General features: G+C 44.9%; 1 protein-coding gene across 1 annotated transcript; it reads left to right on the top strand.

Moving 5' to 3' along the window:
* Positions 1–36,809: 36,809 nt before the first annotated feature.
* Positions 36,810–128,530, top strand: HSPA4 (heat shock protein family A (Hsp70) member 4). The gene is made up of 19 exons (XM_077473146.1): positions 36,810–37,057; positions 63,271–63,328; positions 63,886–64,026; positions 69,987–70,109; positions 75,994–76,093; positions 81,163–81,296; positions 82,768–83,012; positions 88,049–88,125; positions 96,438–96,589; positions 100,083–100,189; positions 100,292–100,425; positions 100,908–101,089; positions 101,200–101,286; positions 103,408–103,560; positions 105,898–106,023; positions 119,174–119,281; positions 121,048–121,167; positions 123,949–124,110; positions 127,050–128,530. The coding sequence occupies exons 1-19, from the start codon at positions 36,951–36,953 to the stop codon at positions 127,248–127,250; spliced, it is 2,517 nt and encodes an 838-aa protein (XP_077329272.1). The 5' UTR covers positions 36,810–36,950; the 3' UTR covers positions 127,251–128,530.
* The last annotated feature ends 15,649 nt before the right edge of the window (positions 128,531–144,179 follow it).

The raw sequence follows: 144,179 nt of genomic DNA, 5'->3' as shown, positions 1-144,179 counted from the left end.
TTCATAATATCCTTGTCTGGGATAGTCCTGAATGCTTCACTGGCTCGGCCGGACAATTTCACCCAGCGGGTGACATCAGTTAGGTTTTAGCATCAGTTAGGGTCTGTGTTGCCCCGGGCAGTGTCAGAATAGTGCCAGTAGCGCTAACACCCATGCACGCACCATACACCTCCCTTAGTAGTATAGTGTCTGAACGGATCAATATCTCATCTAATCAGAACTATATTAGCGTCCCCAATAGTTCAGGGTTCATAAAAATGCAGCGTTAGCAGGATCAGCCCAGATACCTGCTAGCACCTGCGTTTAACCCTCCCCCCAGCCCAGCCCAGCCCAGCCCAGCCCAGCCTACCCAAGTGCAGTATCAATCGATCAATGTCACTTGCAAAACACTAAACACATAACTTCAGCATTTGCAGAGTCAGGCCTGATCCCTGCAAACGCTAACAGTTTTTTTGGTAGCGTTTGAAGCAGTCTCTGACAATCAGGTGCTCTTTTTTCCTGTGAGTCGCACTAGTGTACCAGTAAATTTAGAGGCCAAAATGTCCAATTCGAAGCTACACTAGTGAAGAGGCCTACACGTCGCTGAGCCTGACAGATGATAGTGAAGAGGAAATCTCCTATCTGTGGGATTCAGGCTCAGAATGTGAACCAGTAGACAGCAGCGGCACCCTGACAGATAGCTCTGACGACGGAGTAGTGGTCCCTGCCAAGGTCAGGTATACCCAACCCTGTTCTTCTGTTGTTGTTGAGGTGCAAGAACCACAGGGCTCTCATATGGAGCAGAGAGCCAGTACTAGTGCCACTCATCCTTCTGATGAACTGGCAAGCGCCAGTGGCCTAGTGCATCCTGGTTGTACATCCAGCACTGCAGTAACACTTGGTGATGTGGTAAATCCCATAAGTGCAGTTCAAGCTGGTGAGGTGGCTAGCACAAGTAGAGTCTAGCAGCCACCAAGAAGACAAACACAGGCCCGTCGAGCCCATAGTGTCCTTCCTGCTGTATTTGCCAATCTGAATTGGGAGCCCACTACTTCTGCAGAACCCTTACTTCCCCCATTCACTGACCAACCTGACCAATTCAGGTGGAAACAGTTGATTTTACGTCACTTGATATTTATTCACTGTTTTTCACTGAAGATCTCAATAGATCTGTTGTGGACCAAAGAAATTCATCACTGTTAATCCCCAGTTGACCCTTACCAGAAATTTGAGGAGACCTATTACAGTCTCTGAATTTAAGATCTTCCTGGGCCTATCCCTCCTCACGGACATAGTTAAAAAAAGTGAGTAGAGGTCATATTAGTCCACTGACCCAATTCACCATATGCCCGTGTTCTCTGCCTCAATGACCAGGACACAATATGAGCAGATCTTGCGATACACGTATTTCAATGAAAACAAAACTCTGTCATCATCAGGCTGACCCTGGATACAATCGGCTCCACAAAATTCAGCCCCTCGTAAACTACTCCAATCAACAGTTTGCAGCCTTTTTTACTCCTGATCAAGTTGTCTGCGTTGATGAGTCCCTGGCCGCTTGTCTATCTAACAGTATCTTCCCGGAAAGCATGCCAGATATGAGGTCAAGATGTATAAGCTCTGTGACAGGGCAACAGGCTATACAGTACATAGAGTTTTATGGTTTATGAGGGAAGAGAGTCACGCAGAGCTGGAGAATTGCCCAGACTACATAGGGAGCCTTATATGGAAAGGGGTAACATTTGTATGTGGACAATTATTACACAAGCGACTTTTTAGTCACCTTTTTGATTGTGGAATTGGTGCATGTGGCACCGTGCAATCTAATCGCCAGGGGGCTTCCCCCAAAAGCTTGTTGAGTCCTGACTTAGATGGTGGAGAGAGTCTGCTTGAAATGTAATAATTTATTAGCAGTGAAGTAGAGGGATAATCCCAATGTTTTCATTCTGTTCTCCCTTCACGCAGATACGACAGTCCAAATTCCTATATCGACTGATGTTTCGGAGAAACCCCTCTGTGTCCACGAATACAACCTTCACATGGGAAGAATGAACCTCAATGACCAGTTGTTGGGGCCATACCTAATTGTCTGTAAGGCCAAACGCTGGTACAAAAAAAAGTGTCTGAATATTTATTCCAATTGGCTCTGCTGAATGCTTATGTGCTATACAATCAGGACGAACTGGATCTTTCCTTAAATTCCAGGAAAAGATCATCACAGCCCTTCTGTTTCCAGACTGTGCTTTGGCCCACCTTCCCAGCGCAAATGTAGTAAGCCAGCTGCATGAGAGGCATTTTCCATATGTCCTCCCTGGTACCCCAAGTACACCCCAAAGAAGATAGTTTGTCTGCAGAAAATGCGGATTTAGGTGTGATACCCACTTTTATTGTCCCTCCTGTCCTGACCAACCTGGTCTCTGCATTGGTGACTGTCTCAAATGCTACCACACACTAGTGAAGTATTAGCACAGGGTACAACACTACACAGGCCTAGGGTACACTTACACTGGGTCTCAAAAGATGAGCTGGCCATCACATTTTGGGAGATCCTAATCTCGAACATTTACAGTTTAAGGCTTATATACAGTAAAAGTGCAAAAAAAAAACCCCCACAAAAATAATAAAAAAAAAAATTAAAAAAATTAATGAAATATTATTTAGTAAAACTAGGTTAATAGTAACCCAGATACCAAATAAATGGCTATCATGGAACTATATGTCAGAAGAGACCTAAAACAATACAATGAAGAAAAATAAATCATCTGTGCTAACACAAGATTTGGCTGTCTACTCATAAGAGGACAGACAACAGGAGGTTATAGAGTAGTGTTTACCTTAAACTCCTCGTTAAGCCCATTAGGCTCAAGGGTCCCTAAAGTGAAAATCCAAAACGTTTCAGGTTCACATAGTCTTGAAAAATGTTCTGCTTCAGACAAGCCCTGGGGTATGGATTAATTAACCCACACCCGAAGGCCCGCTGTGGACTGGGCATGGTGCTCTAAGAAGTAATGTACACGCACACTATGTTCGTCACAACCCATTTCCACAAATCGGCAGTGCTTGCCAAACCGCTGTCTTAGTGGACGAATGGTGCAACCAACATATAGCATCTTACAAGGACATGTAAGGCAGTATACTACATAATCGCTAGAACAGTTATGGAAGTTGTCAAAGTAATAAATCTTATCTTTATGGGTAAAGCTCTTCTGTCCATTATTAACAAACTGGCAGGTCTTGCATACAGGCTTATTGCACCTATACATCTCTTTAAGGGGGATTGAACATAAAGGACCATTTTTCTTTTCACATTTTAGCTTACTAGGCGCTATTTTATTTTTCCACCTGTAGGTGACCTTAGGCCTTTCACATAGAGTAGTACTCAAATGAGGATCCTGCTTTAGAATGTTCCAATGCTTACCAAGGATATGTTCCAATTTTTTGTATTGTCCATGGAACCCTGTAATGAAACGTACAACTGATTTAGCAGTTTAGCAACCTTGGGTTTCTTGCCTGGAAGAAAATTATTATATGCCTGTTCTATCAATTTGGGTGGATAACCCTTTTCAGTAAACTTATTTTAAGTTGTGAACTCTGGGAGATGTAATCACAATTTCTGGTACAGTTCTGCCTGAGTCTGCAGAACTGTCCTTTGGGTATGTTGTTCACCCCCATGGGATGATGGCAACTATTGTAATGAAGGTACGAATTGCCCACAGTGGGCTTAGTGTAGTTGCGGGCAAAATTTATGGCATCTTCATGATTGAGCTCAAGATCAAGGAAAGCTAAGCTATCCTTACTCCAGACAGCTGAAAAGGAAAGACCCAAATCATTAGCATTACATCCCATCAACTTGGGATGAGGATCAATCCCAGATGATGACAATGTCATCGATATATCTACCAAAAAATACCACGTTTGGCAAAAGGGTTATTATTCCATATGAATTGATTCTCCCACAGACCCATGGTCAGGTTTCACAGCATGGAATTGTAAACTTCTGGAAATGTGCCTCTGACAACAGCTACATCTCCCTGTTAACGTCGACATGTGTAGAGCTTCCTTGCATTTTGACATGCAAGTGTCTCTTACTTCTTTTTTATTATTGATTGAAACACTTTAACTCCGAGGCGCTCTCCTATCTTTGTTTTTTCTTTGATGATTTCGAGTCCGCTTCACTAAAAAAAGAAACCTTCCTGATTCATTTTCTCAGTTTGCATATCTAGCACTAATTACCGCTGATTGGACATCTCCTATACATTAATCATTATGGACTTTTTTTGTTGATTGGACATTTTCTATAGATCATTTGATTGTGTGACACTACATCAGTGTTCTGGGTGCCAGAATTTGTGTTTTTTTTATTTTAATATGTAGGGCCTTTGCTTTAAAAATATATATAATATTTGGGGGGTCAAAGTAATTTTCTAGCAAAAAAAATTATATTTTTTTCATGTAAACAGAATCAGAAAGGGCTTTGTCTTCAAGTGGTTAGAAGAGTGGGTGATGTGTGACATAAGCTTCTAATGTTGTGTATGAAATGCCAGGACAGTTCAACCCCCCCCCCCCATGACCCCTTTTTTGGAAAGTAGATACCCCAAGCTATTTGCAGATAGGCATGTTGAGTTAATGGAATACTGTATGCTTTGCCACAAGTGTCAGGAAAATTTAGTACGGGGACACCACATGTGTGAGACTTTTTAGGAGCCTAGTCGTGTACAAGACCCTGAAATCCAATCACCGCCTTCAGGCTTTCTAAGGGCGTAAAATTGCGATTTCACTTCCTTACTACCTATCACAGTTTCAGAGGTCATGAAATGTCCAGATAGCACAAAACCCCCCAAATGACCCCATTTTGTAAAGTAGACACCCCAAGCTTTTTTCTGATAGGCATGTTGAGTCCATGGAATATTTTATATTTTGCCACAAGTTTCGGGAAAATTAAAAAAATTTATTTTTATTTATTCTTTACACAAAGTTGTCATTAAATTATACATTGTTCAAACATGGCATGGTTATATGTGGAATTACACCACAATATACATTCTGCTTCTTCTCCTGAGTATGGGGATACCACATGTGTGAGACTTTTTGAAAGCTTAGCTGCATACAGGGCCCCAAAAACCAAGCACCACCTTCAGGCTTTCTAAAGGCGTAAAATTGTGATTTTACTCCTCACTACCTATCACAGTTACGGAGGCCCTGAAATGTCCCGATAGCATAAACCCCCCAAATGACCACATTTTGGAAATTAGACACCCCAAGGTATTTTGCTAAGAGGCATGGTGAGTATTTTGCAGCTCTCATTTGTTTTTGAAAATTAAGAAAGAAAAGAATACTTTTTTTTTCTTTTTGCAATTTTCAAAACTTTGTGACAAACAGTGAGATCTGCAAAATACTCAACATGCCTCTCAGCAAATAGCTTGTAGTGTCTTCTTTCCAAAAATGGGGTCACTTGGGGGGGGGGGGAGGTTGCGCTTTCTTGACATTTCATGGCCTCTGAAACTGTAATAGGTAGTGAGGAAGCGAAATCACCATTTTACACCCTTATAAAGCCTGAAGGCGGTGATTGGTTTTAGGGGTCCTGTACACGGCTAGGCTACCAAAAAGTCTCACACATGTGGTATCCCCATACTCAGGAGAAGCTACAAAATGTATTTTGGGGTGTAATTTCACATATGCCAATGACATGTTTGAGCAATATATCATTTAGTGACAACTTTGTGCAAAAAAAAAAAAAAAAAAAAGTTTGTTGTCATTTTCCCGCAATCTATGGCAAAATATAAAATAATCCATGGACTCAACGTGCCTCTCAGCAAATAGCTTGGGGTGTCTACTTTCCAAAATGGGGTCATTTGGGGGGGTTATGCTATCTTCGCATTTTATGGCCTTTGAAACTGTGATTGATAGTGAGGAGTGAAATCAAAAATGTATGCCCTTAGAAATCCTGAAGGCTGTGTTTGGTTTTTGGGGACCTGTACACAGCTAGGCTCCCAAAAAGTCTCACACATGTTGTATCCCCATACTCAGGAGAAGCAGCAGAATGTATTTTGTGGTGTAATTCCACATATAACCATGGCATGTGTGAGCAATATATAATTTTGTGACAACTTTGGGTTCATTTTTTAATTTTTTTGTCATTTTTTTCAACCACTTGTGACAAAAAAATTCAATGGGCTCAACGTGCCTCTCAGCAATTTCCTTGAGGTGTCTACTTTCCAAAATGGGGTCGTTTGAGGAGGTTTGTACTGCCCTGCCATTATAGCGCCTCAAGAAATGATAATGGGCAGTCATAAACTAAAAGCTGCTTATAATCTAGAAAATGTACCCTAGTTTGTAGAAACTATAACTTTTGCGCAAACCAATAAATATGTGCTTATTGACATTTTTTTACCAAAGACATGTGGCTGAATATATTTTGGCCCCCTGGGCCTGACCATCAGTATTACCCAGGGCCCGTCCACTGGCCGACCCACCAAATCCACCCACTGGCCATCCCAGTCCTTTAGTGCACCCACTTTCATTTTAACACACAACTTAATATATGAAAAGAATCCAATTCAGCAAAGAGACATCCCCATATATTCCGCAAAGATATGGCCTAACCCAACAAAGAGACATCCCAATTGAGTAAAGAGACATCCCCATATACTCAGTAAATAGACAGCCCCGTATATTTAGCAAAGATACATCCAACTCCAGCAAAGAAGAATACCAATCCAGCAAAGAGACATCCCCATATATTCAGCAAAGAGACAGACCCATATATATATTCAACAAAGAGACAGCACAATCTAGCAAAGAGGTGGTTTAATCCAGCAGGGACGTCCTCATATATTTAGCAAAGAGGCATCCTCTAATAGCAGAGAAACAGCCCAATCCAGCAAAGTAACATCCCCATTTAGCAAAGAGACATCTCAGTCTAGCAAAGAGACCTCCCAATCCAGCAAAGATACATTCCAATCCAGCAAAGAGATATCTTCATACATGCAAAGAGACATCCCCATCTAGCAAAAAGAAGGCCCAAACCAGCAGAGATATCTCCATATATTCAGCAAAGAGACATGCCAATCCAGCTAAGAGACATCACCAAATAGCAGAGACATCCCCTTATAGCAGAGAAACGGCCCAATCCAGCAAAGAGACATCCCAATACAGCAATGAGATGGCCCAATACAGCAAAGAGACATTCCAATACAGCAGAGACATCCCCATATATTCAGCAAAGAAACAGCCCCATCTAGCAAAGAGAAGGCCTAATCCAGCAGAGACATTCCCATATATACAGCAAAGAGACATTGTCATCCAGCAAAGAGACATTGTCATCCAGCAAAAAGACAGCTCAATTCAACAAAGAGACAGTCACAAACAGCCCAATCCAACAAAAAGTCACCGCGCAGGCCCACATCCAGCAACATTGTCAATCAATTTACCATTGTTATGTCTAACAACCTGTCTCCAGACCAGTCCACAGTGAGCACTGTGCAGGCTACACGCAGCACAGCTCTTTCACGCGGCTAAGTTATGACTGGCGTGACGCCCAAACCAGCATCCGGTCTGCAGGGAGAGGCAGAGAAAATATATCACTCTGCCTTCCCCCTGCAGTCAGAACTAAAGCCGCGTACACACGTAGCCGTCTGTCCAATGTACTTAGTCTGGCGGACTTCCCGCCAGACTGTCCGTCGGACTTTCCGAACGGGCTACTTGCCCACACACGGCACTTTTTCAGCGGACTAATACGGCGTACTAAGTCCGCCGTACTATCCGCCTTACTTTTGAAATGAACGGACTCGCCCACACACGCGGAGGAAAGAATGTAGTTTTACACTCCAATCTTCCCGCCGGACTCGCATTTCGGCGGACAATCCGGCCGTGTGTATGCCAATCCGCCATACTTTTGAAATGAACGGACTTTTCCCGCCCGGAGAAAAGTCCGCTCATTTCGAGCGCGTCTCCAGGTAGGCGGGGCCCGCGAAGGAGACGTCACTGGTCCCGCCGCCTGGTATGGACTTAAAGGGGAACCCCAACGCCGAAAAAAATCAGCGTGGGGGTCCCCCCAAAATCCACAACAGATCCTTGTCCGAGCACGCTACCCGGCCGGCCAGGAAAGGAGGGGAAAGGGGAAAGGAGGGGCGAGCGAGTGCCCCCCCCTCCTGAGCCGTACCAGGCCGCGTGTCCTCAACATGGGGGGTGCCTTGGGGAAGGGGGGCAGCGCGGCCCCCCCCACCCCAAAGCACCTTGTCCCCATGTTGATGAGGACAAGGGCCTTTTCCCGACAACCCTGGCTGTTGGTTGTCGGGGTCTGCCGGCAGGGGGCTTATCGGAATCCGGGAGCCCCTTTTAATAAGGGGGCCCCCGGATACCGGCCCCCCCATGTGAATGAGTATGGGGTACAATGTACCCCTACCCATTCACCTGAAAAATAAAGTACAAAAAAAACACAACACACAAGATAAAATAATTTATTGCACAGCTCCGGGGGTCTTCCGTCTTTGGGGGTCTTCTCGCCGGACTCCTCCGCTATCTTCTTATAGCTTATTTACTAGCGGAGGAGCCCGGCATTCTTCTTCGTCGCCGCGGCCTATTCTTCCGACTTCGGGGGTCTTGTCCCCCTCTTCGGTTCTTCTGTCGCCGCCGCCGCCTTCCGTTCTTCTTCTTCTTCTTCTCCTGGAGATGTTGACTCGACGTTCTCTCCGGCCGCAATGCCAGGGACGCGCTGCACTGTGACTTATATAGGGACAAGGGGCGGTGTCACATGGGTTGATGTCACATGGGTTGGTCACATGGGTTGATGTCACATGGCGACAGTCCCAGCATCCTCCGGGACTGTGACATCGTAAGGGGCGGGGTCACCATGTGACACTAACCCATGTGACATCAACCCATGTGACACCGCCCCTTGTCCCTATATAAGTTGCAGCGCAGCGCGTCCCTGGCATTGCGGCCGGAGAGAACGTCGAGTCAACATCTCCAGGAGAAGAAGAAGAAGAAGAAGAAGAAGAAGAACGGAAGGCGGCGGCGGCAGAAGACCGGGCCACCGCCTGTAAAAGAGCTATAAGAAGGCGCGGTGGCCCGGCAGAAGAACCGAAGAGGGGGACAAGACCCCCGAAGTCGGAAGAAGAGGCCGCGGCGACGAAGAAGAATGCCGGGCTCCTCCGCTAGTAAAAGAGCTACAAGAAGATAGCGGAGGAGTCCGGCGAGAAGACCCCCGAAGACGGAAGACCCCCGGAGCTGTGCAATAAATTATTTTATCTTGTGTGTTGTGTTTTTTTTTGTACTTTATTTTACAGGTGAATGGGTAGGGGTACATTGTACCCCATACTCATTCACATAGGGTAGGGGGCCGGTATCCGGGGGCCCCCTTATTAAAGGGGGCTCCCGGATTCCGATAAGCCCCCTGCCCGCAGACCCTGACAACCAACGGCCAGGGTTGTCGGGAAGAGGCCCTTGTCCTCATCAACATGGGGACAAGGTGCTTTGGGGTGGGGGGGCCGCGCTGCCCCCCCTTCCCCAAGGCACCCCCCATGTTGAGGGCACGCGGCCTGGTACGGCTCAGGAGGGGGGTTGGGGGGCGCTCGCCCCTCCTTTCCTGGCCGGCCGGGTAGCGTGCTCGGACAAGGGTCTGTTGTGGACTTTGGGGGGACCCCACGCCGATTTTTTTCGGCGTTGGGGTTCCCCTTTAAGTCCATACCAGGCAGCGGGGCCAGTGACGTCTCCTTCGCGGGCCCCGCCTACCTGGAGACCCGCATAGAAATGAGCGGACTTTTCTCCGGGCGGGAAAAGTCCATTCATTTCAAAAGTCCGGCGGACTGGCATACACACGGCCGGATTGTCCGCCGAAATGCGAGTCCGGCGGGAAGATTGGAGTGTAAAACTACATTCTAAGTCCACCGTACTTTCGGGTCAAAAAAGTATGCCGGAGGCTACACACGGGGGGATTGTTTGAATGACAATTGCACGGTCATACAACACTGTACCCAAATGGAATTTTCATCATTTTTTTCCCACAAATAGAGCTTTCTTTTGGTGGTATTTGATCATCTCGGTGGTTTTTATTTTTTGTTAAAATAAATTAAAAAGACTGAATTTGTTTTAAAAAAAAATATTTTTTTTTATATTGTGTTATACAATGGGCACCGATGGGCTGCACTGATGGGCACCGATAAGGCGGCACTGGTGGGCACTGATAGGCGGCACTGGTGGGCGGCACTGGTGGTCATTGAGAGGTGGCACTGATGGGTGGCACTGAAGGGCATTGATAGGTGGCACTGGTAGGCACTGAGAAGTGGCACTAATAGCTGGCAATGATGGGCACTGATAGGTGGCAGTGATGGGCACTGATGGGTGGCACTGATCGGCAACTGTTGCTAAAACCTAACTGATATCACCTGCTGGGTGATCAGGGGGTTAAACCTTTTATTAGATAATATACGGCTGGTGACCTGACGCTATGAAAAAATAACTAACTAACCAGTGTCACCTGTGACACTAATACTGTGATCACTGCTGACTGGGGCTGATCAAGGGGTTAAACCTTTCATATGGGCCTATTACTAAGTACCCTGATTATAGTTGCAAATGACACCAGTACAGTGATCAAGGAAAAATACGAACACTGCACTGGTGACACTGTGACAGGGAGTGAAGGGGTTAACTGGAGGGGGGGGGGTGACAAGTGTGCCTATGTGTACTGTGTCAGTGTAGTGTTGTGCAACTTACTCATATGTCCTCTCTACTCTCTCTGGAACAGAAAAGAGTTCCATGAGGGGAGATGACATCACTTCCCCTGCCCATGTTTACACTTACACAGGCAGGGGAAGGATTTAATGCGCTAGAACCGATCACTAGGTCCAGGCCCTGGGCCTTGGAGACTAATCGGTTCTGAAGCAAATTACAACTGCAGCAGCTGGTCCGGAGCTGGTTAGTCTACCTATTTAGATATAATTGAAAGACTTGCTGATTTAAAAGGTCACTTTTCTTATATCTACCAGACTAATGCTGTTTACTAAGTAGTCCTAGATCTCCCTCTAGTGAAATAACATCACCTATTTAAAAACAGGTTTCTTCTCATGGATTTTCACTGTTATTCTAAGTATTATATTTACAGTATCTTACAAAAGTGAGTACACCCCTCACATTTCTGCAAATAATTAATTATGTCTTTTCATGTGATAACACTGAAGAAATTACACTTTTCTACAATGTAAAGTAGTGAGTGTACAGCTTGTATAACAGTGTAGATTTGCTGTCCCCTCAAAATAACTCAACACACAGCTATTAATGTCTAAACCGCTGGCAACAAAAGTGAGTATACCCTTAAGTGAAAATGTCCAAATTAGACCCAAAGTGTCAATATTTTGTATGGCCACCATTATTTTCCATAACTGTCTTAGCCCTCTTGGGCATGGAGTTCACCAGAGCTTCACAGGTTGCCACTGGAGTCCTCTTCCACTCCTTCATGACCACATCACGGAGCTGGTGGATGCTAGAGACCTTGCGCTCCTCCATCTTCCGTTTGAGGATGCCCCACAGATGCTCAATAGGGTTTAGGTCTGGAGACATGCTTGGCCAGTCCATCACCTTTACCCTCAGCTTCTTTAGCAAGGTAGTGGTTGTCTTATAGGTGTGTTTGGGGTTGTTATCATGTTGGAATACTGCCCTGTGGCCCAGTGTACAAAGGGAGGGCATCATTTTCTGCTCAATATGTCACAGTACATGTTGGCATTCATGGTTCCCTCAATGAACTGTAGCTCCCCAGTGTAGGCAGCACTCATGCAACCCCAGACCATGAAACTCCCCCCACCATGCTTGACTGTAGACAAGACACACTTGTCTTTGTACCCCTCACCTGGGTGCTGCGACACACGCTTGACACCATCTGAACCAAAAAGGTTTATCTTGGTCTCATCAGACCACAGGACATGGTTCCAGTAATCCATGTCCTTAGTCTGCTTGTCTTCAGCAAACTGTTTGCGGGCTTTCTTGTGTATCATCTTTAGAAGAGGCTTCCTTCTGGGATGACAGCCATGCAGACCAATTTGATGCAGTGTGTAGTATATGGTCTAAGCACTGACAGGCTGACCCTCTGCCCCTTAAACCTCTACAGCAATGCTGGCAGCACTCATATGCCTATTTCCCAAAGACGACCTCTGGATATGACACTGAGCATGTGCACTCAACTTCTTTGGTCGACCATGGCGAGGCCCGTTCTGAGTGGAACCTGCCCTGTTAAACCGCTCTATGGTCTTGGCCACAATGCTGCAGCTCAGTTTCAGGGTCTGGGCAATCTTCTTATAGCCTAGGCCATATTTATGTAGAGCAACAATTCTTTTTTTCAGATCCTCAGAGTTCTTTGCCGTGAGGTGTCCTGTTGAAATTCCAGTGACCAGTATGAGAGTGAGAGCAATAATACCAAATTTAACACACCTGCTCCTCATTCACACCTGAGACCTTGTAACACTAAGGGTGGGTTCACACTGGGACAACTTGTCAGGCAACTTTGCCGCCTGACAAGTTGCGTCCCATTCTGTACAATGGAACCGTTCTAATCAGAGCGACACAAGTCGCTCCGACTTAGAAAAAGGTTCCTGTACGACTTTGGGGGCGACTTGAGGCGACTTGCATTGACTTCTATAGAGAAGTCGTTTTGCAAGTCGCTGCAGCAGTCTTGTCCGGGTCGCCTGAGACAGTCGCGCTGCAAGTCGTGCTGCCTCAGTTTGAACCGACACTAACAAGTCACTTGACATCGCGGAGGTAAAATGGCTAATTGGGCCCCTATTTGGACATTTTCACTTAGAGATGTACTTACTTTTGTTGCCAACGGTTTAGACATTAATGGCTGTGTGTTGAGTTATTTTGAGGGGACAGCAAATTTACACTGTTATACAGTACAAGCTGTACATTCCCTACTTTACATTGCAGCAAAGTGTAATTTCTTCAGTGTTGTCACATGAAAAGATATAATAAAATATTTACAAAAATGTGAGGGGTGTACTCACTTTCGTGAGATACTGTATATTTTACATTACCTGCAGACAAGTCTATATTTTCAAAAGTAATTTTTGTATGCTTAACCACTTGGGATCCGCGCTATTGCAAAATGACGGCAATAGCGCGGACCCACATTTCCGGGACTACGTCTATTGACGTAGTCCTGGTTACGAGCGGCCTGCGCGCCCCCTGAGGGGCGCGCGCGGCGCGCTCTGTGATCGGCGAGTCCGTGAGACTCGCCTGATCACCGATCCGTGTAAGGGGTCGATCCCGACCCCTTATCACGTGATCAGCTGTCAGCCAATGACAGCTGATCATGTGATAAAACGGAGCCGGTAATCGGCTAGTATTCCTCCTCGCGCTGACAGCGCGAGGAGAAAAAAAAAAAGCCGATCGCCGGCGGCCGTGTTCGGGACATCAGTCCCGATCACGGCCAGCAATATAAAAGGACACCTGCCCCCTGCCAGTGCCCACCTGCCACCCGCAGTGCCATCCTGAATAAAGTAAGTGCCCCCCTGTCAGTGCCACCCAGCAGTGCCCATAGTGCCCACAGTGCCACCCAGCAGTGCCCACAGTGCCACCCAGCAGTGCCCACAGTGCCACCCACAGTGCCACCCAGCAGTGCCACCCACAGTGCCACCCAAAATCTGCCTCAGGTGCTGCACCCCAGTGCCGCCCATCAGTGCCCAGCAGTGCCGCCCATCAGTGCCCAGCAGTGCCGCCCATCAGTGCCCAGCAGTGCCACCTATCAGAGCCACCTATCAGTGCCACCTATCAGTGCCCATCAGTCCCATCTATCTGTGGTACCTATCAGTGCCCATCCGTGCCACCCATCCGTGCCACTTATCCGTGCCACCCATCCGTGCCATCTTATCTGTGCCCATCTTTGCCCATCAGTGCCGCCTTATCTGTGCCCATCGGTGCCGCCTTATCTGTGCCTATTAGTGCCGCCTTAACTATGCCTATCAGTGCCCACCAGTGCAGCCTATCAGTGCCCACCAATGCAGCCCATCAGTGCCCACCAATGCAGCCCATCAGTGCCCACCAATGCAGCCTATCAGTGCCGCCTAATCAGCGCACTTCAATGAAGGAGAAAAATGACCCGTTTGCAAAATTTTATAACAAACTATTAAAACATGATTTTTTTTTTTTTTTTTTTTGCATCTTTTTTTGTTTGTTTAGCAAAAAATAAAACTCCGAGCTGTAACTAAATACCACCAAAAGAAAGCTCTATTTGTGGGAAAAAAATGATAAAAATTTCATTTGGGTACAGTGTTGTATGCCCGCGCAATTGTCACTCAAAGTGCATCAGCGCTGAAAGCTGAAAATTGGTCTGGGACTGAGGGGGGTTTAAGTGCCCAGTAAGCAAGTGGTTAAGCATTATTTGGCACAGTCATACAAGAGAACTCTGAATTTGTTTTTTACTTTGTACAGAAAGTATATGTTGCAATGAAGTTTCAGATATGAAAGTGTTAGTAAAGGAAAACATTTTTTTTTTTCCAATAAAGTTTTATTCGATTTTGTCAGGTATACAATATTGATAACAGTATATTAACATTAACAAAATATTGAAAGCAGATTGGAAAATGTAGATCTTTACAAACAGCAATCTACAAAGTTGTAAAACATATAATAATTAGGTCTAGCATTGAAGTAAACGTTATGCTAAACTGGAACATTCAATATCATGGGTTACAAAACAAAATAAACTGAGAGAAGAAAAAATATATATATATATAAATATGATAGAGCTTATTGTGAAACCCCTTGGGAGGGGGAAGGTGATACTACAACTATTTCAGTGACCATCTGCAATTCATGTATGTTAGTCAATAATAAAAAAAAAAAAACAGTATCCAGTCACCCCAAATGGGAACTCACTGTGACTGGATACTATAATATAGTATAGGAGTGTAATGGAAATTTGTAGGTTCTGTATATAATTGTATTCTATTTTATATGTATTGCACACTGCCCTCACTGTGCACACGGCACTAATAATGTTTTCAGTACATGTTTTGCATTCTTTCGAGTTCTGATTAGAATAAGCCTGCCTATGTAACGCCCCTTGTTACCATAAACGTACAATTGTAATATTAATGTGATACCTACGTAATTATGTGTATAAAAGCCTTCAAATGCGTCATAATAAAGGAGAACGGTTATTTGGAAAGATGCTGAGCGTATCTTTTGTGTCTGTTCCCTACGGCAGTAGTTATTAATTTGGAACCACTAATCAATATGAGGATAGGAGTTGCCTATCATCAAAATATCCATTTCAGGTGGCGAGCCAGCCAGGAGGGGTTATCAGGTGACCCTGAGTATCCGAAACGAGGAGCTTGAGACGATCCGGGAATTTCTGATAATCAGCCGGCTGAGGTAAGCCTTTTGCTTACATTTGAGTTATCAGACTTCCTTGATCGGTAAGGCATTTTCGGGACAAAGGGTACCTATTTTACTCCCCTTAATCGAACTGTATTGATTAGTGGTTATATGTTATGTTGTCACTGTCTACTGTCCATCAGAGTGTTATAGAGAAAGGGAAGAATAGTGCTGTTCACAGGTATATGTAGTACATCTGCTAGATAAAGTAGTTTAGAGGCAAGAGGGTATAGGCACACGTAGAGAAGACTGGCCAGTCATTATGGGCATTAAATTAAGTAAGGGAATGACGGGTAAGAGACCCTCAAAAATGCCCAGTGCAAGAGGAGCGCTATATATGAACCGAAGGTGCGGTTCCGCCTATACTGAGCCCCTAGATTAATGGTTAAAGTGGACAGGGATCCACAAAGGGTAACTGGGTTACCACCAAAGTCCACAGGGACAAAGAATCATGCAGATTATACAGCTAGAGAAACAGCTATTTATGTGAGCAGGATGGATCAAGAGTGACATTAACACTAGACAGAAAGGGACTTTTTGATGTTAAGTTGTGGGATGAATTTGGGGTCAGGCATTACAACTAGTAAAGTCAAGAAACAGTAATGAGAATTAAAACAAAATGCTTTATATGTTGTCAGAGAGGGAAGATGGGATGAGCACTATAGCTGCCCGTCTGATCATAGAAGGTACAGTATGTGAAGTATGGTATTACAATACATTGGATGCAAAGGATATCAGAACAAAATAAAGAAAGCAGAAGTTTAAGCAAGGAAGTATTAAAAAGCGTTAAAAGAAAGTGAGAGAATGATATGCATGTGTTGCAATGGGAATAATGTAAGCGATTTTAGAGCGATACTTGTGTATGTTTGTGAATGCTGGAACTTTTAGTTCTATCGCTTGTGTCATGTACGCAGATGTGGCCCCCTCCTTTGTGCTCTCCTGAAAGAATGTGGCTGGCATGAGAGATTGGTGATAAGCTGGGAGGACACCATGCCAATTTCAGTTTTTTTAGACAAAACATTTATAACAAAATGTGCCAGGTTAACGAATCTAATGATAAACAATGTGGTCACAATTATTTTTGAATCTGTTTTCCAAACATGGTAAAATGAAGGTTACAAATTAACCGTGTCTTACACAAATTTAATATCCTGTGATAGTGGAAACAGTGCATTAAAAAAAAAAAAGAGAGAGAAATTGAGTAAAATTAAGTAATATGTCCCCCTTTTAGGACATTTATCTGTGCATATATATTAGTGTGTGATATTGAAATTATCATATGGGTATTAATTTCTAATATGAGTTTAAGAATTTTATTAATAAATATAGATATATTGAAAGTGGTTTAGACAACCTTTGGTTGGAAATGAAATCCAGGTTAATGGGGAAATTGGTAAAAATTGAATTAGTTTAGATTAAGATAACAATTTTGTAATTTTACATGCACCTGCATAAAATAAAATGTAAATATAACAGACCCATCACATCAAGTCCACAAACCCTGTTAGGATAGCTGCTGCCTGCAGCCAGTTGGTTTATAGTTTTTGATGGCCAAGTGCTTTCTGGTCCGTCATACATATTGTTGGTCCTTTTGTTTTTATGTATTTTTATTTTTGAAATCCAAAGCAGAATGTGTGGATTGTGAAATGATGTGCCCCTTTTCCTTGTAAGTGCAGTGGGTATAAGCAGAAGAATATTTAGGATTTATGGACATCTCTGCATGACTGCAGGGTATTCTTATCGTTTATTATAATATTGCCAGGAAAAAGTTGTCTTTTTGAAACATGAAACTGGAGTTCTTATACAAACAGCATGATAGAAAAAAAAGCCATTGTTATATTTATGCAAGCTGGACCCAGTAATGAAGGATTCACTCCGATATATCAGAGCTGTAACTTTATGGAAAGTTGCTATTAGACAAAGTTACAGATATTATTTTGGTTGAATATTTAATTTTTAATAGTCCGACATTCTGCACAGCAAATATATAGCTAAGTGTTTGTCAAATGAAAGGTTCAAAATATGAATTTGTTTTGTGTGTTTATGTACAAATCCAACAATGAAAAATGTGTACATTTGAATCCAGCCACCTTATTGCCTCTATTGGAGGAGGCTGGAGACAAAGAAAAAGCACATGTGTTAAATTGATGACGTAGGAATCAGCTGCTTTGAGCCCAGTGCAGGACACACTCCCTGAAGACCCGAGTATTTACTTTTTTTGTAGCGTTATTCCTGGTTTTATACCGAGGATGAAGTTTATCACCCAGAAGGATTCCCTGTATTCAGAGTCATTGGATCCTTTTTCCCCATCTCAAGAAGCAGAGCTCCATGTTTTAGAAAAGCCTGTGAGCTATAAAAAGAGTATATATTTATATAGATAGTCAAGATATAGAGAGCTTTTGGTTCCATTTGAAGGGCCAGAAGTTTGTTTTTACTTCGGCAGGTAAACCAATTAAGCATGCCAAGTTAATTTGATCGGCTGTTTTCAGCCTTCCAGGTTCTTGCTGAGGTAGCCATACTAACAGTAAAACTCACATATGGAAGCAGACCAGGCGAATCTTAGGATGCTGCATTTACAGCCCCGGACACTTGCTGGGTCTGTGCAACTCACAGATTCCACCCCAGTTCTGGCCCAGTATAGCTGGGATTAATAATTCAACTTTAAGGACCCCAGAACGAGAAGCACAAGTGGTCCACAGAGGGCAACTTCTTACGAAACAAGACTTTGGAAAAGGTGATCATTTATGTCTGCCAGACACTCTTTTCCCTTCAGCTTGACACATGGACCGTGTCATCAGTCACAAGTAGTTATGGCTGCCTTAGTAAATGAGCGTGGGATAGAGCCAGGGTTCTCCACAGTTGTTTTTATAACATACCACTTCTTGTTTTACCTGTTACCAAAGGTGTTACCAAAAGCTGAACATCCCTTCCAGAGATAACAAAAAGATATATCCAAATGCCCAAGTCAGGATGTTACGAGTATGTATTTTGTTTGTATGGACATGTTTTCTGGATGTCCAGTGGCAAATGCTACTGCAACGGCCACAGTAAAAAAGTGTTATCAGAAGTAGTTTTTAAGTGCAGAGTGCAGAATCTACAGAGAGTAACAGAGGAAATCATTTTTATAGGAGAGTCCTTACTAGAAGTTTTGAGGTTTTATTTTTACACCCCCCTACTGTCTACAATGTAGCGGACAAAGTAGAGTAAGAAACTAGAAAACTTTTGCCTGAATGTTTTATTATATTTTATCAAGCCCATAGGGGGATGTTGGACTCTCTCCCTATGAGATTTGGGTTGGGAGTGTGTTGCTCACTTGCTTATATTTTGTCTCAGCAGCTGAAGTCCTCCATTCGGATCTCACAGAGAATGTTGCTGATCTTTTAAGGTTTTTGACAAACTTATTTATGTGTTTTCTCCCCAATTCCAGATCCTAAAAGTTTGGAAGGATCTAAAACTAAAGCCAGTTGACTTGTGGATTGTTAAGAGACATTTATATATAAGGAAATGTTTGGAGACTCAATACAGCATCTATTTTATGTACAGTTTTGCAAAACTTGAAGGAAAAGTCACCCAAATCCACACCAGACACTGTAATATGACTAAATGAAAGAAATCTCTGTGTTTGATTTGTTTCCCTCTTGCGATAACAGTCTAGGGTATTTTTTGATTCAATTACTTTAATTGTAAGGGATACATATATTTGAAAAGTAGTTTAGCCATGTTGAAGTCATATTTGTCTTTTGTACCTTTTCCATTTTATGTAGAATTGTATGTGTTTACATATGCTGATAAGTCAGCATACCAGCAATTAAGCTAGAAGGCCATTCTGGCCACAGGAGTGCACAGCCAGTACTCTGTAAATATGTCTTTGTTTTTCACAATGAAAAGTCATTTTGTAATGAAAAAAGCTGCTCAGCTATTATTTTCTCCACAATGGAGTTTTTGCCTCTTTGGCCAGGACTACCTCCACCTAAGCGTGTGGAGGTTCCAGGTTAAAGGTGATAGCAGGTATGGTTAGTGATCAAAATATTGATCAAAAGAGAGGAGACTGTAATGGAAATTTGTAGGTTCTGTATATAATTGTATTCTATTTTATATGTATTGCACACTGCCCTCACTGTGCACACGGCACTAATAATGTTTTCAGTACATGTTTTGCATTCTTTCGAGTTCTGATTAGAATAAGCCTGCCTATGTAACGCCCCTTGTTACCATAAACGTACAATTGTAATATTAATGTGATACCTACGTAATCATGTGTATAAAAGCCTTCAAATGCGTCATAATAAAGGAGAACGGTTATTTGGAAAGATGCTGAGCATATCTTTTGTGTCTGTTCCTTACGGCAGTAGTTATTAATTTGGAACCACTAATCAATATGAGGATAGGAGTTGCCTATCATCAAAATATCAATTTCAGGAGCAAAGTGTATGGAAAGTTGGTCAAAGGAATAGTGTGTAGGTAAGATGTTATGACTACAAAGTATTTACATAAAATAAACAGAAAATCTGTGACAAAACTATGTGCCGATCATAAGGATCCAAAGCTATCATATGTTGGAGGAAGAAAGAAATAATAAGGCGTTTGAAAGGTCTATCTGAGAGGGAAAGTGTCGTTGGAGAGAAGGTTACTTAGAAGGAGAGTAAGATCCAGGAGTGTTGGCAGATATCGACAGGTGTAGATATGGTAGGAGTCTCCCAAAGGAGCTCAGTGTTTAATAAAACAGGTGTTTCCTGAAGTGAGGAAATGCGAGAAGGATTCTAGGAGAATAATAAGGGGTAATTATAAGTATAAAGCACAATCATGACTTGGTAAATTCATTTAAATAATGAGGTAGATATCCCTCATCCGTTAAGCAGAGCGTGATATTCTTGTGTGGTGGTAAAGTGTTGCCAGCAGGACCATGTTTGTACAAATTTGGAAGGGGTGTCTCTTGCTTGATGGATCAGTTCTTCCATTTCAGCAGTTTTTTGAATGCGCTCAAACCAATCTCTTATTGATGGTGGGGTAGATAAGCGCCACTTTCTAGGGATACACATGTTAGCTGCCATGATCATGTGCATAGTTAGTGAGTGAAGGTAGGTACGTTTTGGTTTTGCAGGATAGTGTAAAAGAAATTGTGCTGGTGTGTAATCTAGTTTGTATGTGGTGATGGTTTGTATTAAAGCGTGAACTTTCTTCCAGAAAGGTTGGATCTTGCTGCGTGACCACCATACGTGCAATAATGAGCCGTGTTCATTTCCACACCGCCAGCATTGTGAGGATACAGAAGGATAAATATGATGGAGTTTGAGAGGGGTTCTATACCATCTGGTAATGAGTTTATAAGCATTTTCTTGTGCGTAAACATTCAGAGACCCTTTGTGTACAATTGTGTATATTGTTTCCCAATCTCTACGTGTGAAGTTAATAGATAACTCATTGGACCATTTCATTGAGGTCCAATCGTTCCATTGCATTTGAGATGGGAACAGTAACGCATAGGTAAAAGAAATTAAGTGTTTATATGGTTCAGACTTTTGGCACATATCTTCAAATGGGGTGAGAGCCCTGGACCATTCTATGTTTGGAGATCGCGAGTCAAGGAAATTTTGGATTAGAAGATAAGTCTCACGTGTAATTGTGTTTGGTCTAAGGAGGTTCGAGAGTTCGTTATAGGAAAGTAGATTGTCGTTTTTAAAGAAATGAAGGGCCCGGACCTGTTTGTAAGGTCACTGAATCTTCAGTAAGGGCACCTGCATTCCCGGAGCAAATGCAGGGTTAAGTATGACCGGTGTCATTGGACCCGGGATGGATGAGATATTATATTTTTTGCAGGCCTTTCGAAATGTAAAAAGCGTAGAATGGATCAAGGGGTGTGTTTTGTGTAATTTTGAAGTGTGATTGCACGGTATCCAAGGTAATTGTGCAATTGGAATTTTAGTTTAGGAATTTTCCAATTGGACCCAATCTTTGGTGGAGGCATGTAGATTCCAATCTATGATTCTTGTTAAATGGGCCGCTTGATGATATTTTTCCACATCTGGGAGACCAAGTCCTCCACTGAGCTTGGGAAAAGTGAGTTTGAGGTAGTTCAATCTGGGACGTATGGAACCCCAAATGAAATTGGTGCATATTCTTCGATACGTTGAGAAAAACGTGGATGGAAGCTTGATAGGGATCGTTTGAAAAAGGTATAAAACCCTTGGTAAGATGTTCATCTTGAGTATGGCCGTTCTCCCGAACCAAGAAAAAATACCAGCAGACCATTTTTTAAGGTCATTGGTAATATTACGCAGTAAAGGTTGGTAGTTTGTGTCATAAAGGTCTTTTAGAGAGGATGGTAGTTGGATTCCTAAATATGAGATGGTGTGAGCGTTCCATTTGAAAGGGAAATTGTTCTGGCACTGTGAGTATTGTTCAGGGGATAAAGTGATATTCAATGCCTGGGATTTTGTAAGATTAATTTTGAGATGGGATAATTGGTTAAAGTGATTGAGTGTTGTCATGAGATTCGGTAGAGTTGTCAGTGGCTCTGTGAGGAACAAGAGTACATCATCTGCGAAAGCAGCTAGTTTGTAGGTACGAGAATGTATATCGATGCCTTTGATATCTGGATTTGCTCTGATGCATCGAAGGAGCGGTTCCAAGGTGAGTACAAAAATAAGCGGGGACAGGGGGCAACCCTGTCGTGTGCCATTGGAAATGGGAAAGGCGTTCGATAGGTGGCCATTAATGCGAATTCTCGCCGTGGGATTGGAGTATAGCATAAGAATATAATTAAGCATATGATCTGGGATGCCAATTGTTTTCAAGGATTCCGACATATAATCCCAGGCCACTCTATCGAACGCCTTCTCCGCGTCCAACGACAAAAAGAATCCTTTTTGTTTAGATTTGGTGAGCCAGTGGTGGATGTTAATGGCTTTAAGGGTATTATCCCTCGCCTCTCTGCCCGGGATAAAACCTACTTGGTCGAGATGAATAAGGTCAGGGATTAGGGGAAGTAATCTGTTTAAGGAAAACATTTTATTAAAAACAAATAACAGTCATGTTATACTTACCTGTTCTGTGCAATGGTTTTGCACAGAGCAGCCCCAAACTTTCTCTTCTCGGGTCCCCTGCTGGTACTCTAAATACCATAGCCGGCAGCGGTAATCATTGTATTCTGATAGCCGAGAAATCTACCGCTGTCAGAAGACAATAGCACAGCAGAAGGGACCCCCCCCCCCCCCATCAACACTGAATGTGTTATTAGAGGATTTCCTTTCCTTCAGCAACAAGAAAATTGCTTAACCTATGGTCAGCCTTAAAGTGTTACAAAACCTACAACAATAAAATCAGTCTCTTAATGCAGTAAAGCATGTTTGGTATACTCACTGTGGAACCTAAGGGGTTAATCCTTCCCATTGTATAAAACGGCTGTTTGATCCTGTCTTCTCTGATCCTCACCTTCTTTTACTGTCCCCAATCCATCTACTGATAGCACAGAGGTTTTTTTTTGGGGGGGTGCATGTGATCAGCACAGGGCCAATCAGAACTGTCCAGACAGAGGGTCAGGGGCCATGCAGCCTCATAGGACAGTCAGGGGAGAATGAAAACTCATCCAAAAGCTATAACCAGTACTTGGCTGGACACTGATAGAAGTCATAAGACCGCTATATACTGCTGATGAGAAAAGGTATTTAGCAGTTTATATTTAATAAAATAATTACATGTCCATGTTCTGTGTACTCTGAGGGACCAGATATAGTGAATGCAGGGTCCTGGGTTTAGTAAAATTTTAGTTCCAGTGTCTTTCTAGAGAGGTGTTCAGTGGGGTGTTTTTTTGCTTGCTGATTCAGGCCAGGGTCCCAAGAGAGAGATCCTGCCCACTCACAAGCCTTTTATCTCCTCTCTCAGCATCTCGTTCGTCTCTCTCTGCCGGCTGGTATTTGTATTCAAAACAGTCCAGCAGAATGCAAATCTTGGCTCCCTGGACTGCATGTCCCAAAATGCTTTGTTTTACCCTTGGAGCTCAGTCACTCTATATTCAGGAAGTGACAGCACTGAGTCCAGGCTGGACACTAGGAGAAAATAGCTGCACAGTGGTGATTTACCTGAATGCAGGTAATAATAGCAGGTGTTCTGCTGAAAACTCTAAGGGCTAGTTTACACTTGCTTTAAAACATGGCTTCGGACACGCTTTATTAAAGCTCTCTGAACATCAGTCAAAGCTCCTGTCACTAAATAAAATGGTTAGCTTACAGTCCTGTTTACACCTTGCTTTTGCTTGGTGCTTCAATGAGGCTTTGATGGAGCCTCGATGGGGGTTCGATGAGCCTTTAGTGTGGCCTTAAGCGAAATTTGCCATAGACATTTATTGAGGCTTTGTAGATGCTTTGAAGCGCCACTAAAGTTACATGGGGTATCATTTTTGAAGCCAAAGCAAAGCAAGGTGTAAACAGGACTGTAAGCTAACCATTTTATTTAGTAACGGGGGCTTTGACTGGCGTTCAGAGAGCTTTAACCACTTAATAACCGCCCTATAGCTGAATGACGGCTACAGGGCGGTTTCTTAACTCTGGAAGGCCGTCATATGACGTCCTCCCAGAATTCCGCTCTCGCGCGCCCCCTGGGGCGCGCACTCGAGAGCATCTGTGACCGCATCACGGAGCACGGTAAACGGCCGCTCATAGCGGCCGTTTACCACGTGATCGCTCCGTCAAATGACGGAGTGATCACTTGTAAACAAACCGGCATCATGTTATGACGCCGGTTCCTCCCTCCCCCTCTCTGTACCTATCGGAACAGCGGAGGGGGAAGAGATTGGTGTCAGCAGCGATGTGGGCTGCATCTGCAGTGCCCACATCGCTGCTCACCTAAAATTAACCCCTCAATTCCCTGCCAATACTCTGCAATACCCTGCCATTACTCTGCATTACTCTGCATTACTCTGCAATACCCTGCAATACCCTGCAATACTCTGCAATACCCTGCATTACTCTGCAATACCCTGCATTACTCTGCAATACTCTGCATTACTCTGCAATACTCTGCATTACTCTGCAATACACTGCATTACTCTGCAATACACTGCATTACTCTGCATTACTCTTCATTACTCTGCATTACACTGCATTACTCTGCATTACTCTGCAATACCCTGCAATACTCTGCATTACCCTGCAATACCCTGCAATACTCTCCAATACCCTGCAATACTCTCCAATACCCTGCAACACTCTGCAACACTCTGCAATACCCTGCAACACTCTGCAATACCCTGCAACGCTCTGCAACACCCGTCAATACTCTGCAATGCTCTGCAACACTCTGCAATGCTCTGCAACACCCACCAATACCCTGCAACACTCTGCAATGCTCTGCAACACCCGCCAATACCGTGCAACACTCTGCAATGCTCTGCAACACCCTCCAATATCCTGCAATGCTCTGCAACGCAATACTCTCCAACGCCATACTCTGAGATACCCAGCCATACTCTGAGATACCCAGCCATAGTCGGTGATACCCTGCAATACCCAGCCATAGACACCCCCCCCCCTCCCGCCGCCCTCTGGTGCTTCTACCGACTCGCCAATACGATCAAATCCAAAATCTTTTTTTTTTTCAGGCTTCCCAGCTTAGAGGTGAGATGCGGGGTCTTATTGACCCCATATCTCACTGTAAAGAGGACCTGTCATGCCATATTCCTATTACAAGAGATGTTTACATTCCTTGTAATAGGAATAAAAGTGATCAAAAAATTTATTTTTGGGGAAAAAAATGTCAAACTAAAATAAATAAAGTAAAATGAACAATAAAATTATTTATTTTTTTTAAAGCGCCCCTGTCCCCATGTGCTCGCATGCAGAAGCGAACGCATACGTAAGTCCCGCCCACATATGAAAACGGTGTTCAAACCACACATGTGAGGTATCGCTGCGAACGTTAGAGCGAGAGCAATAATTCTAGCCCTAGACCTCCTCTGTAACTCAAAACATATAACCAGTAAAAAAAAAAAATTGTCGCCTATGGGGATTTTTAAGTAGCGACGTTTGGCGCCATTCCACGAACCTGTGCAATTTTGAAGAGTGACATGTTAGGTATCGATTTACTCGGTGTAACTTCATCTTTCACATTATGCAAAAATTGGGCTAACTTTACTGTGTTTTTCTTTTTTTTTAAGCACAAAACTGTTTTTTTTCCAAAAAAAAGCATTCGAAAAATTGCTGCGCAAATACCGTGCGAGATAAAAAGTTGCAACGACCACCATTGTATTCTCCAGGGTGTTTGATAAAAAAAACATATATAATGTTTTGGGATTCGATGTAATTTTCTAGCAAATAAATGATGATTTTTACATGTAGGAGAGAAATGTCAGAATTGTCCTGGGTGCTCCAGAACGCCTGATGGCGCTCCATGCATGTTGGGCCTCTGTATGTGGCCACACTGTGTAAAAGTCTCACACATGTGGTATCACCGTACTCGGGAGTAATAGCAGAATGTGTTTTGGGGTGTAATTTGTGGTATGCATATGCTGTGTGAGAAATAAACTGATAATATGACAATTTTGTGAAAAAAAAAAAAGTAAAAAAAATCTTGATTTTGCAATGAATTGTGGGAAAAAATGACAACTTCAAAAAACTCATCATGCCTCTTACTAAATACCTTGGAATGTCTTCTTTCCAAAAAGGGGTCATTTGGGGGGTATTTGTACTTTTCTGGCATGTTAGGGTCTCAAGAATTGAAATAGGCCGTCAGTACTTCAGGTGTGATCAATTTTCAGATATTGACTCCATAGCTTGTGGACTCTATAACTTTCACAAAGACCAAATAATATCCACCAATTTGTACTTATTTTTACCAAAGATATGTAGTAGTATAAATTTTGGCCAAAATTTATGAAGAAAAAATTACTAATCTGCTAAATTTTATAACAGAAACAAAGAAAAATTCATTTTTTTACAGAATTTTCTGTATTTTTTCTTTTATAGCACAAAAAATAAAAAACCCAGCGATGATTAAATACCACCAAAAGAAAGCTCCATTTGTGTGAAAAAAGGACAAAAATTTCATATAGGTCCAGTGTTGCATGACTGAGTAATTGTCATTCAAAATGTGAGCGCACCGAAAGCTGAAAATTGGTCTGGTTATTAAGGGTGTTTAAGTGCCCAGTGGTCAAGTGGTTAACAAAGCCTGTCCGAAGCCATGTTTTAAAGCAAGTGTAAACTAGCCCTAACTTGCCAAAATCCCCAACCACGTCACTTCCGGTGATTCTCCATCAGCAGTAATTTAGAGGTTTAGATGAGTTGGCTGTTTTCACAGAAAACCGGCAGCATATACACTCCTGTACATGACGACTTAGCTGTTTTGACAGAACACTGGGTAAGGAGGAAAAAAGTTGTTGCCGCCTTGGAGTAACCATGTTTTTGGTTACTAGCGGGCAGACTAACAATGTTCACCCATTATAATGTGTACTGTAGTGTAGTGATGGACGAAGTTCCGACGGGACGTTTCGCGAACGCGGACCGCGAACGCGGCCGATTGTTCGCGAACCGTAACGTTCCCGGCGGGCCCCATTGACTTCAATGGGAGGCGAACTTTGCAAACCTACAGGTCAAATTTGCAGCCACAAAATAATTACTAGCTGTGCAAACATAGTCCCACCACATGGCCAATGACATAACACATGTATGAGGTGAATCTGGGATTGACAACTACAAGCATTCTTTTTTTTATATGTGAAATTGTTGTGACAATTCAGGACTGTGGAGCGCATGAAGGCAATGGAGGAGAGGGAAGGTCAGGGTAGGCAAAGAAGAGGGTGCAGGAGATGATCACCAGCAGCGTGACATACAGCAATGACACCTGCACCGTGATAGAGTGATCTGACACCAGCACCGTGATAGAGAGCACTGACATAAGCAGCGTGACATACAGCAATGACACCTGCACCGTGATAGAGTGATCTGACACCAGCACCGTGATAGAGAGCATTGACATTAGCAGCGTGACATACAGCAATGACACCTGCACCGTGATAGAGTGATCTGACACCAGCACCGTGATAGAGAGCACTGACATCAGCAGCGTGACATACAGCAATGACACCTGCACCGTGATAGAGTGATCTGACACCAGCACCGTGATAGAGAGCACTGACATCAGCAGCGTGACATACAGCAATGACACCTGCACCGTGATAGTGATCTGACACCAGCACCGTGATAGAGAGCACTGACATCAGCAGCGTGACATAAAGCACTGACATAAAGCACTGACACCAGCACCGTGATATACAGCACTGACACCAGCACCGTGATGGAGAGCACTGACATCAGCAAGCAGCGTGACATACAGCAATGACACCTGCACCGTGATAGAGTGATCTGACACCAGCACCGTGATAGAGAGCACTGACATCAGCAGCGTGACATAAAGCACTGACACCAGCACCATGATATACAGCACTGACACCAGCACCGTGAAAGAGAGCACTGACATCAGCAGCGTGACATAAAGCACTCACACCAGCACCGTGATATACAGCACTGACACCAGCACCGTGATATACAGCACTGACACCTGCACCGTAAGCAGCCCCAGGAGGAAGTCAGCATAGCACAGGGATGGTGGGAGCACCTCATAATGAGCATAGCACAGGGATGGTGGAAGCCCCTCATAATATGCACAGCAGAGGTACAACCCCAGGAGGAAGTCAGCACAGCACAGGGATGGTGGGAGCCCCTCATAATAAGCAGCCCCAGGAGGAAGTCAGCACAGCACAGGGATGGCGGGAGCCCTTCATAATAAGCAGCCGCAGGAGGATGTCAGCATAGCACAGGGATGGTGGGAGCCCCTCATAATATGCACAGCAGAGGTACAGCCCCAGGAGGAAGTCAGCACAGGGATGGTGGGAGCCCCTCATAATAAGCAGCCCCAGGAGGATGTCAGCATAGCACAGGGAAGGTGGGAGCCCCTCATAATAAGCAGCCCCAGGAGGAAGTCAGCACAGCACAGGGATGGTGGGAGCCCCTCATAATGAGCATAGCACATGGATGGTGGGAGCCCCTCATAATATGCACAGCAGAGATACAGCCTCAGGAGGAAGTCAGCACAGCACAGGGATGGTGGGAGCCCCTCATAATAAGCAGCCCCAGTAGAAATATGACACCGCTCAACCACTTCAAACAGGAGGGTACGGGCATATAGTACGGTGTGCTTTTTTTGGACAAGAAAGTGAGCCAAATGAAGAAAGAAGGTCTGTGTGCTCGATTAAAAAAATTGTTTATAGACATATACATGGTCTACTGGTCACATGTGTTGAATTCCTCCGAGATCCATGCCTCATTCATTTTTAGAAATGTGAGGTAGTTAACACTGTCGTGAGCTAGGCGAGTACGCTTATCGGTCACGATCCCCCCTGCTGCGCTGAACGTCCTTTCTGACAGGACACTGGACAAGGGGCAAGCCAACAGTTCGATTGCAAATTGGGCAAGCTCTGGCCAGAGGTCAAGCCTGGCCACCCAGTAATCCAGGGGTTCATCACTCCTCAGCCGTTAACCCGATGTAGTCGGACACCTGACGGTCTAGGCGTTCCCTGATGCTGGATCCGGATGACACCTGTCGATGGGTCGGCTGAAAGAATGACCTCATATCAGAAGTCACCAACACATCTTCAAACCGGCCTCTTCTTGCAGGCGCTGTTGGATTGGTACCCGCAACTCCTTCTCTGGGAGTGGGAATTGCTCCTCTGCCAGCGCACGCAAAAGTAGAATGCAGCATTTCTCGAAGCAAGGCCTGGAAGTGCTGCATTCTGACAGCCCTCTGTGACGGCGGTAACATTTCCGCCATTTTGTGTTTGTACCGGGGGTCTAAGTATGTTGCCACCCAGTACTGGTCCTTGACCCTTATGCTTTTTATACGGGGGTCCCTGTTAAAACACTGGAGCATGAAGGCCCCCATTTGCACTAAACTGGAAGCAGTGTGGTGGCCTGGCTCCTGCTCATCATCCAGGATAATGTCGTCCTCTTCATTCTCCTCTCCCCATCCACGCACAACAACAGGGATCCCAGAAAGGTTTAAAGCATGCTCTTCTTGCTCCTCCTCATCCGCCCCGGGACCATCCTCCTCTGACTCCTCTTCAGACTCCTGTTGTTCACTTGTCTCAGATAGAGTAGCCCCCCCTGGGAATTCATCCAGCATTGTGACTTCCTCATCTTCCCGCTCCTCCACAGCTTCATCAATGACACGACACAATGCATGCTCCATAAAGAAGGCATAAGGTACCATGTCACTGATGGCGCCATGGCTGCGACTGACCAGTTTGGTGATCTCCTCAAATGGCCGCAGAAGTCTGCATGCGTCGCGCATGAGCAGCCACTGGCGCGGTGAAAAAAAAAACAGCTCCCCAAAACCTGTTCTGCCGCAGAGTTCATACAGGTAGACGTTAACTGCACGTTTCTGCTGGAGCAGCCTATCAAGCATATAGAAGGTTGAGTTCCATCGCGTCGGGCAATCGCAAATAAGACGTCTGACCGGCAGATTGTGTCGCCGCTGAATGTCAGCAAGGCGAGCCATGACCGTGTAAGATCTTCTGAAATGGGCCGAGATTTTCCTTGCCTGCCGCAAGATGTCCTGGACCCCAGGGTATTTGACAACAAATCGCTGCACGACCAAGTTTAAGACGTGTGCCATGCATGGCACGTACGTCATTTTGCCCTGTTTCAATGCGCTAAGCAAATTGGCACCGTTGTCACACACTTTACCAACTGTCAAATTGAGCGGTGTTAGCCACTGATCTGCCTGTGAACGCAAAGCTGAAAGGAGTGCCGGGCCAGTGTGGCTCTTGGCTTCCAGGCACAACAGACAATCCGTGGCGGTAAAACCAAATCTACACGGGTGCCACGGGTTACATGCTTGACGGCCGTCAGAAGGTTCACCCAGTGGGCAGTAAAAGTGATATACCTTCCCTGCCCGTGTTTGCTAGACCACGTGTCTGTGGTCAGATGTATCTTGGCACCAACACTGTGTGCCAGAGATACATTCACTTGCCGCTGAACATGGCCATATAGCTCTGGGATGCCCTTCTGTGAGAAATACTTCCTTCCTGGGACCTTCCATTGTGGTGTTTCAATGGCCACAAATTTGCGAAAGGCCTCCGAGTCCACCAGTTTATATGGCAGTAGTTGGCGGGCTATGAGTTCTGACAAGCCAGCAGTCAACCGTTGGGCAAGAGGGTTATCCAGCATCATCATTTTTTTACGCTCGAACATTAGGCCCACGGAAGCCTGCCTTTTTGCAGAAAAACGTGAGCTTGGCGTGATGGAAGGTGGAGTGGAGGACAATTGTGAGGAGAGAGGAGAAGGAGAAGTAGAAGACGAGGCTGGAGTGTGGCTTTGTGTGTTCCGTTGCTCCCACTGGGCTCGGTGATGGCTGCTCATGTGCCTTCTTAAGGCGGTCGTCCCTAGGTGAGTGTTGGGCTTACCGCGACTAATGCGTTGACTGCAAAGGTTGCAGATGGCAACGCTATTGTCAGCAGCGGACACGTTAAAAAAAGCCCATACTGCGAAGCCATGTGCCGGTGTCCTGGGAGCACTAGATGTGACCGTACATGGTCGATGACTCGCTCCTGATACATTTGCAGTCTGCTTTGTCCCTCCTGTGCAATGTAAGTTATTCCTGCTTCTCCTCTCTATCTGCTGGTCCATATCTCCCTCTGAACTCCCCTCCTCTTCCTCTCTTGTGGGCACCCACGTGACATCACTAGACACGTCATCATCGAGGTCACCTTCCCCACCGCTATAAGTAGAGATCTCGGAGTAGGCAGCAACACCGGGGACCAACCTCCTCCTTGGGCTGATCTGGGTACTGTCGTCAGACTGCTGAGTGGCGGTTGTTGCTACCTCCTCTTCCTGATCCAATACCAAGAGTGGCTGCGCATCAGAAATGTCTTGATATGGATCGGAAAATAATTCCTGTGACTCAAGCAGAAGGTATGTGGTGGTGGTGGTGTTGTTGGTGGTAGTGTCTTTGGGGGTGCACATAGCAGAGAGTGAAGAAGAGGGTGCAGATCGAGAGGATGAGGAGGGTGCAGAAAAATAAGGCTGAGTGAGCCACTCAACCAAGTCTGGTGCGTCCTTTAAATGAATTGAACGCACCTTCTGCAACTTCCCACTTTGGCTCAAGCCTGTTGCTCCTGCCCTACCCCTACCACCCCTGCGGAAGGGCCTGCCTCTTCCTCTGCCTGTCATTTTTTAAATGACCCTGTGACAAAACTCTCAGTCCCTATACTGATAAAGGACTGCTGCAGTATAGGGCAGCAGTCAGCAGTAGTGCACCTCAACCCTATGTATTGTGGACCTATACCAGTCCTTATGGAATAGCAGACTGTACCTCACTCAACCCTATGTACTGTAGTACCCTATACCCTACCAGTCCTTATAAGGACCTTTGTGGAACAAGTAGGTTGTGAATGATTAGCAGACTGTACCTCAGTCCCTATACTGATAAAGGACTACTGCAGCAGAAGGGCAGCAGTCAGCAGTAGTGCACCTCAACCCTATGTATTGTGGACCTATACCAGTCCTTAAGGAATAGCAGACTGTACCTCACTCAACCCTATGTACTGTAGTACCCTATACTTTACCAGTCCTTATAAGGACCTTTGTGGAACAAGTAGGTTGTGAATGATTAGCAGACTGTACCTCAGTCCCTATACTGATAAAGGACTACTGCAGCAGAAGGGCAGCAGTCAGCAGTAGTGCACCTCAACCCTATGTATTGTGGACCTATACCAGTCCTTACGGAATAGCAGACTGTACCTCACTCAACCCTATGTACTGTAGTACCCTATACCTTACCAGTCCTTATAAGGACCTTTGTGGAACAAGTAGGTTGTGAATAAATAGCAGACTGGACCTCAGTCCCTATACTGATAAAGGACTACTGCAGCAGAAGGGCAGCAGTCAGCAGTAGTGCACCTCAACCCTATGTATTGTGGACCTATACCAGTCCTTAAGGAATAGCAGACTGTACCTCACTCAACCCTATGTACTGTAGTACCCTATACCTTACCAGTCCTTATAAGGACCTTTGTGGAACAAGTAGGTTGTGAATGATTAGCAGACTGTACCTCAGTCCCTATACTGATAAAGGACTACTGCAGCAGAAGGGCAGCAGTCAGCAGTAGTGCACCTCAACCCTATGTATTGTGGACCTATACCAGTCCTTACGTAATAGCAGACTGTACCTCACTCAACCCTATGTACTGTAGTACCCTATACCTTATCAGTCCTTATAAGGACCTTTGTGGAACAAGTAGGTTGTGAATGATTAGCAGACTGTACCTCAGTCCCTATACTGATAAAGGACTACTGCAGCAGCAGGGCAGCAGTCAAGTATAATATTCCTTCTATATTTGGAAGAAAGAATATTATACGTGTACAAGCCTATTACCATACCAGTCCTGAAAAGAACCTTTGTGGACCTAATAGTAGCAGCTACTGATTAAACTGACTGTCCCTCACTGCCTCACACACAGCTTCCTGCCTGTCCCTATTTAAACTGACATAACAGAGGCTGCTGGAACAATAACTTGAATAGCACTTTTGTGGACCTAATAGTAACAGCTAAGGCTGCTTTCACACTGGGGCGGGAGCGACGTCGGCGGTAAAGTGCCGCTATTTTTAGCGGCGTTTTACCGTCGTTTTAGCGACGGTCTGCGGGCGCTAGGGGGGTGGTTTTAACCCCGCTAGCGGCCCGAAAAAGGGTTAAACCCGCCCGCAAAGCACCGCTGCAGCGGCGCTTTGCCGGCGGTATTGCCGCGGTGTCCCATTGATTTCAATGGGTAGGAGCGGTTTAGGAGCAGTGAATACACCGCTCCTTCACCGCTCCAAAGATGTGGCTAGCAGGACTTTTTTCACCGTCCTGCCAGCGCATCGCTCCAGTGTGAAAGCCTTCCGGCTTTCACACTGGAGTGAAAGGGGCCGGTTTTTTTCAGGCGCTACACAGGCGCTATTTTTAGCGCTGTAACGCCTGAATACCGCCCCAGTGTGAAAGCAGCCTAATGATTAAACTGACTGTCCCTGCAGCACACAGCGTCCTGTCCCTCTCTCTACACTGACAAAAGACAGGCTGCTGAAAAAATCAGTAGCACAGCAGTGCCTCACACCTACATCCTGAACTACACCTAACAACTATACCAGTCCTGAAAAGAACTTTTGTGGACCAAATAGCTAGCGATTTGGGTCACTGCAGTCTCTCCCGGCTCCACACAGTAACCTCTCCCTATAGTGACAGAAGAAAGAATGTAAAATGCCCGCCGGATCGGGTCTATTTATAAGTTAGGGGGAATGTCCAAGTGTCCATGTGCTGTAATGTCTCAATTGGCTGTCCTGTACCCCATGATGGATGTGTCATCATAGGTCAAAGTTCTTTTACACAGTAAATACGGAAGTCCGCCGGGCGAACGGCGGCAATAGTCCGCCGATCGGGCAGACGGCGAACAGCCGAAATTCGCTGCGAAGCGACCGCCGGTCGAGCCGTTCGGCCATCCCTACTGTAGTGTATATGCTGCCAGTGTTCTGTCAAAACAGCCAACTCGTGGAAATCTCCAATTACAGCTGCTGGAGAATCACCGGAAGTGACGTGGTTGGAGATTTTGGCGAGTTGGAGTTTTTGGCAGAACACCGGCTTTTGGCACTTATAAAGGCATACTTGCCAACTGTCCTGAATTTCCTTTGACATTCCCGAGAGTAAGACCTTGGTCCTGGTCTTAGCGTTTCCCAGGAAATGACCTGGGAAATCCGTGTTTTCCCGCTTCTTCACCTCACCGCCGCCGCTAGAGGTCCGCGGCCAGTGTCATGTCAAAAAGTGTCCCCCGTCGGATAGTGTCTGCTGTGTACTGCGCATGCGCAGTACACAGGACAAGCAGATGCCGAAAATATCTGAAGATGAACGGCGTCTGCGCAGAGAGTCCAGGTTCTAGCCCCATCATCCAAGTGGACATAGAGTTAGAATAAAAAGAGCCAAGCGAAGCAAGGCCATGCCCGAAGCGCGGCGAGCGAAGCAAGCCTGCGGGGGGTCCTCTAATATGTGCAGCCCTATGTCCACTTGGATGGTGGGGCTTGCACCTGGACTCACGGCGCAGGCACCGTTCATCTTCGGACATTTTCCAAATCTCCTTATGCTCCGTACTGCGCAAGCGCTTCACCTGCGCAGTTCAGAGTGGACACTTTTCGATAGGCGGACTGTATCTGTCAGAACACTGGCATTAATTGTCTCTGCTGGCCACCATTTCACAGAAGACCAGAAGTAACAGGTCACTCGCCAAGGGAAACAAACAAGAGGGGGAGCCGGCTGGGTGGCTTCCAATAGAAATTAAGCTGCCACCATCCCCCCTGCCCTGCGGCCTGCTGCCGGTCTGTGACATGTTGTGGAAAAGGCCATGGGGCAGGGGGTTGGCGGCAGCTCAATTTCTATTGGCAGTCACTTGGCTGGCTCCACCTTTTGTTTGCTCCCCTCAGCAAGTGACCTGTTACTTCTGGCCTTCTGTAATGTCGACAGAGACTCTGCTGCTGGAACACCTGATCTAAGGGGGGCTCTACTGGGGGACACCTGAGGTAAGGGTGGGCTCCACTGGGGGACACCGGATGTAAGGGTGGGCTCCACTGGGGGACACCGGATGTAAGGAGGGCTCCACTGGGGGACACCTGATGTAAGGTGAGGCTCCACTGGGGAACACCTGATTTAAGGGGGGGCTCCACTGGGGGACAACACTGCTGGGACATCTGCACGTGCAGGAATGCTGTCTCCTATGGCAACAGTCTTTAACAGTTCCTCAAACATAACAGTTCCTTCTGCTTCACTACAACTGCCTCTTGTAGTCCTTCAACACTGAGCTCCCGGTCTCTCTCTAGACCCTTTGATTCACTGACTCTGAATCCCTGGAGCTCCTCCAATTTTTGCTGTGGTATCTCCCTCAAGCGTCACCCACGCTTCCCTGCTGGGTCCCTAACTTGGCACTCCAGATACTTCTCAAGCTTCATCCCTGCTAACTGTCTCAGCCCCTGGCTTGACACACAAGGCTGCTCTGCAAGCGTCACCTCTGCTGGTTGGTTCCCTAACTTGATCACTGCCGGAAATTTCCCGATTCTCCGCTGTGCCCGTTCGGTGAGAATACTGCTCTGGTACTTGCTTCAGTTACTCACTGTGGTCCCTGGTAAAGGTGGTTGGTCCATTAGTGGTGACAGCTCCCCTTCTACCTCCGACCATGACAGGTTCTCCGGCCGGCAGAACCATCACTTTTGGTTTGTCCTTGGGTTGCCCTTTTCACATCTAGTAACACCAAGTACCCGGCCACCTAGTGGTAGAAGAGAAAAGTGCAACAAGGCCAATCTCAGGGAGAAATCAATGGATTTCTATCAATCAACCAGGATAACTACTCCTGGCAAGTAAATTTGGGAGGAGCTCCCTGCCTAAGCTACAGGTGATTAACCTTCACTTCCTGTCACAACAGGAAGTGACAGGAGTGATGGGTGATCTCTCCACATTTTTTTTAAAACAGGGATCTTTTATTTTTAACAATTCCTCTCCACATTTTTCGAAGAAGGGCTAAAACTCCTGATAAGTCTTTTTTTGAATAAGGCTTGAACCCCAAATTACTAGTAAGCATACCTCCCAACATTTTGAGATGTGAATGAAGGACACCTACTAGCAAATGTATGTAGGCATAGGACACGCCCCCTTGTCCCGCCCCCTCAAAGGAGAATTAACAAAAAAAGTGAATTAAATCTACAAGTGCTTTTTTTACCACTACTATTCCTTTATATTTGCTTTTAAAACTTACAAATGCAGCAATTTAGAAATTGGATGAAAGGTTTAGCACTGGGAAACTCTATTTGAAAGACAAAATGTGCATTTTTATATACAAGTATATAGATCAGATCAAAATGAAGGACAGATGAGGAGGAAAGAGGGGACATCACTCCAAATCAGGGACAGTCCCTCAAAATCAGGGGCAGTTGGGAGCCATGAGTAATGTATATGAGAAATAAAATCTCCCCTCTGGTGGCCAGAAATAACACTGTATCCTTCCCACTCTATTTTGGCTGGCTTTAGACTTGATCACAAAGTTAATTAAAAACCAGCAGAGCCATCTTCATTAGAGAACACCGTTTATTTATAGCGCATCTAACGTCAGGCCTAGAGGGGGAAAACAAACCATCCTCCCCTACATTGCAGTATCCGTAGCAACTGCATCAACGTACGTATGACGCAACCCTCAGCGGCGTGGCCCCACCCCCTCCCCTTGAAAGGGAAATCGCAACGTGAGGAGGGAATTCGTCACCTAACGCCCTCCTCCTAGTTCTGGTGATGCGCTAACCCGTTCCCCCCTGTCATTGGCCAGACGCAGGCGCAGGGAGGAGCGGATTGGCCCGGTAAACCTGAGGCTATGACGTTTCCATTTCTCGCGAGATTCTCCGGCGCTTGCCTCTTGCTTTTCCTCCTCCTGTGACAGCGAGATCTTTCGAGATCTTCCAGGGTTCCATTCATCTCCCCGTGCAGGAGTGTAGCGCGGCCGCTCTGCCGTCTTCCCCTCCCCGTGTTGTGAGCTACCGGTGTCCCCAGCTGCAGTCATGTCTGTGGTGGGCTTCGACCTGGGCTTCCAGAGCTGCTACGTCGCGGTGGCGAGAGCCGGAGGGATCGAGACTGTGGCCAATGAATACAGCGACCGCAGTACCCCGTGAGTAGAGCCGGCGCCGCCATGCTGCTTGCTCCTTGTCATTGCCTCTTATCGTGTGAGGGGAGGTGTGCATGAGGCAAAGCACCCCCCTATGGCAGGCTTCCTACCTTCTCCTCATCGCATATAATCACATAGACGTCCATTATATAGGATATCTTTTATTATACATCCACATTGCCTCATCCCCTCCATAGGCTTTCATGTATGGGAGGGAAGCTCAGTGACTCAGGTTTGCTTCTCCTCTTCTTAACAAATGGCAGATAAAACACAAAAATGAAAGTAATATTAAACCCTAAAATGTATTCTACTGTAGCTTACCAATCCTTAGATGTGGTGGCTGCATTTCTTTTTTCTTTTTCTTTTTTTCCCCCCACCTTTTTGTTATTCCCCCCCCCCCCCCCCCCCCCCCCCTGTGATCTGGTCGGTAGCACACCTGTATTAGCGAGATACAAATCTGGAGGAATGACCACAGGAGGCATAGCGGCCTTGTCTGGGGGGGGGAGGAGTGTTAAATGTATTAGCAGATTTAGAAACACTAACAAATCGAAGCCTCCAACTCACATGTTTTGACCACTTCAGTCTTTACCCGCTTAATGATCAGGTAATTTTTTTGTTTTGCAGTTTAGTACTGCGCTACTTTAACCACTTCAGCCGCAGAAGAATTTATCCACTTCCTGACCAGGCCTTTTTTTTCCGCTACGGCACTGCGTCGCTTTAACTGTCACTTGCGCTGTCGTGCGACGTTGTACTCAAGCAAAATTGATGTCCTTCCCTTCCACATAAATAGAGCTTTATTTTGGTGGTGTTTGATCGCCTCTGCGTGTTTTTTATTTTTTAAAAATGATTTTGCGCTGTAAACAAAAAAAAGCAACAATTTTGAAATTTCTGTTGAAACATTTCCACAAAAAAATGTAAATCAAATGTGTTTATCAGTTTAGGCTAATGTGTGTGTTGTTTTTTTTTTTTTTTTTTTTTTTTTTTTTTGGTCCCATACATATCGCACGCCTGACACTTTTTTTTTTTTTTTTTTTTTTTTTTTTTTTTTTTAATGAACCCGATCATTACAGGGACGAGCACAGCACCTCCAGCTGCTGTCCCAGGTCCTCATTGGATAGATTGCTAGCAGCAGTAGCCATTGGCGCTCGCTGCTGCCAATTATGACCGAGTCCTGCTGTCTGTATCAATGGATGCAGCAGCAGAATTTAGGAGCGTGGCCGCACGAGTGCCCCCTTGGAATGCCGGTCTCTGTGGGGGCACTCGAAGAGGAGGAGCCAGGAGCGCTGCTGAGGGACCTCAGAGAAGGATCAGCGCCACTGTGGTAAAAACCATAGCACAGAGAAGGTAAGTATACCATTTTTTTTTTTTTTTTTTTTTTTTTTCAAACAAAGAACATTTACAACCCCTTTAACTGAATATTGCACGGTCATGCTATACCCAAACAAAATTTGGGATTATATATATATATATATATATATATATATATATATATATATATATATATATATATATATATATATATATATATATATATATATATATATATAATTTTATTATAAATTTTCATGCAAATAGTGCTTTCTTTTGGTGGTATTTGATCACCACTGGGGGTTTTTCTTATAAACAAAAAAAGTCAATATTTTTTACTTTGTTATAGAACGTATCTGATTAAAAAAAAAACGAATTTCTTCATAAAATCCTGGCTAAAATGTACATGGCTTTTGCTTTAAAAAAAAAAAAAAAAAAAGTTATTGAGAAAAGTGTCTTCCACCCCAGGCAAAGATGATTCTGCAATCCTGGCAAAACCAAGGATTCCAATGTTACAGAGAAGACTGCCTTCTCACAAGTTTATGGTTACTTGATGTTCTCTGGATCTAAAAAGCAGACCTTGTATTTGGGTGCAGGATCCACTTTAAAGAGACTGTCGGCTTAGTAATTCAGGGCAAAGTGACAGTCTTTGCAACCCCACCACTGATGCTCACCTTGCTAGTTCTTCCTGCCAAGCGTCTTCATAGCAGATGGCAATAATACCCAGTTAAGATGGAGCTTGGCCTCAGCTCTGTCACATAAAGATAAGAACGAATATCACCACTACCCTAGAGTCAGCTACCAGTTGACCATGGGGATTTTAGTGCTTCAACAAGAGTACTGGAGAGAGGACGATGGCAAGGTATCAGGTCAAGGAGGCATCTTTGCACAGTCAGGAAGTATAACATGTTTATAGTTTTAAGGGGGGGAACAAACGTTTATTGTCACCTAAAGCTGTAGCAGAGGAAACTTGCAGGAATTCTGTATATGTCATGTTAATTAATTCAATTTTCATTCAGGAACCCAGACATAACCATTTTTAACTTTAGGTTTAGGGTTCACACTTATGCGATTTGGAGCGATATAATTTTGCCCCTGTACAAATCATTAGTAAGACCTCATAATATGCTGGTCAGTTTTGGGCACTAGTTCTGAAAAAGGATAATATGGGGGGCAGGGAACTGGAGAGAGTGCAGAGAAGGGCAACCAAACTGATAAGAGGTGTGGAGGAGCTCAGCTATGACAAAAGATTATCCAAACAAAAGAACTCGCTGCTCCTAGTTGAGACAGGAAGCCTTATGATATCACTGGTGCCCGGCTCGCCTCCACATACAATCAAAGAAATGACTGCACTCCAAGATCCATCAAAGTTCTTATTTAATAAACTAACATCCCAAGTGTAAAAAACAGTTCAAATGGTAGAAGCGTTTCACACACTAACAGGTGCGCTTATTCATTAAGTGCAGAGAAGGGCAACCAAACTGATAAGAAGCATGGAGGAGCTCGGCTATGACGAAAGATTGGAGGAACTGAATTTATTCACTCTTGATAAGAGGAGATTAAGGGGGGATATGATCACCATGTATAAATATATAATGGGTCCATATAGTGAACATGGTGTTGAGTTATTCACTTTACGGTCAACACTGAGGACAAGGGGGCACTCTTTATGTCTGGAAGAAAAGAGATTTCATCTCCAAATACAGAGAGGTTTATTCACAGTAAGAGCTGTGAAAATGTGGAATAGACTCCCTCCAGAAGGTATTCTTTCCTAAATGTACATCATATAACTGGGTACTAACATTTTATATAGAGAGAGAGCGAATCGGGAAGATATATACATATACACTTTTGTCCCCCGCCCCCCCCCCCCCTGACTGGCTCTCAGTGGAGCTGGTTCACACATCTCCTGGTCGGCTGTGGAGCAGACTGCACAAGGGTCCTGTGTGTCTTTGGCTCAGTTATTCAGATTTGCATTTAAATTTCGGCCTTGTTCTTCCCTGAAACGGAGAACAGGGGAGCATCAGACCCCTGCTGCGACATATACATCGGCACAATGGCAGTGGTGGGAAAATGGGCATACCTGTACGTACCCTCTAAGAGGCGGGCATAGTAGAAGCATGCAGTTTGACTGTACCAGCGGGACCGCCTGACTGTCTCCCGACGATCATGTTACGGAGCCGTAGAATGGGGAAATGTCTACGTAAACAAGGCATTTCCCCCTTCTGCCTTGTGCCATGACAGAGATCACTGCTCCCTGTCATCGGGAGCAGGGATTGCTGTGCTGAAGCCCACCCCCCCCCCCCCCCCCCAATTAGAATCACTCCCTAGGACACATTTAACACTTTAATTGTCCCCTAGTGGTTAACCCCTTCCCTGCCGGTGTAATTTGCCCAGTACTCAGTGCACTTTTATAGCACTGATCGCTGTATAAATGACAATGGTCCCAAAATAGAAATAAATAAGTCCGCCACAATGTCGCATTCCCGATAAAAAAAAAAAAAGAAAAAATCACAGATCGCCGCCATTACTAATAAAAATAATAATAAATAAAAACTCCATAAAACTATCCCCTATTTTGTAGACGCTATAACCTTTGCGCAAACCAATCAATATGCTTATTGTGTGATTTTTGGGGAAAAAAGGACAAAAAAAAAATGTAGAATGCATATCGGCTTAAACTGAGGGGAAAAAAAAAATTGTTTTTAACCACTTGGGTACCGCGCTATTGCCGAATGACGGCATTAGCGCGGACCTAGATTTCCGGGACTACGTCTATTGACGTCGTCCCGGTTACGAGCGGCCTGCGCGCCCCCTGAGGGGCGCGCGCGGTGCGCTCTGTGATCGGCGAGTCTGAGACTCGCCTGATCACCGATCCGTGCAAGGGGTCGATCCCGACCCCTTATCACGTGATCAGCTGTCAGCCAATGACAGCTGATCATGTGATAGAACGGAGCCGGTAATTGGCTATTATTCCTCCTCGCGCTGAGAGCGCGAGGAGAAAAAAAAAAGCCGATCACCGGCGGCCGTGATCGGGACATTAGTCCCGATCACGGCCAGCAATGCAAGGCACCACATGCCACCTGCCTCCCGCAGTGCCATCCTGAAGTATAAGTAAAAGTAAGTGCCCCCCGTCTGTGCCCATAGTGCCCACAGTGCCACCCACAGTGCCACCCAATCTGCCTCAAAGGTGCTGCACCCCAGTGCCGCCCATCAGTGCCTATCAGTGCCGCCTATCAGTGCCACCTATCAGTGCCCATCAGTCCCATCTATCTGTGGTACCTATCAGTGCCCATCCGTGCCACCCATCCGTGCCACTTATCCGTGCCACCCATCCGTGCCATCTTGTATGTGCCCATCTTTGCCCATCAGTGCCGCCTTATCTGTGCCCATCGGTGCCGCCTTATCTGTGCCTATTAGTGCCGCCTTAACTATGCCTATCAGTGCCCACCAGTGCAGCCTATCAGTGCCCACCAATGCAGCCTATCAGTGCCGCCTTATCAGCGCACTTCAATGAAGGAGAAAAATGACCCGTTTGCAAAATTTTATAACAAACTATTAAAACATGATTTTTTTTTTTTTTGCATCTTTTTTTGTTTGTTTATCAAAAAATAAAACTCCGAGCTGTAACTAAATACCACCAAAAGAAAGCTCTATTTGTGGGAAAAAAAATGATAAAAATTTCATTTGGGTACAGTGTTGTATGCCCGCGCAATTGTCATTCAAAGTGCATCAGCGCTGAAAGCTGAAAATTGGTCTGGGACTGAGGGGGGTTTAAGTGCCCAGTAAGCAAGTGGTTAATATATTTCTTTATTATAGTATATATATATATATATATATATATATATATATATATATATATATATATATATATATATATATATATATATATATATATATATATATATATATATATATATATATATATATATATATATATCCATATCCATATCCATCCCAAATTTTTTGTTTTTTATAGTGCAAAAACCAGAGTTGATTGAATACCACAAAAAAGTGCTATTTGTGGGGGGGGGGAGGGTGAGAAAGTGCTCTGGTCAGGAAAGGGGTAAAATCTTCTGGGGCTGAAGCTGTTAAAATAGCTGAGCGCACCTTGATGTACAGAGGGCGCAGCAATCTCTTACTTGGCCTTCTTTATGTTCCTTTTTTCTTTGTTTAGGAATAAATCGCTATGGTTTGGATTCAGATTTGGATTCAGATTTGAAGAGAAGACTCATTCCTTTTATAGTGTAAACTGCTTTAGTGAATACTACCCCTGCCTGAACTGTTAATAGAAATACTTGTTTGTATTTAAAAATGTAAATGATAGAGTAGATTCATTAATAAACATGTAATAGGAGTAGCAGTGTAATTGTTTTATGCTTAGCCCATTCAGGACTACCTGGTCCATTGTGGTGCATAAGTGTGCCTTATGTTGCACCACTACAGACCTGCAATAGGAACTGCTATTCTTTTTAACACATCACAATGCACGGTGATGTGGTATTTATTGTAATGCAGTTTCATTGGGATGCTATTCAGACTGAATGACATGCAGTCTGTGCGTTGCACACGTTGTTGAAAAGCAATGCATCAGATTTGTTTGGGTTTACTTCAGTGTGTGATAAACATTGTATTAGGGCTGCAACTAACTATTATTTTAATAATTGATTAGTTGGCTGATTTGTTTCAATTTGAAAAAAAAAGTTTGGTGTATAATTTAGTTAATATGTAAAGTTTTTTTAAAAGACATTTTATTCTTGAAAAGCAATATGCATGGTAAATATGAATAACAGCGAAGAGTTGAGAGAATATATCGGACTCGGAGTTCAAATTTTTTTGTTGAAAGAAAACAAAGTAAAAATGCTGTTCTGTATGTCTTCTATATATTGCAGATTTTCAGACAATCCTTCTTTTTTTTTTTTTTTTTTTTTTTTAAGAACGTTCGCTCAATTTTTTAATCATTAGCAGGTTCAAATTTGATGGTCATTTGACCACAGTGATGGGAAAATTCAAAGGAGTAGAATAAAGAAAACTTCTCAATCGAAAATATTTTTGGACAGAGGGGTGTGTGTGTTTTTTTTTTTTTTTTTTTTTTTTTTTTTTTTTGTGTGTGAAACCTTCAAACATTCTTCCATTTGTCGACTGTACACAGACATTTTAGTACTAATATTCTCGTCCAGAAATCGATACGTGTATGTAAATAAGACATTACTTTATACTTATACATACTTTATCACCTGTCGTGATGAGGTTAAGAAAAACCTAAAACTAGCCCTTCATAGTACAAAAACAGAAATAATCGGTACTAAGTAGGGGTGCAACAGATCAAAAAACTATCGGATCGTTCCTCGGATCAGAGTCACGGATCGTATAATTTTTTGGATCAGCAAATAATTGAATTTGCAAAAACCTGTGAAAATTCCGCCACCACCATATAGTCCCCAATGTAATATCCACGTCATCTCCCCCAATATAATATTGGCTGAACATGGTAGGGTAAGTATTGGCAGTGAATTGCAGGTGACTGCACTTGTCTTAGAGCAGCGCTGTGGGCTCTAAAGATGCAGCCCACAGCGCTGCTGCCATCAGATTTCTCCCCTCCATTGTACAGAGAGGGGGGAGAGAGGAACCGGCGTCATCATGATGCCGGTTTGTTTTACAGGAGATCGCTCCGTCATTTGACGGAGCGATCACATTGTAAACGCCGACGGGTGCACCAAGATGGCCGCCTCTCCTGAACTAGGCTGAAGCCGCGGCCTTTCCTAAGGCCGAGATTGTGGTGCGTGGCGTGTGCTGATCTGAGCGGGGTGACCCGTTCGGATCACGGAACGATGCTGATCCGTTGCACCCCTACTAATTAGGGGTTAATCTATACGTGCAGTGAAAACGGGGATATACCGTATTTATCTGTGTTTAACGCGCACTTTTTTTTTTTTTTTTTTTCACTGAGAATAGCCGTCATCTCCTGTTTACTCAGCTCTAATGTCACATACACATTCCTGCCTTTGCCACGACATTGGACCAGTTTTTTTTATCACAGGAGCTGGTCCAATGTTGATGGCGAAGGCGGGACTGTGTATGTGAGAGCCGAATAAATAGGCGATGACGGCTCGGTGATTTCTTGCATTGATGAGAGGTGATGAAGCTGCAGATGTCCACTGATCAGGCTGCATTGATGGGCACTGACCATTATTTTGCTTCAAAGTGGTCTATTAAAAAAAAAAAAAAAAGAGAGAAAAAAATTCCTGACACTTCCCTCCTAAATTGAAGGTGTTGCACTGTATTTATCGGCATATGACTATTCCCAGAAGTAGGGTATACAGGGTATTTTGAACTTGGAGTTGGACATGAATCTATATGAAGGGGTGTGTATATAAATCTTTTATATTACAGTAGTACTAAAGGCTGAGACTTTTTGGATGGATATAATCTTTTAAATATAATGCACCATACTAGTAAACTTGTACTTTAAATTGGAGGTGCACCAAATAGACAGTTTGGTACCGCACATGTAGTATGCACTTAGCCAAAAATGACTGTTTTAAAAAAAAAAAAAAAAAAAAAATATGTGATTCAGGAGATCAATGCAGCCTCCTCAGTGCCTGGTAGTGTGATCTCACGAAGCTGGATTTGAATCGCCGGTCGCTGTAACAAAGTCCCACCTCCTAGACCTGACACGCGTTGCACTGATTAAATTTTCAGCCGCGATTCAAATCCAGCTCAGTGACAGTTTGAAAATGCCCTACATGACACTCACAAGGAGGGGAGGACTCTGACAGGGGCACGCCAGGATGACAAGTATGAGTTTTCGGTAGCCAAAATTTTGGTGCACCTCTACTTTGTAATTTTAAAGCCTTATATTGCCTCCAGCTTCCCTGCACAGAGCCCTTAAGGTGATTTGTAAACATTTGGTGTGTGTGTGTGTGTGTGTGTGTGTGTGTGTGTGTGTGTATACACACGCACATATATATATTTTTTTTATATTTATTTTACAATAAACGTGTTCTACTTGCGTGCTCTGATCAATGGTTTGCACAGAGCAGCTCCTATTCTGGGGTTCCTGCCTGCACTTTTGCGCTCCTCCTTGCTTTCAGAGCCCGTTTTTTCACCTATGGTTCATATACTTATTATGGTGTTGTATTGAGGGTTTTTATGCAAGATCACTGTACATTATATATGCCCCTATAGCAAGCCACAAGGTTTAGTATAGAGTGCCCCTATAGCAAGGTAAAAATAATTTCTGCCTCTTAGAATCAGTTCCTTCTCCTGCCCTGGACTACATGTCCCATGAGACATTGCTCCTCACATATTCATAAGTTTTCAGGCACTTACTGACGTGTATGGCTGATGTACTGAGCTGTATGTGTGCTGCACTGTCTTCTGACATGTATGGATGGTGTACTGAGCTGTAAAATTGCTGCACTGTATTTTCTGATATGTAAACAAATCATGCATTCCGTATGCAGGCCAACTAATCGCTTACCAACTAATTGATTACGAAAATAGTTGTCAACTATTTCCATAATCAATTTAAGTTGATTCCACCCTACAAATACATTTGTGCTTGGTGCTGGGAGCCTGGTGCCTGGTAATCTGCACATCTTAGCCATTGCATACATATTGCCGTCCAACAGTTGCCTCATTCCCCTTGAATTACATAATGCTCTGCTGCAGTAAAGCCAAAAACTGTATGTAATAACTACCAATTCATTATGGTAGATACATTGGTGATTTTATGCTTTTCTTATTTTTATCTGGTGATCTCGCCAGTGGCATATTTCTGTCTAAGGGTCTCTCTATGGAGGAGCAACTTGCTGTCCCTGGAAAGCAGCTTTGTCAGCTTGTAGAGAAGGTAGTGTTGGATGCACTAGAAAATGTAGATGGACTTTACTAACAAGTTAAACTAAGCAAATACAACAGTTTTTCCTTTCTGTTTTGAGTTTACATACTGTGTATGTATAAACTGACCATTGTAAGCACCCTGTCAGTGGTAAATGGTTTAGTCAATTTTTATCTGCCACTTTTGCTGGACCATTCTGTTAAAGCAGTGCTAAAGTTGCTACACCTACCACCTCTCAGAAGTTGTCGAAGGGGTCCTTTGGCATCTTCATTGGCCAACATGGGACGACTTAACCCCTGCACGTGTGTAGGAGTTGGGTCATCCCAGTTTACATTCCCACAAGCACAGTTTAGTTTGTATGCCACTGAAGACTGTGCACAGTAGGGCTGCAACTAACGATTATTTTCATAATCGATTAGTTTGTTTCAATTGGTTAATAACCTTAAAAAAAAAAAAAAAAAAAAAAAAAAAAAAAAGCATGGTGTATAATTTAGTTAAATATGCAAAGTTAAAAAAAAGGCTATTTATTCTTAAAGCAGTTCTGCACACACTTATTTTTTTTTTTTTCTTCTCATGTTACAAGTATTATCCGTCTAACTTTAAACTCACTTGTTAGGTGTCTGTCCGGTATCCATGTCCGATTTTTTTATTTTAATTTTTTTCATAAAATCTGCACTTTTAAAAGGAAAACAACTGAATTGTCATTTCACTTGTGGGCATTTGAAGCCCACAAGCAATCACTTCCTTATTCTCTTATGTTCTAACTACCAGCATGCCTCGCTGGTTCCCGCGCATGCCCACTGGCAACAGTGCCGAGCGGTGTGTAAACAACTCACGTCCGTCAAATCATGCAAGATTTCACGTCGGCTGTCCGCACTGACTCTTGGGATGGATGATCCCAGGAGACAGTGCGCCACTCAAAGGAAATGATGCGGATACCCACACAGACCCCGCCCACAGCTGCAGACAGAGGCATGTGTGGATAGACTGAGCCAGAAATTATAAGGTACCATGGCAAAAAAAAAAAGCCATTTAGCACTCTGACATATGAGGAAAAACAATGACATAAAGTAAAATGTGCGAAGGACCGCTTTAAATGTCTCTATGTATTGGTAAATATTAATAACCAACTATATGGTTAGAGAGCAAAATCTCTAATCCTCTCTGAGAATAACAGACAGAAGAGATACACTGTATATACTATTAGTTTACTGATCTACTATTGTTTAAAAAAAAAATTCTTCCTTCAAAAAGTCATCTTAAGAACTTTCCTTAGATTTTCTAATCATTAGTGGGTCAAATTGACATTCATTTTCAGCCACAGTGACAGGAAGATTTGGAAATAAAATTCCTTTGACCAAGAAGTTTTCTAAGACAGTGTATGTAGTTTTCGTTCAGAAATTACATTCATTTTAAAAACAAGTGAAAACATTCTTTCATTCAGTGAATGTACAAAGATTTTTCTGTCTGAATATTCTTGTCTGAAAATTGATCCGTGTAGCCAGCATAAGGTGTAGCCATGCACACCTATGCAGTTTTCTTTTAATCTGTTTCTGCAGTGCTTTTTGCTCTGCGTTTTGATTTTTTGCACACGTGATTTTGCTGCGATTTGCGTTTTTGCATTTGCTGCAAAAACGCATTACATGCTTCTCCACTGAAGTATATTGAACCAAAAAAAACAGTTTTGTGTCCCTGACCCTTTCCAAATATGCAGCGGCTGAAAAAAAAGCATAGTAATATTTAAAGTAGCAATTTTTTTTTTTTTTGTACTATAAAGGGCTCATTTTAGTTTATTTTAACCTCCACTATGTTACTGGCCGATTACTCGATTATGTAAATAATCATCGATTCACTTCATAATCGATTAGTTGTCAATTAATCGATTTAGTTGTTTCAGCCCTAGTGCACAGGTAGGTGTATTTTTATTGCAGAAGAGAGAAAGCATTAAAGCAGCCCTTTCATTTGAATGGACCGCCTGATTCGCCCAAAAGGGTGCATAGGCTGTTTTTGTAATGCAGTACGCAATGCAATGGTTTATTGCAATGCGGTTATGTTGGTTAAGAATAAATGGCAGTGCAGCACACCCAACAGGCAGCAGTAAGTCAGTAATGGCAACCAATATCTTTCTCCAATGACAGGTTTCCCATGTGTGTTTTGCAGAGCAAATTATCTCGCTGTCTACAATACTTTTACCAACTGCAGCAATCCCTTCTATTGTGTATTGAGACTAGCAATGACAGACTGTTTCTCTCATGACGTGTACTATCAGTGAGTACAATGTGCACTTACTTATCTGTACCCAGACAGGGCTGGACAAATCCCAAGGGCTGAGTAATGAAGCTGCAGTTGGCAGGTTAGGTGTAGGTGTTGTATAGTTTTGATGAACACACCTTTATTTCCCTGTTTCTTAAAATCTGTTCCAGGTCTTGTTTCCTAATACAATATAACTTCAGTAAAATCTAAGATTCCCTGAAACACATTAAACTATTGCATAGCATGCTATGGCATGTTAGGGTTTATTTAATTGCTATTAACATCCAGGGGTCACACAGACTCCAAGCATTTTATTTATTTTGGGGTGCTGTGACCCGTATTCAGCAGAGATCAGTCTGATGTCTGCTTTCTGACATCACACAAATCAGTCCAGGCACTGTGTCAACCTGACTCTAGAAGTCTGGATCCGCCAGGTGCCTGGACTGATGGCTGTCTCAGCGAGCTGCTGAGACTGCCACTCCCCCGCCCCTCCACAGCTCATCCCTCCAGTGAGCGTGGAGGAGCAGAGCTGGAGAGTTGCTGACTGATAGTCAGCAGCTCTCCTCTAGGAGTTGTGAGAACCGAGCCATTAGCTATCTTCGCTGGCTTGGTTCTCGGTGCAGAAATGCCGGGGGACAGATGCTGCATCCACCATCCACTGCACTTAGAAAGTATTCAAAAACGCTGATCTTGACTTTTTGAATACTTTTATTTAAACTGGTGCCTTTTTAAGACAGTAGTAATCTGGAAGTGGTGCTTCTGGGCTACTAGATCAGAGCTGAACAAAGTACTAGCTTTGTTCGGGTCTTCGGCAGCCAGATGGTGGCTCGTGTGCCGACCGTCCACTCTAAAGAACAGTACTGGGGTGATGCCTGCAGCTGCAAGTGTCACCCTGGTACAACCCCTTGAAGCAATATCGGTAAGTCTTTTGTGAATGATGCTTCAAAAAAAGTAAATATAGGCGTTGATCACTATTTATTTTAACTCTGAGCAGTCAGTCCCCCTTTATGCCCCTCAGTCTCTGGCCAGCCAATGGAAACGTCCACGTTGTACAGGCAGTGGTATAGACACCCTGAACAAGAACCCATCTAGAAAATAAACAGGGAGGAGACAGACCCCCATCTGTCTAGGATCATTCTCTCCTCCCTCCCCCCCCCCCAACAGGTAACTGCTGGTTGTGCACATACATGGGAACAGCAATGGCTTCTCTCAGCCTGCAATTACGGTATATAGGCGTTATCCTAGTTACACACAAACGTGCGCACACACACCTGTCATCCTAGTTACAAGAATATGCAGGAATCTGGTGTATGCTTGTAAATGCCTATGTGAAGACTACCTTATTTGCACCTGATGATTTGGCCAGTAACACACTTCCTGTCCTAAGGTAACAACAACCCTGCACTTTAGTGTGTCTATTACCCTAAAACAGTCAGAATGCCAAAACACCCCTCCATCTCCATAACGTAGTAGTAATGTGTTCTATAGTTAAGAGGAAACCTTGGCAAGACTGCTTGAGACAAGAATACGGAGTGCAAAGGGCAGAACTGGTTTTCTGGAAGAATCAACAGCTATTTTATGACCTTGCTGAGCAAGTATAACTACACCTTTTCATTGTGAAAAAGTACTCCCTATTTTGTGTGTGTGTTTGTGTTTTTTTTTTTTTTAATTAAAGCAGCTGTCTGCAATACTCGCCCAAACTTTGGTAAGTGCTCACCCCTACAGACTTGCCAATTCAGCAATACTGCTGGATCGTCATTAACACTATAGTGTACATGCAATGTCCAGTCTGTTATGTTAGGGGAGGGGTAGGCAACCTTTTGAGCACAGTGTGCCGAAAAATGTTTTCAAAGAAATTGAGTGTACCGATTATAACAAAAGAATGTTAACACTCTAAATCACAAAGGATTTTTTATAAAGTAAATGCTGTAAACGACTTGAGTAATAGTGACTAACATCCTGCACTCATGTCTTAGATGAGCCCAAATTCATGCACTTTCACACCACAATTCACTGTACCCCCTGCAAATCTGGCCTACCACTGTACCACCCTGCTCTTCTGTCCCACCACTATCACCCTGCACTTCTGCTCCACTGCTGTACCCCCATGCTCTTCTTTCTCACCGCTGAACTGCCTTCTCCTTTGTCCTAACACTGAATCCATCTGCTCCACCCCCCCCCCCCCCACCCCCTTCTTCTACCCCACCACTGTAACCACCCGCTCATCTCTCCCACCAATACACCTCATTTCTCCTCTGCTCCAACTCTAACCCCCTGCTCTTCTGCCCCACCTCTTTGGCCCTCTGCTCATCTGTCCTAATGCACCTCCCTTTCACATCTGCCCCCAACAGCAGCACACCCCCCCCCCCCCCCCAATCACTGCGCTTCTGTCTCACCGTTGAACTCACTTCTCATCTCTTCCCACCACTGCACATTTGTCCCACAATGTACCTCCCTTCACCTCTGCCCTGCCACTGTACCCCTGCTCTTCTGCTCCACCAGTGTAATCCTTCTCATCTGGACCATCACTAACCCCCCCCCCGTCCTACCACTGTTACTCATCTGCTTCATTACTGAACCCCCTTCTCTTCTGTTTCACCTCTGTACCCTCTTCTCATCTATGATCTGTGTGATACGCAGAGCGTGAAAGGAAGCAGTGATGAGACACATCTACCTGTCCTGGCACACTCATCCCTGCTGATCCACCTTTCACATCCAGCCCACATGCTTATATGGGATGTACGTGATGTCACATTCAATATTCTAGAATAGATACGCAATGATGAGCTCAGGTTGGGCATTTTCTGAAAGCAGTGGGCCTGTGTGCAGGATCGGGCCCCCGCTGCTGAGAAAGTGAAGTGCCGAGCACCGCAGCAAAATTTGGATGTGATTATTTTTTTTCATTGCGCTGAACAGTAGCTGTGGCTTAAAGGGACAGAGTGCATGGGGTTCAGTAGTAAGTGCTGCAAAGTTCAGGGCTTGTGTGTAGGTGATGTAGAGTTTGGTAGTAGTAGATGGTGCTGAGGGGGATCTATATATCTCAACAAGCTTCCCAGAAGCTCAACAGTAATTCCACAAGAAAAACATTGCAGTACAGTTACTCAACAGTAATTCCACAAACTCCTCACCTGATTGTGGTTTTCTCAATCACAGTGAAATCCCTTCTTTCTGAGATTGGTAATTGCAAACAAGAGTCATCTTCCTCCAGATGGTTTATGGGGCTAGCAGGACTGTGCTTGGTCACTGCCAAAGCCAACCAGTCCTCCTGGAAACAGGGACAACCCCCCCCCCCCCCCCCCCCTCAGCAGAACTGCACACAATCTACCCCATCACAAAAGCTGACGATCCCAGCTAAAACAAAGTTTGTAAACAATGAGAAATATCGATTGGTTATCTATGTGGGGGGGCTTAGTGCAGGTGAGGCACAAGGAATTGTGAAATTGAAATGCATTAGCATCTCACTGACACTTCCTGCTCTGCTGATGGGGAAGGGAGTCGAGTGCCGCTTGTCACACTGTAGTCGGACATTCAACAAAATTTTTAGAGGTGCACCGAATATAAATTTTGGTGGTGAAACTAAAAATAAATTGTGTGTGTGCCCCTCCCCAGTGAGTACACCCCTCACATTTTTGTAAATATTTTATTATATCTTTTTATGTGACAACACTGAAGAAATGCCACTTTGCTACAATGTAAAGTTGTGAGTGTACAGCTTGTATATTAACCACTTAAGGACCAGGCCTCTTTTTCAATTTTGGCGTTTTACATGTTTAAAACAGATATATATATATATATATATATATATATATATATATATATATATATATATATTTTTTTTTTTTGCTAGAAAATTACTTAGAACCCCCAAATATATATATATAATTACACCCTAGAGAATAAAATGGCGGTCATTGCAATACTTTTCACATTATATTTGCGCAGCGATCTTACAAGCGCACCTTTTTTGGAAGAAAAATCAAATTTTTGAATAAAAAAAAAAGACCACAGTAAAATTAGCCCCCTTTTTCTTTTTTTTTTTTTTTGTGAAAGATAATGTTACGCCGAGTAAATTAATACCCAACATGTCACGCTTCACAAATGCGCCCGCTCGTGGAATGGAGTCAAACTTTTACCCTCAAAAATCTCCATAAGCGACATTTAAATAAAATTCTACTGGTTGCATGTTTTGCGTTACAGAGGAGGTCTATTATTGCTCTCGCTCTACCGATCGCGGCGATACCTCACGTGTAGTTTGCCCGCTGTTTTCATATGCGGGCGCTACTCGCGTATGTGTTCGCTTCTGTGCGCGAGCTCGACGGGACGGGAGGTTTAAAAATGTGTTTTTTTTTTTTTTTTTTTTTTTTTTTCTTGATTTTATTTTTACACTTTTAAGAATAAAAAAAAATGAATGGATCACTTTTATTCCTATTACAAGGAATGTAAACATCCCTTGTAATAGAAAAAAGCATGACAGGTCCTCTTAAATATGAGATCTGGGGTCAAAAAGTCCTCAGATCTCATATTTGGACTTAAATGCAATAAAAAAAACAAAACAAAATGACATTGAAAAAAATATACCTTTTTTTTTATTTTTATTTTTTTTATTTTTTAAGAGGTATGGGCAGAAGTGATGTTTTGATGTTGCTACCTCCCTATGGTATAGAGACGAGTGGGGGCCATCTTGGCCTCACTCGTCTCCATACCCAGCAGCAAGAAGGACCCGATCGCCTCCAGAGAGCGGCGGGAGGGGGGGGGGGTGGCCGCCGATAATGCTGATCTTGCGGCGAACCCACCGCGGAGACCACAGTTGTCGTACACAGGACCGCCTCCTGTAAAGAGGGATACCTCAGTTGTGGCAGCAGCTGCTGCCGTTACTGAGATATCCCTCTTCAAAAAAAAGACGTATATTTACAGGAGGTGGTCCTTAAGTGGTTAACAGTATAAATTTGCTTTCTTTGTACTCCCGACCTGGTTGTCGCGACACACGCTTGACACCATCTGAACCAAATAAGTTTATCTTGGTCTCATCGGACCACAGGACATGGTTCCAGTAACCCATGTTCTTAGTCTGCTTGTCTTCAGCAAACGGTTTGCGGGTTTCTTGTGCATCCTGTTTAGAAGGGGCTTCCTTCTGAGACAGCCATGCAGACCTATTTGATGCAGTGTGTGGTGTTTGGTCTGAGCACTGACAGGCTGACCCGCCACCCCTTTTAAATGCTGCAGCAATGCTCGTAGCACTCATACATCTATTTCCCAAAGACCGCCTCTGGATATGACACTGAGCACATGCACTCAACTTCATTGGTCACCCATGGCAAGGCCTGTTTTTGAGTGGAACCTGTCCTGTTAAACTGTGTTATGGTCTTGGTCACCGTGCTGCAGCTCAGTTTCAGGGTCTTGACAATCTTCTTATAGCCTAGGTCATCTTTATGTATAGCAACAGTTCTCCTTTTTTTTTATTTTTTTTTATTTATTTTTTTTCAGATCCTCAGAGTTCTTTTGCCATGAGGTGCCATGTTGAACTTCCAGTGACCAGTATGAGCGAGTAGGCTATTTTCACACTGGGGTGTTGCGGGTGCTGGCAGTAAAGCAGTGCTATACTTAGCGACGCTCTTTCAGCTGCTAGTGGGGCAGTTTTGAACCTCAGATAGCGGCTGAAAAAGGGTTATAACCCTCCACAAAGCGGGCTTTGCAGGAGGGTTTGCAGTGCTGCCCCATTGTTTTCTATGGGAAGGGGTGCTTTAGGAGCGGTACATGCAGCACTCCAAAGATGTGACTTCCAGGACTTTTTTGACCGTCCTGCAAGCGCAACCCTCGGGCTTTCACACTGGAGAGACGGCAGCGGCTGTTTCAGGGCACTTTGCAGGTGCTATTTTTCGCGCTGTAGCGCCTGCAAAGTACCCCAGTGTGAAAGGGGCCTAATGCTAAATTTAACACTCCTCCCCATTCACACCTGAGACCTTGTAACACTGAGTCGCATGACAATGGGGAGGAAAAATGGTTAATTGGGCCCAATTAGTGGCTTTTGAGTTATTTTGAGGGGACAGCAAACTTACACTACAAACTGTACCCTCGCTACTTTACATAGTAGCAAAGTGTAATTTCTTCAGTGTTGTCACATGAAAAGATATAATAAAATATGTACAAAAATGTGAGGGGTGTACTCACTTTTATGAGATTCTGTATAGCTGTACTATATTCAACTTTTTAAGATCATGAATTTAAGAGTGTGAATTTGTCTGCCATTATCGGCACCTTTTTAGTGCAAGCCTTTAAATGCATGCCTTTAAATTTTATGCAGGTCTTCACACTGGCTTGTTATGCTTTCGTTGTGTTGCTTGCTGTTTTTTTGCTCAGTTAAAAAAAAAAAGAGAAAAGCGCACCAAAAAAACAACTTCCCTGTAGAAAAGCATTAAAACAGCAAGAATGCATCAATAAAGCACCCGTGTTATGTTTTTGATGCGGCTTTTGAGTCACATGACCTATGAAAACCACACCATAAGCACAGTAACATTGTGGCAAAATCGTGTGCATTTTCTGTATCGGCAAAATACCAAAAACACAATTTTCAACTGAAATTTCGGTTCAACTCTAAACAAAATAACAAATCAGTATCCCACATGTAGTGAGGGAAAAATGCTGAAGCATTAAGGTGGTTGTATACCCTCAGAAAACAATTAAAGTTTTTTTTTTTTCTCTTTTTTAATTGTAAGGTAAAGGCATAATGAGCTACACCTATGCACCTTAGAATGAGGGAGCTGACATTTTGCCCTTGGCGTGCCTTCTGGGTTTGCGGCTCTGGCACTGTGAGTGGTCTGAGCCACAATTCTTCCTGGCAAGGTCCAGCAGCATCTGCCAGGCATTCACAACACATGTGTCGCTGACGTTGGCGGCTGCATGCAAAGTGAATATCTCCTAAACGTACAGGTTTAAAAGCTATTCATTTTACCTACGGTTAAGCCTTATTGGGTAGAAAATGGGTATACAACCATTTTTAAGTCAAAAGTACTGAACACACAGGACATGTCACCCAACCCTACTGTAATTACTGAGTGAGATTAGCTTTTGCCTGTAAATTTGATGAGACAATCTTGTCTACACTTGTCTGTTACAGTGTGCCAGGTGCTGTGGCGGCTATAATGAATGCATTGGACTTTACAGCACTTCTCTACTTTCTGATTATTATATTCCATTTGTAGAAGCTGCAGGTGAAGGAAAGGCATTAAAGTGGTTTTAAGTGCAGGTGTTTTTTTTTTTTTTTTTTTTAAATCTTGACACATGAGATGAAAGCCCTTCTGTATGCAGCAGCCCCCTCAAACTTGCCTGAGCTCCAGGTCGATTCAGCGATGTTGCACGAGACACTCAGCTGTTTGGGACATTGACAGCAGCAGGAGCCATCTCAGCCAATGTGGAGAAAGAGGGGCTGGGTCGCAGCTCTGTGTCTGAATGCACACACGGAGCTGCGGCTTTGCTCAGGTGCCCCCATAGCTAGCTACTTGCAGGGGGATCACTCAACAGGAGGGAGGGATGTGAGAAGAGGAGGATCTGGGTTGCTCTGTGGAATAGTTTTGCTCAGAGCAGGTAAGTATGACATGTTTGTTTAAAAAAAAAAAAAAAAAAACATAAAAAACCTTTATCACTTTAAAACAAATGTATAATTGTTATGGAGCCCAAACTTGGGTAACAAAAGATCCTCTATATAGACATCCATTCATATGGGACCTGCTTTACCCAACTAGGGTTCTGTGGAACCGTAAACAACACTAGGCGATTAAAATCTGGCCCCACACACAGCAAATTTTGGGCCGTTCTTAACCTGCCAAAATTTGTTCCTGCCCAACATCTCTTGATTGAAAAATCAAAGGAGCCAGTCAGAAAACTATCAGCTGAACAGGTCCTGATGCAGTCATGTTCTATTATTTTAACAGCCAGTGGGGTTGGCTATCAAAATAGAATGTGGGCTATTCACATAGCGTGGATGGTGAAATCTAAGATTTATGCAGGCTGGATGAGAAAAATCTGTATGGGCAGTTTAAGGTACATTCTACTACTGACTGCTAGCATAATTAGCATTGTTATCACTGATGACTAATAAGTCTGCTGTTCACCATAAATGTAGAGGAGCACTGCCGTTTTCATTGTCTGCCTTTCTTTTCTGGTCTTTTTTTTTATTTTATTACTGAAAAAAATTACAATAAAAATATATATATAAAATTCTTTTTTTTTTTTTTTTGCCGTTGGAAGATATGTGCCACATTCCTTATTCTTTTTATATAATTTATTTCAGCCTATTTACACTAGTATATCATGAGCCTTCACTATGAGGGTTTTCTGAGACCTGAAAACTATTTCAATGATTCGTCCATGCTAGACAGGTTTAAAGGCATAATATTGCATTCCAGACAAATGCAGCATTTGTTGCTGCATGCTGCCCAAAAAGCTAGAAGAGTTGTAATAGTGTGTTACATATTTACCTTTTTGTCAACACAAGCTACAATGTCTTCTAAAGGATTTGTATGCAAACACATTTTTGGCTTTTGTAAGCCATTCAACAGTGTTGATAAAGCAGACTGTAAAGCCTCATGCACACGAGACGCAGTTAAACGCGCGTTCAGATGCAGTTGGACAGTTTTTTCAACTGCACCTGAACTCATTCAATGTTATCCTATGTGTCCATGCACACAGTCTCGTTTTTTTCCGTTTATATGCAGTTGCGTTTAATCTCGTTTTTCCAGAAGCAAAAAAATGCGTTCAGAAACAAAAATTTCTGCGTTTCAGACGCAAAGCGCGGTAAAACGCGGCAAAACGCCGCTACCGCGTTTAGCCGCGTTTGCGTTTATATGCGTTTTTAAAGGTGACCTTTTTTTTTACATTAAAAATCTCAAAAATGATTGCAAATGATGAAAAACCATTAGAAAAATATTTTAAACAATTGCAATTGCAAGTGGACAATCCACAACTTGTGGCAAGTGACGTGGCAAGTGGACAATCCACAACTTGTGGCAAGTGACATGGCAGGTGGCAAGTGGACAATCCACAACTTGTGGCAAGTGACGTGGCAGGTGAAGTGGCAAGTGACGTGGAAAGTGGACAATAGACAACTTGTGGCAGGTGACGTGGCAGGTGACGCGGCAAGTGACTTGGCAGGTGACGTGGCAAGTGGAAAATCAACAACTTGTGGCAGGTGACTGGCATGTGACGTGGCAAGTGGACAATAGACAACTTGTGGCAAGTGACATGGCAGGTGACGCGGCAGGTGACGTGGCAAGTGGAAAATCAACAACTTGTGGCAGGTGACTGGCATGTGACGTGGCAAGTGGACAATCCATAACTTGTGGCAGGTGACGTGGCAAGTGGACAATCCACTTGTGGCAGGGGACGTGGCAAGTGACGTGGCAAGTGGACAATCCACTTGTGGAAGGTGATGTGGCAAGTGACGTGGCGAGTGGACAATCCACAACTTGTGTCAGGTGACGTGGCAAGTGGACAATCCACAACTTGTGGCAGGTGATGGGGCAAGTGATGTGGCAAGTGGACAATCCACTTGTGGCAGGGGATGTGGCAAGTGACGTGGCGAGTGGACAATCCACAACTTGTGTCAGGTGACGTGGCAAGTGGACAATCCACAACTTGTGGCAGGTGATGGGGCAAGTGATGTGGCAAGTGGACAATCCACTTGTGGCAGGGGATGTGGCAAGTGACGTGGCGAGTGGACAATCCACAACTTGTGTCAGGTGACGTGGCAAGTGGACAATCCACAACTTGTGGCAGGTGATGGGGCAAGTGATGTGGCAAGTGGACAATCCACTTGTGGCAGGGGATGTGGCAAGTGACGTGGCGAGTGGACAATCCACAACTTGTGGCAGGTGACGTGGCAAGTGGACAATCCACAACTTGTGGCAGGTGATGTGGCAAGTGATGTGGCAAGTAGACAATCCACTTGTGGCAGGGGACGTGGCAAGGGACGTGGCAAGTGGACAATCCACAACTTGTGGCTGGTGACGTGGCAAGTGGACAATCCACATCTTGTGGCAGGTGACGTGGCAGGTGACGTGGGAAGTGGTGTGGCAAGTGGACAATCCACAACTTGTGGCAGGTGATGTGGCTGGTGACGTGGTAAGTGGACAATCCACAACTTGTGGCAGATGGCATGGCAGGTGACGTGGCAAGTGGACAATCCACAACTTGTGGCAGGTGATGTGGCAGGTGATGTGACAAGTGGACAATCCACATCTTGTGGCAAGTGACGTGGCAGGTGATGTGGCAAGTGGACAATCCACAACTTGTGGCAGGTGACGTGGCAAGTGACGTGGCAGCTGACGTGGCAAGTGGACAATCCAAAACTTGTGGCAGGTGACGTGGCAAGTGACGTGGCAGGTGACGTGGCAGGTGACGTGGCAAGTGATGTGGCAAGTGGACAATCCACAGCTTGTGGCAAGTGACGTGGCAAGTGGACAATCCACAACTTGTGGCAGGTGACGTGGCAGGTGAAGTGGCAAGTGACGCGGCAAGTAGACAATCCACAACTTGTGGCAGGTGATGTGGCAAGTGACGTGGCAGGTGATGTGGCAAGTCACGTGGCAAGTGGACAATCCACAACTTGTGGCTGGTGACGTGTCAAGTGGACAATCCACAGCTTGTGGCAGGTGGCATGGCAGATGACGTGGAAAGTGGACAATCCACATCTCGTGGCAAGTGACGTGGCAGCTGACGTGGCAAGTGACGTGGCAAGTGGACAATCCAAAACTTGTGGCAGGTGACGTGGCAGGTGACGTGGCAAGTGATGTGGCAAGTGGACAATCCACAGCTTGTGGCAAGTGACGTGGCAAGTGGACAATCCACAACTTGTGGCAGGTGACGTGGCAGGTGACGTGGCAAGTGAACAATCCACATCTTGTGGCAAGTGACGTGGCAGGTGATGTGGCAAGTGACGCGGCAAGTAGACAATCCACAACTTGTGGCAGGTGACGTGGCAAGTGAACAATCCACAACTTGTGGCAGGTGACGTGGCAAGTGACGTGGCAGGTGATGTGGCAAGTGACGCGGCAAGTAGACAATCCACAACTTGTGGCAGGTGATGTGGCTGGTGACGTGGCAAGTGGACAATCCACAGCTTGTGGCAGGTGGCATGGCAGATGACGTGGAAAGTGGACAATCCACATCTCGTGGCAAGTGACGTGGCAGGTGATGTGGCAAGTGACGTGGCAAGTGGACAATCCACAATTTGTGGCAGGTGACGTGGCAGGTGATGTGGCAAGTGGACAATCCCCAACTTGTGGCAAGTGGACAATCCACAACTTGTGGCAGGTGCCGTGGCAAGTGACACGGCAAATGCAAGTGTACAACTGCTCTCTATGCTGCTGCTGCTCACTCTGATCAAAATAGCAGAAATAGTTAAAAAAAATGCTTTGAGAGCTTGGGGAGGGTCTACATGATGTTATCTTTATAAACGCGTCTAAACGCAAACGCGTCTAAACGCGACATGCAAACGCGGCAAAACGCGCGTTTCAGCTTTTTTTTAACAGAGGTTTCATCTGCGTCTCGTGTGCATGAGGCCTTAATGTAAAAGGTCAGTTTTTCCATAAATAATCTAGTCAAATTCTTCACAGCCATAAATGTTAAAGCCCGACTCCTGGTGAAACGGGGTTGTGTGTTTTTTTTTTTTTTTTTTTTTTTTTCTCAAATCTGGTAAAGCCAGCAACACTTGCCTAAGTTCCCCATCCTGGTCCCTTTCCACCGCTGGGCTCAGGTAAGGAACAGTTAATCAAGCACCACCATAGTGGCCCCAAGACCATCGGTTCCACACTGTCCCCCCGTGATATCGTAAGTCCTTTTCTTCCTGAAGACTGCTGGAAACCACCCGATAGGAAGAGTCCATGTTGCACAGGCCATTACGTGGGCAACCAAAGGAGCAACCTGAGCAGGAAGTAAACAGATGAGGGAAAGACTCAAGGCTGCGAGACCGGCTCAATGTCTCTTTTGCAATAAAATACTTACCTGACTGTTCGCAATCCCTTCTAGAATGTACAATGAGCTGAGGTTGCGCAGCTCTTTTTACCTTGTGGCACACTGCAATGTTCATGTGTTTGAGTGATGCCATCCCATGCTGGCCAGTCAAAACAGATGAAGACTGCACCTGAAGGAAGCTAGGGAGAAGATGCGGTCATTTGGGTCATGTCACTGCTGTGATTGACTGTCACAACAGTCACATTATTAGAAAGCTCCCTATTGCAAGTATGCATTGGTTTTACGGTCCCCACTGGTAACTGTGCTGGTAATGCGTAGGGTGTGCACATTCAGCACAGAAAGCGATAAAGCCACCCTCCAGGTGGCCACATATATGCGTACCATCAGCGAGAAGGGGTTAAAAGTACTGTGTTTCTGTCTGCTGCTTTGCTCTGCTATCATAAATCGCTTGTGACAATTTTTCCTGACACCAAGAGAAAAATTGACAGAAGAGGGGACCTCCAGCTTGGTTCCTGTGTGGTGTCTGAAGGGACGCGTGTGTCTTCCCGCCAATGAGCGCTTTCCTTACTGAACTCTAGTGTGTAACTTCAGCTCTCCACCCCCCCTTTTTCTTTTCTCCTCTTCCTGAACCCTCAGACGAGCTTACAAATTTGGCACTTTGAGCAGTGTTTAAGACAAACCACTGACAGAAGGGCTTACAATGGTCTGCTTTTGTTCATTTTATGTAAAAACTTTATCGCAAAGGTGAAAAAATAAACTGTTGCTGTAACTGCTTAAATTGAATTAGCTGAAGTTTGGCTTGAATTTGTTAGTCATTTTCATCTAAATCTAGTGTCTAATCCTACCCTTGACATGTTGCTGTTATCCAGGGGGTGGCTCTTTTGCTCCTCCTGCTGTCAATCAAATCCTATGTTGAGGCAGTGTGGGGGGCATGGCTGAGCTGCTCTGTTTGTATCTATGGATGCACACAGCTTGGCTTTGGAGCGTGCCTGAATGTGTGCCCTCATAGTGCATGGCTTGCTATGGAGACGCACTCGGGAGAGGAAGAGCAGACTGCCAGCAGGGGACCCAGAACAGGAGGTAAGGGGCCGTTCTGTCCAATATCCTTGCACAGAGCAGGTAACTATAAACTTTATTTAAATAAAAAAAAATAAAACAGCCTTTATGTTCACTTTAAGGTTGCTGTGTGCCTTTTCAGTAAATTCATTAATGTTTATGCGCATTTTTGCACAAAATACTGACTGGGAACACAGATTTTTCTTTTACTCAAGAATATGCAGCGCTTGGTTGGGCCAGTGTGTACAGGCAGATTGTAAACAATGGGCTGCATTTTTTTTTTTTTTAGATCATAAAAAAAATCATTTACAAGCTTGAAAAAAGTTAATTGAGCTGGCAGTGTACCAACATTTGGACTTGCACTATTTTATTTTTATTTTTTTTCTGATGCAATGCCTAATGCATTACCTTGCATAGCAGTGAGCTACAGCACACTTGAGTCAGAAGTGAGGTTATGCAATGCACTGGAGAAGTAGGAATAGGCCCTAGGGTCTGTCTGTCCTTTTTTCATTGCAAGATTATACATGCTCAGTTGATACACTTGTGTATATTAATGTAATTCAATATAATGTAAAGATACTTGGGTTACTAAGGTTTTCAAAAATGTTAAGGTACATTCTTGAAATGTTTTAGGGAGAACACATTAGGTTCCTATGGCAGTTGGTATTGTGCTTTGTCCTAATTTCCTGAAATATTATAATTTTACAAGATTTATATAGCGCCAACAATATGCGCAGCAGTTTACAATATAATGGAGCACAGTTCACTGGAGAATGAATAAGAGGGCCCTGCTCCTGGAGCTTACAATTTTAAAGGGAGGGGGAGGTGCTAAATAGATGCCAAGTACAGTTGGGGTATTTTTTTTTTTTTTTTTTGTGTGGAGGATCTCTAGATGAGGTTGGTTGTGTAGCTGGGTGCGATGTTGTGGTTAGTATTTTTTGATTTTTATATGTTGGATTAGTGGAAGCCAACGAATGGGGAGGCAGAGAGGGGCAGCAGTCATCGATCAGTTAGTAAGGTGTAAAAATCTAGCACTTGTTTTCATGGCCTTCTTGGTATTCTCAGAAATTGCACATTCAGACTAATGTTCTAGAACATAAAAAAAAAAAAAAAAAAGTTGGTCGTTTGGCAGCCTGTTATCATTTTGATTGGATATGTTTTATTACTTTCATTAAATCATGTATGATAACACACAGTCTGTACAGCTTCCCTCGTCTCATTGTCTCAGGGTAACTATAAGATTTTTAAAACTAGTACAAAAAAGTGACTATAATCATGGTGAAAGTCTGTAATTGGGTGCACCCACCAGGTTGGTTTTTATTATTCATGTTTTATATAGCGCCAACAGTTTGCGCAGCGCTTTACGATATAAAAGGAGACCATACACCAACAGTACAATTTAGAACACTTTTATTGTACTCCTGGGTATATTATATCTGTATTACTTCAAGTTTTACATAGTTGGAAATTGCTGTCTTATACATAAAAAAAAAATAAGTAAAAAGTGGTCATATTCAAAAACAAATGGCATATGTGGGGTAAATCTGAGACCTTGAACTGAAGTAATAGGTGTATGGGCAGATTTAACCCATGTGCCCCATACTTTTTCAAAGATGTGTGGTGTGTTTTTTTTTTTTTTTTTTTTTTTTTTTCTTCTATGTTTGTAAAGCAAGATCATTTACTTTTTAGTTTGTAACATGGTAACATTTAAACAGATTGCAGTATTAAATGCCATGACAATGCGTTGAGTGTCTTTATATTCTTCATCTTATTCTGTGCTTCTATCTCATAGGTCATGCATTTCATTCGGCCCTAAAAACCGATCTGTTGGAGCAGCCGCAAAAAGCCAAGTAAGCTCTGTTGTCCATAAAGACTGTTGTGGTTTTTATTCTTAATTTTTTTTTTTGCCCTCTCTCCCTCTCTCCCTCTCTTCTATTAACTTTCACTGGCATATGGCTATAAAACGAGAACTGCACTGTACTGCTCATCGCAATTTTTCAGATTGCTTCTGTCGTTTACTTGGGTGGGCTAAAATATTGATTTACATCTGTGGACAAAATCAATTTATCCGACACGTGTTCTAATTTGGCCCCTTGTTTCTAAAACTTAATTGTGAAAACATTGCATATTCAAGTTCACTAGAGTATTCTGACACTTCCCAATTAAGTTTTTTTTTTATTTTTTTTTTTTATTTTTTTTTTTTTTTATAGTAATATATAAAAAATGTATGCAATGCATTCAGCTAGGTCTCCCCTAAGATAATGTTTGTTTTGTCCTCCTTTTATTTTTTTTTTATTTTTTCTTGTTCATTTCCTATCATTGATACAAAACTGTACTTTATTATTTCCTCTTGCTTATGTCAGCTTAAAACATGCTGAGTAACTTGTGGCCTTGTTTTTTTCTCTAGGTCATTTCCAATGCAAAGAATACACTGCAAGGCTTTAAAAGGTTTCATGGGCGAGCCTACACAGACCCATTTGTGCAGGCTGAGAAGCCTGGTTTGGCCTATGAGCTTGTTGAGCTGCCAATGGGCACCACTGGAATCAAGGTAAATAAAATGTTTAAAGGTACTCTTTCATAAGGGTCATGGTCTGATGCAATAGGACGTGTATACCCTGAGCTCCGTCCACTGTTTTAATTAATCCTCTACTCCACAATCTTCACCATCCACCTGGCAAAACTTCCTGGGAACATATAATATACCCTGCACTGACCTTGCAGGCGACCGGACCAGTGGCGGCCCGAATGGAGCAGCTATTCTCCACTTGGCGGCCGCATTCAGGCAAGTCCATGTCTTTGGCCTACTCGCGGAGGTTCAGACCACATGCAACAGTAAATACACCAACTCTTCACCAAACAAGATGAGATGGAGAACAGGCTGAGAAGAATTTGCGTCTTATAGGCCTGCCAGAGGGGACTGAAGGCAAAGACACTACCATGTTCTAGGAACAACTCCTGATCAACACCTATGGGAGAGAAGCCTTATACCCCATGTTTGCAGTTGAGCACACCACATGCCAGCCAGACCCCCCGCACATTTATAGCCAAACTACAAAGACTGAGATACAGCCCTGAGGATGGCGAGGGAGAAAGGAAACGTCCCAGTGGAGAATGTTAAACTAGCTATTTTCCCAGACTTTTCAGCGGAGGTATAAAGCCACCACCAGAGCTTTATGTAGGCCAAGCGCAGGCTGAGGAACCTACGTTACAAATACTCCATGCTCTTCCCTGCCCGCCTCAGAATAAAACATGATGGCCATGTAGTCGTCTTTGAGGATCCGGAAGAAGTGATTTCCTGGCTGGAACGCCGTGCTATTACTGAAAGAACCGATTGACCAAGTACCAGATATGCAGTTATAACCATTATGCCCAAAATCATTTTACAGCTCAACTTTTCTCCATAGTCTCATGGTTGCACTGTCCCCTGCAGTCACATGGAACTTCACTTGAAACCATCCACTTCTGGACGCGAAACGTCTTGTACCACACAAAAAGCTCCTGCGTGCGACATGGAACCGTTTATGCACTAACAAGTACAAAACACAAACCCTAGACCAGTGATAGTGAACCTTGGTACCCCAGATGTTTTGGAGCTACATTTCCCATGATGCTCATGCACGCTGCAGTGCAGTGGAGCATCATGGGAAATGCAGTTCGAAAACATTTGGGGTGCCAAGGTTCACCATCACTGCCCTAGACGTTTACCATACAGGCGTCCAATTACTCCCTGGACCTCCAGAGATACAGAAGTCCTACCAGCCACATGCATTGTGCAGCAAGACTTTACCCCACACATCACTGGGAAATATTACCATATTTACTGGAGTTTTCTCTGGTGCATGATGGATGCCTTTTATAGGAAACAAGGGGATCGATTTAACCATGACAATACCTTGAACTACTGATATGGGTGATATCCCTTGACCTTCTTAGAGCCCAGAGACTCAGCCAGATGTATGTGTGAGAAAATCAAGCGTGCAGCAGTCTTCGCATTGCTGAAGAAACAACATGCCGATGTGATGACCTTGGTGGAAACGCATGTTGAGGGGAGCATCCTACCCACACGTTTTATGCTAGGGGAGTCTCAATCTTGATGGCTAAATCTGTACATTTTGAGTTATGTGAACTATCCACTGATCCACAGGGACAATGCGTATTTCTCCTAGCTAAATTATACGGTGAACCCCTCCTCATACTGCCCTTTTATGCTGCCAGCCCCGTTGAACATCACCATAATCAAGGAGGGACTGTTGTTCATGGCCTGCCACCCTGCAATAGCTGAAGTCTGGCTGGGCGACTTTAATACCACACTAAATCCAACCTTACACAAGTTACAACTGTCTCTTCCCACCTTGAATGCTCCCAATGAAACTAGGTTCTATAAGCTCATTTCCACCTTTCATTTAACAGACACATGGCGCCACAAGTTCCCACATATGAAATCGTACTCTTGTTTCTCATCCTCTCATAATTCCATGTCCCGCATAGACTTCATACTCATTAATCAGACTGACACCTCGACTACAAGAGGCTGCATTCTGTCCCAGAATACTCTCGGATCATAGTCCCTACTGGCTCACACTGAACATCACCAAACCACCAAGATCCTGGCGTTTTGAACCCATTTTGGCTCTCGCTCCTACCAGAGGATGATGAATGAATGGAAACTCTACTTTGCGGAGAATGACAAGTCAGCATCACCCTCTGCAGTATGGGACACCTTTTAAGCTATTCGCTTGCTCAATGCTAATTATCGGTATCAATAAAATTAAGGCAGACTCTGCCACTTCCCTTGGTAAGGTGATGGTGGACCTGTCCTCCTCCTGAGAGATGCTTTGCCACCACCCCGACTCCCGTAAATGCAAACCTGCTTAAACTTCAAACTAGAGTAGTCACCCAGCTACAATTACAAAAACCTTATTTTCTCTAAACAAAAATTTTTTGAAAAAGTGGGCAAGTTATTGGTGTACTTGGTGCACAGTGAAGATAGACCCCCCCCCGGTGGTTATCGCACTACATGGCCCTGGAGGACAACAAATAACAGACCCACCCACAGTAACCTCCATGTTTAGAGATTTTGCCGACTTGTACAAAACGACAGCTCCCACTGGGGCGCAATCAATGTCCCTCTTTCTTGAGAAGGTGACTTTCCCACAGCTGACAAAAGAACAGATGGACCTTCTGGAGGCACCCCTCACCACAGACTAAATCATAATTGCCATTGCCTGTTTCGCCAGGTCGGAATCGCCAGGATCAGATGGGCTCCCAATTGAGTTTTATTCCCAATTTTTTGTGAAATACTCACCCCTACATTACTAGCATTATACAACCATCTCTTTCAGACTGGGACTTTACCCCCATCCATGACAGGGGCAACAATAGTCCTCATCCCCAAACCAGGAAAAAATCCAGGATACCCAGATTCTTACCTCCCTGTTACAGGTTGATATCAAAATACTGGCCAAAGTACTATCCATCAGGCTCAATAAGGTCATCTTATCCCTAATACATACAGACCAGGCAGGTTTCATGCCTGGTCACAATACCTCGTTTAATCTCAGGAAATTATATATGCATATACAGGCCACACATGAGGAGGTTGGTTCACGAGTTGTAGTGACTTTGGACACAGCAAAAGCTTTTGACTCGGAGTGGAGGTATCTCTGGAGATGCTTGGAGGGCTAGGGCTTCAGTCCCAAATATATTAAGTGGGTTTATCTACTATACCAGGTACCCAATGCCAAGGTAGTAGCCAACGGGTGGCCGTCTCGGATGTTTGACTTCAGTAGAGGCACGAGACAGGGCTGCCATAAGGGGCAGAACCCCTTGCGATGTCCGATATCCGAGCAAACCCAGAGATCAAGGGAATGAGAATGGGCGCCTTAATTTAAAAAATCTTAACATAGACCCTCTCCTCTCCCTGGTTAAGACTAAAGTATGGATTTGGTCCCAACTCCCACTTGGGATCTGGGGCCGGATAAATTTAATTAAAATGGTCCTACGCCCTAAAATACTGTAAGTTCTATGGCATACCCCATTTTATTTACCTCTGAAAGATTTCAAATCTCTGGAGGCCCTCCTTAAGCCTTTGCGTGGGGAACCAACAGACCCAAACTAGCGTGGCAAACTCAAGAACCCAACTGTCCTTGGTGGCACAGCTCTCCCTGACTTTATCTTATATTACATTGCATCACAATTGTCACAACTCTTTCACTTGGCTAAAAAGGATAGCGAGCGATTCCTCACGCTCCCATGTCCAAAATGGGCACAACACACCAAGGACTCGCTATACGCAATGGCATTGGTCTCGGGAAGGTCAGAACCAGGGGAAAATAGCATAGTTTGTCTATCGCTACAGGAAAATCTGGGACTTGGCCTCTTCCAAACCCACAATTCAACGATTACACACCGACATGGCACAACAACCTCCCCCCGAATTCACCAAAATAAATGACAAACATATTGTCCACACAGGGAGTATTTTATCTGCATCGCCTACTAAGACGGACACCATTTAAAACTTTTGATTCACTTAAAGCGAGACTGTACTGGGGAAAAAAATATTAAAAGCCAGCAGCTATAAATACTACAGCTGCTGACTTTTAATAAATGGACACTCACCTGTCCCGGGGTCCAGCGATGCCGAGGCCGATCGATCTCTCGGCTGCTGCCGCCACCATTCTAGGTGAGGGAATCAGGAAGTGAAGCGAATCGGCTTCACTTTCTCGGTTCCCTACTGCGCATGCGCGAGTCGCGCAGCGCCATAGGAATTGTCCGAGCTATCTCTGGGACCCGTGTGTGTCCCAGCAGACAGCGCGGCAGGACAGGAAGAGGCATAGACTCCCACGGGAGTCTATGCCCGGAAGTGGGTGTAAATACCTGTCTTTGACAGGTATCTCCACCCCCCCCTCCCCCCTGAAAGGTGCCAATTGTGACACCGGAGGGGGGGAGGGTTCCGATCAGCGGAAGTTCCACTTTAGGGTGGAACCCCGCTTTAAAGAAGAATTCACAATTCAAAATCAAATGTTTTTTAGATTCATACAACTCCACCATGCGGCACAATTGCAATTTCCTTACTCTGTCCCACACCCTACACCCAATGTCATCATGGCAGTAATTAAGAACACGGACCCCCCACAAACTGATCTCAGCATTTTACAATATTCTCTGCGCCCCCATCTCTACTAAAATAGCATACAATCTGAAACCCAGATGGGAAAGCGAGGTGGGACAAATGGAGGATGAGGCGTGTGAGAGGCACTGGAGTCCTGTAAGGCTGTATCCCCCAAACTATCGGATCGACTATCACAACTTTACATTCTGCACAGGGCATACCTCACACCCCTTAGAGGGGCAAGATACAAATGCACTCTCTACCACATGCCTGATGTGTGGACAAGAGACAGGCACTTTTTTCCACTTGATCTGGACATGGCCCAAGATTCAAGGCTTGCGGATACAAATCATGACATTTCTACACGAGACAATGGGTTCACCCCTAGCACTAGATCCAAAACTGCCTTTTTGGTATATTACCAGACACAATTGATATACAATATTTGAATATACAAAAACATTTCTTCATGAGACTCTGTTCACAGCAAGGAAAATCATTGCTAAAAAAATGGATGAGACAAATGGCTCCCAAAATAGTAGAATGGAAAATAGAAGTGAATAATACCCTGCCGTATAAAAAATGCTTATGTATGTTAACGGGCTGCCCCAACAAATACAACAAGATATGGGGCTGCTGGCTCCAAGAGTCTGATACCTTTGTATAATAAAACCAGATTGGCTTGGAATAAATGCTTAGACACATGTCTCAATATATAGTTTTTATAACATTCAGTGTAACAGTTACCAAGTTTATATGGAAAAGCAAACATAACATCTATGCACCAGTTGATTAATTAGTAAAAAAAACCTTTGTTCAATTGAAAAAAAGTGCTCTTTCATAAGTAGGGTGTTGTCTGGGTTCATTGGCAATTCTTCGTGGCTTTTATTTGGGGTTAGTACTCAATTTTAACTTGCGTGCTTTTTACACAATTTCTGAGCTTTTCATCAATATGTTGGTACTGTATGCAGAATTTATTCTGCGCGCCTGAAGGTTCCCACTCTATGATTTTGTTTGGGGCTTGTGTGGTTAAATGATCTGAGAACTATACCAGCATTGGCATTGTTAGTAGGTCATCTGTACCATGAGAGCCTTCAGCAAAAATAATGTATAACCTAATCAGAGTGTAAGGTATGAAGGACCATGGGAGTTGGCCAATATGGGGAAAAGCTATACTGGTATGAAGGTTTGCATTACAGCACCCAGTTAACATGGCATTAAGATTCCATTGGACAGTCGGTGGCACCAAATGTTGAGAAGCTTTTTAGTTTTGGTTGAAATCTATACACTCGCTTTGAGGATCCAGTCAAGAGAAGACTACCATTTTCTAGATGCTTTTTCCATTTCCCTCCCCACTCAATTCCAGGACTCAAATTATTATTTTTATTTTTTAGGTAATGTATTTGGAGGAAGAAAGAAGCTTTACTACTGAGCAGGTGGCAGCCATGCTACTGACCAAACTTAAAGAAACAGCAGAAAGTGCATTGAAGAAGCCTGTAGTAGACTGTGTTGTTGCAGTAAGTAAATTATTATTATTATTTTTTATTTTTTTTAATAAGGCTTAACGTTTATGGTCAGTGAGCACATCTGACACATTTATGGGAAATTAATCACGTTAATAAGTAATTCTGCCAATATATGATGCTATTTTATTGTCTGATGAGTCAAGTCTGTGTTTCCTGCTTCTTGTTGATGGCTGCCTAAAGTGGATTGTACCCCATGGACATGCTCATGGAGTGTCGTTAACGTGAAGGAATTATTCCTTTCCAAGGATGTCAGTGTCGTGTAAATGAGGAGGGTGCAGATCAGCTGGGAATGAAGATAGTCAAAAAGTTAGATGGGTTTTTAAACTAGGCGACCGGGGGGGGGGGGGGGGGGGGGGGGGGGGTCCAGAGGTAGACATAGTCAGCGCGGAACATATTCCAGAGGGTAGTATTGGGGGCATTTAGTGGTAGGTTGAAAAAGCACATAAACACAAGGTAAGTATAGTAGCAAGTCCTAGTTGCAAACGCTGAACACCCAATAAGAGGATAATATGTGACCAGTATAAACTACGTGGCATGTTCACCAATGCCAGGACCCTGGCGGACAAGATCGGTGAACTAGAGATACTGTTGTACAAGGAGGATTTGGATTTTGTGGGAATTTCAGAGACCTAGTTCAACAGCTCTCATGATTGGATGACAAACATTCAAGGGTATACCTTTTTTTTATAGCAAGGATAGAGAGGGTAAAAAAAGGGGGAGTGGTTTGCCTATATATCAATAATAATGTACAAGTGCGCGTGAGAGATGACATCACTAAGGGAGCTAGGGAGGAGGTGGAATTCTTCTGGGTAGAGCTCCAGGGAACAAGCTAAGGGGAAAATAATACTGAGAGTATGCTATAGGCCCCCTAACCTGAGAGAGGAAAAGGAGACGGATCTCCTGTCACAATTTGGATCAGCAGCAAGGATGGGAAGTGTTTATAATGGGGGATTTTTAACTATCCAGACATAAACTGGTCAGATGGAACCGCACATTCATCTAAGGCTTGCCAGTTCCTAAACGTATTGCAGGACCAATTTATGGGTCAGATGGTAGACGCACCAACTAGAAATAAAGCATTACTGCATCTGATTACCATCAATACAGACCTGATCACTGATGTGGAAATACGAGGCAATTTAGGTAACAGCGATCACAGGTCAATTGGCTTCAGTATAAATCGCACAAATAGGAAACATAAGGGGAATACAGACACTGAATTTCAAAAGAGCCAACTTCCCTAAACTATGAGCCTTGCTAGAAGGCATAAATTGGGTTAAAATCTTAGGAACAAAGAACACAGAGGAGAAATGGGTGTGCTTTAAGACCATATTAAATAAGGGCATTGGCCAATGCATCCCATTGGGTAATACATTTTAAAAGAGTGAACAAAAGTCCCGGATGGCTTAACTCCAATGTAAAAATGTATAAAAAAAGCAAAGAAGGCCTTCAAAAAACACAAGGTTGAGGGATCATCATCAGCATTTAGACTTTATAAAGAGTGCAACAAGAAATGTAAGGGTGCAATAAAATAAGGATGGCTAAGATAGAACATGAAAGACACACAGCGGAGGAGAGCAAAATAATCCCAAGAAATTCTTTGTTTGTAAACGGTAAAAAAAGAGGGAGTACAGACCATATTGGCCCAATAAAGAATGAGGAAGGACACAGGACGTTTCTGGTTACAAAGGAAGGGGAGATGGTGAAGGTATTGAATTTATTCTTCTCCTCAGTCTTCACAAGGGAATCTGGAGGGCTTCAGTAACCAAAACTGCACTGTTTATCCTCATGACACATCACAGGAAGCACCTCCATGGTTAATAGAGGACAGAATTAAAATTAGACTTGGGGAAACATTAAGTTAACATTAATAAATCACCGGAACCAAATGGCTTGCACCAAGGGTATTTGGGGAACTCTGTCAAGTAATTTCCAGACCGTTGTTCCTAATTTGTACTGACTGGAATGGTACCAGCTGATTGGAGAAAAGCCAATGTAGCACCAATGTTTAAAAAGGGCCCAAAATACATCACTGGGAATTACAGACCAGTTTGCCTAACCTCAATAGTATGTAAACTCTTGGAGAGGATAAGGGACTATATACAAGATTTTAGTAATGAGTACAGTATCGTTGGCCGTAATCGGCATGGATTCATAAAGAATGGTTTGGCCAAACCAATCTATTAACCTTCTATGAGAAGGGGAATTGCCATCTAGATAAACGAATGCCCGTGGATGTGGTGTATCTGGATTTTGCAAAAGCATTTGACACAGTTCCCCATAAACATTTACTGTACAAAATAAGGTCCGTTGGCATGGACCATAGGGTGGGTACATGGATTGAAAACTTGCTACAAGGGCGAGTTCAGAGGGTGGTGATTTTAAATAGGGAGTACTCGGTCGTATTTTGCGGCTGATTCTATGCTAAGCTGGACAGTAACTTCTCCGCAGGATGTGGAAACTTTGAACCTTATTTGCCCACCCCATTAATTTGTTCAGATCTTTTTGCAAAGTTAAAAAATGCATTTGGGTGGCAAAAATATGAATGCAATCTATACACTGGGGGAGAACCTCCTGGGGGGAATCTAAGATGGGGGAAAAGTACCCGGGGGACCTAGTAGATAGGCTCATCAATGCCAAGCTGTTGCTAACAAAGCAAACAGAATTTTGGCATGCATTAAAAAGGAGATCAACTCCAGAGATAAAACGATAACACCCCTTTTCACACAAGGGTGTTTTGCAGGCGCTATAGCGTTAGAAAATAGCGCCTGTAACCCGCCCTAAAGAAGCTGCACCATTGTGTGTAGTGTGAAAGCCCCGAGGGCTTTCACACTACAGCGGTGCGCTGGCAGGGAAAAGTCCTGCCAGCAGCTTCTTTGGAGCGGTGAAGGAGCGGTGTGTTTTACTGCTTCCCATTGAAATCAATGGGGCAGGGCTGTAATACCGCTGGCAAAACGCCACTGTTGCGGTGTATTGCCGGCGGTTTTAACCGTTTCGCGGCCGCTAGCGGGGGGGAGAAGCATCCCGCTGGCGGCTGAAATCCACCGCAAATCCGGCGGTAAAACGCTGCTAAAAATATCGCGTTGTACTGCCGACGCAATGGGCGGTGTGATGTGAAAGGGGTCTCCCGCTCTACAAGACTCTGGTCCAGCCTCACCTAGAGTATGCTGTCCAGTTCTGGGTGCTGGTCCTCAGGAAGGATGTACTGGAAATGGAGCGAGTACAAAGAAGGGCAACAAAGCTAATAAAGGGTTTGATATGAGGAAAGGTTGCTAGCACTGAACTTATTCTCTCTGAAGAAGAGACGCTTGGGGGGGGGGGGGAAATGATATGATTTCAATATACAAATGCCATACTGGTGACCCCACAATAGGGATAAAACTTTTTTGCAAAGGGAGTTTAACAAGACTTGTGGCCACTCATTAACCACTTCCCGACCAGCGCACGACGATATACGTCGACAGAATGGCACGGGCAGGCATATTGGCGTACAGGTACGTCCAATATTCGATGCCGCCCTGCCATCGGGAGCGCGCCGGCGGCGGCGCGCTCTCGCGCTGGTCGGGACCCCCGTGAGTCCGGTCGCGGGACCTGCGGACTCAATCGCCGCGGGACCCGCGGACTCAATCGCCGCGGGCATCCCCGCGATCGTCTCACGGAGCAGCCGAATGGAGGTAATGCTGTGTAAACAACATTTTTCCATTCTGCCTAGCAACTAGTGACGCTGATCTCTGCTCCATGTGATTGGAGCAGAGATCAGTGTACGCTAAATGAAAGCCCAACCCCCCCACAGTTAGTAACACACCCCTAGGAACACTTAACCCCTACACTGCCACCCACTGGTTAACCCTTTCACTGCCAGTGTCATTTACACAGGAATCACTGCATTTATATAGCAGTGATTAATGTATAAATGACAATGCTCCCAAAAATGTCCGATGGGTCCCCGACGATGTCGCAGTCACAATAAAAATCGCAGATCGCCCCCATTACTAGTAAAAAAAAAATTATTAATAAAAATGCTATAAAACTATCCCTATTTTGTAAACGCTATAACTTTTGCGCAAACCAATCAATAATCGCTTATTGCGATTTTTTTTTTTTTTTTTTTTTTTTTTTTTTTTTTAACAAAAATATGTAGAAGAATACGTATCGGCCTAAATTGAGGGAAAAAAATGTTTTTTTTATATATTTCTGGGGGATATTTATTATAACAAAAAGTAAAAAATAATGCGTTTTTTTCAAAATTGTCGCTCTATTTTTGTTTATAGCGCAAAAAATAAAAATCGCAGGGGTGATCAAATACCACCAAAAGAAGGCTCTATTTGTGGGAAAAAAAGGACGTCAATTTTGTTTGGGAGCCACGTCGCACGACCGCGCAATTGTCAGTTAAAGCGACGCAGTGCCGAATCGCAAAAAGTGGTCTGGTCTTTGACCAGCAAATTGGTCCGGTCTGAAAGTGGTTAAAATTAGAAGAAAATAGGTTTAACCTTAAACTACATAGAGGGCTCTTTACTGTAAGAGCGACAAGGATGTGGAATTCCCTTCCACATGCGGTGGTCTCAGCGGGGAGCATCAATAGTTTGAAGAAACTATTAGCCCTTGTACACACGGTCGGAGATTCCGACTGTGTGTGGTCTACATCGAACTTGTTGGTAAAATTTTCCAACAAAATGCTCCGATCGGACATACTCAGATCATGTGTAGAGAATGCTCGGATCAAATTCCTACACCAAAGCTATTGGCTACTAGCGTGAACGTAGTCCTGTCGTAACGAAATAACGTAATCGTGTCGGATTTTCCGACAACTTTGTCCGACTGTGTGTATGCAACAGTTTCGGACAAAATCCGACGGATTTGGTTGTCGGAATCTCCGACCGTGTGTACAAGGGCTAAGATAAGCACCTGAACGACCACAACATACAGGGATATACAATGTAATATTGACATATAATCACACCTAGGTTGGACTTGATGGACTTTTCTCTTTTCAACCTCACCTACTATGTAACTATGTAGCAAAGGGTGCAAGAATTTTGGTATAAAGAGCCTGGCTTAATCAGTAATGCATGCCCTTCCAATCTAATTTTTTTATATTGTATATTTAAATTCTCCATATTCTCATATTTGGGTTTTGATTGAACCCGCACATTGTATTTTTTATTTTTTTTTTATTTTAAAAGCAGTGTTTTACGAGGGGTGGGGGGGTGGGGAGGGGTTGCCTTTAATGACCACCTGAAAATGCTGATTGTTTGCGGTCAGTTCACAAACCGCAAGTGTAATTTGCAGAATCAGATCGCATGGGTGTGAACGCCCATGTGATCCCATTCTGGTACGGCCCAAAAAAATGGTTTTGTGCCTTTTTTTTGGTGTGCGGATTTGGTGCAATTTTGAGCCATACAGAATAATGGTTTAAATCACCCTGCTGAAGAATCGCATGTGATTGGAACAGGAATGCAGTGCAATTCCTGTTCAGATTTGCATGCGGTTCCCCCGCCGCTTAGTGTGCACCGGCACTGTCACATTGTGTGTGTGTGTGTGTGTGTGTGTGTGTGTGTGTGTGTGTGTGTGAGATGGAGAATTCTGCCATGGCAGTATACATTTGTGTGTGTGGGTATGTAACCAGAAAGCTTTTGGTAGAACTTAATGACAGGTTTGAGAAGCGAAAAGTTCAAGATATTTTTAGTTTTATGAGGAATATAAATGGGACTGAAATTTGAATCTGAACACACATATAGTGTTTAATAATTTTTCATCCTAATGGCCTGTGGCATACGCAAGCCATATAACAAAGTCATTTTATCTGGCACTCTATTCTCGCATGTGTGTAGTCAAGTGTAATGTGATGTGTAGTCCAGTGTTCTCTTTATTCCAGGTTCCATGCTTCTTCACTGATGCGGAGAGGAGGTCTGTAATGGATGCCACGCAGATCGCTGGGCTCAACTGTCTACGACTAATTAATGAAACTACTGCAGGTAACAGATGGCAGAAAAAAAATGATAATAAAGAAGCTGAGTATTTTCAGACTGATTTCATAACAAGCAATCCCTTTCTATGTAATTACAGAGGTTTTTTTTGCTGTCAGGCTATCTTTCCCTAGTTAATAGGTCCTAAAACTTGTGGTGTTCTAATTACATTTTCCCTGTTAAAGTGGTTGTGAAGGCTAAGTTAAAGGCGTTGTAAAGGCAGTAGGCTTTTTATCTTAATGCTTTCTGTGCATTAAGATAAAAAGCCTTCTGTGTGCAACAGCCTCCCGCTGCTGTCAATCCATATGCATAGACTTTTGTGGTTTAAGAAGTTATTGGCAGGATTCCCCTTTCATGGGGAACATTTTGGTGATGGTTTGGACAAATGTATCCAAAAGATTTCTGGAGGGCAGAGCTCTCTACTTCCTGTAAAGAGAAGAATCAGGTGTCTCAGTGCCAAGGTGGTTCCACCGCCAACAGGTCGCTAATGCCAGGGGCAAGCCATAAGGCCAGGGCCAGAAGAAGCCCTAGGCCCAAAGCTCTTCTAAACCTGGCACCAAGCTCTTCTTTTGAGGGGATGCCCCCACTCTATCGGGTGGAGGAAGGCTGCTGCACTTTGCGGACATTTGGAGAACAGTGGTTCAGGACGAGTGGGTCACCTCGACTATATCCTGGAGTTACGGGGGGGGGGGGGGGGGGGGGGTTTCCCTCGCTGGGGTTTATAAGATCAAGCCTTCCCTCGGATCCCCCAAAAAAATTTTACTGTTTCAGGCATTACATCATTTAGTGCATCAATTAATGATTGTACAGGTTCCTGTAGCCGAAAAGGGCACAGGGTTTTATTCGATCCTGTTTTACGGTTCAAAAACCAAACTGGGACACAAGGCCCATTTTTAGATCTGAGATCCCTGAACCAGTATCTACTAATCCAGTCCTTTCGGATGGAGTCTGTTCGCTCAGTTGTAGCTTCCCTGCAGATGGGAGACTTTCTGTCCACCGATATAAAGGACACTTTTTTACACATGCCTATCTTTCAGCCTCATCGCAGGTTCCCGCGATTTGCAGTAGAGGAACGTCATTTTCAGTTTGTGGCTCTACCCTTCGGGCTTGCCACAGCTCCCTGAGTGTTCACAAAGGTCCTAGCACCAGTACTGGATCTCTTAAGGGCCCGAGGGACCTTGGTGCTTGGGTATCTGGGTGACCTCCTGTTTAGAGATCACTCAGTACAAGTTCTACAGCTACGGAGCATAAGCTGCACAGTGCAGTATTTGAAAAGCTTAGGTTGGGTCATAAATATAAATATCAGCCTGGGTCATAAATATCAAAGTCGGCCTTGACACCAGCTCAAAGTCTGAAGTATTTAGGTCTGATCCTAGATATGGTCCAAGCAAGGGTCAGGACTTGCCCTATCAGTGTTCAGTCCAACAATGCCACTGCAGTGGCCTGTATAAACCACCAAGGCGCTACCAGGAGTTGTTCAGCTCTTAAGGAGGTGAACCACATACTAGCTTGGGCAGAGAGACGTGCTGGTTACGTCGGCAGTCCATATCCCGGGAGTAGTGAACTGAAAGGCAGATTATCTCAATCGCCAGCAGATCTACCCAGGGGTGTTTCGGGCAATATGCCAGCATTGGGGATGACCAGAGGTCGACCTATTGGCATCCAGGTTCAACAACAAGCTACAGTAGTTTGTCTTGAACAAGGGATCATCTGGTAGTTTCATGGAGCCAGTACTCCCTGGTTTATGCTTTCCCTTCGATCCCTCCCCTTCCACATTTGTTGCGCAGGATTCGGAGAGGTGGTTCCAGTCATTCTGGTGGCACCAGCCTGGCCCAGAAGGCCCTTGTTCCCGTAGACTGTGAGAGTGACAACAGACAGGCCATAGACACTTCCATGTTGCCCCGATCAACTGTCTCAAGGTCCTATATTCCACCCCAATTTACAGCCTCTAAATTTGACGGCATGGTTATTGAAGCCAGGGTGTTGAAGGATCGTTGCATCTCGGGACCAGTGGCGTCTACCCTAGTGAATGCTAGAAAAGCTTTCTTTAGGAAGATCCATCATAAGGTCTGGTAGACTTGTATTGCTTGGTGTGAGGCCGGAAAATGGCATTCTCGGAAATAGGTGATTGGGAGAATTATTTTTTCTACAGTCAGCTGTGGGACTCAGATTTGGCTTTGAGTACAATCAGAGGTCAGATTTCGGCCCTGTCAGTGTTCTTCCAAAGGCCTTTAGCCTCCTATTCGCTTTATGCAGGGGGGGTCCAATTTGTTTGCTCCCCACCATTAGGTCGCCTATGTTTCCTTGGGACTTCAACTTGGTGCTGTTTGTGTTACAGAAACAACCATTTGAGCCTATCAAGGAAATCTCCATTAGACTTGCTGTCACACAAGCTAGCCTTCCAGATGGAAATCACCTCGGCTAGAAGGGAGTCGGAGTTGGCGGCCCTTTTTGTGCATGGAAACATGATCCTCCACCATGACAGGGTTGTATTACGACCCATTCCATCCTTTTTGCCAAAAGTGGTGTCAGCCTTTAATTCAAATCAGGATATTGTTTTGCCTTTTTTTTTTTTTTTTTTTCTCTCGGCCTTGTTTGGCATAAAAGAGATGACTGCATTCCTTGGAAGTTGTCCAGGCAATCAAGGTTTTTTTTCTCTAGACCTGTGCAGATCTAAGGACCTTCTTTTTTTTGTTTTACCAAAAGGACCCAAGAAGGTGCATGCAGCTTCAAAGGCTTCCATTGCCAATTGGGTCCGTCAGTCATTCAGGCCTATGGTCTAAAACGTAAAGCGCCTCCCTTTTAGGGTAAGAGCTCATTCTACCAGGGGCATAGGAACCTTCTGGGCTTTTTGCCATCGGGTATCTGTGGCTCAGATTTGTAATGCTGCTACCTATTCTTCAGTGCATACGTTAACAAAATGTTATCAAGTGGATGTTTGAGCAACCGAGGAATCTGCTTTCGGCTGCAGTGTAGTGCGGGGCTGCCATATGTCTGATGGCTATTGTTTGGCAGGGTGTCTCCCTCCCCTCAAGGCTATTTCTCTGGGATGTCCCTGTAGGTAATGAATAGTGGCCTAACCCTGTGTCCCATTTTGTATGAAAGATAATATTCATTACCTACTGGGTTATACGCCATCTCTAACTCTGTGTCCCATGATGTGCTCCAAAGAAAAGGATTTTACAGGCAAGTATGATGAAAAAAAAATCCTATTTCTTCTCTAGACCAAGCCCTGCATAAGTGCAGAATTGTTTTTTTTCAATTCTGTAAACATTTTATACTTGTAAAATAGTGCTAGAACGACAGCAGAACACATCAAGACTTGGCCATTGGTACATAAATCCATAGTTATTTCTTACAGACTAAGCAAATGGGTGGCAGCAATTTCTCGGTAGTCAATGCTTGTAAGGGGAACCTGAGCTAAAACCTGACGAAGAACAAAGCTGCTCTGTAAGTGCACAACAGCTTGAATTATGACACGTAAGGATACCACTAGCTCAGAAGGTTCTGCCAAGCCAAAGCGACTTCGTCTAACATTTCTTCATTTGGGGACAAAGAAGGAAAATGCAAAATGGAGGGGCCGTGAGAGAAATGGGGCAGGGGGTGAAGTAAAAAGGGCAAGAACGGCAATAATGCAGCCTATTAACAGGAGAAAAGTCAATGAACTGAAGAAGGGCTGTCAGGGCACATTGTCCGCGCGTGCGCAGTAAGGTTCTTTTTTACCCACTTGCAGACCGGAAGATTTGTCTGCTTAACGACCAGGCCCTTTTTGCGCTACATTGCTGCATTGTTTTAACTGACCATTGTGCGGTCGTGCGACATGGTACCCAAACAAAATTGACATCCTTTTTTTTTTTTCCCACAAATAGAGCTTTCTTTTGGTGGTATTTGATCACTTCTGCGCTTTTTATTTTATTGCGCTATAAACAAAAAAAGCGACAACTTTGAAAATTTTTTGCTATACCATCCACATGTTTTTAAAACAAATTTTTTCCTCAGTTTAGGCAAATATATATTCTTCTACATATTATGGGTTAAAAAAAAAACTGCAATAAGCGTATGTTGATTGGTTTGGGCAAAAGTTTTATAGCGTCTGCAAAAATAAAAATTCACTGATTTACTGTATAAATGTCACTGGCAGGAAAGGGGTTAACACTAGGGGGTGATCAAGGAGTTAAATGTTTCTAACTGTATGGGGATAGGACTGACTAGGGAGGAGACATATCGTTGTTCATAATTAGTAGAAACAAACGATGTGTCTCCTCTCCCCTGATAGAACAGGGGTTTGTGTGTTTACACGCACAAATCCCTGTTCCTGCTCTCTTGCATGCGATCATGGGCGGCCGGTGGTGATCATGCCCGCCAGCCACACAAATCTGATTTCCTGCTGTGCAGCGTGCCCATACGGCGATTCGTGATAAAGAACTACTTTGCCAACGTATATTGTCTTGAGCCGGTCGGAAAGTGGTTGACCGTGAATATCAACCATGCCACTGGGCGGGGCTACAGAGCTACTATTAATGTCCTTCTAATTGTCTTTTATTCGTTGGTAGATTTTTTTTTTCCATTTATTTATTTATTTATTTCTTTTTTATGTGTAACCAGCAAGCTCAAGTCTCGGTGATGAAATATGTAAATCTGTCATTGCCTATGGTGGTTAACTCCTTCATCTTCTCCATTTTATTGATGTGAATGGGTCACTTGGCAATCGTGGGCAGCTGGGTTGCCCGCCGCAACACACATTCTGGCTGCGTTCACCATATGCATCACCAAAGATGTGAAATATGCATGTTTTGGGCATGCTTGAATGGGGCAGTAGGAATTGAGCAGGGGAAAGTCATAGTCGATAAGTGCAGGATTTTAATGGCACCGAGCACTTCATTTCTCACAATCTTTAACACATACCTAGGGGGCTGTTTATAAAGCTGTTTATAAAGCGGTAGTATGGTTCTAGAATATTTCCCATGCGTCAATGTAAATGAAACAAAACAAATGTAAAATGCTATTAAACCAAGTTTTATTGTCCATATGATTTTTAATAAAAAAAATTTTTTTTTTTTCCCTGTTTACCAATACAGTGGCACTTGCATATGGAATCTATAAACAAGATCTACCTGCACCAGAAGAAAAGCCAAGGATTGTGGTTTTTGTGGACCTGGGACATTCTGCATATCAAGTCTCTGTGTGTGCTTTTAACAAAGGAAAACTTAAAGTAAGCTCAAATTTTTATGTTTTCTGAAAGATCAATGCTGAGCACGTTAATGTTAAAGTGGTTGGTTGTTGGAAAATTTAAAACTCGGCAGCTACAAAAACTGTAGTTGCTGACTTTTAATTAACTGTTGTTCCTGTCCATGGATCCAGGTCTTTGGTCCCCGGGGCTGGCATGTTAACTGTGGGCAGTCCTTTTCCAACTGCCTTGACCAGGTAGGTCTTCTAGTACAGGCACTTGGAAAGAGTAGACAAGAATTACTCCTCCTGAGGGTACAGTGGTGGAAGGGAAGGCTTTATACACTGGTTCAAAAGTTAGGCCTTCCAGATGTTTATTTGCCTTAGTTGGAATGGAAGATTTATTACAGGCTAGCAATACAGCAGAGCACATCCCCAAATCACCTCAGATTCTTTCCTTTAGAGACTCTTCAGACCATGTTCATTAAAAGATTGACCCTCAAATCTTTTAGAGATTATACAGATTTTTCCCTCTGAAGAGCACTCTGCAGTGGATCTCTCTTCATAAGGCATTTGACAGGCATTGAGGCGATGTTCTGTGGCCTGTGTTTTTGTTTTGTTTTTTTTTTAAATCATTTTTCACATTTTATACATTACTTGCTTTGTAGTGGGATTTACAACTATCTCACCGGAGTTATGTGCCGCTGGGCAGTTTTCCTGCCCCTTGTTCCTTGTTTGTCTTAATGACCATGGCCTCAAGAGTATTAACATTTGGTCCTCCAAAATTTAGGTTTTCCTTTCAAAATGTTGAAGAGGAACATTCTAAGATCACTTACATCAAGGAACAAAGTGAACATCTGCAGTAAAAAACGTTCCTAGCTTTCAGCGTGCTTTTCACCGGCAGCCTAACATGTTTCATCTAATTGGATGTCTTCAGAGGCCTCTGGCGATGTCCAATGAGATAAATGTTAGGCTGTTGGTGCTACAAATGTTTACTGCATATGTTCCCTTTTTCTTGATGTAAGTGATCTTAATGTATTTATACTACCATAAGGGCTTAACTAGGATTACTTTATCATTTCCCTGGTGATGTCCTCTTCATAAATGGGAGAATATGTTTATGACTGAATTCAGAATATGTTCACACCTGATGTCGTTGAAATCTATCACTCTGTGTGTAATGAATCTAATGTAATGAGTTTCACTTTTTGAATTACTGAAGTGTGTGTGTGTGTGTGTGTGTGTATAGAGAGATGGAGAGATGGAGAGAGAGATAAACTAGTTTAATTGCATGTTTACTTTTATCTTTAAAAAAAATTAGTAATTCTGTTCTTGTATTTCACAATGCACAAAGCAAATAGGTGACTTGAGCAGTAGTTCCAAATTCAGAGTTAATGGTCCTGTTCGTTTGTTCCTGCACTGCTAATGCTGTTTGCAAAAGTTCATACTTTGCCTACAGTGTCACACGTCAAAATATAGGGGATAACCTAATTTTGTCTTTTTAAAATATTTTTCAGGTGCTAGCTACTGCCTTTGACCCGTATGTTGGTGGAAGGAAATTTGATGATGTTCTGGTTGGCTATTTTTGTGAAGAATTTGGCAAGAAATATAAATTGGATATCAAGTCTAATATTAGGCCTTTGCTGCGACTTGCTCAGGAGTGCGAAAAGCTCAAGAAATTGATGAGTGCAAATGCTTCAGATCTGCCTCTAAATATTGAATGTTTTATGAATGATATTGATGTCTCCGGAACAATGAACAGGTGTTTATCAGTGTGCATATTTCTGAAGCTTGGCCCCTTTTTATTGGTATTTAGTTTTCAAATCAAAGCTCTTGTTTAAGAGTTATATAAGAATTTTTATTTTTTTCCTTTCATCTCGGTCTGATGCTGTAACTGTCTCCTGGTGCCTCTTAAGACTAAGAATAGAGCGATCTAACAGCAGTTAGTTCTCAAAGCTCCCCCAGCAGAGAGATGGTGACTGTAAGTGTATAGGCTGTACAATGGATAGCTCAATCAGATATAGTTGTAACAAGGCACCACATCCCAAATAAGAAGAAATAAAATTGGGAGGGAGGGCACTTTTGAGGTGCCAAAACAAAGGAAACTATAACATGTATAATAAAAAGGTTTTATTGTACATGGGTTAAAGTATAGCAATCCTAGTGATGAACATTTTAAGATTCAGACCAAATTATTCAAGGATTTATTGTATTGCTGTACAAAAACTTTATTCTCGACATGTTTCGCTAGAGTATACAGCTTCTTCGGGAGATTAGTAATTGTCTGTGTACAGAGTAATAACTGCAATATATAAAAAAAATATATATAAATAAGACAAAATGACAGGTCCTGCATAGAAACTGAATAATACCAACAATATATGAAAAACAAAAAAATATATAAAACATACAAAATTGTTTTGGACCAGCTATAGCTACTTCTTCCCCCCCAAAAATTATTTTGGGTCAGTATGTGAACACACCAGGACAACCACAATGCCAAATAGGATATCAGTGTGTCAAAGCAGAACCATTTGAGAATCTAGAAATGTCAAAATATAAATCTGTAATATATACCAAAATAGACTCCCACTGATATCTGCAATGTGAACAAATTAGTTAAAAGGTGATTACCTAGATTGCATACAAAACTGATTTGAGACTTGGAAGCTGTTCATTTCCTTTCTCAACCACTAGAGGGAGCCAGGACATTGTGAAGACAAAGCTGGGAGTATAACTAACAAAAGAAAATCCTTTTATAAAGTCTTGTGGCTCACACCTGCATCTAGTGAAAATATGCAACACTGCATACTGGTTCTTACCTTCTAGCTAAATTAAGCCAAAAGAAACCAGACAGCCTACAGAGAGAAATCATGCGGTGTTCGTCATCAAAGGCATCAGATTGTAATGGCTCCAAATTCAATAGCAAGGCATAACAAAGTTTGCCAGAGCAGTTAGCACAAAAAATAGCCAAGAAAAATTATATAATATAAAGCTTCAATTTATTACCTGGAGACTGCAGAGGTTCGTACAGATCTCCTGGATGGACACATGGAAGATGGTCTTTGCTAATTTAAGCCAGCTCCATGCTGGGCCATTTATAGTCCTCCTACTTGGTAGCAGATGAATCTGCCAATCGGGTGCGGATGTCTTGAGGTGCTGATTGATGGCCATCGGCAATTTTGGAAAGTCTGAAATCATATCAGTGAATACAGCATTGCCCACACTGGACAATAACATTGAGGCAATATAGAAAAAAAGCTGTAAACCACCTGTATCGCACATCTAACTCGCAAAGAAAGGGGAAAACAGTAAAAGTCAAAAACCTTTTATCCGCCAAAGCCCAATACAGCCAACAATAGTATGACCACATTATTCATTAAAGGGCCAGTGTGAAATTTAATCAAAAACCAAAAGGCTCAGCCAATCGGTCAGTTTAAGCCTCCACACATTCATGTTATAGGGTATTTATCAAAGGGCTAGATGGTAGATAGGGGAAAATCGACACTGAGTGCAGCCCTAGAAGTATCAATAAAGATTCTTCCCTATGCAACGCCCGGGTTTCCGTATGACCCCCCCCATCCAAATTTGACAATTACAGCCATACCTGGTGGTCCTAAGCATACAAAGGGCAAGCGGACATTCCAAAACAATTAACAAAAAAATGTACATTATAAATATACTGTACTTAAAGTATATATGAAATTGCAGGCAGAACAACCTATTCATTAAAAATTGAGTTGATGGATATTTACATCAACAACCTTAATGATAACCACCCCTGGTGTATATTGTGTATATCTCAGAACTCCCTGAGCAGAGGGCTGGTGGCTGTAAGTCTTCCCCCCCCCCCCCCTGTGTGCTCACTGGGGAGAGGGAGAGGCGGCCAACTCTCAGGCGTTCAACGGCTCGCTGAGAGGCTGGGCCAGGTGTCGGTTCAGGCATGTGGGCGAATCCTGACTCCATTCTTGTGATGTTGCCCAAGCCTGGACTGGCTCTGTGGCATTAGACAGCAGACTTCAGCTGAACGAACTGCACTCCTGTGAGCTACAGGACAAGTGTAGCAAAACAAGTTTTGGCTGTACTTCTTCTCCTTTTTAAGCGTACATTTATGAATATCATTATGAAATAATATCCACCCCCTAAAATTAACTTTTTAGTCAGCTTGGCTGGATAATATGTAGAACCATACTTTTAACCACTTCTACTGGGCACTTTTACCCTCTTCCTGCCCGGGGCAAATTTCAGATTACAGTGCTGTCATACTTTGAGAATTGTCATGGAACACTGCACCCATGACGTTTTATATAATCCCCCCCCCCCTTTTTTTTTTTTTTTTTTTTTTTTTTGCCAATTAGAGCTTTCTTTTGCTGGTATTTATTTAACCACTCAGAGGTAGAGAGCTCCCACCCGGCCGTATATGTCCATTGGCCGGGTGGGAGCTCTCTACTTCTGAGTGGATGTTCCTGAACGTCCTTCAGAAGGAGTGGGATCGCGATCCCGATGCGCTCGTGTCACCCGGACACGGCGCATCTCGGATCCGCAGGAGGGCTCTGTGATTGGCCCTCCTGATCACATGACGGCCGTGTCCAATCATGGCCGTTGTGATGTAAACAAACAGCCAGTTGCTAGGCAATTGGCTCCTCCTCTCCTCACACAGAAGTAATCGCTGAGGAGAGGAGAGCAGATCGCTGCAGCCGGCTGATGATCAGTGAGTATGAGCTGTTTTTTTACAGCTTTTTACTCCCTGATCACCAGCCTAGTGTAAACACACAACACACCACACAGTATAAACACAATGTCCCCAAAACATACATGTCCCTAATAATAAAAACATGTCCCCCACATATGTCCTACTAAAATCACATGTCCCAATGACTATCTGTACACATGTCCGTGATCACCTGCAAACATATGTACATGATCATTTGCGTCTGTATGTCCGTGATCACACAAATCAATTATATACTTAACCAAATTTTTTTACCAAAGACATGTAGCAGAATACATTTTGGCTTAAATTTATGACAAAATTTTATTTTATTTTTTTTTTTCTCCAAATTTTCACTCTTTTTTCGCTTGTATCACAAAAAATAAAAAATGGAGTAATTAATAAATAACACCAAAATAAAGCTCTATTTGTGCAAACAAAATAACAATTTAATTTGGGTACAGAGTAGCATGACCACGCAATTGTCATTGAAATTGTGAGAACGATGAAAGCTGAAAATTGGGCTGGGAAGGAAGGGGGCGAAAGTGCCCTGTATTGTAGTGGTTAATCACCACTGGTCGTTTTAGCCCAAAAAAAAAGACTGAATATTTTGGGGGGAAAAAAGTGTTCTGATGGTGTAAATAAATATGTGCTGTCAAAATTGCTGGATACTGGCTCTCCTCTACTCGCGCTGTAACAGCAGGTGAGGAAAGGAATGCCTGGCAAGTTTTTGTTTACATGTGATCAGCTGTGATTGGACGTGGTAAAGGTCTGCTGTGATTACCCTTTACGGCCATCTGTGATCAGCTGTGTTCCTAAGAAAACGATCAGTGTGCCGGTTGCAGGCGTGGTTCTGGGAGGATATCCATGGACACCCTCCCAGAATGAGCCACTCTGTAGTGGTCTTTCAGCTATAGCACAGTCATGAAGTGGTTAAAGTGTCCCCTCTTCAATCCCAAAGCCGAAATAAACAGTAATTTTCTCCAGCATTTGTATCCATTAAAGTTTAAAGCCAGCCCTTAAAATACTTAAACCTGCTCTCACTCCTGCTCTAAGCCTATTTTAACACCACCATGTAAAGGAATAATCTCTATAATACTTGCCTATGGTGAAGGTTCTTTAGTCCGGTCACATGACTGGATCCAGCGCCAGCATCAGTGTAGAGGTGGGACAACAGATGCCCTATTGTAAGTCTGTGGGTGATGGCTCTGCAGATGTTGGTGATCTCTCCTATTCACTGAAACTGGAGCTCCCTCAGTATAGCAAAGTATACACCCCTTTCCTTTCACAGGGTACTTAAAATAGGGATGGGAGCAGGTTTAAGTTTAGTTGGGATTAGAATGAACTTCTACATCAATACAAATAGTCTAGCAATGCAGTCTGGAGCAACTCCACAAATGGCACAAAGACATAGATGGGATAAGAGGCTGATGCAAATTAAAGTAAACCTGGCCAATTCTTTTTACTTAGTCTGGTTGGAAAAAGACACAAGTCTATCCAGTTATTATACTCAGAACTGTAGTGCAAGATATAAGAAGCTGAAGATGTGTAAATCTCAACTTGTCTTGTTAAAGCTTAGCTTGGTGCCACACTCCTTGTCTGTCTGAGCTTGTCTGTCCACATTAAAGGACCAGTAGGGATGCTCAGGGAAGAGGCAGAGCCCAACGTAAACTTTAGAAAAATCAAGAATTTTGTTTTTGAAGTAGAATTTAAACAAAATTTGATTAGGCTAGTCTTTAAATGCAGACGAGTCAGACTACTGTCTGTCTCTTCTGCATTAAAGTTTCTTACCTACAAATTGGTGTATAATTTCAGCATCTGCCAAGATGACTGAATTCCCATGTGGGAGTAATGTTCTCTAAAGCCCAGTCAATCAAAACTGCTGATGCCACAGCACTGGAGTGAAAAAGGGATATACAGTAGCACTGCTTATAAAGAAGTAGTAAACACACAACCAAAAATTGTATGAGACAAACTACTACAGCTTACCGATCATTTGACTTTGGTGGCTGCGTCAGTTTTCAAGCAGTTTTTTTATTTTGTATAAACAAACAAGATGTATTTATTTTTTTTCTTCATTTTTAAAGGGGTCACTTTGAAGAAATGTGTGATAGCCTTTTGTCGCGAATTGAAGGCCCTCTGCGCAGCATCTTGGAGCAAACCAGTAAGTAATGAACTGTGGAGGCATAGTTTACTCCTTAGCTAGCCTCTGAACAAGTTTAGTTTATAAAAGAGAAAAGGTTATGACAAATTGGGATTGGGAAATCGCCAAAAGGCACCACTACTAGCTTTGTGGTTCCATGCCGTTTAGCACAGGACCAGGAAGCTAGCAGTGATCACTGTGATTTCCAGCTTCCCTGGGGATCAGCCAGGTATGGCACGTGCATGGCTAATTTGCACTAAGCTGGACCAATGAAACTTTTTTTTTTTTTTTTTTTTTTTTTAATCAAGAAAACGTTTATTGAGCATAATAGAAAGGAAAACCTAATCAAGTGCAGGGTGCAACATGCACCAAATACAAGGATATTACAGCTGACACTTGTTATGGATAGTACATAGACATTTCTTCACTGTTCTTGATGTAACAAGGAGCCCGGGCAATGGAGACCACAAGTATACTCTGTGTAAGACAGCCTCGAGGGTACAAGGAGAGCCTTACCACCGTGGCTGGTGACCCCCAGGTCATCTGCAAAACATAGGGGTTGGTGCCACTCGGGTGAGATGGTGACTGGGCGGTCCCAGGTCATTCCCAGTCTGTGCAGGTGGTTGAATCCCCCACCCACCTGTCCCATATTTTGTTAAACTTATTCGGGCAGCCTCTGTGTTTGTACAACACCCTTTTGTATGGAAGGGTAGCATTGACTGCCGCCTTCCATTGCTGGATGGTGGGGGGTGTCGAGCTAATCCAGGTGCGGGCAATCTGCATCCTGACAAGGTATAACGATTCCTGTAGGAAGATGGTTAGGTTCCTCGCCTCCTCAGGTAGAGGGAGGATGCCGAGTAAACATTGGCAGGGGCACAGTGACAGGGGGGGGGACCCATTTGGTCATGGAGAAATTAGACAACTGCGAGCCAATATTCCTGGAGTTTGGGAGATGACCATAGTAGGTGGTAACCGCACTTGGGGCATGACAGGCTATAAACCTGGACAGGCGAGTGGGGGTGAGGATCTATGGAGCATTGGAGCCTTTCCAACAGTTTTAGGGGAGACTGTCCTGGAGGTGGTCAAAGCGATTTCCCAATCCCCGTTCTCCACTGCCCCAATATCCACCTCCCATCTAGACTTGAGTCGGTACGCCCGTGAGGTGGCCACTGGCGTTATCAAAAGGTTGTAAAAGGAGATCATCCTCTTGGGGTCTTGGCCGTGGACCACACTCACAAACGGTAGCGACCCAAGTCTGGGGACGGAGTCTCCGAACTGGGAGCTGAGAGCGTGGCGAAGCTGGAGATAGCGAAAAAGCATTCGGTCGGGGAGGCCAAACTCATCCTTCAGAGCTTGGAACGGTCTAATTATTCCATTATCAAGGACTTGATAAAGGAAAAGGATTCCCTTAACTATCCATTGGGAGCGGTCCGGGATTGTGTGTAGTTCAGGGAGCAGGGGATTATCCCAGAGGGGTGTACGAGTGTGGAGTTCGGGGGCCCCGGTGATGGTCATAGCTTGTTGCCAGATTGTGCAGTGATGGGACAGCATGGTGCTCTTGGGGATGAGGGATCCCCGGGCACCTCACATGAGTATTCGAAATGGGTGAGCGACCTGGTCGACATGGGGGGGGAGCACATCAAAGTAGTGTAGCGGTCTCTGTCTGCTTGGTTGTAATAGTAGAAATGTGACAACTGGGAGGCAACATAGTAGAGGAAAAGGTCCGGTAGGGCAGTGCCGCCTAGATGGGCAGGGCATGTCAGAGTACTCCATGAGAGTTTGTGGTGGGACGCGCCCCACACAAACGCGTTAAAAAGGGCCTCCATGGACTTGAAGGTCCTAAGGGAAATGCATAAGGGGGCCTGCCAGAACAAATGGAGCAGCTTGGGGAGAAGAATCATCTTGACCAGGTTTACGTGGCCCATCACCCCAATGGGGAGGTGGGACCACACCTGGGTTTTGGCTTTAAGGAGAGTAAACGGGGGTTCTATATTGAGAGCAACGTAGTCAACTAATGTTCTCGAGCACTGCACACCCAGGTATTTTATCTGACTCGTTCTGACCAAGGGAAGCGCCGCCTGGGCCGCAGACTGGGCGCCCGGGTTAAGTGGAAGGATTTGGAATTTGGACCAGTTGATTTGCAATCCTGAGTATTCCCCAAACTGCTCTATTAACCGCAGAGCCGCCGCAAGGGAAAGGCCCAGGTCCTTGAAGTATAGTAGCATGTCATCCGCGTAGGGGTTTGTCAGGGAGCCCGAGCGGAGTCCTTTAATGTGCGGATGATCCCGGATAGAGATAGCCAGCGGTTCGACTGCCAGGGCATATAGGAGGGGGGATAATGGGCACCCTTGGCGAGTGTCCCTAGACAGGGGTAAAGGGTCGGAGACCCTACCGTTGACCTGAATCCGGGCAGTGGGAGCCTGATAAATTTAGGGCCAAAGCCAAATCTGCTCAGGCATTCCCATAAGTAGCTCCATTGGAATGCCTTTGCGGCGTCTAGGCTTGCCACTCCCCGCGATCCAGTGTTGTCATGATTGGCCTGCGGAGATTAATGGCGGTGTTCTTGTTGGGCATGAACCCAGTCTGATCCGGGTGGATCAGGCTGAGTATGACTTTGTTGAGTCGCAGGGCAATAATTTTAGCTAAGATTTTTACGTCCAGCTGCAGGAGCGATATGGGGTGTTAGGACTCCGGGTAGAGGGGTCTTTACCAGGCTTTGGGATAAGGACGATGAGGGCCTCTCCCATAGATGCAGGGAGAGGCGCCGTGTCAAATATGTGAGTGTAGAGTGTTAGCAGTTTCAGAATGAGGATTTCGTGGAATTGTGTGTAGAACTCCAGGGGCAAGCCATCTGAGCACGGTGCCTTGGAGGGTGGGAGTTGAGCAAATGCTTCGGCAATGCAATCTGAGGTGATGGGAGCTTCTAGGAGGTATTTTTGAGCCCGAGTGAGGGTGGGAAAGTTGATGTTGCAAAGGAATTGGGCGAGCTCAGCCTGCGTGTGGTGCGCTGTAGAGGTGTATAGTTTGGAATAGAATTGTTTGGATTCCTATGCCACTAAGTCGGGGTCCGAGGTCACGTTCCCAGCCGCAGTCCAGAGTCGGACCACTAAGGGGGGGTGGCTATGGTCCAGGTGGGCCATATAGGCTAACGCAGGGGTTGACAAATTTGCTTTGAATTTAGGAGCCAGTTAAAAAAGTTAGGAGCCAGTTTTTTTTTTTTCAGCTCTTGGGGTAAGGCCACTCATTTTCACCCCCTATCCCTAACTCACAATGGAGCACCCAGTCAATAACTCCATTGAAATGCTGTTACATCAGGGGTATGGGCTGACCAGAAAGAGTAAGGCTGGCAACAGATGGAACTGGCAGGTGGCACTGGTTGCCACTGGAAGGCACATGGAACTGCCAGATGGCACCGGCAGGTGACACTGGTTGGAACTGGCAGGTGACACTGGTTGGAACTGGCAGGTGACACTGGTTGGAACTGGCAGGTGACACTGTTTGGCACTGGCAGGTGACACTGTTTGGCACTGGCAGGTGACACTGGTTTGGCACTGGCAGGTGACACTGGTTTGGCACTGGCAGGTGGCCCTGGTTTGGCACTGGCAGGTGGCCCTGGTTTGGAAGTGGCAGGTGGCCCTGGTTTGGAAGTGGCACTAGTTGTCACTGGCAGATGGCACTGATTGGCGGTGGCACTAGTTGGCACTGGCACTGATTGGCGGTGGCACTGGCAGGTGGCACTGGTTGGCATTGGCAGGGGGCACTGGTTGGTGGCACTGATTGGCACTAGCACTGGGTGGTGGTTGCAGGTGGTATTGATTGGCGATGGCACTGATTTGTGGTGGCAGGTGGCACTGATTGGCGGTGGCAGATGGCACTGGTTGCCGCTAGCAGGTGGCACTGATTGGTGGTGGCACTGATTGGCGGTGGCACTGGTTGGTGGCACTGGTTGGTGGTGGCAGGTGGTATTGATTGGCGGTGGCACTGACTGGCAGGTGGCACTGGTTGGCGCTGGCACTGATTGGCGGTGGCAGGTTGCAGGTGGTATTGGAGGTGGCACTGGTTGGCACTAGCAGGTGGCACTGATTAGCACTGGCAGGTTTCACACGGAGCACTCTGTTACTGAAATGTAACAGAGGAGCTGTCAGAATTGAGCTTAATGTCAGGAATGGGCGGGACCCTGCCGGGGTGTGAAACTGACAAGTAACAGAGGCGGATATGTCAGATTTCAGCCTGATGTCGGGGTGGGCGGGACCCGGCCGGGGTGGGCGGGACTCAGCAGCTATCAAACACCAGCCAACAATTGGGCTGCTTAAGAAAAGGGGCGGGCCACATACACGTAGCGGCCCGCCCAGATCCCATTGGCTGGTGTTTGATAGCTGCTGGGTCCCGCCCCCACTCCGGCCGGGTCCCGCCCACCCCGACATCAGGCTGACAGATCCTCCTCTCTCCATTGCTTGTCAGTTTCACACTCAGCGCGGCGCTGCTGAGTGTGGAGGAGGGAGGACGACGGCAGTCAGTGTTAATGCTGCTGCATGTCTGGGGCATCGATAGTGAGTGGGCTGGTGGCAGCTTAGGCGCCAGGTCGCGATTTCTGGTCGCATTGGCGACCTGGCGCCTGGGGTTTGTCGAACGGTTTACCTACCCGCTCGCCGTGCTCCAAAATGCATTGTCTACTAAAGAACATACCCTGTTTCGCCTTTTCGAAATGTAGATGATCAGCTAACCTAGATTGTAAGCAAATAAGGGAGGCATTGGCTGCTGAGGGGTCCGTGAGGAATATTTGTTCAAGGGAGTTCAGTCTCTCTTTGGCTTGTATCACTACCAGTTTGGAAGTGGCCTTGTGCCTGTTTAAGCTCCATGCCAGGCTGATCATGTCTACACGCATAAACGCTTCCCAGACCGACCCCCGTGGACGCGGTGTCCAGATTAGTGCGGAAAAAATTGACCCACTACCTCTGCACAACCTCCAGCTCCGGCAAGACCGTAAGCCAAAACGGGTTCAATCTCCATATACAAGGAGGCGCAGCTGAATGCAGCCTCAGCGTCCGCCAGTAGGGAGAGTGATCCGATGGGCACCCTGGTGTCAAAGCCCACCTCCAAGAGGTCAGGCAGCAGGGCAGGGGAGAGCAGGGCCATGTCCATACGAGACATAGCCAGCCGCGAGGGGGTAAAACAAGAGCAAGCTACTTTAGTCCCGGTATTTATGTCTCCATGAGTCTGTCATGGCTAGTTCCACCGCAAATTTACTGAATCTAATAGTATATAGGGGGGAGACATCGGGTTAGTCAACTTAAGTCTGTCCGGGCTTGGGTTGATTGTCATGTTAAAGTCGCCTATCCAGATTACAGGCACTGTGGGAAATTTGGTCATGAAAGTGAGCCCCTCCTGTAAAGCATGAAATTGGAAAGGTGGCGGAATGTAAAATGCCATAAGAAGCGCCTCCAGTCCACCAACGGTGGCGTGAAGGAACAGGAACCTACCCTGTGGATCAGACTGCAGGTCGTGTAATTGAAACTGTACAGTTTTGGTAATTAAAATGGCGATACCGGGCGAGCTGGAGGTGTATGGGGCTCTGTACATCCAGCCCACCCAGGTTTTTTTTTTTTAAGCGCCCGCTGGGATTTACCCGTAAGGTGAGTCTCGACCAGGACTGAGATGTCCACTCGCAAGCGTTTATGGTGGGTAAGGATAGCCAAGCGCTTGGGTTTGGCGCCAAGACCCCGGACATTCCAGGTGGTTATTTTGAGCGAAGCCATGAGACGCCAAAATAGATATAGACCCGCAGTCGGATCTAACAATCAGAGTCTCAGGCGCGTACAACACAGCAACTCCCCCGAAATCCACACTAGTACCCCAAGAACATGTTGCACATAATATGACAGCTGTAAATAACGTTTTATACAAAACATAGAAACTTCTGTAACTGTGCCTACTCTGGGCCAGCATGGCAGAACATTTGAACGATCACTCTCCACAGCTGTGGTAGTGATAGCTGGCCAGGGAAACATACCATTAATGGGCGGTAATAGAGACAACTGCAGAGCACACAGCTTGGTAAATTGGAAGGTGTGCAGTAGGCAGAGAGAGTGTCTGTTTAGTGTCTGAGAGAACAAGAGGATGGATATTGCGGGGGGGGGAGGGGGGGGTCCATAAGTCAAGAGGTGTGGGAGGGTGGGGGACAGGGCCATCCATACGTGACTAACGGGCCAAGTGTTCAGCCGAAGGGTCCATGCAGCATCAGGGGACCTGCACGGGTGGAAGGATGGGGGGGAGGTGGGGGCAGAGAAGAAAAGGGTAGATAGATACACATTCAGGTGTCAGGGCGAACAGTCACATTCTGCGTCCTTGGGTGCAACCCGCAGCAGCCGCTGGGGAGTGGAGGAGGTGAAGATCAAGGGCAAGCGGGGCCCACCGCCTCTTGCCATTCCTGCCGAGACAGGTCGGCCGCAGGGTCGCTTAGAGAAAGCTGTCCGGGGGGGCAGCACCGTGGGGAAGCTCAGGGGGCACAGAACACAGAGCTGTATAGGATTAAGGGTCACAAATGCAAACATTGGAGTGAGCTCTGGGATGGGGGTTCCCGTGACTCCAGAGGAGGGGGAGGTGAGTAGCCGGGGTATAGACAGAGAGGTGAACACTCGCAGTTAAGGGTAAGCAGGCCCGGTCCAAGTCCCCCAGTGCAGGTCGTGGAGGTTGCAGATGGCCGCGGGGTGGAGGTGGCAGTGGTCAGTGATGAGCAGGGCCCGCCGCTTCATGTTCCAGCCAAGACAGGACAGCAGCGGGGTCTTCAAAGAACTGTGCCTTGCCATGTCGGATCACCCGGAGCCGTGCAGGAAACGGCATTGCATACGGCAGATGGTGGATGCGCAGCTGACGCTTGGCCTCCGTGAATTGCGCTCGCTTCCTCTGTACTTCAGCGAAAAAATCTGGGAACACAGCGACCGTGGCATTACCGACCGGTATATTCCCCCGTTCCTGGGTGAGGCGTAGCATGGTGTCCTGGTCCCTATAATTGAGCAGCTTGGCTATGAAGGTCCGTGGGGGTGCGCCAGCTGGCGGAGGGCGAGCTGCTAGGCGATGGGCTCACTCAATCACGAACGTGGAGGAGAAGGACTCCCTGCCAAAGGTCTTGATGAGGAGGTTCTCAAGATATGAAGGGGGGTCAGAGCCCTCAGACCGCTCCGGGAGTCCCACAAACATAAGGTTACACCTGCTGAGTCTGTTTTCCATGTCGACCTGTTTATGGAGGATGACACTGAGCTGATGCTGCAATCGTTCCGTGGAGGTCTGCAATGGAGGTATGTCCGCCTTCACGTGGCTCACCCTGCGCTCGGTTTCGGATACCCTGTCCCTCAGCTTCTGGATGTCTTGCCGAATGAGGGATATGTCAATTTTTACCTCAATCTTCAAGGTAAGTGTAGTTTGACACATAGACACGGCATCAAGGATTTTAGCGGTGTCGCCAGAGAGGGGCTCCTCCGTGGACCGGGCAGATCCGGCGCCATCTTTCTCCTCAATGTCCTGACCCTCATGGCGGTGTTTAGCCAGCTTGGCTATAGCTTCAGAGGTCCGCTTCGGTAGCGACATGAGGGCTGGAATGAGCGCAGGTACCTCGAGTGATGGTACAGCTTGCTTCTGGTGGAAATCCCCCGAAGGATAGGGTAGAAGGATGATATCTCAGACGGAGCGCTCACTCTGCATGACCTACGCCATGAAGCTCTAGGCCACGCCCCGGACCAATGAAACTTTACAAAATACTCCATCTAAAGCTCAGCTTTATAGAGGGATTCCACCTAAAAAAAAAAAAAAAATTATTAAAAGCCAGCAGCTATAAATACTACAGCTGCTGACTTGAAATGGACACTCACCTGTCCCGGGTTCCAGCCATGCTGAGGCCGATCGATCTCTCGGCTGCTGCCGTCACCATTCTAGGTGAGGGAATCAGGAAGTGAAGCGAATCGGCTTCACTTCCCGGTTCCCTACTGCGCATGCGCGAGTCGCGCAGCGCAATAGTAATTGTCCGCGCTGTCACTGGGACCCGTGTGTCCCAGCAGACAGCGCGGCAGGACAGGAAATGACTTGCTCGGAAGTGGGTGTAAATACCTGTCTTTGACAGGTATCTCCACCCCCCTCCCCCCCTGTAAGGTGCCAATTGTGACACCGGAGGGGGGGAGGGTTCCGATCAGCGGAAGTTCCACTTTAGGGTGGAACCCCGCTTTTAAATCTGACAAGATGTGAGCATAACTAAACACTAGACATTTATACTGTCCTTTGGGGTGATGAACCCTGTTTTAGTAATTTTCACCTACTTTTTTTTTTTTTTTATGTCTCCATAGAGCTCAAGAAAGAAGATATTTATGCAGTAGAGATAGTTGGGGGTGCTACACGTATCCCTGCTGTTAAAGAACGGATAATACGATTCTTTGGTAAAGAAATCAGCACAACGTTGAATGCTGATGAAGCTGTAGCCAGGGGCTGTGCGTTACAGGTAAGAGTCATTGCTATGTGTATTGTAGACTGTGGAGATATACATTTTTATATATAGTTATCTGGCCCTTTGAAAGTGTATTTGATATCTAATATATTGTAAAATACTGCATGTGACCATGCATGCTTACACCACAAGGCGGGACTTTGCCTTTCTGATCTTTGGGTGCAGAAAAAAAAGGCCAGGGGGGGCATACTGTGAAAACCTAGGTTTTATCTTCTTCAGCGCTCCCCACTGGCCCTGGCTATGTCTGGTTCGCTAACATAGTTACATAGTTACATAGTTAGTCAGGTTGAAAAAAGACACAAGTCCATCCAGTTCAACCAAAAAAAATAAAATAAAAATAAAATAAAGATAAATAAAATATACTATACACATATACACACATACATATACCAGCCCATATACCCAATTCTATACCCACAGTTGATCCAGAGGAAGGCAAAAAACCCCAGCAGAGCATGATCCAATTTGCTAAAGCAGGGGAAAAAATTCCTTTCTGATCCCCCGAGAGGCAATCGGATTTTCCCCGGATCAACTTTACCTATAAATTTTAGTACCCAGTTATATTACGTACACTTAGGAAATAATCCAGGCCTTTCTTAAAGCAATCCACTGAGCTGGCCATAACCACCTCTGCAGGGGGTCTATTCCACATTTTCACAGCTCTTACTGTGAAGAAACCTTTCCGTATTTGGAGATGAAATCTCTTCTCCTCTAGACGTAAAGAGTGCCCCCTTGTCCTCTTTGTTGACTTTAAAGTGAATAACTCGACACCAAGTTCCCTATATGGACCCCTTATATATTTGTACATGTTGATCAAATCCCCCCTTAATCTCCTCTTATCAAGAGTGAATAAATTCAGTTCCTGAATTTATATTTATATTGTATTGTCACAATATGATAGAGATGCAGGGAACCCATATTTCCTTGTCACCCAGTGCACATCTGTACCACAATTCACAACCTGGAAGTAACACCTGGTATTACTTCTGGGTAGCGCAGGAGTAAACGGGGAATGCAAATTTCCTGAGTCTCTGGATGGCTGCAACGAAAAACGCATGTATTAGTTCAGCAAGTCTCAACTATTTCACGGCACCCTTTAAAGGTGTGCAAAATCACAAGGCACCTTGGTTCTGAACTGTATTTATTGCACTGGATGATGCCATCCTCTCCTGTGCAGGACATGGGGCGGGGCCTGAGTTCCCCTTTTACATCAGTGTCCCATTATCACATAGGAGTCAGCCCCTTCACATTTGGGTGGTGTCTCCCCCCCCCCCCTCCACATTTGGTTGGTGTCTCTCCCCCCCTCCACATTTGGTTGGTGTCTCTCCCCCCCCCCCCCCTCCACATTTGGTTGGTGTCTCTCCCCCCCTCCACATTTGGTTGGTGTCTCTCCCCCCCTCCACATTTGGTTGGTGTCTCTCCCCCCCCTCCACATTTGGTTGGTGTCTCTCCCCCCCCTCCACATTTGGTTGGTGTCTCTCCCCCCCCTCCACATTTGGTTGGTGTCTCTCCCCCCCTCCACATTTGGTTGGTGTCTCTCCCCCCCTCCACATTTGGTTGGTGTCTCTCCCCCCCTCCACATTTGGTTGGTGTCTCTCCCCCCTCCACATTTGGTTGGTGTCTCTCCCCCCCTCCACATTTGGTTGGTGTCTCTCCCCCCCCTCCACATTTGGTTGGTGTCTCTCCCCCCCTCCACATTTGGTTGGTGTCTCTCCCCCCTCCACATTTGGTTGGTGTCTCTCCCCCCCTCCACATTTGGTTGGTGTCTCTCCCCCCCTCCACATTTGGTTGGTGTCTCTCCCCCCTCCACATTTGGTTGGTGTCTCTCCCCCCTCCACATTTGGTTGGTGTCTCCCCCCCCTCCACATTTGGTTGGTGTCTCTCCCCCCCTCCACATTTGGTTGGTGTCTCTCCCCCCCTCCACATTTGGTTGGTGTCTCTCCCCCCCTCCACATTTGGTTGGTGTCTCTCCCCCCTCCACATTTGGTTGGTGTCTCTCCCCCCTCCACATTTGGTTGGTGTCTCTCCCCCCCTCCACATTTGGTTGGTGTCTCTCCCCCCCTCCACATTTGGTTGGTGTCTCTCCCCCCTCCACATTTGGTTGGTGTCTCTCCCCCCTCCACATTTGGTTGGTGTCTCTCCCCCCTCCACATTTGGTTGGTGTCTCTCCCCCCTCCACATTTGGTTGGTGTCTCTCCCCCCTCCACATTTGGTTGGTGTCTCTCCCCTCCTCCACATTTGGTTGGTGTCTCTCCCCCCCCTCCACATTTGGTTGGTGTCTCTCCCCCCCCCCCCCCCCTCCACATTTGGTTGGTGTCTCTCCCCCCCCCCCCTCCACATTTGGTTGGTGTCTCTCCCCCCCCCCCCTCCACATTTGGTTGGTGTCTCTCCCCCCCCCCCCCCCCCTCCACATTTGGTTGGTGTCTCTCCCCCCCCCCCCTCCACGTTTGGTTGGTGTCTCTCCCCCCCCCCCCCCCCCTCCACGTTTGGTTGGTGTCTCTCCCCCCCCCTCCACGTTTGGGTGGTGTCTCTCCCCCCCCCTCCACGTTTGGGTGGTGTCTCTCCCCCCCTCCACGTTTGGGTGGTGTCTCTCCCCCCCCTCCACGTTTGGTTGGTGTCTCTCCCCCCCCCTCCACATTTGGTTGGTGTCTCTCTCCCCCCCCCCCCCTCCACATTTGGTTGGTGTCTCTCTCCCCCCCCCCCCTCCACATTTGGTTGGTGTCTCTCTCCCCCCCCCCCCCCTCCACATTTGGTTGGTGTCTCTCTCTCCCCCCCCCCCTCCACATTTGGTTGGTGTCTCTCTCCCCCCCCCCCTCCACATTTGGTTGGTGTCTCCCCCCCCCCTCCACATTTGGTTGGTGTCTCTCCCCCCCCCTCCACATTTGGGTGGTGTCTCTCCCCCCCCCCCCCCTCCACATTTGGGTGGTGTCTGCCCCCCATCCTCCTTTGCATTTGGGTCGCCCCTGCCCTTTCACAATAGGGTCTGCAACTTCACATCAGCATTCCCCCATCATGGCAGTACATGTAGTAGATCTGGAGCAGGACTTCCATCTTCTTAAAAATTCTCACTCTGGTGTCCTGTTTCCGTGGTGCAGTCAGGTTGGCTGCGAGCACCTTATAAACAAATGACAGGGTGTGTCCTGGTCTGCCTTCTTGCACCATGAAAACAAATAGCATGTCACTGTGCAGCCATCCTAACATGGCCTTATCTAGGCTGCGCACTGTTTCCTACCCCCTACTTCCTGAGACCAACGTCACTGGTCTTCTTCAGGGTGGCACATCTGTTATCTGGGGGGTCATGGCCCACCCCCCCTTAGATCCAACCCCTTTGCACTAAATAATTTGAGTAGTTGTATGGTTTACTAACAAACAAATAGAAAATTATGTAAGGTTGTGCCTGTTTGCTATAATTCAATTAATGAAGTCAATGCTGAGTGTTCTGTAAGAAGGTAGTAATTTTCTGACTTTTTGTTTGCCCCTCTCGTAGTGTGCCATTCTATCCCCAGCCTTTAAAGTTCGAGAGTTTTCCATTACTGATCTTGTACCATACCCAATATCGCTGAAATGGAATTCTCCAGCAGAGGAAGGTCTTAGGTAAGGGTTCTTTACACTTTTGTCCACTTAATTGTAAAAAATGGATGTGGCTCTGTTCATGTACTTACGTTCATTTTATTTTATTTTTTTATTTTTTTGCAGCGATTGTGAGGTGTTTCCCAAGAACCACGCAGCTCCCTTCTCCAAAGTGCTAACCTTTTACAGAAAAGAACCTTTCACTTTGGATGCTTACTATAGTGCACCCAAAGAACTGCCCTATCCAGACCCCTCCTTAGGTAAAAAATGAATACAATATTTCTTGGGTTCAGATGATACGAGTGCTGGACTGTATAAGCGAGGTCTATGATCTTTATGTACATGTTTTCTAAAGCAGGTGTTTAATGGGGATGGGCATGGTGGTTTTTTTTTTTTTTTTTTTTTTTTTATATTGCTTATTTTGCTCTATATTCTGTGAAGTAGCTGCATGTGTTACAATCACTCTAAGGTCCCCTGCTGCCCCAGTTCACATCCATAGCCTTCCAAATTTCTTGCTGTATCCTGTACTGGGCTTAGTTTGTGACACTTGTCAGGAAAACTAGGTGCTGAATTTCCAAGAGGCAAGGGTGGGGTCGGGCTTGGCTAGTATTTTTCTGGCACTGAGAGGGGACACTAAAGTGCCAGCAAGAGCTAAGAACTTGTGATGCCTGCTAAAATGCTGCTGCTACAAAGTACAGGCTTATTTTACGGATGCAGCCTTTTCCATGTTTTTTTTTGGCAGGTCAGTTCCATGTACAGAAGGTTATTCCTCAAGCTGATGGCTCCAGTTCCAAAGTGAAGGTGAAAGTCCGTGTAAACGTCCATGGTATATTTAGTGTTTCTAGTGCGTCTCTTGTTGAAGTCCATAAAACAGATGATTCTGAGGAACCAATGGAAACTGACCAAACTGCAAAAGAGGAGGAGGTATTGCTGCATATTTTGTTCCTTTTCCTGCACTAGAGTACTTGAATTTTGTGCAGAAGCAAGTCATGCATATACTTATTACATGTTTCTGCACATTTTTTTTTTTATAGAAAATGCAAGTTGATCTAGAGGAGCCCAAACAAGAAGAAGCTCAGCCCACACAAGCAGAAACCAAATCTAATCCTGAAGAAATGGAGGTGCATAAAATAATTTGTTTTGTTGTAGTTGCTCTGCAGATCAGCCAGAGTGGAGCTCTGGTTATCTTTATCATGATTGCAGTATTTTTGAGTTACTGGTAACTCCTTAGGTTTTTTTTTTTTTTTTTTTTTTTTAGATTACTGAGTAGATCAGTTTGTGTAGGGGTCGAGACCTAGGGGTTTATTTACTGAAGTTGGAGAGTGCAAAATCAGGCTCACGTCTGCATAGGAACCAATCTGCTTCTAACCTCACCTTATTTAATTAGGATTGAATTTGTTATTTATAGAGGGTGAATAGAATGAAAAGGCAGCCTTTATAAAGACATTACAGACCAATATTAGCAGTTTAACGTTGTAGGGATAATACTAAGCACAACAATAAACAAAATGGCAAGGAGATCTGTGGCTACAGCCTTCACTTCTATTTCATAACAATAGTATTATAATAACAATACAAACAAGTTATTAACCCAATATAAGCTTACTTAAATCTACTTTCATGTGAGATCTAACTCTGCTGGCTATCTCTTTAAACAACTTCCTGGATTTCTGTCATGGTTTGTAACTTCTCTGCTGCCGTTTACTTTGTTTCTGAGGACTGCATATCACTTGATACCTTGACAATGTACTGTTGGTAAAAGATATATATATCCACCCCTGATATCCTCTACCACCACTGCGCCAAGAAATTTGATAAAAAGCTGCTACTTCAAAACCAATTGTGTATAATAACTCAAATTCAACCTATAACCAAATAAATGGAAAAGGTAGTACCGCTAGTGAAAAGGATCACAATAATCAGTGTCCTAACTATTTAAATAGTCCAAAGAAGTAATTAAAAAAAAAATGTAATTATAAAAAATAAATAATTTGCATGTCAATCACTTACTGACGTGAGACGCCACTCAACTGAGAATCAATACTGATGCCGAGAGCAGATACCAAAGCATTCTCCCAATGTTGGGGCGCTCTCGTCCCCCCTTGGATAAAGGATCTGGAATGGATATTTGGGGGGAACCCCACGTCGGTTTTTTTTTTTTTCTTTTTCCATTTGACCTGAAGAGACTGGTAAGAGACTGAAGAGACTGGTAAGTGAATTTGGGGGAACCCCACTCTTTTTTTTTTTTTTTTTTTTAAATCAATGACTTTCAATGGTTGTTCTGTTTTACGAGGAGCCGACAATTTATTATAGCCGCGAGTGCTTTTAAATGCCTTATTTTTCCTGCAGAAATGACACTTTGTGCAGGGACAGTTCTAAGCATGGGAAACATGCGCTCCTTTACAGGCATACTATACACACCCCCCGGGTACAAAATTTAAAGGAATATTACACTTTTATTGTTTCACTTTAAGCATTATTAAAATCACTGCTCCTGAAAAAACTTTTTTTTTTTTGCATTGCTACTTTTTCCCCTGGGGGCAGGACCCAGGTCCCCAAACACTTTTTATGACCATTACTTGCATATTAGCCTTTAAAATTAGCACTTTAGATTTCTCCCATAGACTTGCACAGGGTGTTCTGCGGCTTTTCGAATTTGCCGCGAACTCCCCAAATTTGGTGAACAGGCAATGTTCGACTCGAACTCGAAGCTCATCCCTAGTTATTATACACACTTGATACCTTGCTGTCTGCAACCTGTGATTCCTGTACTGCTTCTACCTCCTAATAACGCATCCTCTCAGCATCTCTATAGTACAGACGACTGGATCTGAAAATTCTGTGACGCAGCAGTGCCTACCCACAGTGCTTAGCAAATATGTCACACAATTCTAGGAAGCAAATGTGTGGGGACCGTTTAAAGTTTCAAAATTATATTTGAGACTTCAAGATCCATTCAGATTAATAGGCTAGAAATATTTTAAAACCAATTGTGGAAATATACGATTTTACATTTTTGACCATAGATATTCTTTAGAAGCTTTTTAACATTGAGTTTGTGCAAAGCAGACACATTACTAGTAGCACCAGAGTGTGTAGAATATCCACATAATGTGAGCCTTCAAAGAATATAGTGCAAAATAACACCCCTAATTTAGATATGGCATCAAAGTACTTCTAGTTTTTTATTCCACTTTTCTTGGGTTGTCTGTGAAAGTTTTTGTTTTACGTCTTACTTTTAGACTGCACAAGCAACACCTAAAGACAAGAAGACGGATCAACCTCCACAAGCCAAAAAGGCTAAAGTGAAAACTAGCACAATTGAATTGCCTATTGATCATTACCCTCCATGGCAGATAGGACGGGATACATTGAACTTGTTTCTGGAAAATGAGGTTTGTAAACTGTGTATTACAATGTTGGCTAGCAGATGTTGGGAAGTGGGGGCATGGTGCTTGCAAGGAGGCTGATATCACAGGCTGGCAGATGTCAAAGGGTTTGGAGGAAGGCAGATGCGTTGAGTTTTTCTAGCCAGTAATACTAGTCATCTAATGTAATGCCTTTTTGTAAGGTTGTCTGTTGAAGCATGGATTTTCCCACACAGCACAAGATTGCGCTGCCAAATGCAGACACACGTGGGTGCAACTGATGGGGCATATTCTACCATCAGAATGCATAATACCGCAATATTTTAAAAGGCATGACCTGTTGTACTTTTTGTTCTTTCCTGTGTATTTGGAAGCCTACTGAAATGACTAGGCTGTCAAAAACACGCTGGGGGGACGTACATAAATGTGCACACATTTGCACACGTGGTGTTAACTGTCCCTTAATCTCATAACAATTACTGTTTTTAACACTTGCCCGGTGTAAGCTGCTGAGAATTGACCTTTAGTTGCCATGCCATTTACAGTGCCTTGCGAAAGTATTCGGCCCCCTTGAACTTTTCAACCTTTTCCCACATTTCAGGCTTCAAACATAAAGATATAAAATTTTAATTTTTTGTGAAGAATCACCAACAAGTGGGACACAATTGTGAAGTGGAACGGAATCTATTGGATATTTTAAACTTTTTTAGCAAATAAAAAAACTGAAAAGTGGTGCGTGCAAAATTATTCAGCCCCTTTACTTTCAGTGTGGCAAACTCACTCCAGAAGTTCAGCGAGGATCTCTGAATGATCCAATGTTGTCCTAAATGACTGATGGTGATCCACGTGTGTAATCAAGTCTCTGTATAAATGCACCTGCTCTGTGATAGTCTCAGGGTTCTGTTGAAAGCGCAGAGAGCATCATGAAGACCAAGGAACACACCAGGCAGGTCCGTAATACTGTTGTGGAGAAGTTTAAAGCTGGATTTGGATACAAAAAGATTTCCCAAGCTTTAAACATCCCAAGGAGCACTGTGCAAGCGATCATTTTGAAATGGAAGGAGTATCATATCACTGCAAATCTACCAAGACCTGGCCGTCCCTCTAAACTTTCAGCTCATACAAGGAGAAGACTGATCAGAGATGCAGCCAAGAGGCCCATGATCACTCTGTTGTCCTATGGATAGTTCTATGCAGTTCATCCAATCGCACACTGCACAAATCTGGACTTTAGGGAAGAGTGGCAAGAACGCCATTTCTCAAAGATATCCATAAAAAGTCTCGTCTAAAGTTTGCCACAAGCCACCTGGGAGACGCACCAAACGTGGAAGAAGGTGCTCTGGTCAGATGAAACCAAAATCGAACGTTTTGCCCACAATGCAAAACAATATGTTTGGCGTAAAAGCAACACAGCTCATCACCCTCAACACACCATCCCCACTGTCATACATGGTGGTGGCAACATCATGGTTTGGGCCTGCTTTTCTTCAGCAGGGACAGGGAGGATGGTTAAAATTGAGGGGAAGATGGATGCAGCCAAATACAGGACCATTCTGGATGAAAACCTGTTGGAGTCTGCAAAAGACCTGAAACTGGGACGGAGATTTATCTTCCAACAAGACAATGATCCCAAACATACAGCAAAATCTACAAAGGAATGGTTCACAAATAAACGTATCCAGGTGTTAGAATGGCCAAGTCAAAGTCCAGACCTGAATCCAATCGAGAATCTGTGGAAAGAGCTGAAAACTGCTGTTCACAAACGCTCTCCATCCAACCTCACTGAGCTTGAGATGTTTTGCAAGGAAGAATGGGCAAGAATTTCAGTCTCGATGTGCAAAACTGATAGACATACCCCTAGCGACTTGCAGCTGTAATCGCAGCAAAAGGTGGCTCTACAAAGTATTAACGCAAGGGCGCCGAATAATTTTGCACGCCCCACTTTTTTCTTTTTTTTTTTATTAGTTAAAAAAAGTTTAAAAATCCAATAGATTTCGTTCCACTTCACAATTGTGTCCCACTTGTTGGTGATTCTTCACAAAAAATAAAAATTTTATCTTTGTTTGAAGCCTGGAATGTGGCAAAAGGTTGAAAAGTTCAAGGGGGCCGAATACTTTCGCAAGGCACTGTATGCAGTGTTAAGCACACACACATCCTTTGGCTATTTACAAAATTACCTGGTCCTGCAGGTTTCGCTGTTAATAACATTTTAAACGTATTTGGAGTAATTTAGCAAACTTATCAAAAATAGACCTGGAGCATCTACAAGAAGAGATTTGTCTTTGGATGAAATATTAAATGCTGTGTGTAATGCTGGGTACTGAAATAAATTGTATAACTTAACTATTTTACCCTCTTCCTCAGGGAAAGATGGTCATGCAGGATAAACTTGAGAAGGAGCGAATTGATGCCAAAAATGCAGTTGAAGAATATGTATATGAGATGAGGGACAAGCTGTGTGGCATTTATGAGAAATTTGTCAATGAAGATGTAAGTGGTGCTCTTTTCACCTTTTTTATTTGATTCTGGGATTTTCACCCTTAAAATGTTAAACCACACTTCTTGTTTAGTAATAATTCTTTAATTGCTTCCGCTTGGCTACTGTACATAGCTTGGCAGGACAAGCGTTGTTCTGGGAGGACCTATTGGTATGGTCTCTCAAAAGCACACCTTGTGCACGCCCCCAAGCGGATATGTAACAACTGCATCTGTAAATGCTGTCTGATCTGATGTACGGGGCTTCTGTGCTTTGCCCTGGTATCATGTGGTTGCTGTAAGAAATTACAGCCATCACATTAACAGTAGTAAACAATTACTGTCATTTATGATGCTGTTGCTTACTACTGTCATCTCCTGTGCTTGGAACATGGTGATCACATGGTACAGGGCCAATCACAGCAGCTCTGTACAATGTCATAGCTATGACCTATCACATAGTAAACAATGGCACTAGGAATAGATGCCAAACACAATGTAAATGATTGCTTATACAGTCCTCACTGTAATAAGCAAATCAGTGTTAATAAAAGGTAGTACAGCGTCACTATGGAACGTATGTAAAAAAAATATATATATATATTTTACGGTGATCAGACAAGTCCCATAACATGGTGAACATGTACAATGGCTGGCTGCTCTGAATTTTACTTTGGTGGTGCTCAGATGATGGCTGGCAGCCCTGACAAAGTAGAACAATGTCACCAGATTAGTGCTGCCCAGTGACTTTCTCTGATCTCTGCCGCACCAGTTCCAGTGTGACTGATCACCGCACCAGTGCAGTTTTGCATCTGCCTGCCATCTGTATTAATCCTGGCCTGTTTGCTTACCATGTTTCTGCCTACAGCCTGTACTGACGTATCTGCACACCCCACTATGTTCCTGCAGGACATCATTCCCACACATCCCTGCAGGACAGCTGCACTCTTAGAACCACAGGAACGTTTTTTTTTTTTTCCTTTAGCCTCCTGTACTTTCTGGTTAATCAATGTCGCAAAAGTTATAAAAGTAACATATATAAAAACGCAATCTGTTCATTTCTTTTCCTAATGCTCCAATAATAGAGACCATTCCATTCCAACTTTGATGTTTATAAAAGTTTGTTCATGGATTAGAGATGGAGAAATGTGTAATCATGTCTGGCACGTTGAAAGAGAAACTGTTAAATAGGAAGCAAGCAAAAGCGCAAAGAAGATTACAATCGCTTCAATCTGATTTTGCTCTCGAAAGCAGGCACATCCGTCACATTACAATTAAATATACATAGTACATCTTTTCAGGCGTGCCGTGAAAATTTTCATCTTTTTGGTGCACCGCAAGACAAAGTTTGAGAAACGCTGATCTAGGCTGTGATAAAATCTCACACACTTACAGTTGTGCTCATAAGATTACATACCCTGGCAGAATTTGATTTCTTTGCCATGGTTCAGAGAATATGAATGATGACACTAATCTTTTCTTTCACTTGTGGTTAATGTTTGGCTGAAGCCATTTATTATCAATCAACTGTGTTTACTCTTTAAATCATAATCGCAACAGAAACTACCCAAATGACCCTGATCAAAAGTTTATATACCCTGGCCTGATAACATGCACACAAGTTGATACAAAGGGAGTTTGAATGGCTATTAAAGGTAACCATCCGGGGGCGTGGCCTGGTGATGTGCTAGAGCAGACGTGTGCTCTGTGAGCTCCGAGGCCGACACCGAGAAAAATACCTAAAATCATCCAAAAATCCATATTTTTGCTACCTGAGCGATGGGCCGGCGGACGGGCAAGTCTCTGCCCAAGAAAGGAGCCTCGACTGGGTCAATTAAACGATTCCTTTCCGTGGAACCGGACGAGGTGGAGGAGCAGGACGACCTAGGCCGCAAGCCGTGGGGTGGAGTAGATCTCGCCTCCTGCGATGGGCCGGACCGGAGGTCGCGCTCGCCCGAGTCCTCAGCGGGCTCGGGCGATGAAGGGGAGCAACATCCTTCCGCCGGAGCGGCACCGAGAGTGAGCGGTCTCCCTACCACCTCCGATCTCGCCTCCATGCTTCTGAACCTCGAGCGGGTCATTAAGGAGGAGGTCTCCGCAGTTCGTTCGGATCTCTCGCAAGTATTGGTTCGTGTCGAAGAGTCGGAGCAACGTCTAGATTGCCACGCGAACGCTATCCGATCCTTACAGGCGACTACACGACAACTTGCCATTTCGCATCGTACGACCCTTTATAAGATCGAAGATCAAGAGAATCGTAACAGACGTAATAACGTTCGGATTAGGGGACTTCCCGAAGCGACTGGGGACGACGACCTGTTACCGTCCGTTCGGGGCATTTTCAACAGTCTTCTGGGCCGAGCACCGGACGCCCCCTTGAAGATTGACCGGGTGCACAGGGCACTCCGACCACGCAATCTTGCTACAGACGTCCCACGGGACATCATTTGCCGGATCCACCATTATCCTGAAAAGGAACTGATTATGCAGAAAGCTAGGGGAGCTAATCCGTTTGATTTTCATGGAGCGATGTTATCCTTTTTCCCGGACCTAGCTAAGGAAACCTTGGATAGACGCAGGGCCCTACGACCCCTCACGGAACTGCTTCGGGCGGCGTCCATTAAATATAAGTGGGGCTTCCCTGCGGCCTTGATCGCCTCTAGAGACGGCAGAACCGCAATACTTCGATTCCCGGAGGAGCTGCCCAAATTCTGCACGGATATGTCCGTTCCTATCCCGGAGCTGCCTGGATGGCAGGACGGCATCCCGCCCCTGCCCGCTGGGGCCGACCAGGGCTGGCAGAGAGTGAGCCGTGCCCGCCGCACTTCTGCACCTGATTACCGCCCTTGAACTGGCAACCTGCCCTTCAACTAGTTTACCTGTTCAGGATGTCTACTTGCATTTGTGGGACATACCGCCTGAGCGCAATTGGGGGGGCTCCCTTACCAAGTTTGTGCGAGGAAGCTGACCGCCTCTGGCGACAACGAGTTTTTGCAATGACCACGGCTGTGTCACCCTTGGCCATGTGGCCCATACCCCGGTTCCTCCTTGGGGGCCTCAGTCTGGATGCGAACATTGCTGTTCTTTTGCCTTATTTAATGGCGTGTTATTTTTCAATCTCCCTCTCTGTGCTTTTGGAGCGTGACTGACTCGCGGTACCCCCCCCCCCCCCATTGTGTATCTTACCGCCTTAGCTTCATACCCATATTGTTCTTTCCAGGCGCTTTACAGTTTTATGTTTTGGATGATGTTATCTCTAGATTTTTATGCCTTGGTGTCGGCACCGGACCGCGGGGCGCTACTTTGGACCTTTATGGTGTGGTTTGCGCCCGGCTGCCTGAGTCCCGTCTCCCCCTTTTTGAGCGGGGGCTGCCCGGCGCGGGGCCCTGGCGTCCGTTCCCCTGTTGGGGTGGCGGGCGTGGGGGCCCTGTGGCGGTCACGCGGCCCGCTCTCGCACGGCATGGAAATGTGTGCACTACTAGCTGTTCTCCGACAGCACCTTTTTTGGTTCATTTTGTTTTTCCCACTAAGGTGGGGTCTTTCATTTTCTTGTTGCCTTTCCTTCTCCTTTCCTTTTCTCTCTCACCTTTCTTGTCTATTGCCTCCACCTCCTCTGATCCCCTCCCCCCTATTTGGCGGCAAACCGCCTCTGTATTGCATTGGTAATGTTGTGGTGATCGCGGTTCCTCCTCCTGAGACCCCATGGCTACTGTGAACCTTGTATCTTTTAATGTAAGGGGCCTTCACGCCCCGGGGAAGAGACACAACTTGTATAGGGAGCTGGACCGTTTGCGGGGGGACGTGGTCTTCCTCCAGGAGACCCACCTCACGCAGATGACTCGAGTTAGACTGCACTCACCAAAGTACCCCACGTGGTACTACAGCCTCTCCGACATTTCTAAAGCAAAAGGTGTGGCCATTGGGATCCGTAGGGGAACCGCGTTCACGTTTGAGGAAATGTTGTGTGATCCTGCGGGACGTTTTCTGTTTCTGCGGGGCACCCTGGGCAGCATGCAGTGTACTTTGGCCACCTTATACTCCCCTAACAAAAACCAGGTGCGTTTTCTGGCTTCCACACTCAACTCCCTGCGGAATTTTGCACGTGGATGCATTCTTCTAGCGGGCAATTTTAATGTTCCCTTGGAACCTACTGTGGACACCTCTAGAGGTGGTTCCTCGCTTTCCGGCAGGGGAGTGAGGTATATACGTTCTCGACTCCATGATCTACAGTTGATGGATGTCTGGAGAATTAATCACCCGCGGGAAAGGGACTTTACCTACTTTTCTCCGGTGCACCAAACCTACTCTAGAATAGATTTATGCTTCATTGATCACCAGCACCTCCCGCTCATAGTGAAGTCAAGCATTGACTCATCCCCCATTTCGGACCATGCTCCGATTTCCTTAACCATTAGCGTGGCGTCCGTACCCCTGAAATCCACTAACTGGAAGTTGAACGAGGAACTCATAGCCGAAGAGGCGGATAAAAAGGTGATGGGTGACAGTTTGGAGTTTTATTTTAAGACTAATGTCAGTCCTGAAGTTTCACCGGGAGTGCTATGGGAGGCCCACAAGGTGTATATTAGGGGAAAGTTCATGGAATTGGGTTCTAGGAAAAAGAGAGAGCGCTTAACTCAACAGTCCGACTTGTTGTGTGACATCACAGACTTAGAACGCCGGCATAAGCTGAACCAGACTCCGGCCCTTTTCCACGCATTAACGGAAAAACGGGAGACCCTGAAGTCCCTCCTTCATTTAGATCACAAGCGACGCGCGCGGATAGTAGCTCACCGATTTTACGAGTGGGGAGATAAGCCCAGTAGGCTGTTGGCCAACTCGGTGCGACAGCGTAAGAACGCGACGTTCATTGCCAAAGTTAAGGCCCCCTCGGGAGACCTGGTGTTCGAGACCCCCCGTATAGCCAAGACATTCAGGGACTTTTATCAGCGCCTATATCAGGTACACCAGGGTGTCCATGACAGAGAGGCTCGGGGACGCCTTATTGGGGAATATCTGGCCCGTGCCGCCCTCCCGAAACTCTCCGAGGAGGTTTTGGCTTCCTTGGAGGGGGAGTTTACGGCTGCGGAGCTCCTGGGCGCCATGAAAGCTATGGCGCGCGGTAAGGCACCGGGACCAGACGGCCTCACGGTATCTTATTATAGAGCGTACGCTGACATACTGTTGCCGTATCTGACCAGATATGCTAACGTGACCTCGGACGGCGGGGACCTTCGCCCGGAGACCACTCATGCTCACATCACGGTATTACCCAAGGAGGGCAAGGACCCTAGTGACTGCGCGAGCTACCGCCCTATTTCGCTCTTGAATATTGATGCGAAGATTTATGCTAAAGCCATAGCGAATAGGCTGCTCCCCTTGGTGCCACAGTGGATTTCACGGGATCAGACAGGATTCATCCCCGGGAGGGAGGCACGGGATAATTCTCTCCGCACACTTTCCTTGATGGCCTATGTGCGGCGGACTTCCCAGCCCACCCTGTTACTTTCCACGGATGCTGAGAAGGCGTTTGACAGGGTGGACTGGGACTTCCTTATGGCTACGCTGGCACACTTGGGTATAGGACCCACTTTGCGCTCCAAAATAGCGGCGTTGTACCACTGCCCCACAGCTCAGATACGGATTAACGGTACCCTTAGTGACCCCTTCACCCTATACAACGGCACTCGCCAGGGTTGCCCGCTCTCGCCGATTTTTATTCGCGATCTCCCTGGAACCATTTTTATCCCTTATTAGGCGAAACCCGAATATACGTGGCGTAACAATAGGTACGACGGAACACAAATACGCGGCTTACGCGGACGATATTTTGTTTTATGTGCAACAGCCTCTGATCACCCTTCCAAATCTTATGTCCGAGTTTTCGGCCTACGGTGCGGTGTCAAATTTTAAAATCAATATGTCCAAATCGGAAATGTTAAACATCTCTGTCCCCGCCAAACAGGTATCTCACCTGAAAAAGAACTATCCCTTTACCTGGCAGTTGAGCTCCATGAAATATTTGGGCATTCAACTTACGCCCTCACTATCGTCCCTTTTCCGCGCTAACTTTATGCCTTTGCTCAACACACTTAGGTCAGATATCCAAAGGTGGTCCCAGCTACGACATTCTTGGCTGGGTAGAATTGGTCTGGTTAAGATGAACTTGCTGCCTAGGGTGCTCTTCATGCTTCAGATGGTCCCGTTTGGGATACCGGTGGGGTTTTTTACAATCTTGACATCTTTGGTATACCGGTACATATGGAATAGGAGAAGACCCAGGCTGAATAGATCTCTCCTCATCCGCCCTAAGTGTAGTGGGGGTTTAGCTGTACCAGACTTTAAGCTTTACTACAGGGCCGTTGTGCTGACTAGGCTCTCTGACCTGAAGTATTGCAAGGACACGAAACTCTGGGTAAACTTAGAAACGGACCTCTGTGGCGCTGAACCTTCCACACTGATGTGGATCCCAAAGAAGTTCCGGACCCTTTTGTCTACCACGTCACCGCTTACACACTCCTCCTTGATGGTGTGGGACTCTATCTGTAAGATGCATGGCTGGTTGTATAACTCCCCCCTGATGCCCCTGGTGGGTCATGCTTTTTTCCCACCGGGTAATATGGACCCTCAGATTCACCCGTGGCGGCTGGGCACTAACACATGTCTACATCAGTTCACCGGCCCATCCGGGGTGTTGCCTCTTTCTTCCATCATGGGTGACTCCTCCATATCCTACATGGATCGATGGAAACATCATCAACTATTGAACTTTGTTCGCATGCTCCCAAAGCCCCTGCGCACCTTGGCGGAGCTTACACCTGTGGAAACCGCATTTGCCGAACCTGACCCGATTGAGCGGCCGGTTTCGTACTTCTATCAGGCATTGCTGTCCCTCACTTCTACGGGTACTCCCTCCTTCCTACGGTACTGGGAAAGGGAACTACATACGGCGCTGTCTCCGTCCCAGCAGTCACAAATCCTAACCCTGGCTCATGCCTCCTCTGGATCCTCTAAGACATCAGAAATGGCGTATAAACTTTTGACCAGATGGCACTACACACCGGTTGTTGTTTTACATAGGTTTTCTCCTCAGTCCTCCCCACTTTGTTGGCGGGAGTGCGGGGAGGTAGCCACTCATGCTCATATTTGGTGGTACTGCCCGAGGATCCGCCCATTCTGGCTGGCGATTTTCTACATGATTAAAGAAATCCAGGGGTGGGAGGTACCTAATGACCCGTGGTATGTTCTGTTCCATTGCACGGGGAGGCCGACGGGCCCATATAAGAGGTCAATTACACCACACCTCTTAAACGCTGCCAAAACCCTCATTCCTCAGTTTTGGAAGCTGAAGACGATCCCCACGCTCCGGCGTTGGTTACTCAACGTGGATACCACATATTACATGGAGGACATGACTCTCTCCCTCCGGGGTAAATCTGAGTTGGCAACGAAGATCTGGGCATGTTGGGTTGCCTTTAAATATTCATCTAGTTATGCAGCCATAATGTCTCAACCAGTGTGATGTGATCATAACTCTTGTTCTTACTATATCAACTGTAATTTTGCAATTGTATGCCTGAGGGTGGTCTGCCCCCCCCCCGCCCCCCACATCCCCCCCCCTTCTTTCTCTTTTTCTCTCTCTTTCTGTTTATTTTCCCTTTCCTTTACTCTCCCTCTATTTCTGTCCACTATATTCCCTCTTTTATAATGGAAGAGGTGGGTGTATTTGTCTGTGCCATTGTAACTAACGATATAATGTTGCTGCCCTTGATATTGGTTTATGTATTGATCGTTATGCTTTGTACACGCCTCTCTTCTTTAATAAACATTAATTATAAAAAAAAAAAAATAAAATAAATAAAGGTAACCATCCTCACCTGTGATCTGTTTACTTGTAATGAGTGTGTGTGTGTGTGTGTGTGTGTGTATGTGTATATATATGTGTATATGTGTATATGTATGTATATATATATATATATATGTATGTATATATATATATATATATATATGTATGTATATATATATATATATATATGTATGTATATATATATATATATATATATATGTATGTATATATATATATATATATGTATGTATATATATATATATATATGTATGTATATATATATATATATATATATATATATGGTCAATAAGTTTCTGGACTCCTGACAGACCCTTGCCTCTATCATCCAGTGCTGCACTGATGTTTTGGATTCTGAGTGATGGGGAAAGCAAAAGAATTGTCAAAGCATCTGCGGGAAAAGGTAGTTGAACTATATAAAACGGGTAAGGGTTATAAAAAGATATCCAAGGAATTGAGAATGCCAATCAGCAGTGCTCAAACTCTAATCAAAATTCAGCTTTTTGGCCACCAACCATAAACGCTACATTTGGTGAGGCGTCAACAAGGCCTGTGATGAAAGGTACACGATTCCTACTGTGAAACAGAGGTGGATCGCTGATGTTTTGGGGATGTGTGAGCTACAAAGGCACAGGAAATTTGGTTAAAATTGTCAAGATGAAGGCAGTATGTTATCAAAAAATGCTGGAGGAACATTTGCATTCATCAACCAGGAAGCTGCGTATGTGACGTACTTGGACATTCCAACATGACAATGATCCAAAACACAAGACCAAGCCGACCTGTCATTGGCTACAGCAGAATAAAGTGAAGGTTCTGGAGTGGCCATCTCGGTCTCCTAACCTCAATATCATTGAGCCACTCTGGGGAGATCTCAAACGTGCAGTTCATGCAAGACCGCCTGAGAATTTACAGGAAATTGAGGAGGCTTTTTGCCGAGAGGAATGGACAGGTTTACCATCTGAGACGATAAAGAGCCTCATCCACAAATACCATAAAATACTTCAAGCTGTCATTGATGTTAAAGGGGGCAATCACAATATTAAGAACTGGGATATGTAAACGTTTGATCAGGGTGATTTGGGTAGTTTATTTTATGATTTAGCTTTTTAAATGAGTAAACGCGGTCTATTGATTGTAAATGGCTTCAGCCAAACGCTAACCATGAGTGAAAAAAGTTTGTGTTCTTCATGTTCTCTGAAAAATGGCCAAGAAATCCTAAATTCTGCCAGGGTATGTAAACTTATGAGCACAACTGTACTCCGGAGGCATAGCAGAATATGTTTTGGGGTGTAGTTATAAGTATGCCTTTTCTGTGTTTGAGAAATAACTTGTTAAAATGGCAACTTTCTCTTATATTCACCGACTGAAACAGCTCCTCTCTTAGCCATTGGGTTGTATACCTCACCTCTAGGAGAAATACTAGGCAAAGTTGTAATACAACACTCAGAACTTTCAGTTCCACCCATGGGGGCAGTCCCTTGGGTATCAACCCTCCTGCCTGCTAGCAGACCTCCGTTTTATTTTGCCTAGTGAAGGAGAAAGACCTAGGAACCATGCGGGCCCATAGGTCCATGTTTTTTATGCAGAAGCTTCCCTTTTTGCGCAAGATGAGTGATCCTGTGATCTTCTATCCACAGCTGGCTGGGTGACCGGCTGGTTCACTTATCCTTGTAGTCTCCCCAGTCTGGCCATCAAGCATGTGCAGGTCGCAGCTACTGCTTGGCAGGCCACGACATACCTCAGCTCCAGAGGTGGTCGGTGAGCTTTTATGCTCCGGGGCGTACATATGACCGGGCTACTGATGTCTGCGTCACAGTATGCGAAGGCCAGTAGCCTTCACTGTACTGATCAAGAGTAGGTCTACAGTGGAATGTCTCCCAGCTCTTCAGGACTGGTAAGTACAGTTCTCCCTGTTCTGACGGGGCTGAGTAGCTGGGCCTTCCCTGGGAGGTCGATTTGGGGGCCCCCTCACCTCCCTATCTTCTCTCCCCTGTCCATATCTTCCCTCCCTTCCCCCTTCGGGGGGAATGCTGCATGTGGCTGCTGAGCGGTGTGCGTGCCTATATAGGGGCTCTCTGTGGGCTCTTACCTTACATTGGGGGGCGGGGGAGCTGAATGGCGGTGGTCCTGGGGCCTGTATGGTATGCCCCTGAAAGGTGCCTGTGAGGATCTGTTGGGCATTGTGCAGAGCTGTGGCTTTGCAGTGTTGTTTTTTTTTTCTACCTCATGGTGATGTTTTGGCGGCCATTTTAGGTGTGGGCAGAGCAGGCTGACTGTCTGAGCTTCGGCGGCCATTTTCTATGTGATTCCTATTGAAGGCACTGGCGGCCATTTTCTGGAAGCCTGAACACATTTTCAGTGTTCCCTGACAGCAGCATGGCTCATGTGATCTCACAGCCTTTTTCCCTGTGTTTCCTGTCTGTGTACTGGCTGCTGAGTGGGCATTTTATTGAAGCCTGAGCATTTTTTCTGATCGTTTTAGCGATCATTCCAGCGGTTATCACCAACTCCGTTTTTGGTTTCCTCTGCATCTGGGTGCACTCAGGGACTACAGGCACCACTTATGGACAGCGCAGAACTCCCCAGGTTGGAGAGTCCAGGGGGAATGGGCCCCTCAGCGGCAGCCGGGAGGGTGGGACTGTCACTGTCCCAAGTCCCATATGGGTGGCAGACAGGATAGGGTCAGCATGGCTTCAGAAACTAGTGTTTCTTCCCTCAAAGTCCAGGCAATGGCAACCGGGTAACCTGCAGACTGCTCAGTGCCCATGGACACCCTGATGGCAGTCCTCAACTCGTTCATTGCTAGATGGAGGCAGTGCGTGGGAAGATGGGTGCAATAAGGTGGCTCCTGTTCCCCCCCCCCCCCCCTCCTCTGGGGAGAGCTCTGGCACAGACTCTGGTCCTGCTGAGGCCGGTGACCTCTGCTCTGTCTTGTAAGTAAGGATGAGTCCCCGTCCGGGTGTAAAAAAATCGCTTGTTGGTTACCCTGAAGATTCAGGAGCCAGCTGGTCCCCCTGCTGACGTACCGGTCCCTTTTGGGTCCCCCAAGCCAGCATGTTCACCTATGGTGTTCTCGTATCTGACTTATTTGACAAGTTCATTTACAGGGAATGGGGTCGCACGCAACGGACCTTTTTGGTCCCCAGACACAGGGCGGTGCGTTACCCCTTTGAGGAAAGCCTTCGCACGCAGTGGTCGGCTCCTCCGGTCATGGACCCTCCAGTATCCAGGTTAAATAAGTAACCAGGATCCCGGTAGTGGGAACGCCTTAAGTACGTTTGACGTGTCCCTGGATACCTCCCTCTGTATCTAGGGCTTCAGTGTCGGCTGTGGTGCTGAGGCGCCTGATTTGGCTGAAATGCTGGTCTGTTGACCAGGCATCTAAAAAAGCCCTGACCGATCTTCCCTTCCTTGGTGACAGGCTCGTTGGAGCCTCTTTGGATGGCATTAGTAAGAATGCCACCGGTGGTAACAGTGTATTACTCCCACAGACCAGGAAGGCTAAGGAGCCACGCTGTAGGCGAGGGCCCTCCCTTTTTTTTTTTCACTCACTAACTGCTTTTCCGTCCGCCTGGAGCTTCGGTATAACGTTCCCAGCACGACAGGACAACCATGGACGGACAAAAAACGTCCCTGGAACCGCAAGTCTGCGAGTATAAGTGCTACCGCATGAAGGTTTGTCCCCACCCAGGTCTCGGGGTGGGGGGTCGCCTTCGGGAGTTTGCAGCCCGGTGGTCCCCTCGGTTTTCGACCAATGTTCCTGCTATCTGATTTCCTCAGGCTACAAGATAGAGTTGGTCGCTGGTGGCTCCGTAGGATCAGTACCAGCTGATCTACGCCTTTCTTCCACTGAAGCTGTTGATTTGCAGAGTGGAAGCCGAGGGGATCCCAGTAATACTGGTGGCCCCAGATTGGCCTTAGCGTCCATGGTAAGCAGACCTGGTGCGTCCGTCATGTAGTCCCTATGGTGCGTCCGTTACCCCCATCGGATTTGAACCTGGTGTTATCGGCGCTTCAAAAAAAGCTGCTTAAAAATATCAGGGTGTTTCCCCCCGTTGACTCTTTTTCAGAAAGTGGTCTTTCTAGTGCCAATCACATCGGCCAGGAGGGTCTCTGAACTGGCGGCCTTGTCTTGCAAGTCACCTTATCTGGTTATCCATAGGATAAGGTGGTGTTGCGTTTGCAACCGTCCTTTCTACCGAAGGTGGTCACGGCTTTTCACATTGATTCGGGCTCTGAAAGTGTATTTGTCTACCACTGCTCCCTTTCGGAAATCAGAGTCGCTGTTTGTCTCGGTAGCTGGTCCCAAGAAAGGCATGGCGGTCTCGTCAACCACTATTTCCAGGTGGATCACAGATTGTAGTACAAGCCTACGCCTTAAAGGGGCAGGTGCCCCTCTTTCCGGTTATGGCCCACTCCACAAGGGCAATCGTAATGTGTAGGGTGGCAACCTGGTTGTCTGTCCACACGTTTACCAAGTTCTACAAGGTAAACCTCAGTGCATCTGCTGATGCCTGTTTTTGGCCGCAAAGTTTTGCAGGCAGCTGTATAGTCGCAATTGAATATGCAATATTTTAACACTCCAACCCCCCCCCCCCCCCCCGGTTTTTCGATAAAAAACACAGTACCTTTTTAAGTTTAATGCACTGTTGCATTACATTCTGCAGTTTTTTGTGCGGTTGTGGGTAGTCCCTCCTATTGAGGGTACCCTGATTTTTGTGGTGGATTTCTCCACGCACTGTTTTTTTGTGGGCAGAGTTTCACTTGTTACCACTTGCCACGGTGGATGAAGTTTTTATGCTGTTTTCCCACCCCTCGTTTGGCACTGCTTGGGGACATCCCAATGATTAAGAGAGGAGCTGTGTCGGTCAATATAAGAGAAAATAGGATTTTTTGTACTCGGCCTAAAATCCTTTTCTCTGTAATTCACCGACCAACACAGCAGCCGCCCCTACTTTTTCTTTGTTATACTGCTTGTTGACGTACTGAGGTCTGCTAGCAGGCAGGAGGGTTGATACCTAAGGGACCACCCCCATAGGCAGAACTGAAAGTTGTGAGTGTTTGTATATAGATATCGATCATTTTGTTTTCACTCAGATTAAATAATGTACTGATTTGGGTTATTTTTACCAAAGAAATGTAGCCAAATACATTTTGGCCTAAATATATGAAGAAATATTTATTTGCTAAATTGTACAGCTTTTTTAATTTTGTACTGCTTCTTGTGGTATAATTGGCTTTCATAAAGACATACATTTATTCAGGAAATCTTATTTGACTTCTGTGAACATAATGTTTTAGGACAGAAACAGTTTCATCCTGAAGCTTGAAGATACAGAGAATTGGCTGTATGAAGATGGAGAGGATCAGCCAAAACAAGTGTATATAGACAAGTTAACAGACTTAAAGGTAGGTTAACATTGGATGTGGTTGATTTGACAGTTTCCCTTGTGTAACTCTGTCAAAGCTTATCAAAATGTTTAGCTTCTTGTAATGTTCAGTTGCATTTAAATTGTGTCTGTTGCCTAGCTTGTGACATCAAGTCACATTTTGATGAATGTAGGTTGAAGGTCGGACTGGCATAGTTTCTTAACTTTTTTTTTTTTTACAAGGTAACCACTTGGAAGTCCACTCTCTTGGAGCAGCCTAGAAATGTTTTTTATCTGGATCTATTCAGTCTATAAATCTTTGGGATAACTGCTGCAGGAACATTGTGGTTTATGGCACTAGAGGACCATTCTCTTGCCCAATGTTTCATTTGGGAATGGAGAAGAGAAAAGCACATTATGGCTGCATACACAGGAGAGAGGTGCAGATATTTTGACAGGGAACAACATCAAGAAGTAACGATGGGGTAGAGAAAAAATTCTAGGGGGACAGGAGGTGGACAGAAACTAGTACTAGATACACTTCTGCATCACTGTGAGGTACTTGAACAATTTTTATTGTATGGAATTAGTAGTAAATTTGAAAGATATTTTTGCTTGAGAATGTCTTAAGACAGAAGAATGTGTTTTGTTGTTTTTTTTTTTTTTTGGATTCATACTTGCCTATGTGTCTGCAGCATCGGACCGATGATGCATCTGTCTCCCGCCGTCTCTGCACTTCGAACCAGGCGATCAACATTGCCGATGTCTCAGTTTTCACAGATCCCCTGAGAGGAGAGCTGCTGTCAGTCAGCCTGTATCTTCTCTACTTCTCCATGCTCACTGGAGTGCTGAGCTGTGGCGGGCAGCGGGCAGCTCACTGAGACTGATATCAATCAAGGCAGTTTGATGTCAGCAGAACGCGGACTTCAGACCGCTCTCTGCTGAAAATGGGTCACAGGAGTGCAAAATTAATTGCTCTCCTGTGACTCCGAGGAGAAGCCCAGCCTAAAAATCTCAGACTGGACTTCTCCTTTTTTAATACAGCTTACAAATACTTTAGAGCAAACTCATCCATAAGAGAAATATTGTCTGTCATATTTGTACTTTTTTTGGTGACTCTGAAGTATAACTTCTAAAGTAACGAATTTGTATTCACTGCTTCAGCAAAACTATTCCCCAATGCAAAGTGTTTACTGTTTGCTTAATATAGTCATTGACAAACTCTTGTGCCTTGCACCCAGAGTATTGGGCAAAGTGTTTTCTTTGTACTAGGAGTTATCGCATAAACACATTTTGATAGAGGGCGTTGGAAGAATACAGTTTTAAAGTTGTTCTAAAGGCTGAAGGCTTTGTGTTTTTTTGTTTTTTCTATTTCCTGCCTTCCACTGCCTGTTCATCCCCACCCTCCTCCCTAAACATTTACCTGGGCCCTCTATCAATCCAGAGCCTGATAGCATTGGGAGCCATTGGCTCCTGCTGCTGTCAAATTCTGTCAGAAGGGGGCCAGGCCAAGCCGCAGTGTGTCTTTGGGCGCACATAGCCTATTTTAGGAATATGTCCCCATCGCACATGGCTTTCTATGGGGACTCACACAGAATAGGAGGAGAGAACGGCGCTGGCAGCAGACCCCAGAAGAGGAGTTAAGGGACCACTCTGGGCAATACCATTGTACACAACAGGTAAGTATAACCTCTTCTTTAAAAAGAGGGTTTACAATCACTTTAATTTTTTTTCATTGCATTCCAGTAAAAATAAATTGGGTCGAGATTAGAAAGTTTGTTTTCATTTCACTTTTCTCCTCTTCAGAACTTGGGCCACCCTATTCAAGCACGTTACCTAGAGTTTGAAGAAAGACCAAAGGCCTTTGATGAGCTTGGGAAACAAATTCAGCTTTATATGAAAGTTATTCATGCCTTCAAAAACAAGGTATTTTTTAATTTTTTTTTTCCTTTATCAGATGAATATTAAGTATTTTTTGGAGGCAGCTGGAAAGTGTGCTGCTGCAATAGGATTTTTCCTTGGGAGAATACTAGACATGAATTAACTGATATCTGTTTCCATGTCTGTCCAGCTTTCTCCTGAGGTGCGTTTACAGGTGTTATATCGCTAAAAATAGCACCTGTAAAGAGCCTCTCCTCTCACTCCAGTTTGAAATCCTGAGTGCTTGCAGGATGGTAAAAGTCCTAAAAATAGCGACGTTTTACCATCGATGCCCCCAACACCTCAGTGTAAAAGCACACTAAAGGAAAAATGTCACTAGAATTAATTATTATTTTTTTAACCATATGCAGTATGTGATTTTGTTTCTGTGCTTCATTCCCTGGCAAAAATATACAACTTTTAATATGCAAAATCTTGTCTTCGGTCTGTCTTCTTATCCAGTCTTTTTATTGCCTGTAAGGAATTAACGCTACAATTGTGTTTTTAATCTGTACCTTCCTTAGACAGCTAATAGAATTTTACGACAGTTAAACGCCCTTATTGCCCAACTTCCCTGCACGAACTGTATCTCACAAAAGTGAGTACACCCCTCATTTTTGTAAATATTTTATTATATCTTTTCATGTGGCAACACTGAAGAAATGGCACTTTACTACAATGTAAAGTAGTGATTGTACAGTTTATACAACAGTGTAAATTTGCTGTCCCCTCAAAATAACTAGACACAGCCATTAATGTCTAAACCAATGGCAACAAAAGTAAGTACACCCCTAAGTGAAAATGTCCAAATTGGGCCCAAAGTGTCAATATTTTGTGTGGCCATCGTTATTTTCCAGCACTGCCCTAACCCTCTTGGGAATGGAGTTCAGCAGAGCTTCACTGGTTGCCACTAGAGTCCTCTTCCACTCCTCCATGACGACATCACAGAGCTGGTGGATGTTGGAGACCTGTCCCACAGATGCTCAATAGGGTTTAGGGCTTGGAGACATGCTTGGCTAGTCCATCACCTATACTCTCAGCTTTTTTAGCAAGGCACTGGTTGTCTTGGAGTTGTGTTTGGGTCTTTATTATGTTGGAATACTGCCCTGTGGCCCAGTCTCTGAAGGGAGGGGGATCATGCTCGGCTTCAGTATGTCACAGTAGATGTTGGTATTCATGATTCCCTCAATGAACTGTAGTTCCCCAGTGCCAGGAGCACTCATGCAGCCCTAGACCTTGACACTCCCACCACCATGCTTAACTGTAGACATGACACACTTGTGTTGCCGTGACACACGCTTGACACCATCTGAACCAAATAAGTTTATCTTGGTCTCATCAGACCACAGGACATGATTCCAGTAATCCTGCTTGTCTTCAGCAAACTTTTTGCAGGCCTTCTTGTGCATCATCTTTAGAAGAGGCTTCTTTCTGGGACGATGGCCATGCTGACCAATTTGATGTGTGCGGCATATGGTCTGAGCACTGACAGGCTGACCCCCACCCCTTCAACCTCTGCAGCAATGCTGGCAGCACTCATATGTCTATTTCCCAATGACACTGAGCATGTGCACTCAACTTCTTTGGTTGACCATGGTGAGGCCTGTTTTGAGTGGGACCTGTCCTGTTAAACCACTGTATGGTCTTGGCCACTGTGTTGCAGCTCATTTTCAGGGTCTTGGCAATCTTCTTATAGCCTAGGCCATCTTTATGTAGAGCAAAAAATCTTTTTTTTTTTTTTCTTTTTTTTTTGTTCTTTGCCATGGGGTGCCATGTTGACGTTCTAGTGACCAGTATAGAGAGAGTGAATGGGATAACGCCAAATTTAACACACCTGCTCCCCATTCACACCTGAGACCTCGTAACACTAACAAGCCACATGACAACAGGGAGGGAAATGGCTAGTTGGGCCCGATTTTTGGATATTTTCACTTAGGGGCGTACTCCGTTTTCTTGGCAGCGTTTTAGACATTAATGGCTGTGTGTTGACTTATTTTGAAGGGACAGCTAATTTACACTGCTACAATGCAAAGTAGTGAGTATACAGCTTGTATAACAAAGTGTAATTTCTTCAGTGTTGTCACATGAAAAGATATAATAACATTTTTACAAAAAATGTGAGGGGTGTACTCGCTTTTGTGACGTCCACTATGTAAGCGAGATTGCTTTAGTGCATTGACAGTTATCGACTTGTAGTGCCAATTTTTAAAGTTCTGGGGGTGTGACAAAGGAAACTGCATTGATGAACCAGGAAGTGTCACCTGTTTGACTTTGCAGGGTGGTAAAGTTTCGTACATCTAAAGATTTCCTGTAAGGCTACTTTCACACTGAGGCCTCTCCTGTCTCTCTAGTGTGAAAACCCAAGCACTTTCACACTGGAGTGGTGCGCTTGCAGGACAGTATAAAAGTTATGCAAGCAAAATCTTTGCAGCGCTGTAAGATCGGTTTATACACCGCCATCGAGATCAGTGGGGCAGCACTGCCAAACCGTCGTTGCAGCGGTGCTTAACGGGTGGTTTTAACCCTTTTTCAGCCACTAGCGGGGGTTAAAAGCGCCCCACTAGCTGCCGAATAGTGCCACTAAAACACTGCTAAAAATGGCTGCGCTTTGACATCGCTGACGCCTCCGTGTGAAAGTAGCCTTTGGAGGTGTGTTTTGTATTTCTGCACAAAGTCATCCCTTATGAGAAGTGTTTGCTTTTTATCAGCTCCAGTGAAAAATCCACCCCAAAAAAACAAGATTTAAATTGGAAAGAATTGGATTGATCTGACTTTTTTCCATTATAGGAAGAGGCATACGACCATCTGGATCCCACTGATGTGGACAAAGTTGAAAAGGGTATAAACGAAGCCATGGAGTGGATGAACAACAAAATGAATCTACAGATGAAGCAGAATCTTACTGCAGATCCTGTAGTTAAGACAAAGGATATTCAAACTAAAACAAAAGTGAGTGTTCTTTTAAAAAAAATTGTGTTTTTTTTTTTTTTTTTTTTTTTAATCTGTTTGTGTGTGTGTTAAGAAGTTCCCACTCCTTAGAGCAGGAGTCGGCAACATTTTTCCACGTAAGGGCCAGATTCAACGTATGTGAATGCACGGAGGGAGCCGCATTCATCTGCTAATAAATGAAGATGATAATCCTGACCGTACAGGTTTACATCACTTAAGGTGCTTCATTATACAAAGCCAGTTCACTGAATGGGGGGGGCGGATGTGGGGGGCCGGGCTACAGAGGTGGCTGTGGATGGAGGCTACAAGAAAATTTTGTATGTATGTATATAAGGGATGCACCGAAATTTCGGCCGCCAAAATATATATATATATATATATATATATATATATATATATATATATATATATATATATATATATATATATATATATATATATATATATACACTCTCTATTGGATGCACCGAATGGGTTTTTTGGTGCCGAAACAGATACCGAAAATGAAAAATACACTAGGCCGAAAACGGCACCGATACCGAAAATGACGACTGTTTAAAAAAAAAAAAAAAAAAAAATGTATACAGGAGGTGGTCAGAGACTGGGGGACATGGTTCAGGAGGTGGTCAGAGACTGGGGGACATGGTTCAGGAGGTGGTCAGAGACTGGGGGACATGGTTCAGGAGGTGGTCAGAGACTGGGGGACATGGTTCAGGAGGTGGTCAGAGACTGGGGGACATGGTTCAGGAGGTGGTCAGAGACTGGGGGACATGGTTCAGGAGATAAGTGTGGTGTCCCCCTGTGCAGCCAGTGTGGTGTCCCCTTGTGCAGCAAAGAGAGGAGAGCCGCCTCTGCCGTCTGGTTCAATAGAGTGCCGGGAACATCACAGCTTTAATTTCAATAGCTGTGTGTTCCCCGTCGCGCGCCGTCACACACAGCCCCTCCCCCTTGTCCGGGGAACTTTGATAGACAGATCACCTGTCCAGATTGGACGGGTGATCTGTCTATCAAAGTGCCTGGACAAGGGGGAGGGGCTGTGTGTGACGGCGCGCGACGGGGAACACACAGCTATTGAAATTAAAGCTGTGATGTTCCCGGCGCTCTATTCAACCAGACAGCTCTCTTCACTGCAGAGGGGCATCGCTGGCTGAATCACTGTGGGGGGCATCGCTGGCTGAATCACTGTGGGGGGCATCGCTGGCTGAATCACTGTGGGGGGCATCGCTGGCTGAATCACTGTGGGGGGCATCGCTGGCTGAATCACTGTGGGGGGCATCGCTGGCTGAATCACTGGCTGCATCACTGGGGGCAACACTGGCTGCACTTATCTCTTTTATCATGTCGCCAGTCTCTGACCACCTCCTGTACCATGTCGCCAGTCTCTGACCACCTCCTGTATAAAAATATTTTTAAAAAAGTCATTTTCGGTATCGGTGCTGTTTCGGTATCGGTTTCGGCACCAAAAAACCCATTCGGTGCATTATATATATATATATATATATATATATATATATATATATATATATATATATATATATATATATATATATATAATATATACACTCTCTATTGGATGCACCGAATGGGTTTTTTGGTGCCGAAACAGATACCGAAAATGAAAAATACACTAGGCCGAAAACAGCACCGATACCGAAAATGACGACTGTTTTAAAAAAAAAAAAAAAAAAAAAAAAATAAAAAAGTATACAGGAGGTGGTCAGAGACTGGGGGACATGGTTCAGGAGGTGGTCAGAGACTGGGGGACATGGTTCAGGAGATAAGTGTGGTGTCCCCCTGTGCAGCCAGTGTGGTGTCCCCTTGTGCAGCAAAGAGAGGAGAGCCGCCTCTGCCGTCTGGTTCAATAGAGCGCTGGGAACATCACAGCTTTAATTTCAATAGCTGTGTGTTCCCCCGTCGCGCGCCGTCGCATACAGCCCCTCCCCCTTGTCCGGGGAACTGTGATAAACAGATCCCCCGTCCAATCTGGACGGGTGATCTGTCTATCAAAGTTCCCCGAACAAGGGGGAGGGGCTGTATGCGACGGCGCGCGACGGTGGAACACACAGCTATTGAAATTAAAGCTGTGATGTTCCCGGCGCTCTATTGAACCAGATGGTGGAGGCGGCTCTCCTGCGCTATACACCTCCCGTGATGGGCGGCACCGGAGCCCTGCCCCATTTTCGGCTCAATTATCGGCCATTTTTTCCTTTCGGCAAATTGCCGAAAGGGCCATTTTCGGCCGATATGTTTCGGCGGCCGAAATTTCACTTTGTGTGGAGGTTGATTTACTAAAACTGGAGCGTGCACAATCTGGTGCAGCTCTGCACTGAAACCAATTGGCTTCCAGTTTTTTTGATTTTTATTTATTTTTTATTTTTTGTTTTTTTTAAAAGCTTAATTGAACAAGTTGAAGTTAGAGGCTGATTGGGTATCGTGCACATCTGCACCAGATTTTGCATTCTCCAGTTTTAGTAAATCGGCCCCAAGGTTTCTGTCTATTATACATCCTTCCCACGTGATGTAAAAACAGTAAGAACATGTCTTTATACCCAAAACATGCCTGAAAAAGAGACCAGTGCCATACAATAATTAGAATACCACAGATTTGTTGGCATTATGCACTAGTACGCACCCATACACTATGGTTATCTGGCATACATACTGCATAAACCTAGACAGCTACAATTTAATTTCTGCATATGTTGTGTGCATTTCTGAACCACAGTGCCCAGCCCCCAAATTGTCATTTGGTGACATTTGTTATTTGCAGGGCACTTGGCACAGGCCGTAGCCCAGTCATAGGTGCATGTTTCGTTGAGCTATTTAGAGGGAATGTAAGAAAAGGATAACTCACCAGCTCCCTTTTCTTCTTCAGGAAATCAATGTCTGTTTGAAAATTTTATATACAGAATTTAAATATTTCAATTGTTGTTTTCCAGGAATTGATGAGCACGTGTAACCCCATAGTCTCCAAACCGAAACCCAAGGTGGAGCCCCCAAAAGAGGAGCAGCAAGCAGGAGAGCAGAATGGACCAGTAGAAAATAACACAAATGGCCAAGGGCCACAGGCTACAGAGCAGAGTTCAGAATCGACTGCCTCTGAGGCAGAAAAAAAACTCCCAGAGATGGACATTGAATAAATTCCATTATCTATTTCTATTATAAAACAGTATAACAAAGCTTTAAGTTACCTTCATACAGCTCAAAATACCGATCAGAGAAAAGTGATGACTGCAAATTACTTGTAGTTTCTTAGTCAGCCCCTGTATTTCCTGCATTTTCTACACCCTTTAACATATGTATTGTTTTGGTGTCCATTTCTTTTTTTTAAATGTTACGTTGCAGCAGTTCCTCATTGTTGCAGTTTTAGCAATGGCTGTAACTTGCACAATTACCCTAGTAGGCTTTTGTCTGGAGTTAAGCCAGGTCTATAGCTTACTTGAGTAGTATTCAAGGTCTACAAATGTCTAAATTGCTTGGAAAAAGCACTTACCCCAGTTATAGCAACATCTTTTGTGTTAGCAGATTTTGAAGTCTTGATTTGCATCTTTTTCTGTACACTGCATTTTCGCCCCACTGGCAGCTGGTTATTGGTAAGAAGCTCATCCTTTTTGCATGGAAGCCTGGTTGCTTCATGGGGCTACCAAGAAATAGGAGTGTTGAAACCCAGCACTAGCCACTGTCTTTATTTTTCCTAAAGCGCTGGACAAGCTTTATCCATTGGATAATCTGTTTTCCATACTTTTATGTAAAGCTATATAACCTATGTCTAAGTCTAGAAGCAGTATATACTATCCATGATGGAAAGCTAATGAATCCAGTAAGGCAATAGTTAGCTTTCAATCATATAAGAAAATTGAGCTTTTACAGAAGGTCTTTATTTGAAAGTTTAAATACCACACAGGGCCAAGAACCCTCCTTTGTAGTACTGTTGAATCTCCAAGAACTCTGTGCATTACCTACCCCATCTTGCCTATAAAAAAAAGCCTTGAGTCGATTGCTGTGGAACTGGGAGCTAATGTTAATGGTCATCACTTGATGGGTGCAGTTGGATTCATTTGCACCAAGATGCAATGCAGCTTGTATGTCAATCATCCTTCATGTTATTTTAAACATGAGACAAGTGTTCAGTATTTGTTTTGTGATATTCATTTCTAGTAACCATATTGATCCCAGAAGAAAACTGGATTCTCTTCTCAACACATGCTAATTGTGCTGTAATATTATACACAAGGCATCCCAGACTGTTTGGAATTCTTGTGTACAATACTGTAGCATAATTGGGTTTAATGAGAGTTCATATCGCATAGAAAACACTTTTTTCTTTTTTTTTTTTTTCTTTTTATTGTGTTATAACCAGAACTCCTTGACACCTATAGCAGTTCCTGTCTGACAATAAAATTGCTGGGTTGCAACATAAGTCTTTTTTTTTTGTATTTCTCTTTATTAAATTTTGCACCAGCCACATCATTTGTTTTCTGGGCAGTCGGTGACTGTCTCTGTTGAATGTTGTTGCAGATCACTTAGTAGATGCTGTGTATAATTATTCCGCTACTGTACTATTGCATTTCGTTTGTCCTGTGACCAAAGGCATGTTTTATAAAAGTAGGTGGACTGAGCACTTCTCACAGCTATGAATGGAAGATGAAAAACTATTATCTTAACCACTTCAGCCGCAGAAGGATTAGCCCCCTTCCTGACCAGAGTACTTTTTGCGATTTGACACTGCATCGCTTTAACTGACAATTGCACAGTTGTGGGACGTTGCACCCAAACAAAATTGATGTCCTTTCCCTGAGTTTAGGCTGATATGTATTCTTCTACATATTTTTGGTAAAAAAATAGCAATAAACATATATTGATTTGTGCAAAAGTTTTAAAGCGTCTACAAAATAGGGGATAGTTTGGGCATTTTTATTATTATTTTTTTCCTATTAGTAATGGCGGCAATCTGGGATTTTTATCGTGACAGCAACATTATGGCGGACATTTTGGCACTATTTTGGGACCATTGTCCTTTATACAGACATCAGTGCTATAAAAATGCACTGATTACTGTGTAAATGACACTGGCAGGGAAGGGGTTAAACACTAGGGGCGATCAAGGGGTTAAGTGTGTCCTAGGGAGTGATTCTAAATGTGGGAGGTATGGGCTACTATTCGCATGACAGCGATTGCTGCTCCTGATGACAGGGAGCAGTGATCTCTGTCATGTCACTAGACAGAAGGGTAAATGCCTTGTTTACAAAGGCATCTCCCCATTCTTGTGCTCTGGGACACGAATGCGGGCACCCAGCGGACATAGTCTGTGGAACCCACGGTCACGGAGCATGCACTGGATGCGTGCAATGCCGCATCTTTAAGGGGATGTACCTGTATGCCCATTTGCCCAGCTGTGCCAATGTGATTGGACAATGGCAAAGCTTTAGAGGACCCCCCGGGCACCTTCCCTATAACTCTTCTACCCTGTTCTGTGAGTCCTCAAGTTTGTGTTAGGTGCTGGAATTTTTCTCCTTCACTAAAAAAATTGCCCTTAGCTTAATTTGTTTGTTTTTCCCTTTATTTTATCTTCAGTTTCTTTCTTCAAACCCTTACAATCTTCTAATACTAGATTAGAAACAGTGTATCCAGATCGGAGCAACATTGGTAATACCTTGGGAGCCAAACCTTAACTCTGCGCTATGGAAATGACCTGTAATGTTGTCTTGGGCACTGGATCCTACATAGGTGTTCATCATGCTATGCAGGTCCAGGGCCATGATCCATCGCTATGGAACCCAGCCCCTGATGCCCCCATCAGGGCTTAAGCACACTTTGAGCCTGGACTTTGTTTACAGTGCAGTGTGGTGGACAGGTAAGAGGGTCACTCTGTATCTCTGACCGTTGCTGTAAAAGTCAGGGCTGTGTTTGGATTGTATTCACCTTGCAGTGTAAACATTTCAAACTTGGCACTAAAATTCAGGTGGATCACCAGGTTCTCTATATCACCCCGCTGGTCTCATGCTTTATCCACTTGCCTCCCAAGCCTAGTCTGATACTTCTCTCCTCTCCTACATGTAAAAATCAGCTTTTTTTTTTTTTTTTTTCCTAGAAAATTACTTAGAACCTGCAAACTTTTTTATTTTTTATTTTTTTTAAGCGGAGGCCCTATGGAATAAATTGGAGGGTGTTACAATTTTTGTATGTCGCGCAGTGGTTTTTAAATGTCATTTTTGGGGGGGGAAATGCACTTTTAGTTTTAATGCACAAAAACGCAGTACTCAATTGTTTGGTAAAATAAAGTTATGCCAAGTAAATAGAGACCTAACAGGTCACGATTTAGCCCAAGCTCCCATATAAAGGGCTGTTAAAACTGCCTCTTTTCTTACTACCCACACCTTGAAGCGCTGGGATACAGTTAACAAAAAATCTCTCCACTACTACCATTGGGGTGTTTCTGCTGTTCTCCCCTGGGGGGAGTCATTAAATACGGCAGGTTTCCAATGGATACCTGGAGGTATCTGCAATTACAGCATTTTTGTACTGCCCACCTAAAGGAGATTGGAAAGGATCTCTCTCAGATTTTGAATAACTCTGCCATAAACAGCCAGGGGATGGTGGCTTGCTCTGTCGCACAGACTGTTGAACAGAAGTGGTGTCACCACAGGCCTTAGATTTTTTTGGGGAGTGGGAATTGGCGTTAGGCTGCCGTTTTCACACATTTATAGAAAAGGAATATGTTAAGAGTAGTACATACATCTTCTATAAATGTTAAAACACGGGAAACAAATTATAAACATTTGTCCAGGTGGTACAGGATCCCAAAGATGCTGACCATTGCATACCCCTCTGCCTCGGATAGATGTTGGTAGGGCTTCGGGCAACAAGGATCCCATAGTCGGGGCTTATTCTGTCTATCAGAAAAAGCAGCAAGTACCTCCGGGTTTAATTGGTGGTTGCAAAGGTGTACAAAATAGAGTTCCAAACTCTTACAATCTCACTGATTTCCTCTTCCAAATTGACCAAAAACTGCCCATGTACAGTTAGTTGCAGAATACCTTGAACCACAGCATGTCCCAGGCAATTGTGCCAGTATCACCACAAGACATGTTGAAAGAATTACACTCCAAACATGTTCATGGCACCAAAGGCAAACTGGGGTGTCCGTCCTGTTCTGGATTTAAAATCCTTTATCAAATTCCCAAATTTCACATGAATTTTGCAAGGCCCGTAAATGCCTCTCTTGGTTAAGGCTAATGCATTGCATCTTTGAACATTCCTACATATTCTTTTACCAGCACTTTCTGTGCTTCACATTTGAAGGCAAACTTTCTGTGTGGGAGCAGTGGAGAAGCCCAAAGGGCAGTGTGACAGTGTTGACAAACATCTTGGTACCTCTGCTTGCCTATCTCAGAACTCAGGGCTTTAAAGTCAGGCTATCTAGATGACCACCTTCTGAAGGACTAGTCTACCTTCCGGTTAACAAAAAATGTCCACAGGACAATTCAGATACTCCAGGCCTTTAGCTGGGTGATGATTTTCAACAAATCTATTTTCTAGCCTAGAAATAGGAAGGCCTGGGGGAAAAAAAAAAACAGAAACTATGGGGGAAAGATGAGAGGAGTGTGGAATATTCTTTTACAATTATACAAAATATATATCTGACATGGTATTCAAACTATACATTACACAGTTCCTAATAAAAGATATCAGAATTTATGTAAAGTCTTAATTTATTGCAAGTAGGGTTGCACCGATGCTAGTATCTATATCTGTGCTACTGATACTAAGCATTTGCACGAGTTTTGGTACTCGTGCAAATGCCCCGAAAACCGATACCTTCGGGCTTGGTACTTTCAGCTGTTAGCGTGAATTCCCCCGCTTATTACCAATTCTGGCAAGTTAAAAATCGAGGAAGGGCAGTGTTGTCTCGTGGTATGTATAGGTAAGTCTAATATTCCTATTGTTGGCGTTAATCTGTGACACAAAATCCATCAATTGTTCTGCACTACCATTCCACACCACTAGGACATCATCGATGTACCTCAGCCACAACTGACAGTGGCTGGGGTTCATTTACTAAAACTGGAGAGTGCAAGATCTGGTACAACTGTACATAGCATCCAATCAGCGTCCCGGTTTTATTGTTCAAGGTGAAGTTAGAAGCTGATTGGCTACCATGTACCGCTGCACCAGATTTCCACTCTCCGGGTTTAGTAAATGAACCCCTATACAGATAATTGCAATTTGACACAGCAGAGTAGCACATATATTTATACTTTATTTTTGGTGGGGAACATTGGGTGTTTGCACCAGCTGAATGTATTCAATCATGTTTAAGTGGCAGCACATACTTTTTTTTTTATTATTATTTGACTAGACCGCAGTAGGCTGGATTGTGACCCCCCTTCCCAACTTTATCAGCCCTCCTTATTTTTCTCATTTGGCACATCCTCACCCAACTGCCTCCACCTCCCAAACCACCACTTTACCCATTCTTCCATAGGTATCGGCAAGTACTTGGGGGGGACAGTGGGGGAAAGGCTCCGGTTTAGTTTGCTTGTGGGCTCCATCTTGTACCTCCTACAGTTAGGTGATTGTTGGAATACATTAGATAGTTTCTGTCCTCTCAGGTCAAAATTGACAGGTAAGAGGGTAAATTTGTCTGACAAATTGGTTTTATTAGTTTTAACCTTTAAATGATTCTTATCAAAGTGATATTAAACCTTAATTTAATTTATTTCATTTTTTTTTCTTAAAATACCAAACTTTTTATACTTAGCTGCTCTGTGCAATACTTTTGCACAGAGCAGCCTCGATTCTCAACTTCTGGGGTCCCCCGCCAGTGCTCTAGGCCTCTCCTCTTCAGCGGGTGCCCCCACAGAAAGCTGATGGCTCCTGCTGCTATCAATCTGCCCAATGAGGAGCGAGACAGCTAGATTGGCTTGGGTAAGTAAAAGGGGGAAGCCTCAGCACAGGAGGTTTTTCACCTTAAAGAGGGATTCCACCAAAAAACAAAATATTAAAAGCCAGCAGCTATAAATACTACAGCTGCTGACTTTTAATATATGGACACTCACCTGTCCCGGGTTCCAGCGATGCCGAGGCCGATCGATCTCTCGGCTGCTGCCGCCACCATTCTAGGTTAGGGAATCAGGAAGTGAAGCGAATCGGCTTCACTTCCCGGTTCCCTACTGCGCAAGCGCGAGCCGCGCAATAGGAAATCTCCGCGCTGTCACTGGGACCCGTGTGTGTCCCAGCAGACAGCGCGGCAGGGCAGGAAATGGCGTAGACTCCCACGGGAGTCTATGCCCGGAAGTGGGTGAAAATACCTGTCTTTGACAGGTATCTCCACCCCCCCCCCCCCCCCCTGAAAGGTGTCAATTGTGACACCGGAGGGGGGGAGGGATCCGATCAGCGGAGGTTCCACTTTAGGGTGGAATCACACTTTAATGTATAGAATGCATTATCTGTTTCCAAATCAGCCACCGTAGTTTTACGGCGGCAAGGCATCGTAGCTGTATGTCGGCGCATGGCTGCGGCATGTGGATTCACTTCAGAATCATTCAGTCTCCAGGTCCAGGGCAATGATTTCTGGCCTGGACCTGGTGATTGGTTCCGGCAAATCTGAGACTGTCCCCTGCCTGTATGTGTAAACACTGGAGAGGGGACATCCAAACATGAGTTGTACCAACAGTACACGTAGGCACACATTTCCCTCCCCTCCCCAGTTAACTCCCTGTCCGTGTCACAAAGTGCAGTTTTCATATTTTTCTTTGATCACTGTACTGGTGTCATTTCGTGACACTAATCATCATTGGGGTACTTGGTGGTAGGCCCAGATAGGTCTAGGGACCCCCCCCCATAAAAGGTTTAACCACTTAAGCCCCAGACCATTTGGCTGGCCAAAGACCAGAGGACTTTTTACAATTTGGCACCGTGCTGCTTTAACTGGTAATCGCGCGGTAATGCAATGTTGTACCCAAATGAAATTCGCGTCCTTTTGTTCACACATATAGAGCTTTCTTTTGATGGTACTTGACTGCCTCTGTGATTTTTATTTTTTGCGATATAAACAGGAAAATTGCCGAAAATTTAGAAAAAAAAAATATTTCTCTTTTTATATTCACCGACTGACACAGCTCCTCTTAACCATTGGGTTATTTTTTATGCCACCTTTAGGAGAAGACTAGGCATAACATGTTCTGAAAAAAACACTGAACTTTAAGTTCCATCCAAGGGGGTGGTCCCTTGGGTACCAACCACCCCAGCCTGCCATGCAGCCTCAGTTTTATTTTGCCTAGTGAAGGAGAAGGACCTAGCAACCCTGCGGGCCCATCAGACCAGGTTTTTTTTCTGCAGAAGCTTGGCTTTTTGCGCAAGACTAAAAGATCCTGTGATCGGCTATCAACAGCCGGCCGGGTGACAGGATGGATACTCTTATCCTTGTAGTCTCCCCAGCCTGGCCAGCGAGCGTGTGCAGACCAGAGCTATGCGCTAGATCGGCCACGGCGTACCTCAGCTCCAGAGGTGGTCAGTGAGCTTTAATGTTCCAGGGCACACATATGACCAGGCTACTGATGTCTGCGTCAGTGTGCCATGGACAGCAGCCACCCCGTACTGATCGGAGAGTTGGTCTGTGATGGAATGTCTCCCAGCTCTGCAGGACTGGTAAGTACATCTCTCCCTGTCTCTGTGGGGCTGAGCAGCTGGGCATTCCCTGGGAGGTCAATTTGGGGGTCCCTCACCTCCCTCTCTTCTCATGTGGCTGCTGAGTGGTGTATGTATCATGTTCAGGTGCTCTCACTGGGGGGGGTTGGGGCTGGCTGGCTGTGCCCTGATGTGTTTTTCTCTCCCTGGGGGTGTCTGATGGGGCTTTGTCTGTGAACCCTGCAGCGCTGTTCACAGCCATTCCTTGTCACTGTCCCTCATGGTTTTTCAGTGTTCAACGGCCATCTTAGGTGTGGGCAAGGAGCAGCATGCTCTCCTGTAGCTTGTCGGTCATTTTCTGTGTTTTTGTCCTCATACTGGATGCTCGGTGGCCATTTTCTTGAAGCCTGAGCACATTTTTTGGTCAGTCTCTAGGAGCAGCATGTTTTCCTGTAGTCTGACAGCCATTTTCCCTGTGTTTGTCTTTTATACTGGATGCTCGGCGGCCATTTTCTTTGAGCCTGAACACGCTGTAGATAGTTTTCAGCGCCATAAGCAGCAGTTCTGGATGTCGGTGTGATTTCTTATGCACCTGGGAGCTGACAATGAACACAGGCACTACTAGCTGGACAGCGCAGAACCATCAGGGTGGTGAGTCTTGCGGAAAAGAGCCCCTCAGCCAGCAGCAGTTAGGAGGGTGGGGCCATCACTGTCCTAAGTCCCCATCAGGTGGCAGACTGGTGCTTCTTCCCCTGAAATCCAGGCAATTGCAACCGGTTTGCCTGCAGAGTGCGCAGTACCCCTGGACACTTTGTCGGCGGTTCTCAATTCGTTAATTGCCAAGATGGAGGCGGTGCATGGGCGCAAAGGTGCTAAAAAGTGGCCCCTGCCCCCCCCCCCCCGTCCTCTGGGGAGAGCTCTGATGCAGACTCGGGCCCTGCTGAGGCTGGTGACCCCTGCTCCGTTGTTTAAGATGACGCTGACCAGGACTGTTCGGACAGTGAGGGTGAGTCCCCGTCCAGGTCCGTGCGCGACAAAGCGCTTGTTGGAGCACGTATCACAGCTGTGTGTGATACCCTGAAGATTCAGGAGCCAGCAGATCCCTCTGCTGATGTAGCGGTCCCTTTTGGGTCCCGTAAGCCAGCCCATTCACCTAAGGTGTTCCAGTAACTGACTTATTTTGATAAGTTCATTTACAAGGAACAGGGTCGACCACAACTGACCTTTTCGGTCCCCAAATACATGGCGGTGCGTTACCCCTTTTGAGAAAACCCTGCTTAAGAAATGGTCGACTCCTCCGGTCGTGGATCCCCCAGTATCCAGGTTAAACAAAGTAACCACGATCCCGGTAGAGGGGACTCCTGCATTTAAGGACCCCATGGACAGGAAGGCCGAGGCAGTGGCTCATTCCTTGTTTACAGTTGTAGGGTCAACCATGCGACCAGTGCTGGCATCCACACTTGTGTCGCAGAAACTGAGTGGGCAAAACTATTGGACCACCAACTGGGAAAACGGGCTTCTCCTGTCTGCGTGGAACTAGCAGACCAACTAATGCAGTGATGGCGAACCTTGGCACCCCAGATGTTTTGGAACTACATTTCCCATGATGCTCATCCACTCTGCAGTGTAGCTGAGCATCATGGGAAATGTAGTTCCAAAACATCTGGGGGTGCCAAGGTTCGCCATCACTGAACTAGTGCAAGGCCTTAAGTACGTTTTGTGATGCAGCCCTGAATACTCTTCCCTTGTTATCCAGGGCTTCAGTGTCAGCAGTGGTGCTGAGGTGCCTTATTTGGTTAAAATGCTGGTCTGCTGACCAGGCATCCAAAAAAGCCCAGACGGATCTTCCCTTCCTTGGCGACCAGCTCTTCGGTGCCTCTTTGGATGACATTATTAAAAATGCCACAGGCGGTAAGAGTACTCTACTTCCACAGGCAAGAAAGGCTAAGGAGCCATGCCGTAGGCAAGGGCCCTCATTTTCCGCTCACAAACTGCTTTTTAGTCTGCCCGGAGCTTCGACCAAGCGTCCCGAGCCCGACAGGACGACCTCTGGAGGACCAAAGCGTCCCTGGAACTGCAAGCCTAACAGGCGGACTATCTAAGTCGCCAGATGCTGGACCCAGGAGAATGGGCTTTGCATCCGGAGGTGTTCAGGCTGCTGTGCCTGCGGTGGGGCACACCAGACGTGGATCTTCTGGCCTCCCATCTCAACCGGAAGGTGCAGAGATTTGTGTCCAGGACAGGAGATCCATGGGCAGACGCGCTGGTGGCTCCGTGGGATCAGTACCAGCTGAGCTATGCCTTTCCTCTGCTAAAACTGTTACCATGTCTGCTTTGCGGAGGCCGAGGGGATCCCAGTAATACTGATTGTCCCCCAGCTTCCCTGGTACGCAGACCTAATGCGCCTGGTTGCAGACGCTCCCTGGCGACTGCCTTTACGAGAAGACCTTCTGTCCCAAGGTCCGATTCTTCATCCTGCTTTACCAGCGCTGGTTTTAACGGCATGGCTATTGAGAGCCAGGTGTTGAGGAACCGGGGTCTTTCAGACTCTGTGATCCCAACTATGCTGAGAGCAGGAAAATCTTCTCGGAAGATATGTCATCGTACCTGGAAGGCCTACATCTCCATGTGTGAGGAGAAAGGATGGCATCCGCGCTCCTTTTCTATATCCAGGGTCCTGCTGTTTCTTCAGCAAGGAGTAGACCAGAAATTGGCTTTGAGCACCATTAAAGGACAAATATCAGCTTTGGCTGTCTTTTTTTCAGGGATCCCTGGCAACTCCCACTCTAGTGAGCACTTTTGTTCGAGGGGTGCTGCATGTAGTGCGTCCACCGTTACCCCCGTGGGATCTGAACCTGGTGTTATCGGCGCTGCAAAAACCGCCATTTGAAAATATCAGAGATATCCCTCTGTTGACTTTCCCAGAAAGTGGTCTTTCTAGTGGCCATTACATCGGTCAGGAGGGTTTCGGAACTGGAGGCCTTGTCCTGCAAGTTGCCCTATCTATCTGGTTATCCACAAGGATAAGGTGGTGTTACGTCCGCAACCTTCTTTTCTGCCAAAGGTGGTCTCGGCGTTTCACATCAATGAAGACATTGTGTTACCATCTCTGTGTCCTAAGCCGACACATCCTAAGGAGGTGGCCCTCTATTCCCTGGACGTGGTTCGGGCTCTAAGGTTGTATTTGTCTGCCACGCTCCCTTCCGGAAGTCAGACTCCCTGTTTGTTTTGGCGGCTGGTCCAAAGAAAGGCATGGCGGTCTTGTCGGCCACCATTTCCAGGTAGATTAGACAGATAGTGGTCCAGGCTTAAGCCTTAAAGGGACAGGTGCCCCCCTTTCCTGTCACGGCCCATTCCACCAGGGAAATTGGGACCTTTTGGGCTTTCCGACATCAAGTGTCAGTCGCTCAATTGTGTAAGGCAGTGACTTGGTCGTCCGTTCACACTTTCACAAAGTTCTACAAAGTGGATGTAAGCGCATCTTCTGATGCTTGCTTTGGCCGCAAAGTTTTGCAGGCAGCCGTGTAATGTTGCAATTTTACACTTTTTCTTCTGTTAAGAGAAAAGTTACCTTTTTTTTACTTTTAATGCACTCTGATGCATACGTTGACCGCAAGTTCTGATGACTTTGCTTCAGATGGTGACTCCCCTGTTAGGGAGCACCTCTGGTTGTGGGTGAAGTTATGTTGCTGTTCCCACTCAGATTGATGCACACTGATGTGTCCGTCAATGAACAAAAGAGAAATTAAGATTTTTGTACTCGCCGTAAAATCCTTTTCTCTGAAGTTCATTGACTGACACAGCACCCTCCCCTCCTATTGGTTTACGTTATACTGCTTGTTGACGTACTGAGCTGCAGGAAGCGGGGTGAGGGGTTATTACCAGAGGGACCGCCCCCTGGGCAGAACTGTAAAGTGCTGTTGGTTTCACATGTATTACATGTTCTGCCTAGTCCTCCTGAAGGTGGTGTAATAACCCTACGGTCAAGATTAGTGGAGCTGTGCCCATCAATGAACTTCAGAGAAAAGGATTTTACGGCGAGTAAAAAAAACTTTAATTACTTTGAACCCCCAAACATTATATATATTTTTTTAAAGCAAAGGCCCTACAGATTAAAATGGTGGGTGTTTCATTTTTTATTTTTTATTTTTTGCCACACAGTATTTGCACAGCGATTTTTAATGCACTAAACACACTATATTGCCCAAATGTTTGATGAAATAAAAAAGATGGATCTTAGGCCGAGTACATGGATACCAAACACGCCACGTTTTAAAATTGCGCACAAACGTGCAGCGGCGAGAAGCTACATACATTTTTAAAAGCCTTTAAACACCTTTTACAGGTTACCACTTTAGATTTACAGAGGTCTACTGCTAAAATTACTGCCCTCGATCTGACCTTCGCGGTGATACCTCACATGCATGGTGCAATTGCTGTTTACATATGATGCCAGACCGACGCTTGTGTTCACCTTTGCATGAGTGGGGTGCTTTTTTTTTATTATTATTTATTTTGGTTCATTTGTTTTGCTTTTTTTTCCTGCCTCTCAAGGGGGCCTTGAGAGGCAGGAAGAGGAGGACTTCCTTGCCTCTCAATGCCCCCTTTATCCAGACAGTGTTCCTGCTGTCCTACCCATCACACAGGAAGAGGAGGATGATTGTATCAGAGGATGATTGTATCAGCATGGAGGTGGAGGCTGGCACTCAGCATCAGTATCAGTATCAGTAGCAGCAGCAGCAGCAGTAGCAGTCTTGTAGGGATGATTTACAGTCCCAAGAAACCTGTGGACTTGTACGTGGCTGGGAGGAGGTAGCTGCGGATCATGTTGTCCTTAGTGACCCAGAGGACTCCGGACCCAATGCCTCAGCTAACCTACGCTGCATGGCCTCCCTGATCCAGCAAAGCCTGCGGAAGGATCCTCGTATTCTTCGGATCAAGGAGAGGGACCATTACTGGCTGGCCACTCGCCTTGATCCACGGTACAAGGGTAAGGTTGCCGACCTTATCTTGCCAAGGAGCAGAGGATGAGACATCTCCGGGAGGCCTTGCAGAAAGATCTGTGCAACGCGTTCCCAGAGACTGGGAGGTTACAAACTCCTGGTCCTGGACAACGTGTTGCTGAGGCATCGATCAGAAGGAGTGGTGGAGAAGATGGCCGTCTGACCGATGCGTTCAGACAATTTCTTAGTCCGCAGCCCCAAGGTATGATTGGTTCCAGCAACCATCGCCAGCGTCTGATTGCAGGAATACCTAGGGGCAAGGTCAGACTTGGACACCTTTTCCACCGAAAATCCTCTGGCTTACTGGGTCTTGAGGATGGATCACTGGCCAGAGCTTGCACAGTATGCAATTGAGCTACTGGCCTGTCCTGCATCCATCGTTCTTTCAGAACGCACCTTCAGTGCTGCTGGTGGCTTTACCGATCACAGGGTGCGCCTTTCCACCGACTCGGTTGATCGACTGACCTTCGTAAAGATGAATCAGTCTTGGATCACCCACAGCTATCAAGCACCTGAAGCTTATGTAACCGAATAATTATTTTTTGAAATATCACATCCCTTCAAGACTGCCTATGCTGATGCTGAGTGACTGTCCTGTTATGGGGATTGTCTATCCTCTTCCTCCTCCGCTGATATGTTGGAAGAACATTTTTGGTTCTGGGTGATGCCACCAGCCCAATTTTTCAGCCCTTTTTAATTACAATTTTTGATGCAATGCTTTTCAGCAGGGCTCATTCCTGCACCACAACTAGAGTATATGGGAGAGGTTGCAGTGTTATAGCACCAGCACCAGTGCCTAAGGCCCAATTTTTCAGCCCCTGTTTAACAGGGGCGTTTAATTACAATTTTTGGTGCAATGCTTTGCAGCCGGGCTCATTCATGCACTACAACTAGAGTATATGGGAGAGGTTGCAGTGTCGTAGCACCAGTGCCTAAGGCCCAATTTTTCAGCCCCTGTTTAACAGGGGCCTGTAATTACAATTCTTGATATAATATTTCACAGCAGGGCCCGTTCCTGTGCCCACCGAGAGTAACTGTGAGGACTTATAGTGTTGTGGCACCAGCACCACAACCACCAAAGGCCCAATTTTTCTACCACTGTTCAACAATGGCATGTAATTGCAATTCTTGATATAATCGTTCACAGCAGGGCACTCCAGCGCCCACCAAGAGTCACTTTGAGGGCTTACAATGTTGTGGCAACACCAACACCTTGTTCCGCCATTTCTGCAGAGCATATAGGGCAGGCCCCTACTTTCAAACATCCAGCTTACAAACGTCTCTGTCATGGTTATGCAGTGATCTTCCTGTGTTTGCTTACCTTCCCTCATGTCTTCACACTAAGAAGCCAGCTACTTCCACCTGGTGGTTTTTATAACCTCTCCTCTAAGCATGGCTCCACCCCAGGCCCTATCAGGGAGCCCTATATAAACCTGTGCACTGCAGGCCTCAGTGCTGATCAACCATTGTGTAGTCTTTGTGTGTTAGCTTCCGCTTGCCTGCCGTGTGCTCTGCTACTGGTTTCCGTTACCGACTTTGGCGTGTCTTGACTATCCTTGTTTACCTGTGATTCTGACCTTCTGGCGTGTACCCGATTATTCTTGTCTGCTTGTGGCCCCGACCTTGGCTTTGTCCCTTATCCCTATCCTACTGTGGGTGTGAGCTGGGGGACCCTGGGGGTTGCGACCTGGAGCCAGTTGCAGCCAAGTCCATCCTCACCACTGGAGGCTCTGGTGAACACCTGCTGGCTCTTAGACTCCGCACCCCAGGGAATCTTACGCTCTATCCCCAGTGGGATCTGTCCCCCGTCTGCAGCAGTCAGCCGTAGGGTCCACAACCTTGCGGTGCACTCCGGATCCCTACGGTGTGCACCTGTCACCTCGCCTCAAGGTGACCTGACAGTTTGATCAGCCATGGACCCGGCTGACGTGCTGCTTCCTGCAGATGATCCATTGCAGAGCTTAGTTCAGCAACTTGAGACCCAAGAATCGCATCAGACCCAGGTGATGCAATTCCTTCAGGATTTGGCATCCCGTTTTGAACAGGTTCAGGCCTCATTAGGACCCCCGGTTCAACAACCTCAACCGCTATCTGCCGCTGCACCTATCGCATCAGTCGCAGCCACACATTCATTACAACTACCAGCTCCGGTCCGTTTCTCTGGGGACTCCAAGGCTTGCAGGGGGTTCCTTAACCAGTGCACAATTCATTTTGAACTTCTGCCCCAAAACTTCCAGGCAAAAGTCGCATATATCATATCCCTTCTGTGAATGTAAATATTGACAGGGAAAAGGGGAAGTAAGGAAGAAAAATAAAAAAAAAGAAATAAAAGAACCTTCACATAAAAGACCTCAAAAGAAAAAATGTGGGTTCAGTTGGACTTTTTAGGCCTAAAGAAAGTTGTAAACACAACCAGTATATTCAAAAAGAATTATTTCTATTTATTTAAAAAAAAAAAGAAAAACAATTTTTTAAAAAGAACAGGGAAAAGTTCAATTTCCTTTTTACACAAAAAAAAAAGGAAAATGTTTCCTCCTTAAAACTACACATTTAAGACCTAATTGACATCCTATCAGACGTAGTAAAATCCATTTCAAATTTCCAAAAAGGAAAGAAAAAAACAAAACATATATTTATACAAATATAGGATCAAGGATATCAATCATACAGTCAACGATTACATATATTTTTGGTGCTCTACATGTTTTGCGTCTACGATGACGCTTCTTCAGGAGCTGATAATAATGTTCTAAATTCTAAGGAGAGAATATAAATAAGTAAAAAAAACATATATGTGTATAAAATACTAGAAAGAAAAAAAACACACATCTATAAACATTCGTGTAAATAAAATACATATATCCAAATATATATAACATATTTCGTTATATCACCCATCAAGGTACTAAGGTGTTAGAAAAAAAAAAAGGGGGGGAGGGAAATTTCCTAAGACCACAATGTGGGGGCGGATATAACATTCTTATTTAGTACCATATAGTATCAAACACTCGATACTTACATTCCTTCGTAAAGTGTGTCCCAAATAGGGAGATCACCGTTTCCAAAGGAGGAAGTTGGTACGATTGATTACACAAAACTTTTCTCCACAGAGGGAAACAAAAAAGGAAGAGAGAGAGGGGGAGAGAAAGAAAAAATAAAAATAAAAAATAAATGTTGAGCAATTATATAAAAAAAATAAAAATAAAAAAATGAATAAAGAAATATATTTTTTGAGCTTAGTGGAATCACTATAAAGGTGTATTCACCTCATAAAGTTTAAATCTTCAGTGTTTAGTAAAAATTCTTGAGGCGTAAGTGAACACAAGTAAATCCGTGATGGATACTGTTTAGTATCCCCTGAGCTGTATAATTGGGAGATAAAGAGAAAAACATAATCAAAAGAAGTGGGGATTTTTAGGATATATAGATAATATCCAAAAACATAAAGAAATATATCCTTAAGGATAAGAAAAAATATATATGAACTCACTATATAGGTGAAACACCAATTATTTAAACAGCAAAGAAAGAAAGAGAGCCAACAAAGAAGAATTGTGCAGTGTATGCTAAACCTAAGCTATTGATAGTGCCTACACCATAATGAATTTAAAAGAGATGAAAAGAATATATCGAATAAAAGCATATATAAAATTGTGTAGACCAATTACCTCAGGTTGCAAAAAACGGATCAAATTCCCAATGGGTAAAGAAGGAAAGTAAAGGGGGAATCACAGAGGCAGACTATTCGGCCCATTCACCCCTATCATATTGTTTTTTGTGTATAGAAGATGGCCGCCATTCATGGACACCAGCCACGTGTGTCCTTTTATATACATCCGTCCCGGTAGTGACGCCACTCCGCACTCGACGGAAGTGACGTTCACCTACCCGACCAACGTCTCCTACGATGCGTTCGGTTGATGCCGACGCTATACACGAACGTGCAGCGTCCTCGCATAGAGCACGTGTGTACGTTCGTAAGGCCAAAAACATACGTCTGGCCGCCATAACAAACAGACGTGCACTAGATAGGGGAGGAGCACCTCAAAGGTTCCTCCCCGATCTGCGGAGGTAGAATAAGGGGCCTCATTCCGATGCAGCGAATGGGGACAGTACCAGAAGGGACTGTGGGAATAACCCACAAGTCCCTATGGTGGAGCGCCAAACCCCATATCCCAAATGGGGTAGTTAGGGGTCGCGCTCGCGTGGTCGCACATTGTGGTCAAGGAAAAAAAAAAAAAAAAAAAACACCTAAGCGTTGATGAGGTAATAATTACAGTGAACTCTAAATATACATAGTTGTTTATAAGCAAATTAGACTGTTACAAAAAGGCAGATCAAATTTGGGTTGATCAGCCAGATCATTAATTATTAATTACATCCAAATGCGGTATGTATAGAATTCAAAACAAACAAGAAAACATCCATATATTCAAA

Source organism: Lithobates pipiens, unplaced genomic scaffold, assembly GCF_037356315.1.
Source record: "Lithobates pipiens isolate NorthernLeopardFrog02 unplaced genomic scaffold, aLitPip1_a1.2 Scaffold_8, whole genome shotgun sequence".
NCBI classification, from domain to species: domain Eukaryota; kingdom Metazoa; phylum Chordata; class Amphibia; order Anura; family Ranidae; genus Lithobates; species Lithobates pipiens.
This window is presented reverse-complemented; position numbering and strand designations above follow the sequence as displayed.

Bases quoted from the DNA above. Each gene is read 5' to 3' on its own strand.
- HSPA4 (XM_077473146.1), top strand. From the start codon at position 36,951: ATGTCTGTGGTGGGCTTCGACCTGGGCTTCCAGAGCTGCTACGTCGCG. The intron at 101,287-103,407 runs GTGCATAAAATA...TCTTACTTTTAG, and splicing joins CTAATCCTGAAGAAATGGAG to ACTGCACAAGCAACACCTAA. The intron at 124,111-127,049 runs GTGAGTGTTCTT...GTTGTTTTCCAG, and splicing joins ATATTCAAACTAAAACAAAA to GAATTGATGAGCACGTGTAA.